Source organism: Chanodichthys erythropterus, chromosome 15 (assembly GCF_024489055.1).
Source record: "Chanodichthys erythropterus isolate Z2021 chromosome 15, ASM2448905v1, whole genome shotgun sequence".
Classification (NCBI taxonomy): Eukaryota; Metazoa; Chordata; class Actinopteri; order Cypriniformes; family Xenocyprididae; genus Chanodichthys; species Chanodichthys erythropterus.
In genome coordinates this window covers 11,287,098-11,422,500 of record NC_090235.1, presented here as the reverse complement: position 1 = coordinate 11,422,500, position 135,403 = coordinate 11,287,098, and the positions used below count along the sequence as shown (strand labels likewise).

The following is a 135,403-nucleotide window of genomic DNA, read 5'->3' as shown; positions in this document are numbered from 1 at the left end:
TTAACCGTGATTTATAGCACTGTTCAAAATCCTGTGTGCATGTCAAGTTTACTAGCATAAGTGCCTGTCCTCACTTGAGTGACAGCTGCTCCATCGCCATGGCAGCAGAATCTCGTGGTGCTGATGCTGGGCTGCATGGTTGTCATGGCACCTGGAGGAACACTCAACTTTTCAAGCAGGAATGCTAAAATTGAAAGGTGTCTAAACTGTTATTATGTGCTATTTGGTGGTTGAACGTGTGCATCAAAGCGTGAAGAGAAAAAAACACATGGGGAAAAAAGCGGATAGGATGTGACGGATCACCCTCAAGCCTTTCAGCCATGCTAAAACCATTACACTATATACAATAATGATATTAAAATGATACATTTAGGCAGTGTGAAGACATGTTTATGAGTTATGAGTATTGTTTTGATTGTCGTATTCTTTCTGTAAGAGCCCTGATCAAATGGATGGTCAATTGAATTTTACTGTTTACAATAAAAAATAGCTAAAAATAGCATGGTTTCCACAAAAATATGAAGCTGCACAATTGTTTTCAACATTGATAATAATCTGAAATGTATGGAAGCTTGTTTCCGCCGCTTAATAATAAAAAAAAAAAGAAAAAAAGAAAAGGTAATTGCGACTTTTTCTCACAATTCTGACTTCTTTTCTCGCATTTCTAACTTTTTTCTCTCAATTCTGACTTTTTTCTTGCAATTCTGACTTTTTTTCCTAATTGCGAGATATAAACTTCCAATTCTGACATTATAACTCACAATTCTGACTTCTTTTCTCTCAATTCTGACTTTTTTCTCTCAATTCTGACTTCTTTTCTCTCAATTCTGACTTTTTCTCACAATTCTTTTTTTTCGCAATTGCGAGATATAAACTTGCAATTTGGACTTTATAACTCGCAATTCTGACTTCTTTTCTCTCAATTCTGACTTTTTTTGCAATTCTGATTAACTCGCAATTCTGACTTTTTTCTCACAATTCTGACTTCCTTTCTCGCAATTCAAAATTTTTCTCAAAATTCTGACTTTTTTTTGCAATTGTGAGATATAATTCTGACATTATAATTCGTAATTCTGACCTTTTCCCTCAAAATTCTGACTTTTCCTCTCAATTCAGACTTTTTTCTTGCAATTCTGACTTTATAACTCGCAATTGTGAGTTTATATCTCGCAATTCTGACTTTAACTCACAATTCTGACTTTTTTTTCTTGCAACGCTTACTTTTTTCTAGCAAATTCTGACATAACTCATAATTCTGAAAATTTTCTCACAATTCTGACTTTTTTTCACAATTGCGAGATCTAAACTTGCAATTCTGACATTATACCTCGCAATTCTAACTTCTTTTCTCTCAATTCTGACTTTTTTTGCAATTCTGACTTTATAACTCACAATTGCGAGAAAAAAGTCAGAATTGCGAGTTATACATTTTTTATTTTTTATTCAGTGGTGGATACAAGCTTCCATAGAAATGTTTCTTTTCATCAAATCAGCATAATACAATGATTTTTGAAGGATCATGTGACACTGAAGAGTAATGATCCTGAAAATTCAGCTTTGATCACAGGAATAAATTACATTTTAACATATATTCACATAGAAAACAGCTGTTTTAAATTGTAATAATATTTCACTATATTACAGTTTTTACTGTATTTTTGATCAAATAAATGCAGGCTTGATGAGCAGAAGAACTTATTTCAAAAACATTAAAAATTATTTTCTACACTTAATCCCTTTATCCAATGAGTTCCACGCTATATTGAAGGTTGAATAAATTATAGACGGTTGAAGAAATTTGGAGTTTAATCTGTGATGATTTTATGCAGAAGTGTAGTGATGTACGGCAAAAGAGACACTTAGAATTCCTCATCGGGAGAAAAGCACTTTGGCAGATTCATGACAGATTCCACACAGTGATTATTGCATTAGAAACACTCTGATAGAATCACATAAAACATGTCATTTCAAGAACATGCAGAAAAATGTCAAGAGGGTAAAAGAGACGCTGAATGACAGTGCGTGTGTGTGTGTGTTTTCAGGAAAAACAGCTGTGGGAACCTTATAACGCGTTAAGTATTTCAGCGCTTTCAGATGGTGAAATTGGGCGTATAATCTCTCTGGCACACTTTTTTATTTTACCGGCGTGTGGATTGGACTCATCACAGAACATCTGGTCCGGCTTGATTAACACTCGCTCGCGTCCAAGCGACTGATCAGATATGACCTACCAAAGGTTTGTTGGACAGTCGTGTTTCGTTTTCATGATCATTTTCACCATATTGCTGAACTTTGTTTTTGCTATTTATATGTAAATGATCTCTGTTATGATTAGCTAACACTAATTAAAGGTTTTTAAAATCTTTTTTAATCTCAGATTATAGCCACTTTTAACCCTGGGACAAGTTATTTCATTCTTAATTTTGAAAGGGGGTTTTGAAACCTCCATAGTGCAAAAGATATACCATGCAAATAACTTACCAGTGTAAAATATAAACAGTGAGGTGAAAAATGTACAAGATAGCCCACAATTACCCTAAAAAAATTAAGTGTGAAAAGCCCATTACATATTATTATGAATTTGATCTTCACTTCTGCCATAGCTCTCAAATCTCATATGCATATTTAAAGTGCTGCACCTGTCATGCTGAATTTGAATATGCGCATATGCAGATGAGTTTTGAGGCCTACAGCAAAGGGAAAGAAATTCATTGACAAACTTTAAATTATTGGGTGAACTATTTGTTTAATATAATATTTAAGTGCACTTTTGAAGATGTGTTGGCCTACTGAAGGGTTAAAGCAGAACTCAGAGAGAGTGCAGAAGAGGGACAGAGAAACTTCTGATCATGGTCATTTTGCTTTTTTGAGTGACGTCAAAACTACAAACTCTGGAAAATGTCAGAGCAATTGCCATACATTCAGTGCCAAACGTATTCTGGGTAATTTCAGCGGTTGTTCCATGTCCATATCCATACATACATCCATTTGCACAGATCCAGAGGCCTTCTCTTGCCTTTCTCCATCTCTCTCACTGTCTGTCTTTCTTCCCGTCGGCTGTTGACTTTTTCACTGTGACATTTGAGGGCCATGTGTGTCTCGCACAGTCTGATATTTTCAACTCTGTGTCATTTGGTCTCCACGTGGGTCTAAAAGCACAGAAATTGCATCAAAAATTGCACACAAATTGCATCAGATTGCCAACATGTTGAAAAGGTAAATTGCTTGCAAATCTATTATGAGTGCTGACCAGCTCCCCGGTGTGGTCGAAGTTCTGGTCTAATTGGTCACCGGCTCTCCATTGTGCGCCAGTAATGAGAGTAAGAGAGCACTTACTGGACTGGACTTGTCCAGTAGATTTAATCTTTTCATATCTGGATGTTATTTCTTTATAGGGTGAGAGTTGCTTTTCATGCAGTGAAACCATTTACTGTAAGTCTGATTGGTGTGAGCCAGAGGTGATTACGATTATATGAACATATCTGAAACATCTGAATGACATAGATGGTCTTTTTAAAGAAATATTCTTTGTTGTAGATCAATCTGTGTCCTTCTGTATGTCTATACATCCATCCATCCCATTCCTCCATTAATCTGTCCATCCATCCATCTGTCTGTCCATCCATCCGTCCATTCCCCCATCAAGCCATCATCCATCCGTCCATTCTTCCATCAAGCCGTCCATCCATCCATCCATTCCTCCATCAAGCCGTCCGTCCATCCATCTATTCCTCCATCAAGCCATCCATCCATCCGTCCATTCCTCCATCAATCCGTCCGTCCATCCGTCCATTCCTCCATCAATCCGTCCGTCCATCCATCCATTCCTCCATCAAGCCGTCCGTCCATCCATCCATTCCTCCATCAAGCCGTCCGTCCGTCCATTCATCCATCCATCCGTCAATTCGTCCATCCTTTCCTCCATCAAGCCATCCGTCCGTCCATTCATCCATCCATCCATCCATCCATCCGTCAATTCGTCCATCCATTCCTCAATCAAGCATCCATCCATCCGTCCATTCCTCCATCAAGCCATCCATCCATCCGTCCATTCCTCCATCAAGCCGTCCGTCCATCCATCCATTCCTCCATCAAGCATCCATCCATCCGTCCATTCCTCCATCCATCCGTCCATTCCTCCATCCATCCGTCCATTCATCCATCCATCCGTCCATCCATCCATCCATTCCTCCATCAAGCCGTCCGTCCGTCCATTCATCCATCCATCCATCAATTCGTCCATCCATTCCTCCATCAAGCATCCATCCATCCGTCCATTCCTCCATCAAGCCATCCATCCATCCATCCGTCCATTCCTCCATCAAGCCGTCCGTCCATCCATCCATTCCTCCATCAAGCTGTTTATCCATCCATTCCTCCATCAAGCTGTCTATCCATCCATTCCTCCATCAAGCCATCCATCCGTCCATTCCTCCAAGCCGTCTGTCCATCCATTCGTCAATTCATCCATCCATTCCTCCATCAAGCCATCCATCCATCCATCTGTCCATCTATCCATCCATTCCTCCATCTATCCATCCATTCCTCCATCAAGCCATCCGTCCATCCATCCATTCCTCCATCAAGCTGTCCATCCATCCATTCCTCCATCAAGCCATCCATCCGTCCATTCCTCCAAGCCGTCTGTCCATCCATTCGCCAATTCGTCCATCCATTCCTCTATCAAGCCATCCATCCGTCTGTCCATCTATCCATCCATTCCTCCATCAATCCGTCAGTCCATCCATCCATTCCTCTATCAAGCTGTCCATCCATCCATCTGTCCACCTGTCCATCAAGCCGTCCGTCCATCCATCCATTCCTCCATCAATCCATCCGTCAATTTGTCCGTCCTTCCATCTGCCCGTCCATCCATTCCTCCATCAAGCTGTCCATCCAACAATCCGTCCATCTGACCGTCCATCCATCCATTCCTCCATCCAGCCTTCCGTCCGTCCATCCATTCCATCCGTGAATTTGTCCGTCCGTCCATCCATGCATACATCCATCCACCCTTCAATCCATCAGCTATCCCTCCATCTGTTTTTCCCTCTGTCCATCCATCCATCAATTTGCCATCCATCCGTCCATCCATCAATCCATAAATCCATCCACCCATCCATCAATCCATAAATCCATCCACTGTCCATTCGTCCATCCATCCATCCACTGTCCATTCGTCCATCCATTTATCCACTGTCCATTCGTCCATCCATCCATAAATCCATCCATCCATCCATCCATCCATCCATCCATCCATCCATCCATCCATCCATCCAGTCTATTCTGCTCAACAAGTCTGCATTTATTTGTTCAAAAATACAGTAAAAACAGTAATTTTGTGAAATATTATTACAATTTAAAATTAATGTTTTCTATTTGAATTAATTAATTTATTCCTTGAATTTTCAGCATTGTTACTCCAGTCTTCAGAAATCATCCTAATATGCTGATTTGATACTCAAGAAACATTTATGATTATCAATATTGTGCTGCTTTATATTTTTTTGGAAACTGTGATTTTTTTTTTTTGTTTTGTTTTTTTTGGATTCTTTGATGAATAGAAAGTTTAAAAAAATTTAATATTTACTGTCAGTTTTGATCAATGTAATGCATCCTGAATCTTTCCACACACACACACACACACACACACACACACACACACACACACACACACACACACACACACACAAAACATTACTGACCTTAATTTTCTGAATGATAGCTTTGAATTTCACTTAATTTTAATTTTCCTTCCTTTCATTTAAATTGCAATTCTGCGTCTTGTTTGCTCAGTTTACCTCGACATCTCAATTTAATTCTGAATGGCACACAATCCTGTAGACTTTACCACATTTTACTTTTATACCGTTATATTGTTTTTCACATGTTCATCATTTATGCATTTTTCGTCTCACATTACCTCACTGTGACGAAGCGGGTCAGCTTCTGATCACTCAACAGACGTCAATGAAGTGTCATTAAATTTTATGGCTCCTGTGCGAAAAAAAGGACAAATGTGTAGTCTAACATTGGCTTTACTCAGGGAGATGATTCACGTTCTTCTCCCATCTGATGTTTCATGTTTAAACACACAGCTCTGTCTGTAAGTGTGTGTGTATTGTTGGAGCTGAATTGATGGTTTAAAGCAGCTCAGAGTAATTTAACCTCAGAACAGGTCATTTTTATCTGTCTGTCACCATGTGATTTCATCACAGCACAGCTCAGACACACGACTACTCTATGCATGTGTGTGTTCTCGCCGAAACCCAGTTAATCCATTTATCTTTGCCATACTTGAGTTTTCTGCCAGAATCTGAAGTTGTTCTACATCATTAGCGAGACACACATGTCCCTCGAGAAGCGTGTCTCACACTCGCCCACCCCAGACTGATGACATTACATATACAGGTCAGGAGGTCACAACACAAAATCAGTGATATCAGAGTGTGATGTGATCATTTCTCAGCTTTGTAAGCATGTGCCACTGTAGTTATAAATGAATAATCATGGAATCAGCATAAACTCATATTGCAGTTGACCAAAACTACCCACTTAGATGCAGAATGCAGTGGAAATGAAAGCCAAACTCGTTTCTGCCAGGTTGTTGTCTTTATTTCTGAGCCTCGTCGTCCCAGTTTGTGGTCAGCAGTTTGGTTTCTGAAGGGATAAATAGAGCCCAGGGCAGAACAATTCAAAGGCCACTTGAACTGCTGGATCAAATCAAAGACGAGAGACATTCGTTCTGAAATTCGTGATCCACTCGCAGATCTCTCCGTCTCACTGGGAGGGCGTGCCGGCAGGTGGCTGTCATGTCTCTAATTGGCCTCTGTGGTGTGAAATTGTGTTCATTATGTGCAGAAGGACTGCACAAGAACCCCTGGGAGCGCCGAGAGAAAGAGAGCGAGAGCGCATTCATGAGAGAGCGTGTTTGAGGAACTGATTCAAAGGAAGATTGCCAGTCACACAATTGAAGGGGAAAGAAAAAGTGTATATGTGAACTTCTTAGCTCACCATTGAGAATTATTTTTACCTTCACTTCTGAAACATTAAAGAACAAAAATAAATGGTCAGTTTTATCTTTTATTTTTCAATTACTTGAGTTTTCTCTTGCTATTTTCATCATGTGCCTCATTAGTAAGCTGCTTTGAGGCACTTCTTGAAAATACCATCTGATAAATGTATAAATGGAAATGGAAACTTTATAAATAAAATTTTTGTATTGCAATGTGTTAAGAGCTTGTAACGAAACTTTAAAAATGAGACCTTCCCCAACTTCCTAGGTTGTCTATGAAAGCCAGGGGACTGATTTGTATGTGAAGGACTAGGGACATTTTTGCCGGGAAAATCAAAAGGATGTGAGCCTCTCTTCCGTTAGAGAGACACATGAAACGAATGCTTAGCCTATACAGTGTTCAGGATAATGTACTATAATGTGTCATGCAAAGAAAAGGGATTAAATCAAGGGTTTCAAACTAGTCTCACATAGCCAGATCTATATAGTCTCAAATATACTTTTTATACAAACATTCATAATATAACATCTGTCAGTGAATCGCAGAGCTGATGCAAACATATCCACATCGCTGTGATCAGATGCTTTCGTAACTGCTGTTTTCTCACATATTTATATACATATTTACATATTCATCTAACCGTCGTTCTCAGCAGCGTGAACAGTGTCGGATGTTTAACAGTATATCGCTGCAAAGGTATTTCCAACTTCTTTTTACTTCTAAGCAAAGAACGCAAAAAAGTTTGCGTGAGTATATCACGTTCAGTCTTTTGTACGTGTGCATGAGCGTGAGCAGGAAGTTGCTGGCTGCAGTTCACTTAACGGCCACCAGTGTCGCTAATAACAAGAGTTTCTGAATTCATTTTCTGTGAATATGTTTTAAAATGTAATTTGCAAAGCTGAATTTTCTGCATTATTACGCCAGTCTTCAGTGTCACGATCCAATATGCAACATTTTTTATTATCAATGTTGAAAACAGTTGCTTCATATGTTTGTGGAAATGTGATACATTGTTTTAGGATTTGATAATTAGAAAGTTTAATAGAACAGCATTTGTTTGAAATAGTATTATGATATTTTGTCTTTATTGTACTTTTGAACAATTTAATCATCCTTGCTGAACAAAAGTTTCTCATTAGGAAGTCACTTTGAATAAAAGAACCTGCTAAATGAATGTGTAAACATGAAATGAGCGTGTTCGCAATCTATTTATTTTGACATCTTTGATGATATTCCATTAATATTATTTCAGACCTTTTGAACAGATTGTACACACCAGAATGACACCAAGATGGCTTGGTTATTTCATTTGAGGGATTCATACACAACTATTACAAAGGGTGAAAACATTCACTGATGCTCAACACGATGCATTAAGATCATATTTACTTCATTTAGCACTGCTCTTCAGAAGCTACATGAGATGTTTCCCCAAAGACATTCAAAGGTCAACCAATTAAAAAAGATTACACCCCTGGCTCTTAATGCATATTCTGCAAGCGGTATGTAATGCTGCATTCATGCCGTGTCATAATTACTGTAGTCTTGAGATGACAACACGTGACATTCTATTCAGAGCTGTTCACGTCCTTTTAGTTTTATGTTGACTTGTATGTTGAGATGTAAAGCAGTGTTAGCCGTGCTTCCAACTGCAACTAACGCTGCGTTCCATTCAAAGTCAGAACATTTCAGAATTTCAACCATCAAGGTGTTCCATTGTTCTGAAGATGATGTATATTTTGATGCATCTGTTAAGTTTGCAGGTGTTTGACTGTCAATAAAAAAGTCGTTGAGGATGAAATTGCTGAGGATAAATAACGCTGTGCTATGCAACACTAGCGTTTGTTCTGCAGATGTACGATAGACAGGTGTGACTTCTCTGTACACTTTATTCACTGATGTGTGTCAGGTAGTTTTTATGTGGTATTATAGAACAATCGCATACAGCAGCTTTTGTTTATGTACTGTTTTTGTTCTTTGCCATGTGTGATGTAGCTGAGCTGCAATTAAAACGGCATCCCACTTAAAATCTGGCTCAAATCATGTGTAAAATAATTTATGCATTAGCCTAATTAGGGGCCAAGGACCGAAGGTGCGTAGGCACCTGATGTAATCATTAGTGTTCTTCTTATTATTATTCTTTTTCTTCCGCTCTGTTAGTCTATAGCAGTTCATAGAACTGCTTGCGGTAAAGTTATGAAATTTAGCACACAGATAGAAAACAGTCTGAACTGTCACATTAGCAAATTTGGAGTCTCTAACTCAATCCCTCTAGTGCCACCAACTGTCCAAATTTGCACTCACATTTATGTTAAAAACTTTTGAACAATAAGGGCTAGAAACAAAATTCTTTGGCGATTCGATGCCCCTCAGTTTTCATATCGACCATTTTGGGCATCAGCCATTTTGAATTTTGTAGTAAAATGCTGTATTTTATGTATGCATTAGCGCAGGGGTCCCCAAACTTGTTCCTGGAGGGCCGGTGTCCTGCAGAGTTTAGCTCCAACTTGCATCAGCACGCCTTCCTAGAAGTTTCTAGTATGCTTAGTAGGACCTTAATTAGCTGCTTCAGGTGTGTATGATTAGGGTTGGAGCTAAACTCTGATGAGACACCGGCCCTTCAGGAGCAGGAATGGTGACTCCTGCATTAGCGTATCGTTACAAAACTCAGTATTTTTTAATCTCGGTATTTAGCTTTTAAACTTTCACATTAAAATATCTTCAAAACCGTTGAGATGAAACCACCATAAACACAAGTCGTTAGTCAAAATTTTGTGGCCATAAAGTGTAATCAAAGTCAGTTGTGGGTCAGTTTTTTTGTGTTCATACATATAAATGTCTATAATTCCTAAATAAAATGAGATATTTTCACTAAATTTGACACGTTTATATGTGAGGGCACTCTGAGGACACACATAAAAAGAAGTGGGACTGTATTTGGGACTATAATTGATCAAAATTGGCTCTAAATACAGTAGTACTGTTGGTCTGATTGACTTCAAAATTGACATGCAGTGTCTTTGTCTTAGTTGCTATCATAGTCTATTATGACATTGTTGGTCTTCCTTGTTTGATTCTGTTGCTATATTTATAATATTTTATATATATATATATATATATATATATATATATATATATATATATATATATATATATATATATATATATATATATATATATATATATATATATATATATATATATATATATATATATATATATATATATATATATATATATATATATATATATATATATATATATATATATACATATATATATATATATATATATACATATATATATATATATATATATATATACATATATATATATACACACATATATATACACACATATATCTATATATATATATATATATATAGATATATTCCCTTTTGTGAAGTGTCTTGCTTAAAGTGTACTTTGATTTCATTTTTTTTTTTTATCTAATGCAATGACATTCATAAGGGTTTAAATACTTTTTTTTCGTGGCCTCTGAATAATGTTTATTAATGCTTTGGCATAGTGAAGGTCCTTGCCTGTTGCAAGAGAAACAGAGAGCGCACGGAGAGGGAGGCGTGACGGTGAAATGTTCCACATCACTGCAGTTTCCATGGTTCGAGGGTCAGGCTGTTGGGGCACTTGTGGCCAATAACTTGGGAAACTTGTGCACTGAGTGAGTTTTGCTCTCTGGGCTTTAAGATCCTTCAGTTTGGATGGTTTTCGCTTTAAATGACTACCTTCCTCCGTTGGTCGCTTTCAAAGGGACTCCAGAAGTCACCTCCTCTCTCTAGTTCACTTTTATCCGTCTTTTTCATCGGTCTGTGGTGATATCAGAGGCTCTCTGTGATGCGTGCCAGGGTTGGAGAGGTTTCTGCCACCCCGGGCAGTGCTGGACAGGAAGTGATGCGACGGATTAAGTATGCACTTATGGAAAAAAGAGAGAAGGAAATGGGCACAAAGAAAGCTGGGAGGGACTGTGAAGGATTAGGACGTTGTTTCGCCATTTATGTGGAGACTGGATGGATGGAGAAGTGAAGGCAAAGCTCTCTGGCTGGGCTCATAGGGTGCAGCCTGAATGAACCGTACCGCTCGTAATGGGCACAAATTGTCCCTGTGCTGTGTGACTAAAAGCTGGAGTTTAGAGCCGTATGGAGGGCTTTTGTTCGGGGGCAGTAATGAGTCAAAAGCCCTCAGGGGGTCAATAAAAAGAAGGAGGGGGTTGTTGTAAAAGAAGCCATGGAAGAGAATTTATCAATCACTCTTCTCTCTTCTTCTCCTGCATGGGATGAATGAAAATCTGTTGCTGAAGTCCTTAGAGTCCTTAGTGTCGAGTGCGTTCATTCATCACCTGCGACGGGGGTGAGGGGCTTCATTTCCAAGGGGTGAAACAGGCATCTACTAAACCACCGAATCCGATTATCACTAAAACTCAGCACTTAGTGTTTGTTAATTAAAGATACTTGACACCAAGTGGTGTAGTGCGCTTCACTGATTACAATGGGAGTTATAAGACTGTCATATACTCTGTAAGAAAGCTGGCAAAATTGTTCATCCACTGTTTGGATTTTTTTTTATGTCTCATTCTACTTATTCATCTGATCATTCACAAAGAGGTCATGTTTAGACTAGACTGGTTTTGTAAATGTAAAATATTTTATGTCAATGTTTTATAATCTATGGAGCCCCGCACATGACATGCTGGTAAAAAATTGTTCACACGATTTACTAATTCACTCCCTCAATTTATCAATCAAGTGCACGATTTACGAATTTGTTCCCTTGATTTGCTAAATAATGCACACAATTTAGCAAATCGAGGGAACAAATTAGTAAATGGTGCGCGCGATTTAGCAAATTGAGGGAACGAAATAGGAAATTGTGCGTATGATTTAGTAAATCGAGGGAACGAAATATGAAATTGTGCGCATGATTTAGTAAATCGAGGAAACGAAATAGTAAATTGTGCGCATGATTTAGTAAATCGAGGGAACGAAATAGTAAATTGTGCGCATGATTAAGTAAATCGAGGGAACGAAATAGTAAATTGTGCGCACGATTTAGTAAATCGAGGGAACGAAATAGTAAAATGTGTGCATGATTTAGTAAATTGAGGGAACGAAATAGTAAATTGTGCGCATGATTTAGTAAATCGAGGGAACGAAATAGTAAATTGTGCGCATGATTTAGTAAATCGAGGGAACGAAATAGTAAATTGTGCGCATGATTTAGTAAATCGAGGGAACGAAATAGTAAATTGTGCGCACGATTTAGTAAATCGAGGGAACGAAATAGTAAATTGTGCGCATGATTTAGTAAATCGAGGGAACGAAATAGTAAATTGTGCGCATGATTTAGTAAATCGAGGGAACGAAATAGTAAATTGTGCGCACGATTTAGTAAATCGAGGGAACGAAATAGTAAATTGTGTGCACTATTTAGTAAATCGAGGAAACGAAATAGTAAAATGTGCGCATGATTTAGTAAATCGAGGGAACGAAATAGTAAATTGTGCGCATGATTTAGTAAATCGAGGGAACAAAATAGTAAATTGTGCGCATGATTTAGTAATTCGAGGGAACGAAATAGTAAATTGTGTGCACTATTTAGTAAATCGAGGGAATGAAATAGTAAATTCTGTGCATGATTTAGCAAATCAAGTGAACAAATTAGTAAATGGTGAAAAGAAAAGAATTGCTAAATCGTGATTTTGCATATTAAAATGAAACTTACTATGTGACCTTGGGAACATGGTTTAGTGAAACACCACCTACTGGTCAAAAATTGTAAATTAATATAAAATGTCAGAATAAACTACTGGGTGTTAAAATCAAAATGTCCTGTACACCAAAAAAAACACCAGAAAAATCTGAAGCAGCACAGCTGTTTTCAACATTGATAATAATCATAAATGTTTCTTGAGCAGCAAATCAGCATTTTAGAATGATTTCTGAAGGGTCATGTGACACTGAAGACTGGAGTAATAATGCTGAAAATTTAGTTTTCATCACAGGAATAAATTACAGTTTACAACAGTGGTCACCAACCTTTTTAAGCCCAAGATCCCTGACCTCGAACCTTTATGAAAGACAAGATCTACTTGATAGAAAAAGACCAATTTAGATTCTGATTTATTTATTTATTTTTACAAGCAAATTGGCCGATTTTGATACTGGTTGCAGATATTTATTATTATTATTATTATTATTATAAACAAAAATACATAGCCATTTCAAATTAGAGGGAACCACTGCTTTTTAATCACAATCCAAACAAAGATGCTATCACATTGCATGAGCAGTTGTTTTTTATTTGAATTAATTGAGATTTAATTTCAAGTTTTAAAGCAAAAATAGAACGGTCTGACTTTATCTTTGTGAAATTATATGCTACACAAAAAAGCATGAAACAAAAACAGCAGGCTGAATGAGACGCAGATGCCCTCTCTGACAGCAGGTGGCGCTTATGGAGCAGCAGTGATACAGCGTTTCCTTGGTTACCACTGTAAACAAAGCTGAACTGCGCTAATAATTAGCTACTTTATTCGGAGGTCAGATGAAAATAAAATGCCTTTGCCATCGAAATTTTTCTGAAGACAGTAATTCCTTTTAGAGATGCATTCATATAACCCTTCACCGCTAATTCAATATTTATATTTTCTTCCTATATTTCGAGCATCGTGAACAGTGATCTGCTCTGCCTGCTACAGAATTTTCTCCTCTTCACGTCCATCTTCAGCGTTTCTGGTCTCTTGTTTACGGCCGTTTTACAGACTGAGACATAATGTGGGCTATTTACCTTTATCACTGTCCCAGTAGCCCCTGAAAATAACAGAAAAATTAATACAAAAATACAGTACAAAGTACAATTTCTGTTATTTTCGCGAGCTACTGGAACAGTGATAAAGATCGACCGGTCGATCGCGATCGACGGGTTGGCGACCACTGGTTTACAATATATTCACATAGATGACAGCTATTTTAAATTGAAATAATATTACTGTTTTTTTACTGTATTTTGGATTAAATAAATGCAGACTTGGTGAGCAGAAGAGACTTCTTTCAAGAACATTTTTTAAAAAATCATACAAATCCCAAACTTTTATATGATATAGATAGACAGTTATTTAATAACTGTATAACTATAGTTACCATGGTAAATGTTTGTAAGGGTCTGCACCCACCACAGTCCCCCGTGTGTGTGAATGGAGCGTTTAATGTGAGGGGATCACTGGATGAGAGGCTGTTGTCCCTCACTGAAAGATCGCAGTGCCTTTCTGCTCGAGCTGCTCTGAGGGACAGCTGTTTAGAGCCCAGCCGACTGTTCATATGGATATATATGTTAATGAACAGCAGAGAGAGAATGAATTTGCTTCACTGCTGCTCAACAAAGGGACGCGGTCGCGGTCAGGCCAGTTCTGTCGGGTGTCCTGAACATAGGGGGTTCCTACCAAACATATTACTGTAGCTTCTTATTAGCAAAACAAAGTTAATGTGCTCAAATCTACTAGTTCATGTTATTGATACTTTCTTACTTGTCTCTAGAGGTTTAGATGCTAATTGTGTCTAATTTAATTAGCCGACGGTCTAATCTAGGTCTCTATTTAGCTTAAGTGTCTCCTGAGATTTTCTAGCGATATTTTGTCCCTTGAGGAATTACATGCTTGTTTCGTAAACACCAAAGATTAAACAAATCAGATTCAAAATAAAAGCAAAAGTGCCCTTAATAAACATCAAACGATGCTCAGATTTTATTTTCAGGGATTTTTGCAAACCATGCATGTGGTTTTCATCCAATGAAGCCCATTTTCGATTAGATTCAAGCTAATAGATGCCTCAGCAAATTTGTTAAATGGACCAGAAAAATGCTACAGTGATTTTATGCTAATTAGAAGTCGGTTAATTGTTAATAGATTGCAAAAAGCATCAAGTAAGGATGAATGTTTTTTCTCAGCACTTTCCAGGTGAAATGAATTTTAGATTGATTCTCTTCTTTTTTACTTAATCTGGACTTATATGTGCTTGTAAACAATGCACTAAACAGTGTGTTTGTTTATTATTATGCATTCAGCAACAGGTTATGAGATACTGCATGTGAAGTCAGCTTATTGTTAATAGATTGCAAAAAGCATCAAGTATAAGGATGAATATTTTTTAGCTGTAGTTTCAGGTGAATTGAATTTTTGATTGATTATTTTTTTACTTAAGCTGATCCCTACATGCATTAAAAACATATGTGTGTATGTAAGCGGTGGTTTGTTTGTTATTGTGCGTTTAGCAGCAGATTATGAGATGCTGCATGCGAGTCCAGGGGAAGATGTGTGTGGTTCCTGGAGAAATTAGCTTCATGGTTGGTCTTGGATTGAGATGCCAGCATGGGGCACAGGACACCATTGCCTTTCCTCTGTCAGCAGCGCTCGAGCACAATGGTGTAGATTTGTGTGGCTGTGCGCCCTCCTCACACGGAGACAGCAGCCCCCCGTGAGGCCAGCTGTGAGGGGTTAATGACAGCTGATCCGCCCCACTGGGGGCCCGCGGCCTTTGTGTGTCTGAATCTACAGTTCACTCCCAGGAAGGAAGCCAAGCAGGAGAAATGGAAGATGAACAGTGTTTGGATTTTGCTGCTCAAAGTGCTGCATTGTGTGTCTGTAAATCCTCTGAACACAAATAATTCCTGTTAATCATAAGTAATCAGAAATATAAAGGTGCACTTGTAATGTTTTAGTCCATGAACAGGATGAAGAGAAGATTAGTGTATCAAATAGCAGCGGAAATTTATTTAAGCAAAACAAAAGCAAAAGTATCCAATGAGAGAAACACAATGAAACAACACCAGACAATGAGACAGTGACAGTGAGATTCTCCAGCTTTGTTGTTATTGAGCTGTTAAAGCTCCGCCCTCTTCTGGAAAGGGGGCCGGGAGCAGCAGCTCATTTACATTTAAAGGGACACGCACAAAAACGGCGTGATAAATGATCTGTGGGGTATTTTGAACTGGGGTATCTGTGGGGTATTTATATTCCACAGGTTTCTTTTAAATTCATTCATATTTGCATTTTGATTGTACAAAGCATTATTTTAAACATCATGAATAACGCAAAAACATTTAAGCTCTAGTAATCCGGATCGTCACATGACTAAATTGTTATGTTAAATTCAGCATCCAGATATCACCTCAGAAATAAATGTGGTTATTGTACATCTTGCCAAATAATGATCCATAAAACCGATTGTGGCTGATATTACTTTATTTTGAGTTGCGTGCATTGCGGGATACAATTTTAACACAATGAGCTTGGCATGCTTTGTAAAATGTAGCAGGAATTCTGTGCGAACAGTAAAGATGTTTGCTGCATTCCGTATTTTAAATAAAATTCTAAAAAAGAACATTTATTTAAAATGGAAGTGGTAAAAGACTTTAAATCCATGTCCCTTCTTAAACCTTTTTTAACTTGCACTGCAGATTAGAGTTTCCCACTTTAAACCTGTCAGTTTGAGTTAATACAATCAAGGCGATTGGATTTATCAACAGAAACTCAAAATATGTTTTCTGAACCACATTAATTATTAAAGTTGATTTGACAAAAGAAAATAATGTTGTGATAAATCGTGAGAATATTTTTTTACTGTGTATGGCTAATATTGGTGTAAAGGTGGAAGTTTGATCAAACCTCAAACTATTTCTCATTTTACTCTCTCTCTGCAGTATTTTTCCTCTGGTGTGCTCAGTGAAGTTATGGTTTTTGCTGTGGCTCCGTGTCGGTTAGGTTATTGATGGCAGAATGAATGGAAGAGTCGCTTGCGACCTGCATGTATAGATGTGGATTTATCGCTCCGGATCCCTCCAACAGTTTCATCAAAAGCCCATTGGCCTGTAGCGTTTCTCCCGTGATAAATCAGCCCGGGGCGCGGAGCGGATGAGAGACAGATGAGAGACTGGAGCAGAGGTCACGGTCCATCCCTCACTGCAACACCACGCCAACACAAATACAACTCACACACAGATTTATGAATACAGTCGTTTTTATCCCAATCAAACGTGTTACTGGAGATCACTGACGCACTTACGAAACATCACTACAGATATTATTACTTAAGGAAAATCAGAATGAAGTTAAGAAACAGCGTAAGAAACTTGCACTACCATTCAAAAGTTTGGGGTCGGTAAGAAGACTGCAGTAATGATGCTGAAAATTTAGCTTTTTAAAATACATTAAAATTGAAAACGACTATTTAAATTGTAATTTCTGAATTTTTGAACAAATAAATGCTCACATGTGGCCTCAGTGACACGGATGTCATTCATCTTATCAAAAGTGTTCTTTCCCACAATTTTGACCCAGTGGTTGGGTTAAATGTTTGCACAATCTGCTGGCTATTTTTATTTTACTCAACGATTGTTTAAATATTACTGTATTGCTCGCCTAAAATGAACACAAAAATAGGTTGGAAATTAACATTTATTAATATGTTTATTAATAAATGAATATTTATTAATATGTTTAATAAATAGCAATGAAATAATAAACATTTATTAATTTGCTTATTAATAAATGTTCACCTTTTGATTATTACTGTTTGCCTCTAGTAATTATGTTTTAATTAATAGTTGGATTAAATAAAACTACACAGCAGGTTGGTTCAAACATTTAACCCAACCGCTGGGTCAGGTTTGTCTACATTTAACCCAACTTGGTTTGTTTTTAACCCAATATTTTTGGTTCACGCTTTTAGTTTCTCTTAGTTCTTTTATTTCGGACCAAAAAAGAAAATTATATATTTCCTGGTTCGCCCAGCATTCACACTGTCATTTTTAACCACGAACCTAAAGATACAAAATTTTTATGACGTATATTTTGAGACAAAACTTAATGAACAACCAAAAGAGTGTTGTTCACTGTGTTCGTACATTTGATGGTATTTTGACCAGCTGAGCATTCGTGAAGAGATTATAAACTGTCTAAAGGAGTCAAAACAGCAGCAGGAGAACACAAACGAAGATCCGTGTTTCTGACGTCTGTACTCAACAGCAAAGCTCTTATGACAAGAAGAATCTGAAATGCTTAGAGCTTTCTGTCCTTTTTAGGGTCACATCATGTCCTGGTTTTGGTTTAGATGTCTTTTGTCCGTGTTGCGTTCATATTAAGTTGAACTGCACCAGAGTTTGTTTAAAAGCGGATCTAGACCCATCTTTTCACCGGTCTCGGTCTGATTGTTTGGTGTGCACCAGTTTTCGGATGGCAGCGTTAACACTTCAAATTCAAATAACTGCACTAACAGAGCAATCGCACCAGAGTTTGTTTCAATCCAACCAAACCTGCCAAGTGTGAACACACCCTGAGAAACACTGTGAAGGAATGAGATGAACTGGACTGAAGAGAGAGAGAAATGAGCGGGTTTGATGAGAGAGTGTGAGCTGCCGTTGATTTACTGTCTGTGTGTGTTTGAAGTGGAGGGCTGTAATCGCCCCCCGGGTCTCTCCCTGTGATCAGAGCTGACTCAAGAGAGGGTAAACACACGCCTGCAGTAATCACACATCAAATATTGACACAACTACTCTAAGACTGACAGAAACACACACACACACTCTTCATTTCAAAACACCTGCCGTTCACAGACTGACCAACAACAGAAAAGCTGCAAATGAAGTCTTTCACTTTAGTTTCCTGCTTCTGCGATGCTTCTCATAAATAAGACCCATAATCTCATAAGAGATCTCAGCGATGCCTCAAACTGTACTCAGTTTACCAAGAAAATCTCAGTATGAACTCAAACATTTCTCATCAAATTCTTCCGGTAGCAAATAATATGAGCTGCTATCTACATTATTGTTATATCTCAATACTCTTATATGTCAATCTTTGAATTATATGTTTTTCTCCCAATTTTTGAGAGAAAGAGGCAAAGCTGAGACAAAGTTTTAGCTTGGTTTTAATCATACACTGCAAAAATATATAATAATAATAGTAAAAAAAATATAAAAAATGTGTTCTTAGACGTTTTTTGTGCAAACGAGATAAATGTTTTCTGAGAATGTATCTTGAATATGAGTTTCTTCTAACTGAAAATATTTTTCCCTTATTTTAAGTGCTTATTATGTTAAAAACAAGTTAAAAACTGTGCCAGTATGGTAAAATACAATACACTTTTATTACTGAAAACAAATATTAATATCTTATGCAATGATCTTACAGTAAATTGGTCTTGTTTTAAAGATTTAATTTTTTTAGAATTTGAAAAAAGTCATAAAAGTAATTAAAAACTCATTAAAGAAGTCATATTTTGCAGTGCGTTGAGGAAGATTCTTGTTGTTGTGACTAGATCGACTAATCATCCAACAGTAAATTAGTTAATTAGTGAGGTAAATTAGTTTTTATTTTTTCTTATTTATTAATTTTTGATCATTTTAGGAGTGGTGCTATAATTAGCATGCTAATGTGACAAATTTCTTGGCTGTTACTGTATTTTTTTAGCTTTGCATTAGTGCTTTAGACAATACAGATTTAAAGAGGCCCTATAATGCCACTTTCACAAGATGTAATATAAGTCTCTGGTGTCCCCAGAATGCGTCTGTGAAGCTTCAGCTCAAAATCCCCCACAGATCATTTATTATAGCTTGTCAAATTTGCCCATATTTGGGTATGAGCAAAAACACGCCGTTTTTGTATGTGTCCCTTTAAATGCAAATGAGCTGCTGTTCCCGCCCCCTTTCCAGAAGAGGGCGGAGCTTTAACAGCTCAACAACAACAAAGCTGGAGAATCTCACGCAGCCAAAATGAGGATTGTCAGTAACGGTGTTCAGCCTTACATTGTTCAAACCGGAGTCGACACTGATGGAGAGACTCAGGAAGAAGTTACAACTTTTAGAATGAAACTGGACGTTTCTGAATGATTAGTGGATAAATTTATGTAGTTGCTGTGGAGTTGATTCAACTCATCCACTAGCATTTGCCGTCATGTTCATCTTTTGTGTTGAATTGACCCTCGTTTGTGAAGCAGTCCGGCGTAAAATGACGGCATGACAACAACAGTCTACTACAACAACTCTTCCTCTTCTCTAAAGCAGCACAACATGGCCCCGCCCCCTTTGTTGAGTGTTCTCGGGGGCGGGGTTTATGTAAATTTTAGGGTTTGTGATGTCACCAACCTGGGAAGAAGCTTGTAATCTCTACCAGCTGTTTGTTGTAGTCCTTAAAAAGTGATTTCTGTAAAAGAAATTATCTCCCTTTGCATTGAACTTTGAGCGTCGTAACTTTGCAGATGTTGTTTATGATCAAACAGCAACATTACACACTAACTAAAGTTAAAAAGAGAAATCATAATCGAGGACCCCTTTAAATGAACGTCCAAATGAAAAGTTTCAGGTAAAACATTCCATGAATAATGTTTTTGTACTAACTTTTTGAGAACATTATCAACTTTGCATAAAATCTCACACGAGTGACTTAACATTTGCGCTTGTTCATGTACTGCTACTGAACAAAGTTCAGACGTTCTCAGACATTAACGGACCTCAAAGGTGCAGACGAAACTCTCAGTTATGCACATACAGGTCGAGCGCTGCCCTTAAAGTCAACCAGAGCTGGACTCTATATGACTCCAGTACACACTGCAGAAGAATGCAGTCTTTGAAGTGTGTTTTATGTGGGCCACGGCTGTTTGTGCGAGAGATGAAACGCGTCCGGCCGGGGCTGAAGGCAGTGAGGTTAGTGCCTGTGGCCACTGCAGACAGACGGCAGAGGAGCTGGCGTCAGGACGCTTGTACTCAACCACTGTCGGGCAAGCCAATTCCTGTACGGCACTTAACGCAGGAGGAGGGGTTTTCCTCTTTCTTTCACTCAGTGTCTCATGCTGCCTTTATCTCCGAGGAGATCTTTATTATATGCACTGCACCTACCACTTACTGCTCCTGTAAAATGTCTTTCCTGTGCTGCCTTTCTTTCACACACACACTCCCTTGGTGAATTAGGCCAGAGACCTGCTCTACTCAAATGCATTGCAAGTTGTATATTTTATTTAACATGTCAGTACTCTAGGGGGCGATATAGTTTTCTTCAAATGTCTAGACTCTATGCCATTAAAGTGCAGTCTTAAAAATACAGGGGGCTTTTTATGGATACTTGTTTCCGCCAGTTATATATATATATAAAAAAAAAAAAAATTTAAAGGTAACTGTGACTTTTTATCTCTCAATTGTGAGTTTATATCTCACAATTCTGACTTTTCAGAAACTCACAACTGTGAGAGATAAGCTCACAATTGTTATAAAGTCAGAATTGCAAGTTTTTATCTCACAATTCTGACTTTATGAGACGCAGTTGTGAGTTTATATCATGGAATTCTGACTTTATATTTCAATTCTGAGAAAAAAAGTCAGAATTGTGAGTTATAAATTCAGAATTACGTGATAAAAACTCGAAATTGTGAGAAAATAACCAGAATTGCGACTTTATAACTTGCAATTCTGACTTTGTCATGCAATTCTGACTTTATAACTCACAATTGTACATTTATATCTCGCAAGTCTGACTTTTTTCAGTCAGAATTGTAAGAGGCAAACTCGCAATTGTGAGAAAAAAAGTCAGAATTGTGCGATTAAAAAGTCACAATTACCTTTTTTGTTTTTTTATTTAGTGGCTGAAACATAGTTTTCACAGTGATGCAATAGAAGAAAGATGTTTGGTTCCCCAAAGAATCATTCACGGGGGAAATTTTATTCTAAACAACCTTTTAGTGGAATGGAAAGATTCCATGGATGTTAAAGGTTCTGCATGGAACCATCAATGCCAATAAAGAACCTTTATTTTTTAGAGCTTTAGGTGTTTCTAATCAGCTACTTTAGGTCAGAGATTTAACTAACTTTAATCAACTTGCTCGGTATGATCCTTTTCACAGTGTTGCTTCACCATGATAGTTCTTCTGTAAGTGAAAACTGACTGTAGAAGAAGTTTAACACAAATGCCTAGAAAAGCTCATGAGAGCATTGATTTGCTTATTACAGTTATTATAGTTAACAAAAACTAAAACCATTAAAGACATTTTTGCTACTTAAATAAAATAAAAATAAATGTTAAAGTAAAATAAAATATTTAAAAACTTAAACATGTAGTTTGAGCTAGATGCAAAAGCAATATTTTTCAACTTACCTACTACTAAAATAACTAAAACTAAAACTGAAATATAAATTAATAAAGACATTTAAAAAATTAAAAAATAACCAAATTTACTAAAACATTGACCAAAATTAAAATAGAAAATACTAAAATAAAAATGAATTCAATATATGTAAAAAAATATATGAGGTTAAAATGATTGATGATAAATATATAAACCAGGTTATTGTGTGTTGAAAACATGTTCAGTTTATAAGTAGGCCTACTGTTACAGAGATCATGTTTCATACCTGTTTCATTTATGAATGACTAACAAATATGCATCGCATTAAGTGTATTTGTTTTTTAAAACTGTGTAACCCAAATGGATGAAAATTTTATATGCAACTCAAAAACATAAACCTTAAATTTAGGCTTAAATATTTTTGAGTGCAGTTAATAAATCTTTGAGTTCAAAGATGGATATGTTCATGTGTTCATTTCTGACTCTTTTCTTATAAGGAGGATTTGTCGAAAGGCCTGTGACCGTGGTTTGACCTCTCATCTGTGCTCTAATCTGTCTGTTTCATCTCAGGACAAACCGTCTGAGAGGTCAGATCACGCTCACGCCTTCAGGGAAGAATATTCCCGTCTCTACTGTCCCAGACCTGGTGGGTTCTCGTTCTATGTTCTGCATATCACCATAGATGTTGTGTAATGTGTTTCCTGCATTTGTTTCCTAAATTTTATGTTCTTCTATGTTCATATCAGGAAGATGCTTTTATCCAAAGAATCTTAAAGTTAGTTAAGTTATTAAACTGGTCATTTATTGTCGTTTGCTATACTTGATGGTCCATCACATTTCACACCAAAATAAAAAGAAGGAAATAAGAAATTAGATTTTGCATAAAGAAGCTTTTGAAAAATTAAGACCTTAAATAATTTTTGGTAACACTTCAGTTTAGTGTCCATTTCTCACTATTAATAGTTGCTTGTTATAATGCATATTAATAGGATATTGGCTGTTTATACTTATAAAGCACATATTAATGAATTATTGTGCATGACTATATTCTACATCCCACAATCCTACCAAATACTTAAACTTAAGAGCTACCTTACTAACTATTAAATTAGGAGTTTGAGGCAAAAGTCATAGTTAATAGTGAATGCGTTCCCTAAACTAAAGTGTTATTTGTTTATTTATTGCATTGTGACATTACTGCATTATTTTTATGACAAAACATTAAATGTTTTGTTCAGAAACTTCATTTTATATATATATATATATATATATATATATATATATATATATATATATATATATATATATATATTCTCATTGTGACAGATTTCAGTGATTATTCTAATTAGATTTAATTATTTAAATTAATTAATTAATTGATTAATAACATTTTTTAAATAATAACATTTACAAATATATTATTTACATTAAATATTATTTATTACTATTATTAAAAATATTTTCATTATATAAATATTTATTACATTTATTTTTGTTAAAATAAAATGACAGATACTACCAATATATATAAACATTTAAACATATTTTTAGTAATGAAAGTTGTGCATAATGTGCATAATTTTCATGAAAATATTTAATGACACTTTCAATATAGTTTTAATAGTTATAAAAATAGGCTTCATTCATATATATATATATATATTTCTTTTCATATCTGGGTGAAACATGTTCTCAGACAGTTTGAGATTCACCCTTAGCCTATTTTTCCACCTGATTCCTCCTTGACAGTCCGGATGAGTCCGGCAGCAGTCGGACATTGCACAGGATGAAGGTTAAACGCCTGCATGGTAAAAAATGAGCACAAGATTGATAGAAAATGCAGTGGATGTCTGTAAACAGGGGGCTCCTCGTAGAGGATGACATGACGTATGACTGCAGCGATTCTGAGAGATTACTGTCCATTTGTCTGAGGATGAAGTGGGAGAAAAATGACGGCGCTTTAATACAGCGCTGAGAGAGTTATTCAGCACTTTTTGAGGGTGTTTACGTGAACATTATAAGATCAGAGAGAAGTCTGGAGGCGACCCGAGACGCTCTCTCTTCCTCTCTGTGTCTTTTGAAGTGGGTTGGGTTCAAATTACTGCTGTAAAATAACTAAGAGTTTGACGGGCCCCCATCCTGTCCGTCAGGACGAGGACCAGAAGGTGTCTGTGAAGAGCATGTAATTAGTCAATGCTTTTCTAGCCTTTAGCCTCACAATAGGCACTTAACTTCTGAAAAGAGCTCATTGTTTTGGGATTGCACACTTGGCCAGATCTCTCTGACACCAGATTGGCTCTCATTGTAAGGGGACACTGAGTGGAAGTGTACATTAGGACGAGTTCTCTTCAGCCCCAGGGTCTCAGCGGCCGTTTACACGACAGTGTTTTTAACTAAAAACAGAAAACTGTTGATGCATTTTGGTCATTTGATTACACATCAATGGTGTTTTGGGGACATGAAAATGCAAACTTTTGAAAACGATACTGTTATCGTCTCCATGTAAACTACAAGAACACATCTTGCGCAAGTGTATCACATGTTCAGTCTATGGACTCATCACATGACGCATTAAGAAACCATATAACATCCACCAACAAAACCCTAGAAACCACTTAGCAACTAGCCGGAACACCTTTGCAATCACTTAGTAAAGGCTTAGCAGCCATCCAAAACACCTTAGCAATCACTTAGCAAAGCCCTAGCAACCACCCAAAACATCCTAGAAAACACTTAGCATCCACCCCGAAAACTCTAGTAACCACTTAGCAATGCCCTAGCAACCATCCAGAACACCCTAGAAAACACTTAGCAACCGACTAGAACATCCAACCACACAGAATATAGCAATGGCTTTGCAATGCCCTAACAACCACCCAGAACATCTTAGAAACCACTTAGCAATGCCCTAGCAACCACCAAAAACACCCTAGAAACTACTTAGCAACAGCCCAGAACACCCTTGAAACCACCTAGTACATCCATCCACCAAAAATATAGCAACTGCTTTTCAATGCCCTAGCAGCCACCCAAAACACCCTAGAAATCACTTAGCAATGTCCTAGCAACCAACCAGTCCACCCTAGAAACCACTTAGCAACCACCCAGAACACTTTAGTAACCACTTAGCAATGCCCTAGAAACCACTTAGCAACCTAATAGAACATCCAACCACACAGAATAAAGCAATGGCTTTGCAATGCCCTATCAACCACCCAGCACATCTTAGAAACCACTTAGCAATGCCCTAGCAACTACCAAAAACACCCTAGAACTACTTAGCAACAAACCAGACCACTCTAGAAACCACTTAGCAACCACCTAGAACATCCAACCACCCAGAATATAGCAACTGCTTTGCAGTGCCCTAAAAACCACCCAGAACAGCCTATAAACCACATAGCAAAGCCCCTAGCAACCACTCAAAACAACCAATAAACCACTTAGCAACTACCCAGAACATCCTAGCAAACACTTTGCAAAGCCCTAGCAACCACCCAAAACATCCTAGAAACCACTTAGCAACAACCCAAAACACCCTAGTAACCACTTTGCAATGTCCTAGTAACCAGCCAGAACACCCTAGAAACCACCCAGACCACCCTAGAAACCACTTAGCAACCAGAACTTCGTAGAACTTTTGCACTGCTTAAAAATGTAAAAATCTCATTCTTTTTCATCGTCCTCTTCTTCCTCACAATTTCAGCTTACTTCACAACAGCAGTTGAATATTAACTATGAATATTCAGATATAATTCAAATACATTTGAACATACAGAGTCTTTTTCAACCTATGGTGTTCTATGAAATTGAAGATTTAAGTTAGAAAATGTCCAATTTAATTTATATTGTTAGAATGTTTATTAACTGACTGAAAGCGAAGATGTCATGGTAATATTTGCATGCTGAATTGGGATTGGTCTTTGCGTTTATTTAACCATCTGAAAGTGTAAAACTTTAATACTCTTCTTTTGTGGCCTTGCAGGCATTTCTTCAGCAGATGTGAATGTGACAGATTCTCACAGCTCATCTCCACCTGCTCTCCACTCGTCCTGCTGAGGACTCAGACCATTATGACCTGTTCAGGTGCGTCTAGTTCCCAGAGCAATTGCCCTCACCTGGGGCTAAAAGGTGTCCCGGGGTAAAGACGCCCCTGTGAACGCTAATGGGTGTGTAAAGCTTTTACCTCCACATCGGGCTGCTTTAGAGAGTTTTGTTGTTTGATCTTAAAATACCTCCGCTGATGAGGTCGCTGTGGCGTAATTTGTGTGCTTAGATTGGCCTGGCGGGAGTAATGGAACAAGATTGAGCCGCGTTTTCCCGAGCGAGTGCTCTTTGGCCCTCCGTGTGGCGCGAGACTTCAGGCCTGTGATTTTGAGCTCATTTTGCTGATATGATTGAAAGTGGATGGTTTGCTGCACAAATGACAGAGTGGCGCGACTTTAGTTTATAAAGTTTGTTTTTTGCACGGAAAGACACACATTGTGGAAGAGTTTGTGTTTGTGCTAAATTTAAATCGGATATCTGAAAACAGGTGCATTATAATAATTATTATTAAATGAATTGTTCAGACTCTAAAATCTTTCAAAACATTTTCGCTTATGGGGAATAATGCCCTTAAAAGTGGTAAAATCATATTTTATAGTACAATTTAATTACAGTTTGTACAAAATAATTTATAAATATTCTTAGTTGTTTTATAAGTATTGCATATTTTATAAATTATTAAAAATATATTTTATTAATTTTAAAATATTATTTTTTGTAAAGACAACATTTAAAATTTTTATTTTTAATAATTAATATAATATATTTTTGAAAAAAATTATCTAAAAAATTATAATAAACATAAAATAAGATAATTAAAAATATTTATTATTATAACTATAAATATTTTTAAAAAATACATAATATTTATAACAATAAAAGTATATACAGTGTAATGTAAAATATATGTAAAATCTTGATACAAACCTCCTGGAAAAGTAGGTTGGGAATTTTGTAATCGCAATGTAAACTATTGTCAAAACTATCCCCGTTCACACGGATCCGCGAAAATGACTAAAAATGCTGTATTATTCATTCATTTGCAAAAATATTTCTCTTTCTTAATATGTTTTGTTCAACCTTGTTTAATGTTTGAAGCATTAAAATGATTAATAATGTCAATTATCATTGCACTAGAGCAGTGATTCTCAAACTTTTTAACGTGGAGTACCCCCTGAAGGGATTCCCATCCTTCTGCGTACCCCCTCTCTTCCACTTCGACTGCAGTCACACCTTTACCATTAAGGGACAATATTTGCCCCTAAACTGAATTTCCAGTGCATTTTTTTTACGTTTATAAATAACTTTATAAAATAAATAATGTTTTAAATAAAAAATGTTTAATAGAGAAATATGCAATGATGGTAAAATGAAGTGATACTTTTAAATATTAAACTAAAACCGCCAGTAGGTGGCAGCAAGTCACTGTTTTTATGTGGATAAATTTTGTTAGTGGGTTAGTGGATAAATTGATGAACATGACATGAGTTGAATCAACTCCACAGCAACTACATCTTTTTTTGTTGAATTGACCCTCGTTTGTGAAGCAGTCCGACATAAAATGACAGTATGACAACAACACTCTACTACAACAACTCTTCCTCTTCTCTAAAGCAGCCCAAAATGGCCCCGCCCCCTTTGTTGCGTGTTCTCGGGGGCGGGGTTTATGCAAATTCTAGGATTAGTGATGTCACCAACTCAGGAAGAAGCTTATTGCAGTCCCTACCAGTTGTTTGTTGTAGTCTATTTCTATTTCAGATAAATCTTTTCATCAGAGAATCCTGAAAAAAAATGTATCAAGCAAAAATATGAAGCAGCACAACTGTTTTCAACATTGATAATAATCATAAATGTTTGTTGAGCATCAAATCAGCATATTAGAATGATTTCTGAATGATCATGTGACACTGAAGACTGGAGTAATGATGCTGAAAATTCAGCTTTGATCACAGGAAAAAATCATTCACATATAAAAGTTATTTTGAACTGTAATAATGTTTCACAATATTACTGTTTTTACTGTATTTACAAATAAATGCAGCTTTAGTGAGCTTCTTTTTATAATATTTTATAAAATCTTAAACCAACTTAAAACTTTTTAATGAAAATCTAGGTTTAAACAAAGAAATACTGATAAAAACTGAAGAGAAACTTGATGATCAAAGCATTTTGCAAGGGTTTGAAAGAAAAGTACAAAGACAAATTCTGAAGAAGAAAAAAACACATAAAGCATTTTAATAACTAAGTACTTTTTAGTAAATGCAGAAATAATCTTAAAATAATCTGCTCTCACAGGAGCTTCGGTGCTGCTCTCAGACAATTATTGCACTAAAAGTGTCCTAAAAACACATAAACATGCTGTCACGCACACACACACGAAAACTAAAAGAAGAAATGAAGCATCAGTGACTCATTGACAAGTGCACTAGTAACATGAAAACATTCCAGGCAATCATTCTGGGACACACCTCTTGGCCCCAATTCACAACAAAAGACAGAAAGCACTAAACATTTATGTTCAGTTGTTTTTACATCATTCAACAAGAAAACACTCAACTCAGACAGATCGGAGACACACACACACACACACACATTACATTGTCACGTTAGGACTTCATGTTTGTACAGTGCTGTTCCTCAATAAATCAACACACTGATTCCTGTGGTTAATGTCTTTTAGCACCTGCGTTCTCAGTGTTTCATGTCCTGTCAGGATATAACAGGGGACATCACTGCTCCGCTGTGGTGAAAACAGGACAGACATTGCTATAAAACCAGAGGGATTTAGCGAGATTACAGACAATTTTCTATCCGCTCTCTCAAAATCCATTCATGCACCTGTTGACAAGATCAGCTGCATTCGAGAAGTTTTCACAAATGTTTTTCTAGCAAACGAAGGGTTAAAAATGCTTGCATTGGCCTGTCAACACCTTCCCGAGCGAGTACACACTCATGAACAAGAGTGTGGCGTGCCAAAAATCTCATTCAGTAGAAAGGCAGTAAATCTGTCTTACCTTCAGCCGCAGGACAGAGAGACACCGAGACGCCTGTCACACACACACACACACACACACACACACACACACACACACACACACACACACACACACACACACACACACACACACACACACACACACACACACACACACACACACAACTGCACAAACACATGTTCCATTGAAAGAAAAACATCTTAAAGTGTGTGCTGCATGTCAACATCACTGAAATCATGTGGAAATAGACTGAGACAGGCATGTAGCGCCTATATCAATAATATCCCAAATATTTCTCCCAGAGCAGATTGAGATTGATTGGAAAGTAATTTGGCTTCAGTTTCTTGCTTTTCTCATAACAAAAAAAGGCACAAATCTCACATGCATCTCCTTTAGAGTTTAGAGAGTTTTACGTCTTGCTCTGATTTGCAAAAAATATCAAAAGTCCGACATCTCAATATGGACTTTTACCATCAAATTCCTTCAGGATATATATATGTATATATATATATATATATATATATATATATATATATATATATATATATATATATATATATATATATATATATATATATATATATATATATATGTATATATACACACACATACACACACACACTACCGGTCAAAAGTTTTTCAGCAAATCATCATATTAGAAGGATTCAAATCATCAGATTTCTGAAGGATCATGTGACTTTGAAGACTGGAGTAATGATGCTGAAAATTCAGCTTTGATCACAAGAATAAATTACAGTTTATTATATATTCAAATAGAAAACAGTTATTTTACATTGTACAAAAATATACCACAATATTACTGTTTTTGCTGTATTTTGGATCAAATAAATGAAGCCTTGGTGAACAGAAGCGCTTATTTCAATAACATTACAAAAATCTTACCGTTCAAAAACGTTTGACCGCTAATATGTGTTTGTATATTTGTGTGTGTGTGTGTGTGTGTATATGTGTGTATATATATATATATATATATAAAATAAGATATTAAAATATTAAGATATTAATAAATATTTAATGTTATTATATACACACAAATCAAGTCACAGATACAGTCAAACCAAAATTTATTCAGACACCTTGAACATTTAATTAATTAATTCAGTTTATTCACTATAGTTTAAAAAAAAATGGTAATAAAATATGACAAGATCTCAGATTTAAACTGTCAGGAAAAAAACAAACATCTTAATTATGTCAGATAACAAAAAACATGTTCAGGTCAAAGTGTCTAAATAATTTTTGGTTCCAAATTTTTATCAATTTTACTGGTAGTCCACTGTATGAAGAATTTTTGGGTATAATATGTCACAGTTTACTTCATTTTGCTATCCTCACTTACATAAATGAAATATACAGTCCTGCACCCACTAGTAAAAATATATAAAAAATAACTGAATAATTTTTGGTTTGATTGTATGTATACATAGAATATTTAAAAATAGAAAATCACATTTTAACATTATTTTTCACTATACATTTCCGAAGTGATGGTTGTTGTTGAACAGTCATTCTGAGAGAATCTCACTGTCAGTCACTGAATTACAGGCACACATCAACATCTGTGCTCGCGTGTTTTATACTTTCAAGAAAAAGTCAGTTACTTAGAAGAGTTATACAGACCTACAGAGGGTGCAGTGTGATGTTTCCAGTTCATCTACCGCCCCCTACTGGACATTTATCAAACTAAAACACTGAGCTTGAGGATTCGGCTCAAGTCGTGTTGAGATTTCGTACATGATGTTTTGTCCTGATTGCTGTGGAGTTTGTTCAGTACCACATTGTAGATTGATTTTGTTTCACATTACAAGGGTTTTCAATCTGTTACATTCACAGACCCCCAAATATGATCATCCTCATGTGAGGGACCCCCATCTATCTTTTATAAAAACCCAATTTATGCACTGAAAACTAATATTATAAATCTAAAAATAGTTTCTATTTTGTTACATGATATATTTTCTGCTCACTTTATTGAATTGTAATCTCCTTTTTATTTATTTATATTATTATATATATATATATATATATATATATATATATATATATATATATATATATATATATATATATATATATATATATATAATTATTAATTTATTTTAATAATTAATTTATTTTCTAATTATTTTTTTATTTACAGTTTTCTAGACTTTCCCCCAGTTTGAAAACCCCTGATTTGGACACATTCATGACGACTTACATAAACTACTTTAGTTCTTCAAGAACATTAACTGCTAAGAAAATAAGTGCTTCCTCCAGAAATGCAATCAATTAACATAAAGAAGCAAATAAACAAGCCGACAAATACAGTGTGTTATTTCATGTTTTTTTTTTATAACTAATATAATTAAGCAAATAAAAAAACATTTTAAAGAATATTATGTCAAATAACAAACATAAAAAACACTTGTGATTTTTCAGCTCATGCAAAGAGTTCAACTTCACACAACCACCAGAGGGCATCAGTGGCAAACAGCGACACAGAACATACTGAAGAAGAAGAAAAAAACAACCGCCTAATTACATGCACGTTGTTAGTGTCACTTAAACACACACACACACACACAAATGAAGGGGGAAAAAATAATATTTCTCAGTGCTGTGGGACAGACATGGCCTGATCTGCACATGGGGTCACTGAAATACTAAAAACGTTTAGTTCAGAACTTTCAGGAGCTCATCCAATATTAAAATATATATTGAAATAAGCAATTTAACATATTAACAGAATAAACAGAAGAGCTAATATCCCAAACATTTGTGAATTGTCTTAGGTAACGCTTCGAATTTCAGAATCGGAACCTACATTCCATGATTTTGCACAAACATGTCCAAAAGTCTGGAGACACATACTTCTGCACTACTCTCTGACGTGTTGTAGTATAAATAGTGTAGTGTGTTCACACTGAATTGAACCAAATTGAAAAAGTACACTTTAGAGACCAGGATGATGCACTTAATTAATGGAAAAAAAACTCAGACTTTGTTGAATGACAAAATAATCTTATAAAATTCATACACTAAACAGTTGAGTACATTAGAGCATAGTGTAAGCTAGGGTGACCATACGTGCCATTTTCCCAGGACACGTCCTGTCCGGGATTTCTAAGTTGCATAAAATGTAGTTTTGGTTTTGTTTTCATATTTGCGGAGGGTAATGATTAAATTATTTTACCAATAGCGTGCATTATACATAATCGACCAATCGTGGCTTGCGAGAAGGCTGGATCTACAGAGAACGGTCAAAGCATTGCAAATACGACAACATTTGAATGCATTGCATGAAGACTGTCAATAAGAACAGTGGCTCGCACAGACCTCCGTTTAGAAATCGCGTTCAGGGGGCACATCGATATGACCACTTTCACGATTAAAGAGGCGAGGGCTCAAGCCATTTTAGGCAATTTAGAAATCCTGCACAGGACGATTCCTGGGTAAATGGCACATATGCTCACCCTAATAGTGTAAGCTAGAGTGTGACATTTAGGACACAACTTGCATTTTTGGTTTGAAATCTAGTTTAATCCTGATGAATGAACTGAAAATTGGAAAACAAAGAAACTTTATGGCCTCTAATGTAGTTTGCTCGATTTCTTGGTCAACAATCAAATGTCAAGTCACTTTTATTTATATAACGCTTTAAACGATACAGATATTCAAAGCAGCTTTACAGTGAGAACAATTCAGTGACGCAGTGAGTTCAATTCTGCTGTAAAACAGCTCTAAAAGACAACAGTAAACAGTCATTAACAGTTCAGTGTTGATTCAGTTCGGTTCAATAAGTGTGTAAAGTTAATCAATTATGAAATGAGCTCAATTCAGCTATAAAGCAGCTCTGGAGAAAACAATGATGTCACCATCCAGCTCAGTGCAGTCAGATCAGTAATATTGCTGAATGATGCTCGATTGGATTGAGATCTGGGGAATTTGGAGGCCAAGTCAACGCCTCAAACTCGTTGTTGTGCTCCTTAAACCATTCCTGAACCATTTTTGTTTTGTGCCAGGGTGAATTATCCTGCTGAAAGAGCCACAGCCACCATGAAAGGGTGAACATGGTCTGCAACAATGCTTAGGTAGGTGGAACGTGTCAAAGTAACATCCACATGGATGGCAGGACCCAAGGTTTAGGCATAGTACATCCTGGTGCCATGTGTTCCCCAGGTAAGAGACGCATACGCACCCGGCCATCCACGTGATGTAAAAGCAAACATGATTCATCAGACTTGGGGCCTGTTTCAAGAAGGAGGTTCAACCAACTCTGAGTTCAAACTTGAACTTACCTTGAAATGGGAAACTCTGAGTTTTCAGTTTCAGAACAGCTGATTTGAGTTAGTTCAGTCGACTCGGAGTAGGTTGACTCAGAGTTAAGCGCGTGCACCACGACTATGAAAAACCATCATCAATGGAGCTCTGATATTACGATTAACCATGACAACAGCACGTGACGTCCGCATACTTCTGAGTCAATGCAAGTTTAATTCTTATCACTGTTATAATATCAAAGGTGAAAACTGGCAGAACGGTAAGTTATTGAACTAATATTCATTTTCATGGTATCCCACATGCAAAAAAGGAAGAAAAAAATAATAATTTAGGTGCATTTTTTTATTTATTTTGCAAATTATGTTCTATTTACCATGTAGGCTAAAAGTAGCAGTTCTGTGCAATAAGTGTAAATAGTAATTATACATGCTATTTATATTTTATACTGGCAGATACATACTATTTGCACCACAGTATTGTTGTACATTAACAGGATGCAACAGAGTGTAAACTACTTAAACACTCATTATTACACACTCGTTAGGCCATTTACTTCCTTTTTTTTTTTTTTTCATTTTTATTGAAAATAAATGCCTTTCTGATGTGATGGGAAAAGGGAAAAGAGCAAGCTCGGCGAAAGGTAGATTTGAACCCGGTCAATCCCGTCATAAGTTAGTTTTGCGCACCTTGTGTTTAACCTTGTGTGACATTGGTTGGCGGGGCTACTGTAAATTTGCACTTAGTAATAGACACTCCAAATAATCTTGTTTTCCGTTTGCATTAAGATTATTTGTATTACCACACTGGCAGATATTGATAATTTTACTTAAGTAAAATGCACTTAATTTAGATCCACCCAGGAAGCAAGACTAAATATCTTATATCATTTTCTTATATGCAAAATCCATCTTGATTTAAGAATTTTTAGATATTTGTACTTGAAATAGGATGAAAAATACTCACTAAGAAAAGGATTTTTGCAGCATGAATGAATAAATGAATTATTTAAACATCACTTGCACTTTAAAAAGGGGGAGATCAAAAGAAACTCTGGGTTTACTGAAGAAAACCTGCTCCCGACCAGATTTTCCCTCATTTCAGGGTTAACATACTCAGAGTTTTCACTTAACCTCCTTTCTGAAACAGGCCCCAGACCACCTTCTTCCATTGCTCTGTGGTCCAGTTCTGATGCTCTCGTGTCACTGTTGGCTCTTTCGGCGGTGGACAGGGGTCAGCATGGGCACCCTGGCTGGTCTGCAGCTATGCAGCTCCATACACAACAAACTGACGCACTGTGTATTCTGACACCTTTCTATCAGAACCAGCATTAACTTCTTGAGCAGTTTGAGCTACAGTAGCTCATCTGTTGGATCAGACCACACGGACCAGCCTTCGCTCCCCACGTGCATCAATGAGCCTTGGCCGCTCATGACCCTGTCACCGGTTCACCACTGTTCCTTCCTTGGAGCACTTTTGATAGATACTGACCATGGCAGACCGGGAACACCCCACAAGAGCTGCAGTTTTGGAGATGCTCTGATCCAGTCGTCAAGCCATCACAATTTGGCCCTTGTTACACTCGCTCAAATCCTTACACTTGTCCATTTTTCCTGCTTCTAACACATCAACTTTGAGGACAAAATGTTCACTTGCTGCCTAATATATCCACCCACTAACAGGTGCCGTGATGAAGAGATAATCAGTGTTATTCACTTCACCTGTCAGTGCTCATGATGTTATGCCTGATTGGTGAGTGTATATATATATATATATATATATATATATATATATATATATATATATATATATATATATATATATATATATATATATATACAAACCCGATTGCAAAAAAGTTGGGACACTGTACAAATTGTGAATAAAAAAGGAATGCAATAATATTTGAAATGCCATGCCAAATATTGTCTCATTTTGGATTTCATGAGAACTACACATTCCAAAAAAGTTGGGATTTGGTAGGAAAAGTTGGTAGCAATAAGAGGCCGGAAAAGTTAAATGTACATATAAGGAACAGCTGGAGGACCAATTCGCAACTTATTAGGTCAATTAGCAACATGATTAGGTATAAAAAGAGCCTCTCAGAGTGGCAGTGTCTCTCAGAAGTCAAGATGGGCAGAGGATCACCAATTCCCCCAATGCTGCGGCGAAAAATAGTGGAGCAATATCAGAAAAGAGTAAAGAGTTTGAAGTTATCATCATCTACAGTGCATAATATCATCCAAAGATTCAGAGAATCTGGATCAATCTCTGTGCGTAAGGGTCAAGGCCAGAAAACCATACTGGATGATCGTGATCTTCGAGACCTTAGACGGCACTGCATCACATACAGGAATGCTACTGTAATGGAAATCACAACATGGGCTCAGGAATACTTCCAGAAAACATTGTCGGTGAACACAATCCACCGTGCCATTCGCCACTGCCGGCTAAAACTCTATAGGTCAAAAAAGAAGCCATATCTAAACATGATCCAGAAGCGCAGGCGTTTTCTCTGGGCCAAGGCTCATTTAAAATGGACTGTGGCAAAGTGGAAACTGTTCTGTGGTCAGACGAATCAAAATTTGAAGTTCTTTTTGGAAAACTGGGATGCCATGTCATCCGGACTAAAGAGGACAAGGACAACCCAAGTTGTTATCAGCGCTCAGTTCAGAAGCCTGCATCTCTGATGGTATGGGGTTGCATGAGTGCGTGTGGCATGGGCAGCTTACACATCTGGAAAGGCACCATCAATGCTGAAAGGTATATCCAACATATGCTCCCATCCAGACTTTGTCTCTTTCAGGGAAGACCTTGCATTTTCCAAAATGACAATGCCAGACCACATACTGCATCAATTACAACATCATGGTTGCGTAGAAGGATCCGGGTACTGAAATGGCCAGGCTGCAGTCCAGATCTTTCACCCATAGAAAACATTTGGTGCATCATAAAGAGGAAGATGCGACAAAGAAGACCTAAGACAGTTCAGCAACTAGAAGCCTGTATTAGACAAGAATGGGACAACATTCCTATTCCTAAACTTGAGCAACTTGTCTCCTCAGTCCCCAGACGTTTGCAGACTGTTATAAAAAGAAGAGGGGATGCCACACAGTGGTAAACATGGCCTTGTCCCAACTTTTTTGAGATGTGTTGATGCCATGAAATTTAAAATCAACTTATTTTTCACTTAAAATGATACATTTTCTCAGTTTAAACATTTGATATGTCATCTATGTTGTATTCTGAATAAAATATTGAAATTTGAAACTTCCACATCATTGCTTTTTTGGAATCAGGTTTATATATGGCATCCCCTCTTCTTTTAATATATATATATATATTAGTCAAACCAATTATTCAGCACTAGATATAATTATATATTTTTACTAGTGGGTTCAGGACACTATAGTTAATTTATGTAAGTGAGGATAGCAAAATAAAGTAAACTCTGACATTATATCCAAAAATTTTTCATACAGTGTGGACTACCAGTAAAATTAATAAAAAATTTGGAACCAATAATTATTCAGACACTTTCACCTGACCATTTTTTGCTTAAGTGTTATCTGACATAATTAAGATTTTTTTTTTCTGACAGAGTAAGACAGATCTTGTCATATTTTATTACCATTTTTTTTAAACTATGTTCAATGAAATCAAATGTTCAAGGTGTCTGAATAAATTTTGGTTTGAATGTGTGTGTGTGTATATATATATATAAAGATATTGACAGAATAAACAGAAGATCTAATTAGACCCAGTATCAAAATAAGAGATAAAAGAAGATAATTGGCTGTAAAAACTGTGTCTTTCACAGATTGTAAGAAATAATTCAGATATTCCATGTACATGTGCAGTATATGAAAACTATAAATTTATCTTAAAGTTATTGGGTCATTCTGTGTCAAATCAACCAAATTTTGGGAACTTCCCCTGGCTCAAATTTTTGATTTTGTTACATTTTTTTTTTTTTACAATACATTGTATGGGTCAAAATCAATTAGGATATTAAGTAAAGATCATGTTCCATGAAGATATTTTTAAATAAATATATAAAAAAATTATTTTTGTGAGTGGATATGCATTGCTAAGGACTTCATTTGGACAACTTTAAAGGCGATTTTCTCAATATTTTGATTTTTTTTTGCACCTTCAGATTCCAGATTTCCAAATAGTTGTTTCTCAGCCAAATATTGTCCTATCCTAAACCATACATCAATGGAAAGCTTATTTTCAGATTTCAGATGATAAATCCAGGGTCCAGGGTCACAAATAGTGATGAAAGCCAAAATATTAAATGTCACAGATGTATATTTACGGAGTAATCCACTACTTTCTCAAATGACTTGAGAAAGATGGCAGCATCATAACTTTATTTTAACACATATATTGGTAGATCAGTTATTAAAATCTGTTGACTTTATCAATAATTCTTTCATTATATGCCAACACTGACAGCACTATTTGTGCCCCAAAGTTTGCATGCCTCAACTGGTGTTTTAGTGTTTATATGAAGATCTCAAGTTCACAGGTGTTCAGAGGAACTGCATGTAGTTCATCACATTAAATATCCAATAAACAGCTTTTAAATGATTGATGTGCTTTGCAGCAAACAAACTTTGCTTTAAAAGTACGCTTGTGCTTTATTAATATAAAATAAATGGCACGTTGTTTGATATTGTTATGTAATCAATGACATTCATGCGTGTGACTGAAGTGTCCAAATACTTAAGGTCTGTCTATTGCAAAAGCAACACACTGCAGTTGTAACGATGTGTTTATTTTATTTAACAGTCGTGATGGACTTCAGGGCGTGTATTTGTGAGTGGGTTGTGCGCGTGTGAAGCCGAACTGGGCCGGTGGTTCGTGTTTCTCCACCCGTTTCCATTCGCCCAACCCCCACATACCACAAGAGCCCGCCCTTCTTCATTCCGTACAACCGAACATGATAACTCCCCCTGGCGGAACGTCACTCGCGTCGGAGCCGAACGTCACGGGAGTTGTAGTCCACAGCCTTTAGAATTGAACGGACGCTTTGCGCGTTCGAAACTACAAGCCCCAAACGTCACCACGCCCACAGTCGGTTCCCATCCAATCTGAATATGTGGGAGGGGAGCATCCGCCCACAAAAGCCACAGCAATTTTAGTGTGCCTCAAATGCAATTGTGCATCAAAAAAGTGAACAATTGGAATTTCGGGAAATGTCGCGAGTGAATTCCGCCGAATAATCTCATACAAATACTTCCGGGAGAGATAAAAGAGAGAGCGAAATAGCCCAGGCATGATGGTTTGGCATTCATAGATATTTAAATGGAAGTGGGTGGGCCCTCACGCAGACGGAGATCTCTGACAGACCTGCACATATATCCGCGGAGGAATATTATTTAATTCCGGATCTAACGGCACAGATAGGCCCGGTTTCAACGCACACGGGACCGCCGCTGTTCAACCCGACCCGCTCGGACTCGCTTGGCATTTTGTGCTCCGTTATTGAAGGGTGTTTTTGCATTGGCACCGCCCTTCCTGGCGGGGTGGGTCCGTGCGTCAGAGCTGCGCCACAGTCTGCGGCCGCTGGAGAAAATAGGCCGTCCTTCTGCTGGGCTGTTGCCTGCCTTCTGCCTGCCTTCCACGGCGTCCGGCCTTTTTTCTCTTAAACAACTCCTCTCCGGGTTTTATTAATGCGGAATGAGTGGTACGTACCCTCCCCTCCTTATGCGTCTCCACCCCTTAATTCTCCATGCGTGCGTCTGTGCTATCTATCCATCGTTGTCCCCCCACTTTAAATGGGATCTGCTGTTTATTTGTGCCCATTGATCAGTTTTGGGTCTTATGCAATGCCTGTAATGGATAGGAAACCTTGCTTTTGGAGATATTGATGTGTTTAGATGTCCTGAAGGCTTTTGCATTATAAAACCTGATCTTTTCAATATGCTGTTTGGTGCTGCTGAATGCTTTGCAAGTGTAATGTGGCATTACATATTTGATTTCCAACTCTTAGTTCATGTTTGCATTGGGTTTGACATTTGACTTTTTTGCAGATCAAAAGAAGGAAGCCATGGCCACAGATGGGGGGAAAGCCAGTGGAGGTGAAGGGGGTACGAAAGGGAAAAGTTCCGGATCACAGGTATCAGTGAAGTTTGACTTGAAATGTGTCGCTCAAAGTGCCCACTTGTTTCTGCACTGAAAGCACTTCCTGATTATTGCAGGGCGCTTCGCTGCACAGTTACACGCACACACACACACTGTTCCTGTCTTAACCTGTTATGCTTTGCAATTCTTTGATAAAACAATTGTGAACTGTGTTAGGAAACACTTTTAATCTTTAGCATTTCAGAGTCGGAACAAACATTTCATTATGATGATTTTGCACAAACTTACAGTGGAGTCCAAAAGCCTGAGACTGTATTTTAGGTTTGAAACCAAGAACACTGGAAAATGTAAGACATGGCATCAAATAAATTATATAAGAATCGGCTCTATTTCTTGGTCACCAATCAAATGTTACCATATTTGTCACAACAAAGACATGATAAACAAGTTTTGTTCATATATATATAGATATATATATATATATATATATATATATATGCAAAATATATTTTAGAATTCTTGTACATTTTTCACTCAAATATACTTTTGAAAAACAAGATAAATAATGTAACATAATATACATAAATAAGAAATATAATTTTTGAGACAACAAAAAGAACATAAATAATCATGTTTTGTTCTGGTCAGTGCTGCTGTTATAATTATTAATGTTGTTAAATTGATTAATCGCATCTAACATAGAAGTTTGTTTATATATGTGTGTGTAAATATTGTTATGTATAATATATATATATATATATATATATATATATATATATATATATATATATATATATATATATATATATATATATATACATATATATTATGTAAACATTAATTGATTTGACAGCCCTAAAAATAATATATTATTAATATAAGCAAATATATTTTAACATTTCTGTACATTTTCACTCAAATATATAATTACTTTAATATATTATATATATATATATATATATATATATATATATATATATATATATAATATATATATATATATAGATATATAGAAATGACAGCAGTGATGATAATCATGTTTTGTAATGTCAGCTCAAGTGTTGCTGCAATTAAAGCAATAATAATAATTTAAGAAAAATATATTTTCCAATTCTTGCATTTTTTCAAATATATTTTTGAAAAATAATATGATGTAATATAATATACATTAATATAAAATCTATTTTTGTGACAACAAAGAGAACATGTATCAAATTCTTGAACATTTTTACTAAAATATATTTATTTTGTTAATATAAAGAACATTGTGTGTGTGTATATATATATATATATATATATATATATATATATATATATATATATAAAATATATAATTTTTTTAATAATAATATAATTAATATGAGCAAAATATATTTTCCAATACTTGTACATTTTACACACAAGTATATTTAATTTGTAAATGTAAATAAAAATAACATTGTGTATATATATATATATATATATATATATAAGAAATATTATTTGTAATGGAAAAAAATTTAGAGGCATTTTCACTAGTGTTTACAGACTTTTGCAACCCACTATGTTAAATGTTTGTTAGTATAATATTAATAAGTTGTTTTTAGAAGAAAAGCCTTAGAATGAGTTTTTTGTCATGAAGAGTTTGTCTCTCGAGCCCTTGATCGGGAAATAGAGAGACTGTGGTTCACACGCCCACTTACTCTTCCTGTGAACCCGCCCACATCTGCTGACACTGACATCTCACTGTATGTGTGTGTGTGTGTGTGTGTGTGTGTGTGTAGGATGCACAACCGTCTCCTCTTGCATTGCTCGCAGCGACGTGCAGTAAAATAGGAGGTGTTGGCAGCGAGGGTCAGGCGGCCACACAACAGCAGATAATAATCGACCCGAACCAGGGCCTGCTTCAACTCCAGAACCCCACGCAGCAGCTCGAGCTGGTTCCTGCACAGCTAACAGGAAACGGCTGGCAGATCATAGCCACTTCCCCTGCAACTGCTACCAAGGACAACATTCAGCAGGCTGGTACTAACGTGGCCACCAATGAAGGCGGCGCGGGGCGGAAGGTCAAGGCGGTCGGCTCGAATAACTCACCTGCCGGACAGCAACAGCAACAGTTTCAAATCATCCAGGTGCAGAATTTGCCGAACTCGTCAGGTGGGATTCAGTACCAGGTCATCCCGCATCTTCAGACCGCAGACGGACAGCAGATACAAATAAGCCCCAGTAACCCCGCAGCTTTAAGCGTTCAGCCAGAACAGATCCAGCTAATTCCCACCGGGAACAACCAAGCCATTTTGGCCACGCCCCAAAGGACGGGATCGACCAGCATCGTCACTCAAAACCAGACGATTCCGCTTCAAATCAGGCCGTCATTTCCTCTGCAACTGCAGACCATTCAGGGTACGCAAACGCCTATGGTGACCACGTTACCCATTAACCTCGGTGGCGTGACTTTGGCTCTTCCGGTTATCAATAACGTAGCGGGAGGGGGAGGTTCAGTTCAACTGGTCCAATCAGCCGACGGAAGTATTTCCAATGGAAACCAGCTGATAACGACGACTGTCACTAGCACAGGAGAATCCACCGGCGTTTCAACTTGCACGACGACTGCAACGGGCACCGATTCCGTCGTCGTGACCTCTACGGATGGCACAACGTTATCTACAGCATCCGTCGGAGCTGCTGAAAGCCAGAAGGATGGTCAGTCGGGCGAGACAGACGCACAGAACTTGGCTCAGTCCAACGGCCTCCAACCTGCATCCGATCAGGCTGGCCAAATCCAGCAATTCCAAATTGTGGGCCATCCGGTTCTCCAGCAGATCCAGATCCAGTCGCCCCAGCAGCAGATGGTCCAGGGCTCCATACAGATCCAGCCCGGACAGACTTTACAACCGGTTCAGCAGAACCTCCAGCTTCAGGCCTTCCAGAACCCGACACAGGTTCTGATCCGGACGCCCACGCTCACCCCCTCAGGGCAGATCAGCTGGCAGACCGTCCAGGTCCAGAATGCAGGCATGCCCCAGCAGCTGACACTCGCCCCAGTGGCGTCAAACGCAAGTGGCGGGACCTTCACTCAGATCGCCCCGCTGACGCTCGGAGGGTCGCCCATCACGCTCACCGCAGCCCAGCTGCCCTCTGGGACCGGGGTGCAGACGGTGAACATCGCAGGTTTGGGGACGGCTGGAGTCCAGGTGCAGGGCGTCCCGCTCACCATCACCGGTGTGCAAGGTAAGACCCTCCCACCTGTGCAGCCGTGTGTCATGTGACACCTGTTGAAAACCGTATTGTGTTGTGATGTGAAATGGGAGTATTAAGCAGCACAAATGTTTCCAACATTGATAACGGAGTATCAGTTCAGCAAATTAGAATGATTTCTGAAGGATCATGTGACTCTGAAATAAATAACACACGCATAACAATTGCTGCAATAAAAAATATTTATTTTACATATTTATCAAATTAGAATAAAATTAGAAAAAAGAAATAACAATGTTATTTCATGTTATTATGACCAAACAGAATGTTTGTATATGATACATTTTACACAAATTTATATAGAAATTTATATAAATTTCCCAAAATTTACAATTCATTCCCATAAATTCCAGTAAATTCCTGTTAATTTTCCAAATTGGAATATTTCCAAAATTCACCAGGGTAAGTCTCGTGGAAAGTTTCCGGAAATTTACACAGTCCCTAGAAATTTGCAACCCTAAATGTAAGTAAAATTTAAGTTGGAGAATCTCATTGAAACATGTTTCCACCCCAAAAACAAAAGGAAAAAATAAAAATAATAAATTATATTTTTCCAATTTTAATTAAAAAACGTATATAGCCACAAACAAATGAAATATGTTTAGGACTATTTTTTGCATATATGACAAGAAAGCATATTTTCCCTTAAAAATAATTAATAATAATAATAATAATAATTATTATTATTATTATTTTTTTGGATTACAGTAATAAAAAATAAAATAAAATATGGGGTGTGTTCTAATTGGGGGAAAAAAAGAGTAATGAAGCAAAACATTTTATTATTATTCTAAAAATAGGCCTCATTCAAATTTGAAAAATATAATTTAATTTTCCTTATGCTTTTAGGGGAAATATGATCTGGAAATGATCCAGCACCAATCAATAAGTTATGCAATAATTATCAATTTATTTATTTTTTAAAATTTATCCAAAAAGTAAGACATTTTACTTTTAACTTGTAAGGTATTTATACTTTCAACCATATATCTACTGTAAAATGTAAATGTTTCTTGAACTGTTTTTAATGCTTAATTTGAAAGCATAGGGCTTAATTTTGTAAACTAGTGGAACAGTAGCATGAAATGCAGTTGTGTGTTTTCCCATACACTCTTTATTACTCATAAAGTAAAACTGCAAATTAAGGCATTTATATTTTATAAGTCAGAGTCTGAATGCTGCTTCCAAATCCTTCGTAAGGTGTCAGATTTCAGACTCTTTGTTAGTGCCCTTTGCAAGTTTGGCTCCACCCTGGAAAAGAAGGGCTGTTTCAACAGATTTCTCCTGGAAATGAACTTTACTCAGGTAGCACCATGACTCACTAATTTAGGAAACTTGCTTTTTAAGGTCTAAATGATATCTCTTAGTAAAAAAATAAATATACCAATATGTATTTGAAATGCATTGCTAAGTATACTACAAATACATTTACATATTTATGTACTTTTGGTATATTTGAAGTCTGCTAAATTGCAACAACTAATTTTGCACTTAATGCACTCTTTGGTTATCCGGAGGTAGTGCTGAGGCCCAACTTAAGATATACTTAAGTATATTTAAATGTGCTAAAATTGAACTATTGCAAGTATACTTTAGGTACACTTTAAATATCCTGCATTTAAAGACTGATATTATACCGTGATCATAATATCCTTACTAATAGTGATATTAAAACACTTTTTAGGCTTAATATTAAGACACATACAATAAAGAAGTACTCCAAATAAAGTTTAATTATAATATTTATATCAGTAACTCTCAAGTGATATCTCAGCAAATATGTTATTGGCTTTTTGTAGTATACTTAATATGAAATAAATGTATTTTAAATTCATTTTGGCACAGGTTTTTTCACTAGGATCCAAACCTTATTTTTTCGTTATTTCCCAAAACTTGCAAGAGTTATTTGTATCCATTGAACAGTTCTTGCAATCAACAGTTAACAGAGTGATTTAATCAATAGTAATGTTTGTAAAATTCCCACAGGTCAGCAGCAGGGTCAAGAGGGGGTCAAAGTTCAGTCCACCCCAGTGACGGTCACTGTTGGCAACATCAGCAGCACGACCCTGAACGCAGTAAGCCCAGACCAGATGGGTCAGGTCCAAAGCCCGTCTGACCAGGAAGGTCAACCCAGCAAGAGGCTGCGCAGGGTGGCCTGTTCCTGCCCCAACTGCAGGGATGGAGAGGGGAGGTACGTCAGGAAATAAAAAGGAAAGGAGTGTAAAATGAGAGAGTTAAAGTGGAGGAACCAGAAGAGATTAAATGAGAGGATTAAAAGACTTCGAGTGGAAAGTTTTACACACCATTTAGTTTTAGGCTTGGTCTTTTTTTTTCTTCTTTTTTCTTCTTTTTTTGCTTATTATTGCTTATATTACTATATTATTATTTATTTAGATATGACTACAAAAATGCACACACAAATAAAAAAAGTACCTTTTTCAACTGCTAAAAAAATTAATTTGAAAAAATATAATTTGTGTTTTGACAAGGTAAAGCATTTTTGAACATCACTTCTGTGTATTTTGCTGTTTTGACAGAAACAACAGTGACCCCTCAAAGAAGAAACAGCATGTGTGTCATATGGAGGGTTGCGGGAAGGTTTACGGAAAAACGTCTCACCTGAGGGCTCACCTGCGCTGGCATACGGGAGAGAGGCCGTTCGTCTGCAACTGGATCTTCTGCGGGAAACGCTTCACCAGGAGCGACGAGCTACAGCGGCATCGCAGGACGCATACAGGTGCGCAAACAATCACACAGTCGCTCGGAATCAGCACACATGCACACAACAGGATGAAAAACATGCACAGGAAACTACAGGCTTTATTTGTCATTACTCGACTGCCATCATATTGTTTATATTTTTAGTGCTGAAACCCTTTTGTAATTGTTAAAATTTCCAAGGATCAGCATTCTCCCATGAAAGTGATCCAGCAGACCAAACCGTTAGTTGTAGAAACTTTGAGGGCTGGTAGTACTCACAACATCTACAACATCACCAAGGCTCCTCCTGATTGGCCTGATGGGGAGTATGAACGTATGCCTCGGATTTGATTTCGGGTATTTTGGATTCTACTTTTGCAAAATAGTCCTTGGATTTTAGCCTGATTGGAACAAACCAGTTCAGCAAGATTCTCTGGTGTCTGATAATTCTATATATAAGTCTATAATTAAAAAAGTTAAAATTTTGATTCACGGTCCCTAAGAGCCACCAAAACGTTCAAAGTTGGTGGAGCCACTTTTACTAAAATGGCTATAACTCGTGAAAGGAATGAGATATTTTCAGAAAACTCAGCACACTTATGTAAGAGCTCATTCTGTGGTTGTGTGAAAAAGAATGCAGTGACTGGCCACTTGGTGGCGCTATACCATAAAAAAACCCATGAAAACGGCTATAACTACTCCACCGTTAGTCCCAGTTGACTTGAAAAATGGCGTGCAGTGTCTTTGTCCGAGGTGCCATGATTGTCTATCAGGACATTGACGTATCTCAAAAAACATGTCCATCATCGGCCAATGAAGTTTGAGCAGCTATTAGACAAGGTTAACGGAGGCCGACAGGAACGAAACTCACTGGGCCTGACTGACTCACAGCCCTAGAAGCTTGTGAGAAATTCTAAAGAAGTCGGCCACCGGGGGGCGCTTTTGCGTTTTTCACATACCCACGACATTCAGACCACATGGTAGAACTCCTCATTCTGAGCAACTTTGCCTCTAGGACCGCCAATGTCCATCGAATTGTTCATTAAATATTGGAGATTATTTCGAAAACCAACTTTGGTAAACTAGTCCTAAGTTTTTGTCTCAACCTTGATAACTGTTAAAAAGCTTTAAAAAACATATATTTCCTATGGTAAATTGCCTGTATTGGCTGTAAATGGTCTTTTCCATTTATGATCAAGATGATTACAGGCTTGCTAAATAAAACATAATACCTTTTTACGCATGTGCTTAAAGGCCTTAACCCCGATATTTGCTGCTCGCAGCTATATTTATATTTACAATCATATTTTTAAACTTAATTTTTCACTACACATCTGATCGGATCGATCGGATCACAAGTGGATGACTCTACAGGATCTAAAATGTTTTGAGCTTGTCCACTTTCGACCACTTCCAGAGGTAGTTGAAAACTCATTGTGATCCGATCGACCAAAATGCATCTTAAAACCAGGAGTAAACAGGGCCTTAGAGGATTTTTTTACTTCTCTAGCTTCATTCTGGTATTTGCCTTCTTCGTGAAGCATATGTAACACATATGTAACACTACCTGTTCGAACCACCCGCTCTAAACAGGCAGCATAATTTTGCTTCCTTTTGGAAAAACGTTTGCATCGTGAACATGTATATGTTTACAGTTTTGTCTCTGTCTCATTTGCCATACTATCAATATTGTATTGGCAATGGGCCACCTTTGTCTCTAGCTATCTGTATTGTATTGCCTGTTTTTTCTTGCTCTGATCTAAATAAACTAACAATTGTCTCTGTCCTGGTCAGGTGAAAAGAGGTTTGAGTGTCCGGAATGTTCCAAGAGGTTCATGCGCAGCGACCACCTGTCAAAGCACATCAAAACCCACCAGAACAAAAAAGGTGGGGCAGCACTTACCATCATCACCACAGATGAAATGGAGGAAGAGGTGGACGAGGTCCTGGGCTCGCCGAGGATCGTCACCGTGGCGTCACTCTCGCAGGATTCGAACCCGGCCACGCCCACGACTTCAAACAATTTAGAGGAGGAATTTGAGTAGTTTTCCCTCCAAATATTATGAGCTAAAAGCACCACGATATTGTTTGTTCTTCTGTTTATATGTTTATTTGTTTATGTTCCTCATTCTTTTTCTATTGATGATGGACAGCTGTTTGAGCGTACTCGATTTTTCATATGGAAATTTAATACTATCAGATATTATGACAAAGAATAATCTAAAGGAAATATGGAAATAGTATGAGCTGTTAAGAGACATAACATGCGCGTTGAACGAAGGCGTTTGTTTTCTTTCGAGTAGCACAAGAAGTACTAAAGTTCCCAGATGCTCCTGAAGATGTCGCTATGCACAAGAAAAAATGATATTTATCTGTTTTCAGAGTGGTTACGGATTAAATATACAGTCGGGGATGAGAATCTCGGAGCTTCACGCGTTGGTCTGTGGTTTTGCTTACGAACAGGCTTGAAAGATGAGCAGCAAACAGATATTTAGTACATGTTTAGAGCCTCAGCACAAGCTAGAAGAGTGATGTCATCTGTGATTGGAGCGCGTTGCGAAGCGTCAGCCAATCACAGCCTCGCATTTAGGATTCAACCATTGAATCGGTTCCATGATTCAGCATGTTTGGATTATCAGCAGTCAATCTTTTATGTAGGAGAAACGAGATTATAGAGACGGGCTATTTAAAGAAAAGCACATTAGATTTACAAATAATGCATTCCAGTTACGATTTCTTTAGAAATAAAAAAAAAAGAAAGAAAGAAAGAAAGGAAAAGATAAAAAACAATCTAGCTTTCTAAGACATGCTATGTTAAATGAAGGCAATACTATAAAGACAATCTTTGTAAAACCATGTTTACATTACCGAGGGGTAGAATAGGTTGAAGAAAAACACCTAGAGAAGTTCTCTCTTATCTCAAGTCATATAAACTGTACTCTGATGCCTTAAAAACACTGCAGTACCACTATGTTACGGCTGGGTAGGGGGACGTGGGCCTTCGACTGTGTTTTCAAACATATTCAGTAGTGACCGTGTTAATCTTTTTATATACGATGATGGCGAACACTGTGGCCAGGGAACGAGCGCGATGATCCGCTTCAGCCCTCGTTCGCCCAGGTAAAGATCCTCCCGATTCGCGTTAATGTGTCCTCCTGTCGCCCGACGACTTTCGTGCGCTCTCCAAAGAGATTCGACCCTGTTACGTGCACCAAACCCTCCCTCTGGACCGGTACCGGACGTCTCCAGGTCACCCTGAAGCCACTTAGATGAGTTTGATGTTCAGAAGTCTGTGGTGTGGCGTTCTTCTTCGTGAGTTTATGTTCTCCCGCGCTCGTTTAGTTCGGTTTGATTTAATTTCAAACCCATTTTTGGTTCTCACACAGCACGAGTACATGCCACCTGTGTGTGTGTGAGTGTGTCTAATTTATTATTTATCCTTCTATTAGTATTTGCTAATGTGTATTGTGCGCTGTTAATGCAGTTATGACGTGCTGCATGGTTCATTTCCGCTAACGATCTCTATTTAGTAACAATTTGCTATTTCTAAACGTGGTCCTTTTAGAAGTAAAACCATGGCTTTTAATTTATCTGACGTTTCGCACCATGACCGTGTTTCAAATGAGAAAAAAAAAAAAAGTTTAAAAAGAAATGGTTGATACCAAACAATTATAAATAGATGTTTTTTGGTAATATTTTCTGTGGCGAGCGATTTTCTTTAATCTTTTCTAGTGACACCTCATTTGTAAATCATTTTTCTAAGATGTTCCTTTGTCCTCATGGCATTTGATAATAAATTTTTTTGCCAGGTTAGCCTGAAAGGCTGCAGTTTATTGATATTTTTAAAATAACTTTGTACAAACGTGTTATGTTAATGGGTAAGAAAACAAAAAGAGGAAAAAGAAAAAAATCTTTGCCTGCATAACACTTGAAATTAAAGTGAGTAATTCTGTCTTAAATATCACATGTCCATGTCGAATTCTTTATTTCAATCTGTGGTTTTATTTACACAGCATGAGCTTTAACAACCTGACACTTTACAATAAGGTTATTATATAAATAATGCATCTTAGTTTATGTTCATTTCAGCATTTACTAATACATTATTCATTGTGTTAATATTATCTAATGGACCTGAGCTAACATGAGCTAATACCGATGTAATGATGTCACAAGTGCGTGTTCATAGAGTATTCGAATTTCGAACTCTGTATCCGGATTCGAACGCGGCTCAACCACTCAGAATCAAGGACCGCTGTAGTGACAAATTGGGTTGTAGAAGAACAGAAGAACTTCGAGTATCTGCCGAGTGGTGAAGTCAGTGACAGGAGGGCAGGAGTGAGGATGATGATGTGTGGAGGAGGTTTCAGGTGGGCAGGTGGGCGGATCTCTTTTGTTCTTTTCTCCATTTGATTGACAGCTCTGTACCTGCAGTGCGCCACAAAAGGGAAGCTTTTATCCACTTTAACAGCTGCTGTGTGTGTGTGTGTGTGTGTCTGTCACTCATTCAGTCTGCATCGAGACAGTAACCCAGCACCTGTCTCTCTACAAAAACTGTTCATGTGACATGTCTCAGCAGTTTTATGTTAATATTTCATACTGTAGGATAAACATAATGAGATTCATAGATTCTCTGGTTGGGAATTGATGACTCTCAGCATAGAGACAGGTTTGCAAAAAACTATGCATCTAATTTTTATTTTAAAATAATATTTTGTATTATATTTCATATATATTTATCTGATTTTGCAGCACAGCACTCATTTTAGATGGCTGTACTGAAAAGCCAGACTTCATCTGTTGTACCTGCACTTAATGTAATTTGTCCTTGTCAATTTTAGGCAAACAATTTTTATGATATTTAATGACAGAAAGAAAGACTTTGGATACTATTTATAATATGCTTTACTCCATTCATAAACACTCAAACTAAACCAGAGAGAAAGACAGACAGGAAAAAAAGTGAACCAATAGTTTTTGCCAAAAATTAACAAAATAGGTTTAAAATCATTAAAGGGTTAGTTCACCCAAAAATGAAAATTCTGTCATTTATTACTCACCCTCATGCCGTTCCACACCTGTAAGACCTTCATTAATCTTCAGAACACAAATTAAGATATTTTTGATGAAATCCAATGGCTCAGTAGGCCTCCATAGCCAGCAATGACATTTCCTCTCTCAAGATCCATTAATGTACTAAAAACATATTTAAATCAGTTCATGTGAGTACAGTGGTTCAATATTAATATTATAAAGTGACGAGAATATTTTTGGTGCGCCAAAAAAACAAAATAACGACTTATTTAGTGATGGCCGATTTCAAAACACTGCTTCATGAAGATTCGGAGCGTTATGAATCAGCGTGTCGAATCAGCGGTTCAAAGCACCAAAGTCATGTGATTTCAGCAGTTTGGCGTTTTGACATGCAATCCGAATCATGATTTGATGCTTCGATGCTTCCTGAAGCAGTGTTTTGAAATCAGCCATCACTAAATAAGTCGTTATTTTGCTTTTTTGGCGCACCAAAAACATTCTCGTCAATATTAATATTGAACCACTGTACTCACATGAACTGTTTTAAATATGTTTTTAGTACATTAATGGATCTTGAGAGAGATTATTTTCAATTTTGGGTCAACTAACCCTTTAAGTAGGGCTGCACGATTAATCGCATGCTATTCTCACGCGCATTTCGTCAGTAAAGCCGGTTCCCTGATTACCGCTAAATCGCCATCACCTGTTTTTAAACGGAGCGCCTTTTAATAGACAGAGCCGTAGTTCACAGACAAGCCACGCAATATCGCGTTCATTATCGCAGGCGATTCATCTGCGATATGAACGCGATATTGCGTGGCTTTTCAGTGTTCTACGGCTCTGTCTATTAAATGCCGCTTCATTTGAAAGCAGGTGATGGCGATTTAGCGGTAATCAGGGAACCGGCTTTACTGACGAAATGCGCGTGAGAATAGCATGCGATTAATCGTGCAGCCCTACCTTTAAGCATCATGAATATTTTAAAAACAAATATTTCACAACATAAAAAGACCATGTAAAATGTGAAATAAAAGGACCTTTATTAAAACTCTAATTTCCAAAAAGTTTTCAGAGAGAGAAAAACACAAATTGTGCAAATAAGAGAAGGTTCTGTAATCTGTTACACGCTTTCATGATATCTCTGTTTAATATGCAAGAGAACAGTACAGTATGACTCATAAAAACAAAAATAAAATCAGTAAAAACTCAGTATAAGAGAAACTACTGATTTGCATATCCGTGCTGAACACGGTGTTAAATCGTCAGTGTTTCCACGCTAAACTTTAAAAGTGTCAGGAGTAAAACATGTGGAGCAGATTCAGTTTGATTCCACACAGGTGTCTCTCCTTCACACGATCTGGCTTCACTCGACATCCTTCTGTAGACTTGAAACAAAAACATAGAGCTACATTAAAATCCTTCAGACTTAAGTCCAGCAGCTGTCGGTCTCTGCTATCACGACACACGCCGACAGACTCATGCTGATGTGACTGCATTTATAGAGGAAACCATCAGAATGAAACTGCATTCACATTTGACTTCTGCAATGTGACAGGTCTCAGAGTGAAACGGGATATTCAATGAGGAAAAACAAATGCATGACGGCACTTGATTTTATCTATCACTGATTAACTGATGGTGAAAAGAGACTTTTTACAAAAATCACTTTCCCAAACTGGGGTTAATGAGGGAACCGCAAGTGGAACTGCAAAAACACCTAATTATTATTATATATATTTTATATTTATATTATCATGGTTTGCAAGTTGATAAAAAGCCAATAATTACATCAGAAAAGTGTAAAATAGCTCAAATATTTATTAGAGTGGTTTGTGAATTGATGAAAAGCTAATAATTATTTACATAAGGAAAATATAAATAAAATGTATAAATGAAATTTTAAAATAGATTAAAAAAAATGTAGGATGGCAGTTGATTTTTTTATATTAATTATTATGAGGGTCATGGGTGTGGTTTGTACATTGAAAAGCTAATAATTCAGAAAAATGTCAAATATCTAAAATGTATAATACAGATCTATAATAATAATAATAATTAAAAAAAAAAAAATTACAAAAAAAAAAAGATGAAATATTTTGTTTACCTGCATGTCATGTGACCTTTAATCAACATCAGAGAACCGTGAACATACAAAAGTGTTGTTAAATTGTTGAAATATTATCTTAAAGTCCCCCTGCAGGCATAATCCCTTAAAACTCTTCTTTGATAATCACAATCACATATTTTAATACATTTTTTCTCTGTGAAAATAATTTCTTCATGCTTTAAAATAGCTGGCATGTAACTCTACACCCTTACTTCATTTAATATGCATGAATATGCAAATGAGTCCCCGCCTCCACTCACATCATCTCTGACTACCTGATCCAGTCACGAACTGTAGTAAACGCTACACAATGGCAAGTGAAAATACAAGTCCATGTATCAGAATGGTAAAGCGTTTTATGTGTCGCTCTCTACAGCGTCGACACAACGATAAGTGAAATGATTAGCCTTTTGCTTGACTATGTTATCAAACAGCTGACAATGTGTTATTAATGTTACACAAACCATGTTCCTGTTCACTATCTCTGGCAGCTGCCTCCGAACAATCAGTATCCTTAGAAATTACGATAGGACGGGATTGGTTACATGTTTGTGATGGCAGGAAACGGGGGCGGTTTCAAAGCGTGTTTTTGAGACTCATTTTTTCACTGCAGTTTTAAGGAGAAAATCGTCAGCAATGGTGTTGACATATGAATTTGCACATGGTTTGTCTTAAAGCATATTAAAAACACCACACAGACATATAAACAACATTAAAAACTTGATTTTCACCACAGTATACATGTATAAAGTTTGTGAATCCCTAGGGAAAAACTAACCTCTCCAAGTACTCCTTGACATTGTCGTGTCCGTAGAATTTGGCCAGTCTGGTGAGAGCGCCGGTGGCACAGCGTCCGTCACGCTTCCTGCACAGACTGCAGTTACACACTCCTCGACAGATGGGACACTCCCACGTCTGCAGGAAACACAAGAGACACCATGAGACGGCTGGGACACTCGCAGAAAACTTCCAGTTTCATAATTGAAATTTGTTTAAATGTTTCCAAATGGTGAATTATCATAAAGTTTTACTTTTTCCAAGAGTATTATCTAGAATTTTACATTTTATACAGAAAATGCATGCTTAAAACATGTTAGTGTTGTTTGCAATAATTTCAGTCAACGATAACACTGATTCAAAGGACTCACAGGATCCAGCAAAGCCGTGCGGACGTCTTCTCCATAGCGGTTGCGTAAGCAGGGGCCGCAGAACTGACCTTTGACCCCCTGGCAGTACATCCCCCTGCATTCTGTCTTGGTGTCGAGGGTCTTCTGACGACACTGGTGACATGTGCTGCCCTGAGAGCGCACGGGTCATGTTACTGCATCATAAACAAACATGCAAAGGAACAACACAACAGTGATGCACCGCTCACATTTTCTTTATCAAGGATCTTGTCTTTGGCGCGATCGGCGACGTTCTCCAGCTCTTCTTCGGTGATGTCCTCCGGCATACGGATGGACTCACGAGAGCGCCGCTTCCTCTGCTTGGGCCGCACGTCTCCGAGACCCTCCTTCACCTACGTGAAAAACTAAACCAGCGTGAGATCAATAAACAAAACTTCACAGGGGGGGAGATTTACAGCAGGAATTTTTCAATTCGATTCAGGGAAACATAATGCACCAAAAATACAATTCATATATTACAAAATACTAGGGCTGTCAATCGATTAAACATTTTAATCTAATTAATTACATACTCTGTGATTAATTAATCTAAATTAATCGCATTCATCATTTTTGCTGTGAAAGTATTAAATATTTCAATTCGTCTTCGGTGGTGACAGACATGGTCATCCACACAAACAGTAAAAAGTGCCCTACCCACGTGATCTGCGAGCCCGATACTGACAATAAAGTACCCGTCACTCTCACTGTAATTCTTTCTTGCCCTCTTTGCAAAAAAAAAAAAAAGGGATTTTATAGCTTTGTAAGAGAAGATGCTTTTTTGCTAAACCTGAAAAGTATTAAAAAGTAGCATTTAGAAGTTATAATAACAAATAATATAATTTTCTACCATATACAATTGATTACACCAGCTAACAACAACTCGCTTTGTTCTGGTTTCACCTCACTCCAGTCTAAACTAACTGATTTTATAGGTAGGCCTAATTTACTACACATTGTCATTTAAATAACCTGAAAATATTGTGGATTATTAAGGCTAATTTTACTAACCACTCTTGCTAAATGGGGTAAGCACACTTATGTTCTCATTTCAGAGTTGTTCGAGTAAATGATTCATTGTAGACCGTGTGGACAGATCAGTTGTTGTCATGATTCATTAAAATGAATGTGTTCAAATGAGTCATTAGGTCGCGAATCGGACATTAGCGGACGTTGACGCGTTGCATGTGAATCGCGACTGTTATTAGGACATCGCAAAAGATTTGTCAACACAGAAAACACTTCACCACTGGATAGGATTTTCTTTTTGTTTACTGAAAGTGTGGTTTATGTCAGCTGCACGTGCAGGGCGCCTGTCAGAGAAGATGAGGTGACGTTCTTTTGAGCACTATTCACACCCAGCGGTTATTCAGGAAAAACATTCTCCGAATGCGCCTCGTGAAACATGGATTCGGTCTTACGAACTTTAAGCATTGTGTCAGTTGATTTAGATTATTATGTGTGAGTTAGAGAGAGTGCGAAGACGATGCTTACTTTGAAGACAGCGAGAGATCGCGCGCACGAGGGAGGAGCTCTGCTCGTTCTGTCCGTCAGCGCAGCAGTCGTCTCCCTCCTTCATTTTACAGTCGGCTAGAATGGCTCCAGGTTCAAAGGTCAATACAGAATGGATTAATCTGCGTTACTTTTTTTTAACGCGTTATTTTTTCTCAGATTAATTAATCAAAATGTATGCGTTATTTTGACAGCCCTACAAAATACACAATTTAATGTTTTATCTTAATAAAAAAAATATACTTCATAATAGATAAAAAAAAAAAATATATATATATATATAGTAATTATTTTAAATTTCCCCTATTTTGGTTTGTAAAATGTTCATAATTGTCTCCTGCAACAGGTTTACATGCATCCAAGGTGAAAAACAGGTTAATTTTCTCATAATATACATTGCAGCATCAGCTCTTTTCTCTCAGTATCTGAAAAGATTCAATAAACGATCCGTTGTTTCTAAACCACTCCTTTCTGAGAGCCTGCTCTAGACTCAGATGACCCAGTCTGTTGTGATTGGCCGACAGCTTACAGCACGTGTCAGAAATCAATCTTCCTCAGCACTTGATACACAGTAGCTGCGTTTCCACTGTAGGACCAAAAGCAGGTGTGCTAATGCGTGCCAGGGCCAGTCATGTGTCCGCTGTCACTTCCAGGGCTTGATTGTGCCTCGTCAGGGCTTCCTCTGGGCCAATGGCTAGGGTTTTTGGCCCTCTGAATGCCTTGGTCCAAAGTAGGCCAGCTCGGGCTTGAGGGAGTGGCCGTGAACAGAGGCGGAGTTTATCTGAGTCTGGAGACGGCAGCGCCACGGATGATTTCATATAGGTTACCAGCTAACACCAGCATTAAAATCTTAAAAACATTTTCGCTCAAAACTCACTTTCAGTCTTCAGTTTGTGATCCGATGTTGATTCTAAACACCGTATAAGGCAGAAATGTTTAAATGCGATGCAAAAGACAATGTGCGCTAACCATTTCTTTAATAAACATGGTATATAGGACCGTTTGAAGAAATCAGACAAATCATAATTTCAGCCCAGCCCATTGAAAGCCCTGGCTCGCACTGGCCCCACAGTGGAAAAGCGGCTACTGATTCGAACGGTAAAACTGATGCCATAGTTACTGTATCAATTCCATCTTTTTGAAGTGCATCAAACTGGATTTGATTTGTGCAGAAAACTGCATCTTCTCAACATGTGTACAATCTATTCAATGAATATGCACGATATTGTAATCGTCGGCACTTCAGAATACCGTAAATAATAATTTATTACCAATTATTAATTTTTTATAAGGCAATTAAGAATACTTTACCCATCAATCCTATAAAATGCACAACACCGCTGTATTCTGCGTCAAAAGGACACGCGCTCATGCACATGACTGAACCAGTGAAGGAGACGAGCTGAATGAAAGTGCGCGTTCACTCTCTGACAGCAGAGGGCGCTGATGGAACAGCAGCGTGCAGCGGTTACCACGGAAACCTTGCAAACAAAGTAACTGCGCTAGTGAAGTTTTTAAAATGCTTCAAACAGCCATTCATTTTTTTGTAATCTCAGTGTTGTTCATCACAGCACCAAATACTGAATACTTAAAAAAGACTTAAAAGGATATTTATTGTCAAACCTAAACATTTTTATATTTTAATCTGGACTACAACATGCCCTAATGATTAGAAATGTTCTGGATTATTTGTTATTGTTCAGTAAAACTTTGAAAACATACAGCTTCATTAGTTAACATGTTAATTCATTATCACTAAATTGACAATAAAAATACTTATAAAGTATTAATTATTATTAATTAATGTTCATTTCTTAGTTACTGTTTAGTAACATTATTAAAATCAAATAACTTATTTAATGGACCTGAGATAAAATTAACAATGATCAGTTGTGTTTCTAAACTAACATTAACAAAAAATAACACTTTCTGTAACAAATGTAGCTTACTCTTAAATAGAGTAAAGTGTTATCTGTTGTTCTTTATAGCCTAATTCTTTTGCATTTTAATCTGTTTGAAAATTTCAGTCAGAGTTGTTTTTGTTTTATTGCAAAAAGAGTTCTTAAACCTGTTAAACTATGACAAAAATGGTTTTGCAACTTATTTTAATATTGTGATAATACCGTATACCGTGATAAAAGCTTCATCAATTAATCGCAACAGGAAAATTTGATACCGTCACATGCCTAGCTGGCATTATGCAAGTTTGTTACGATTGTTGTTATGATTGTATGATGCTACACTCTCACTACATTTAAATGACTTTGATGAAATCAGTTCAGTGATTTGTGTCTGTTTCTTGCCTCCATCAGGCGCTTGATGTCGATTTGGCCGCTCTGTCTCTTCTGAGGGACTGGTTTGTCCTCCGTCTCTATCCCAAAATGCTCAGGGGGTCTGGCCTTGCGGCCCGGGTTCCGCCTCTCGCTCTGAACCTCTGAAAAACGACGTTTTGGGGTGGATGGCTTCTTTTTTTTCTATTCAGGGCAAAGAAAAACCATCATTAAAACAACAACAACATACATTTTGTAATTGCACTGGAAGAAAGAAAGTCATTTTCTAGTATATTCTGTGAGGTCTGAGCTCTCTGTAGGTGTTTGCTGCAGGTGATCGTGGGCTCTTACTGTAGGTGTCGTTTTAGAAGGAAGTTCAGGCAAAGAACTCAAGTCTGCGAAAAGTTTTGCAAGCTGCAAGAAAAGATTGTTTTGAAGATATTACAAAAAAAAAATGAATATAAAACTCCATATTTTATTAAAATGATTAAATAAGTTGCAATTATAATATTATTATTATTTAATATTTTAAATTATGATTATAATAAATTATTAAATATGTAACATATATATAAAAATACCGTTTTGAATTAATATTATATTAAAAACATTCCAATTTCTTAAAACAAAATTAATTTCAAAAGAAAATATTATATTAAACATTGTTACAAATATATATGAAACCATTTTAAATTAATAAAATGTAGTAAAAAAACTTATTATTTTAAAATAAAATAAATTAAAATAATACCATTGCTTTATTTTCCTGAATGTTTTTGGCCCTTTTGCTCAGTATCTGCATCTCTTCGTCTGTCAGTAGACTCTCCACATTGGTCATGTGATCAGAGGGTTTTGATTGGCTCTCAGCACGTTTACTCTCACATAAAACAAGCTCTTTTGATGGTTCCGGTTCACGCCGCTTCCTGTTTCCTCTTGCGGGCTTGCTGCTGACGGGTGGAGCCGTGGGCGTGGCCTCTTTGTTGCCTTTTTTGGCCGTGTTCCGTTTAGGGGTGGGACTTTTTTTGGCAGGAAACTTGAATGCGACGCACAGTCCAGAGCTGCGCTTCTTTTTAGACGCTGGTTCCTCCCCATCAGAATAAAAGCCGTTGTCGTCACTGTCTTCATCAGACCCCTCACTCTGCATGTGAAATGATTTTGTTATGATTATATCTAATGTTTTGTTTTGAAGCAAATATTCCAAGTTAATGGGATTACCATCGGTTTTCTCCAATCACACTCTTCCCTGGAGAAACCCTGGAATTCCCCCTCGCTGTCTGTGTCCATGAAGGCCTGCGCCAGCTCATCTGGGATGTTTTTGGACCTGAAGCAAACATCCTGCGACGTGAGAGTGACAGAACACATTATTATTCCTGGATTGTGCGAAAACCAACTCAATTATTAATAGCGCTGTTTTGCTGCAGCTGCCAAATCACAAGAGATAAACAGCATGAAGGAGACCTGCCACAGTCTTGCATTTTCTCTAGTATATTTATTATTTCTAATACAAATGCAGAAAGCTTATTAATCAGACCTGATGTGACTTTTGCATTATTGGACCTGCATTGTTTGTAGGTGGTAAAGGAACCCTCAGGTTTCCTCACGACAGATGGAGGGTGTCTTGGGACCGGCAGCATTTTATTGTGTTCTGCTTGTGTGAATCACAACAACTCAATTCCCAGGACCATTTGTACAATCAAATCGTGGAAAAATAAGATCACCGGGGTGAGAATAGAACCAAAGTACATATATTTGAAATTCCTTGGTTTTCTAGCATTTGATATATTTCATTCCATATTATATTCATATTTTGCAGCTACTTCTGTATTTGCTGCTGATTTCATCAAGTTACAGCCATAATTGTTCAGGTATCCGATTAGCTGATTCATTTGAAGTGTTTGACATCAAAGTACAGCAAACTTTTTGATACCATTATTAAAAAATATATATAATAATGCAAAAATCCCAATGCAAATCAGTTCCAGGGGCCCCATAATTTCTGTAGATGATACTAACGGGCTTCCAGGATCCCTTGGATTGGATGCTGTCCCTGCTGTCCTCGGACAGATCCGTCACGTCCAGCTGCTTCGCCTGGAACAAGCATTAAATAATTATAATTAATCATATATTATTATGATTATTATTAGTAGTAGTAGTATGCATAACAATAATGTCAAAGAAGAAAAAGAAAACTATTAATTATTGTTATTAATATTACAATACATCCCAATAATAATAACACTGCATCAAATAAAAACAATCACTTGATTATTATTAATATGATGTTTAGCCTTTATTATTATCATCATTATAATTATTAATATGATCTTTGACCTTTATTATTAATATTTTTATATTAACTTGGAAGTATGCATCAAAATATATATTACATAAATTAAAAATAAAGTAGACCAAAAGCAATATAAACTTCATTTTTAAGTGATCAGCGCGTGCAGTACAATAGATAAACACTAAATTTTTACATTAAACACAAGTTAAATCACAAATTTTACTACATTTGCTGAATATGCATTATGTATATGCTTTAAAACGATGATCATTGCTACTAACTTTCTGCATGCATCTCTGTGTGTTCACTGCAGTTACTCAACTTTTGTTATCATCGCTGTTTGTCACTAAGATTAGAAGCACATTTTTAAGTGTAAGGAAATCTTTCTCGCTCTTACCTTCAATGACGCTTTGCGGGTTTTGATCATTTTAGGAATTAAAGTGATTTTTCGTGCTTATCAGTGTGTGTGATTAAAACTCTTTAATGAATGAATGGTTTAAAAAACAACACGAGCGGACAGGAGGCTGTGAGGAAACGGAGGGGAGACTGTGTGCTGAGTCCATCACTAAAGACGTCAGCAGTTCACTTTGAATTCGATTTAGTGACAGAATATGTTTTAAGTCGTACATATATAAACATGTAATAGAGTATACAAAACAAAAAATCTCCGTTCTTAACGTTAATGCGAGAGTTGACTCTACCGAATACCCCCGCGATCGCGCCTGCGATTAGAATGGAACAGTCCAGAATGCGGCGCTTTGCAGTTTCGCGGGAAATGCCTCATGCGGACACATATCATTCACACAGTGCGTGCGTGGGTAATGATTACACCTATAAAGTGCATATTGCATTTATAAACGCAGCTAAACAGACATTCAAAGGACCGTTGAAGATATTAGCCTATAAAACAGCTATAAAACATCGATCCACCGAGCCAGAAAACTGGTTTTGACAGAATATATTATGGTATTAGGGGTTCTCAAGTCTTTCCTGCGGAGTTTAGCTCCAACCTTGATCAAACTCGGCATATAACTTATTAAACTTTAGATATACATGGTATATTGCAGGCAGCCATACACACTACTTAGGATTGTATGAAAATTTTAGTATATCTCGCTCACTATAGCCTACAATGCTGCCTTCGGAGAGCACGCGCTATGTTCTTAAAGGTACAATATGTAATATTTTTGCAGTAAAATATCCAAAGACCACTAGGTCAGTGTTATATATTTGGTTCACTTGTGTACTTACAATATCCCTAATGTTTCCAACTATTTGTAAATCGTGAGAAAATTGACATTTTAACCAAGGCTCCGGGACGTGTGAGGAGTCGCCTGTTAATTACGTCATACCCGCAATACCCTCTGTTTCCGGTTTTATTTTGTAGAAACCATGGAAAAACCAAAGACGCTTTAAAATATTACACGTTTTAATAGACAAGGGAACAACTGTTTTGATATATTCATTTGATATATTGATATATCAGAAAACGAATTGTTATATAGCTCAACACGTTTAGTCTTATAGTTTAAATAAATGTTCTTGATTTTTTGCGAGTACCATGCTTTACCATGCCTCAGAGAAAAACACTATTGTGTTAAATAGCTAACATAGCATAAACAGATGCAGCTTTATTTTTATTAACAGTAATACAGAATTTTCTCCATCATACAATACGTTTTAAAATTTATTGCATGCCATTTATCATCACAAGCCATCCAGCATTTAATATGATATTCTAAAATCGATCTATCTTACTGCAGTAGTGTTTCGGTCAAAAAACCCTAGAACAGTTGTTTGGTTGACTTTCATTATCCCAAATGTTACCAAGAATGTTTAAATCCATAAGAAGTTTTAATCAGGACATGGAGCGTGTCCTTGCGTAACCTATGACATCATACCCGCGTAACCCTTGCTTTTAGGTTTTATTTTGTGGAAACCATGGAAACACAGAAGACGCTTTAATATATTATGTGTTTTATTAGACAGACGAACAACTCTTTGGATACATTTATAGTCAAAAAACGAATCATATAGCTCAACACGTTTAGTCTTATTGTTTAAATCTCGTTTTCTTGATTTACCGCAAGTACCATGTTTTACCATGACTAATATTGATCTAGCTTACTGCAGTGTGCAACAAGTGTCTCATAGTAGCCGAGCGAACACACTTATAACAACTTCAACACACAAATGTATCTAATATGATAAACAGTGCTGCGTTACCCCAAATACGAATGACCAGAAGTGAAAGCGGCGACTGTGGCATAATAAAAGTCCCACTGCTCTCCAGCCGTTTGTCGCACTTGCCTCATTTCTGCTCCATCACTCAGCCCTGTTTTGCTTCTTAAAGCTGATATATACTTATGCGTCGGACCTACGCCGGAGCCTCTGCGCCATAGGCTATGCACCTGTTTTCATTTATACTTCTGCATTGTTGCCCGCGTCGACGTGCATACAGACCACTAGTAGGCAGTGTCCGCGGTCATGCTGAGTATCAAAACAGAGGCCGAAGAAGAAGCAGCTTGTCATGTACGTTGTCAGAGAAGCTCACAAATAGAAACGGCAGAGAAGCGGCAAATAGGTAACGACTTTTGTTGCGGTTGGACTGCATGTGTCCCCTGAAACAGAGCGTTTTTCATTCCTATGGGAGTTGAAAATGCTTGCTCTTCTCCTATTGCTCCGCACCAGTTTTTTGACCTGAGGGAGGGGTTCTAGCAGACCAATCACAGCACTTTCAGTCCACATAGAATTGACGCATTGTTACATTTTTGAAGAGGTGCACGTCAGGCTAAGTAGTCTGCTACATGTGGTACAAATAGATCCGCCTTGACTACAGTGACATTATAATCTCATCCATGAACATGATTTCTAGCCAGTTCCCATCGGATTCTTTTCCACCAGACATGAAGACGACACATCCCTTGATTCCGCGAAATCAAAGCGTCATCAAGCTACACCTTTGTTTTGAATAAGCCACTTCTAACAGCGAAAATGCACATGTTGTGGCTTTAAAATCCCCATGAAATCAAAATGGACAATTCTTATTTATATTGTGGTATTCATTATAAATTATTTAAAAATAAATAAATAAATAAAAACATGTCTCTTCATAATCTTTAATCAAAATAACTTCTCTGATGACATGTTCACCGGCGCGAGGGCGGGGCAACCTGTCACTCACAAGAGATCCACCAATAGCAATCGACAAAAACATCCAATCGATTTCCGATGGACAAGCCCCGCCCTACATTTTTTCTTGTTCAAGAAGCCGTTTCACTTGGATATACGTCACAATAGGGGGAAAAGGACCACTGAAACTTCCGTTTTATATTGACTTTAACATGCCCAAAATGCCTTTTTGGCTCACTAGGAGTTTGCGATAGGCCTGCCCCAAAAAAAAAAAAGATGTCTGGGTAGAAAGCTCTAATTCTAATATGATTATTTATTTAGTTTAGTTTCATTTTTTACACTGTTTTTTCTTTCCCAGGACCCATGAAAACCCCTGTTGCTGTGATGCCCGACATGCTGAAGCTGCTCACAAGTTTTGCTTTGTTTCTGCTTCTCTATATAGTCACTTTCATCATATGTAGGAGTGTGCATGAAGCACGTTTTCTGTTGTAAATGAATTAAATGATTTATAAAGTCATTAAGCTAAGCCTCATCTATCCTGAGCGCTATTGTTGTTTGACGTGTGATGGCTCTGGTTGGATGCGCGTCTCTTCGCCCACAGATAATGCACGTCTCATTCTTTTTTCCCCATGTTTTCTGCTCAATTAGTAGCTAGTGAAGCGCTTTTTCTCGTTTGTCAGCACAAACACCTGCATCCGGAGACGTCCCCCATCAATACTGCTTTATTCCGCAAACCTTCACTTATGCGCTCAGCAAACGAGCGCGCGGATGACAGCGAAATGATACGGTACCGGCGCGATGCGCGCGGGAAATCACAGTGCGCGCGGCCCACCCGCGCAGCGCGCCATTTCACAGCAGGTAGCGGCACATAAAGAAGGCAAATTACCAACAGCTGGTTAAGCTTTGTTTAGCTGCTTTCTTTTGTGTTTTCAAGCACTTGGCAAGCAAAGTCAAAGACAAACCAGTCAGTGGCCGTGTCACAAATCCTAGCTGCTGCATGATGCGTGAGCGCAGAGACACCAACTGAGCTAACTAAACAGCATCATGTGTTTTAAAGTCAAGTGAGCTGCCTACCTAGACAGTTTTTCTTGTCTGTGCGTGTCTCAAATCCAAACTAGCTGCACTTTGGGGCAAGAAGCAAACCAAGCAAGCAATGTTCACTAGTCTAGTGCACCCTTCACCTTCTGATGGAATGGGTCATGATTATATCTAGCCTAAATGGCTATTATACGCTCTGGTTTGTATTTCAGAGCCATGAAAACGTTTTGAAAAAAGCAGGCAGAGTTATAATTCAGTTCAATAAGAAAGTAAGCAACAAAATGTATTCAAGATAAACTTGAAGAAAGTATGGTACAATTTTATAAGAAAGCAGAGCGCATTAAAAGTGATTCGATGGCGACCCCTAGCGGCTATTGTAGAGAACTGCTATTATGCTAATGGGCTCTCAGTCTCATGTTGAAAATATGAACATTATTACCGTATTATTTTCTTAAAAATCTTCTCCTGAATATAAATATAAATATAATGTCATTATTTTTTTGTCTGTTCAAACTGTTGCGTAAACTTTAAATGAAAGCAGCACGTGTCATGTTATAAGAATCTCTCGGTGGTTAAACGAGTTTGGGAAGATTGTCTTTTGCTATGACGGGTTTGTTTTTGTACTTTAGCCTATTGACAAAACAACATAGAACATTAATGACACGAAAATAGCACATATAGTTAAATAAAACCAGGCTGACGAGGAGAAATAAGACGATATACATGCACACGCTTTGTTTCTGTCATTTCAGGTGAACTAATGCACCTGTCGGTCATGTGGAGCACATGACCGTGACGTCACTGCGAACGCACAACTTTCATTTTAAGCGTTTTTATGGGAATGAAAACTCCTGCGTCCTGAAAATGGGATGTTGTTGTTCCTGTCCCAGCGGAGATGATGAGGTAAGAGTGGGTTTATGATTTGGCTTGTTTGATTTTGCAGTGGATTTAAAACAAAAAAACAAAAAATGTAGCCTGTTAGATATGAAATCTTAAACTCGGAGCAAGTCATATCAGGTGGACTTATACAAGACAAAAGCTTTGACGTTCTTCTTCTTCTTCTTCACAGTTTTAGATATGGAACACGTAGTCTAACACTGACTATATAAACTGTTTCAGTATGTCGGTCTAGTAGATTTGTCTTTTTCTATCAGTTTTCACGCTCCAGTGGTTCAGGACACAAGCCTTTACACTTACTGTAAAGTAGGTCACTGTGGAGCTTGTCATAGAGGAAAGTAAATATTAAGCAAGAATATGATTTTAGTAAAAGAAAAGTATGTGGAAATATTTCGAATTGAACGGTTGTTTGTTTCTGTTTTTAATTTGTGCAAGTCTAATTGGTAATCAGTGAAACAGAAGTTTATTCATTTAAAAGTTTTGATGCCTTCAGAGAAGTCTTTCTCTTCTTTAAAGGGTTAGTTCATCCAAAAATGAAAATTGATTACATCATTAAAGGTACAATATGTAACTTTTTTTCAGTAAAATATCAAAAAACCACTAAGCTAGTGTTATATAGTTTGTCCAGCTGATTACAAACAATATCTCTAATGTTTTCAACGACTTGTAAATCATGAGAAAATTCCCTTTCTAAACAGTGACCCGGGGCAGTGCAGTCGCCTGTCAATGACGTCAGTTACCTTTGTTACCGCCTTTACTGACGTAGAAACCACATGACAACAGTGCCGTGGACAAATGCGGAAGTAGAGTCTAGCGTCCAGCAAACCACTAGCTCGCTTCAAGCAGTTCCTTATTTACTTCTTGCACGTTTTATGGTGGATTGTGTTACTTATTTATGAAACATAATTACTGTTTACCATCTGCCGCTGGTTCTGTCGACAAGGACAGCTCCCGTAAACTCATGACCGGAAAAGCGGAAGCGGCGCCGGCGACTGTGTCATAATAAAAGTCCTGCTGCTCGTGAGGCGTGTGTTGATCAATCGCTCCAGCTCCTCGTTCAGCTCCCGCAACACTCGGTCCTGCTCTGCTTCATACTACAGTAACGTTAATAATCACATCCACGAACATGAGTCCTTCCAGACTCCAATCCCTATTCTTTTGCACCGTCCGTTGAGATGGAGACCACATGTCCCAAGTTTCCGCTCTAAAACTTGGCGTCATCAAACTACGCCTTTGTTTTGAATAGGCTTCTAGCGACCTCTAGCGGAAAAAAATATCACAAATTGTACCTTTAATTACTCACCCTCATGTCGTTCCACACCCGTAAGGCCTTCATTCATCTTCAGAACACAAATTAAGATATTTTTTGATGAAATCCGATGGCTCAGTGAGGCAAGATAATTAACACTTTCAGATGCCAAGAAAGCTACTAAAAACATATTTAAAACAGTTCATGTGACTACAGTGGTTCAATATTAATATTATAAGGCGATGAGAATACTTTTTGTGCGGCAGAAATACCAAAATAGCGACTTTATTCCACAATATCTGATAGGACAAATGACTGCTTCATGAAGCTTTACAAATCTTTTGTTTCGAATCAGTGGTTCAGAGCGCGTATCAAACTGCCAAAGTCACGTGAACTATTGACGTTTCAAAACACTTATGATGTAACAAAGCATCGCTTACTGAAATCATGTGATTTTGGCAGTTTGAAACGCACACAAAAAAATATTCTTGTCGCTTTATAATATTAAAGGTGCTAAAGAGGATCTTTTCGTCAACTGAGAATCCAAAGACCGTTACTGAGTTTTTGAAATGAGCGCATGCGTAAGAACAACCCCCCTCCTTTCAAGAGAACGCCTCCCAAAACTCGTGCACAAGTATTGGAACCCGAGTGTTTACCACCGGCATTCGCTGTGTCATGTTAGTGGATTCATTATGTCGGACTCACCGCAGGTAACTCATAATCTGCAGTTGTTACTCCTGTCTCCTGACAAAAACATTGCATGCGGTGCCTGTGGAGTGTGGAAAGTTACTGGAGCGCGCAGCCACGCTAGTCTCTCACAAGGAACGTCACGGCAGTGATTGACAAGCCAGAGGGCCAATCGTTTACGCGATGATCGCTTAAATGATTGGCTGATGTTTTTAAGGCCCTACCTCGTGCACAGATGATGTATATTAATATTATTACTTTCAGTGCACCTAATAAATAGTCTTTTATCAGTTAGTAAAGACAGTAAGTAGTAAAAGACAGTAAACAAGTAATATTGCAAAAATGTATAAAACAAAACATCCTCTTTAGCACCTTTAAAGTTGAACCACTGTAGTCACATGAACTGATTTAAATATGTTTTAGTAGCTCTATGGCCATTGAAAAAGGGAGTGTTATTGCTGGTGATGCAGGCCTTACTGAGTCATCGGATTTCATCAAAAAATATCTTAATTTCTGTTCCAATGATGAAGGAAGGTCTTACTGGTGTGGAACGACATGAGGGTGAGTAATAAATGGCAGAAATTTCATTTTTGGATGAAATATATATATATATATATATATATATATATATATATATATATATATATATATATATATATATATATATATATATATATATATATATATTTGGTTTTATTATAACTTTTCCATTACTTACAGAGAGAACCTTTGCTCCAGTCAAACAGAAAAACACGAACAGAATCTGGTCCAGCAGTTAATGGTCAGTTTTATGGTCTCTATAATCTCCTCCTAGAAGAATAGGTCCGATCACTCACATCTACATCTCCCGTCTGTCTGTCTGTGTTTGTCTAGAAATACAATCTGCAAGAACATCACATCCAGCTAATGGTCAGTTTCAAGGCCTCCATAATCTATATACGCCAAGAAAAACTGGTCTGTCAATCAATCAATCAATCTATCTATCTATCTATCTATCTATCTATCTATCTATCTATCTATCTATCTATCTATCTATCTATCTATCTATCTATCTATCTATCTATCTATCTATCTATCTATCTATCTATCTATCTATCTATCTATTGATCTATCTATCCATCCATCGATTGATCGATCGATCTATCGATTGATCGAACTATCTATCTATTGATCGAACTATCTATCTATCTATCTATCTATCTATCTATCTATCTATCTATCTATCTATCTATCTATCTATCTATCTATCTATCTATCTATCTATCTATCAATTGATCTATCGATTGATCTATCTATGTATCTATCTATCTATGTATCTATCATGTATCTATCTATCTATATATCTATCGATTGATCTTTCCATCTATCTATCTATCTATCTATCTATCTATCGATTGATCGAACTATCTATCTATCTATCTATCGATCGAACTATCTATCTATCTATCTATCGATTGATCGAACTATCTATCTATCGATCTATCGATTGATCGAACTATCTATCTATCTATCTATCTATCTATCTATCTATCTATCTATCTATCTATCTATCTATCGATCGAACTATCTATCGATTGATCGAACTATCTATCTATCTATCTATCTATCTATCTATCTATCTATCTATCTATCTATCTATCGATCGAACTATCTATCGATCGAACTATCTATCTATCTATCGATCGAACTATCTATCTATCGATCGAACTATCTATCTATCGATCGAACTATCTATCTATCGATCTATCTATCTGTCTGTCTGTCTGTCTGTCTGTCTGTCTGTCTGTCTGTCTGTCTGTCTGTCTGTCTGTCTGTCTGTCTGTCTGTCTGTCTGTCTGTCTGTCTGTCTGTCTGTCTATCTATCTATCTATCTATCTATCTATCTATCTATCTATCTATCTATCTATCTATCTATCTATCTATCTATCTATCTATCTATCTATCTATCTATCTATCTATCTATCTATCTATCTATCTATCTATCTATCTATCTATCTTCTAGCAGATGCAGTTAAGAAGACCGACAGGTTTGAAGCCCGACGTGTTGGTGTGGGTGACCTCGATGAGCGTTTCAGTGATGTTGCCGAAACGTACAACAAACAGCATGAGGACTATGAAACTATGAAGAACAAGCTTCAGACTGTTGCAAATCGCTACAAATGCCCAACTAATGACAGTCTGTCTCAATGCCTGAAGAAAATCAAGGAGGAACATGGTAAGACCCTCACACACGGCCTGCAGGGGGCACAGCCTGCACACGTCAGCATGACGGGAGAATTCATCCCAGAGCAGTCAGTGCTTCACAAAATATTCAAGAAACTTCTTGCAAAACACAATGTAGTATTACAAATATAGTCTATCTAGGATTAATATGATACATAAAAAGGATAAAAAAAAGCATAAGGTACATTTAATTAGCCATTCAGAATACTCTTTGTATATAAAGTAAATGATTTTGGTGTCTTGCTCAAGAATACATGACACAACGGTTCAGAAATGATTTCATCATTCCTACCGAAGACTGAATCTGTAACCTTAATTTTCAAGTCACATCCTTCACTGTTATTTCCTTTATTATCGAGTACTCTCTTAATTTGTGTCTCACTTTCCCTCCATTAGCGAACTGCCACATCATTCTGGAGGTTAAAGGATATGACTTCACTCTAATGGTGAGGTCAGAGGCCGAAATCCCCAACGACCTGAAGAGGACACAAGAGAACATCACAGAGCTGAGCAAAGCTGCCAAAGCGGTCATATCTGTGGCCACTAAACTCCAAGAAATGATCGATTGGCTTCTGAAGGCAGAGGACACCATGACCAAACAGGTGGAAGCTGCTGAATCCAGACACCAAGAGCAGAAAAGGCTGGTGGACAACCTGAAGGAAAACCTCAGAGAGGTACGAAGAGCAAAAGAAAAGAGTCCAAAGTACAGGAAGGAGGCTGGAAATCTTCTCAATGAGGCTGCTGTGCTGTCCGGGATCAAACCGTGAAATATATATATATCAAGGACTTATTTTGTGTTCTTGTACTCAAAATAAAGAAAAGAACACGATATTATAGTCCATAAATCCTGACCAGTATAATACAGAGCATTAGTGCAAGCAATGCTACGCTGATGAAGGACTAATATTTGTGGTTATTTAAAAGTTATTAAAGATCTAAAATAAAAATATAAATGGACATAATAGGGAGAAAAATAGTCATTTTAGCGTCTTCAGAAAACTAGCAAATAGTTATACTTTGGAAAGCATAAAGAAGGGACAAAAATAGAGAAGAGAAGACATTTGTTATTTTATTTTTGAGGCCTTTTGTGTATTTCCTAATGAGTTTTTCCACAAATGAGCCAGTTTTGTTTCTAAAAGCACTTTCATACTTGTTCAGGATCAGTCCGCATATTGATGAAAAACAATCTTGCAATGTTTTTTTCTATATTTTAGAATTGTAAGTATTATTTTGTAATTGAATCACTATTTTTTATGTTAGAATGATTTTTCCTGTTAAATAAACACATATTAACCTTTTTTTCTAGTTATTGTCTGAATGTTTTTTGTTGCAGCATAGAATATAAATAAAAGTTAAACATTATTTTATTTTATTTCTATTTTTTTTTTCTAATTTTAGTAATTTTGATGTGTGTTTTTGTCAATTTTATTAGTTTTTTAAAAAATATTTTCCATATATTATTTATTTATTTATTAATTTTAGGTTATATAGTTTGTTATTTTAGTATTTCAAGTAAAACTAAAATCAGTAATGTTGCCTTGGCAAGGTTTTTTTAATATTTAATTTTATTTCAACCATCCATTCTCCAAATACTTGATCCTCCAGAGGGCTGCATTCATTTCAAGAAACGGTTTATGGTTTTAGTTTTAGTATAATAACCCCGAATGGTACATGCCCAATTCAGCTTATGGATATGAAAGGAGTAATTCAAAATACCATAGTACATGAACATGGTAATCATTCAGTACTATAGTAGGTGAATTCAGGTTGATTGGGACACTTTTCCCCAGTGATCTCAATGGCAAAAGTGTCCCAATCAACCTGAATTCACCCATTTATCATGCATAAGTAGCATAGTCTTAATATCTGATACAATTCCCTGCAAAATAGACCATCACAGTGTTTTTAGGGCAGTAATTATACTTATCCTTGATAATCCTATAACAATTGTAGAGATATTCTTATATAATGTTATGTAGGACATGTTTATAAAGTGAATTAAACATCTCTAACAAAAAAGCACTATGGTAAACAAAATATACTGTTAAAGTAACAGAATATGTGCATGAATATCATGCAAACAAAGTATGATATACCATGGTATCATCACCATAGTAGTTTGTAGGACTGCAATGCTATCTTCCTTAGGTTTTTAATTATGATAGGACTTATTTGTATGCAGTTTATTATTTTTTAAATATTTAAAATCAAATGTATGAAGTTATATAATCTAATTAAGGACATGTCTATACCATCATGAATTACGCATGGCACATTACTGAATACATTTAACAGTAGTTACAACAGACACAGTCTACCTCGCTAGTGGAAACCGTATGGCACCGCCTCCGGGATCATTTGATTGGCTGCTATTTGTGGACGCGACGCTGAGTTTTATATGCTCTTCCGCCATTGGCCCGTGCTGTTGTCAATCAGAAATTCTAACTCGCTCCATGTTAGACTGAAGTGCGTGAAAGTACTGCTGAAGGACTCGCGTGTGTTCAGATATTTCAGCGTTAATGGACTAATTGAGACATAAACGAGACGAGCGGGAGAGAGGCTGTGCAAATAGCATGATAAGTGAGTATGTATTCAAAAACAGCCTTCGTGAAAGCTTTGAATATGTCTCGTGTACATGCACCGATGGCGTGGCGGTTCATCTCATGTGTCTGACTGAACAAACTGAGCTCTTTTATGTGTGTCTTTGCAAACTTCATATGAGCACACACAGATGTGGACATGTTAGATGAGAAAGGTTGATGAAGGACTGACATTGCTTTTGCTGTTTTAAGCAGTTGGCAACACAGTTTATGCACGAGCTGTCATTGCTGAAGTGTGTGCATGCGCGCGCGCGTGGATGCATGCACATACATATATATATATGTATGTATGTATGTGTATTTCTGAATGTATGTACGTGTGTGCATGGGTTTATTTGAGTATATTTATGTTTATGCATGAGTTAGTGCTTATTTACATGTACATATGTGCATAGGTTTGTGTAACGTGTGTGTGTGTGTACATGCTCACTGCATGGTTTTCTGTGTTACATGTTTGAGTGTATGCATGCATGCATGCATGTAGGTGAGTGTGTAAGTGCTTTTTTGCCTTGTGCGTTTTTGAGTGTGTGTGCATGCAGTCTGTATGTCTTTAAGTTGTGTAATATGAGTGTGCACACTCACACAATAGTCACACGGTTTTCTTTCCTTCCCGTCACTGCAAGGCAGATGATCAACCTGTTTTTAAAGGAACGACGGGATTATAAAAGGAAATGACCTCTATCATATGAGAGATAAGAGTCCAGTCTGTTTGTATAAAATCATTTGTGTCCGCTCATCTGACAGCAGATTAGATGCATGCTGATATGGCTGGTGTTCTTCTGAGCACAGCTGTACAAATGAGTTTTTCTGTTATTATAGCATGTTTTGTGATCATCTGGAGTAGATGAGAGCAGAGAACAGCTGATCATCACTCATAGGTTTCACTGACAGTTTCAGTAGTTTCAGGCTCAGATTGCTCCGGCAACAGTCTGTTTATTGACTGTCTGAGGCGTACTGTAGCCAGAAATGACAAGAGCTGGTTGAAATCACTGTTGAGTTATTGGATTTGCTGGGTTAGTGGCATTAAAGATGCTGAAATATTGAGTTTGTGGCACTTAGTAGAAAGTAAACTAGATATCTACAGTCTGTTGACAAAATGAAGATTGATTAAAAGCAAGAAATCAATATTGGTGAACCAATATTGATTTTTAAATCCCAAAATTGATCTTTTAGTGTATGCTGTTTTCAGTTGAGTGAACACAACATCACTAAACATTAATTGTAATTGCAGTATGCCTTGTGCTTTGTTAATTATAGGGTGCGTTCACACTTGGCATGTTTGATTCGATTAAAACGATTAAATCAATTAAAATTCGATTGCTCTGTTAGTGTGGTTCATTTGAGCATGTGTGAACGCTGCCATCCAAACCCTGGTGCGCACCAAACAAGCGGACCGAGACCGCTGAAAAGATGGGTCTGGGTCTGCTTCCAAAAGAACTCTGGTGCGGTTCGAATGATATATGAATGCAACACGGACAAAAGACAGGAAGATGAGACTCTAAAAAGGACAGAATCCTCACGCATATCGGTTTTTCTCATCATAGACGCCAATTTGCCCATCATAGGCATCAGATGCGCGTCTCAGCAGATCGTTTGTGTGTGACGGAGGGATTCCCGCCACTGTTTTGACCCCTTTACATATTATATAAGCTCTTCGCGAGTTCCGAGCTGGCCAAAATACCATCATATGTAGGCTACGCACACACAACAAGAGCATTTACCTCAGCACACAGCATTGTTTTGGATGTTTGGTAAGTTCTGTCTCAAAATAGCCAATATGTCATAAAATCCAACCAGTCAGGTTGTGAACGTATCCCTATGCCTTTAGGTTCGGTATCTTTTGGTTCGGTGATAAAATTGCCAATCGGAACACCAATCGAACCAGGACTAAATGTTTTTTTTTTTTGTTTGTTTGTTTTTTTGGTCCGGACCAAATGAACCAAATGAACCGAACTACAAGTGTGAACGCACCCTAAAATAAAATAAAAACAAAAACGTTAACTGGTAGTAGGAGGAACACATTCACTCATCTGAGATTAAAGGTCCCATTCTTCGTGATCCCATGTTTCAAACTTTAGTTAGTGTGTAATGTTGTTGTTAGAGTATAAATAAAATCTGTAAAATTTTAAAGCTCAAAGTTCAATGCCAAGCGAGATATTTTATTTAACAGAAGTCGCCTACATCGAACGGCCAGTTTGGACTACATCCCTCTACTTCCTTCTTTAATGATGTCACTAAAACAGTTTTTTGAATAACCTCCGCCCACAGGAATACACAAAAAAGGGGCGCGGTCTTGTTGCACTCCCACGGAGAAGAGCAAGAGTTGCGTTTGTAGAGTGTGTTTGTCGCCATGTCGTCGAAACGCTGTTATTTTCACCCAGCAGTCCAATCACCTTTGTTTGGCCTTCCCAGGGACGCTGTACTTAGAGATCAATGGTTACAATTTATGTTTAACTCGGATCCAGAAAATTATAATTGTGGTATCCTTACTGCAATAGTTAATGTTGGACTGCAGTGCACATAATGGCCACAAGAGGGGACCATGTTTATGTATATGGCTGTTTTCCGTATGAGGTACTCTTCTGAGTGAGTGCTAACGTTGTACATTTTCTGTCGCTGCTTGTGGAGATTAAAGAGTTCAGTCTCTCGGGAATTATTGTCTTTTGTGTTCATTCGGCACTAGGGCTGGGTACCGAACTCGATACTTTTTAGGTACCGATCGAACTGCCTCGATACTACCGAGTATCGAAAAGTGTCTTGTCATTCGGTACCAAATTTCGGTACCTCAGAATGGAGCAGAGTAGAGGGGCGGAGAAATGCTTTCGCTGTCTCGTTGAGGAGCAAGTAACGTTGCGCTACATTGTTATTTATATCTAAATATATAAAACTATACGCGCGAGAGAGATCCTATGTGCGAGAGGGCGATTGAATCAACGGTTTCGTTTTCAGTTTATCTCCGAATGGACGGGTGAGAAACGGCTGTTTATGTGAGCAGCCGGTTCACTACAGATACTGTTAACAGAAAACAAAAGTGTCGCACTGCCTGCAGAAACAGCGGAACGCGCAATGTTTTTAGACTAGTTATGGACAGGTACAACACACAGCAGCTTTACATCAGCGTTCGTCCCTCAAGTCTATGGAAACACGCGACCGGTTCATGACTCTGCCTCTGGCTCCAGAACGCGAACAATTCTGCTGAAAAAGAGGTATCAGCGTCCTCCTGATACTGCGGATAATTTGCGGGTCGGGCCAAGTAATAAAAAAAAAAAAAATTACATTCAAATTTATTGCGGGTGGATGAGAGATGAATCATTAATGTGTTGATTTTAATAAAGACACAGAACTCTTATTTCACGGTAAGACGCAACGAACTTGCGTCACTCTTACTTCCACTTTGATCTTGTTAATAATAATTAATTTTTTGAAGAACAATTGCTGAGTGATTTAAAAAGAGCCTCACATACTTAATTTTTGCATTGAAAACTAAACTTTATTAAAACTATTTGCACTGATTTATTGTGTTGGGTAAATTTTTTTAATTTGTGCTTTTTTTATTCCCCGCAGTGGCTCAGGAGATGAGTCTTTGAGTCTGAAAAAAAGTTAAAAAAATATTTGGTTTTATATTTTTTGAGGTTATGTAATCTTGTTTAAACATATTTTATAAAACTGGTACCGAAAAAGGTATCATTTAGGTATCGGTATCGAAGTCAAGGTATTGGTATCGTCTCGGTATCGAAAATTTTTGAACGATACCCAGCCCTATTCGGCACAACACCACAATAATCCACATGTAAAACTATGTGCAGCACACGTTATGGAAAGAGGCGTGACCTTTCCGGGCAAGGAGCGCTAAGCTGCTGTCGAATCACAACACAGGAACCGCTGACACAATCAGAACTCGTTACGTATTTCTGAAGGAGGGACTTCATAGAACAAGGAAGTCATCAGCCCGTTTTTATGACAGTAGAAACAGCGGTATACAGATAAGTAAATTATGTGAAAAATACTGTGTTTTTTTACACGCGAAACATGAACACATGTTATATTGCACACTATAAACACAATCAAAGCTTAAAAAAAAACACGAAAATGTTTTAGCAAATATTTTAGCAAAATGTATATTTTAGTCAGAATTATTGAGTTTGCTCGTTCACTGATGTCTGTGAAGTTTAGTGGAGATTCGCTTGCAGAAGGCTTGTCCACTCCTGACAGCAAAATGGAAGTATTTGCAAGACTTTCTAACATTTAAAGCTGCAGAATATACCTGTAAAATGTAAGTTATGCACTGAGGAAAACACTACGTTTCAAATGTTTTAAACAGCGCAAGAATTTGTCACAGCATCTGACAAGGCAATGCGCTTTAAACTCTGTGTTAACTATATATTATGAGTTAGTTTGAAGCCCTTAATATAAAGCATGTCTCATGCTTAGGACAATTTGGATTATGCACGTTCTCTGCAGCAGCTCACTCTGTGTCCTCTTTTATTTTTCATTTGCACTAATAATATTAACTTATATCGATAAACAGTATTGCCTCATCCTATATCGTTTATAAAAAAAAATATCGATTACAGACTCGATATCCTGCCCAGCCCTAATCTAAAGAAATCTAAATGTAATTGAATCAAGAGCTTGTGAATTGGAATCAAATTGTTTTGTGAAACCAATGCCCAACCCTAATAATTATACATTGTTCTATTGGTGGATAGAAATTAAAATGATGAAACATCATTCTTCCTGTTAATTTAGTCAAAACCAGTGTGGAAAATACCTTTTTACATTTCACTTTTTGAGCAAATGTTATACAGTATATAGCTATATTGGCCAGCCCTACTTTGAAACAGACATGTTCACAAGTCTCTTAAAGGTACAATCCAAGTCAAGGTCCAAGCCTTTGGGGTCCAAGCCAAGGCTCAAGCCCTTGGGGTCCAAGTCATGGCTCGAGTCTTTGGGGTCCAAGTCATGGCTCGAGTCTTTGGGGTCCAAGTCATGGCTCGAGTCTTTGGGGTCCAAGTCAAGGCTCAAGCCCTTGGGGTCCAAGTCATGGCTCGAGTCTTTGGGGTCCAAGTGATGGCTCAAGTCTTTGGGGTCCAAGTCAAGGTTCAAGTCTTTGAGGTCCAAGTCATGGCTCACGTCTTTGGGGTCCCAGTCAAGTCTTGCAACATTTTTAGCAATAGTTCTTTCAGCTAGTTATTGTAATTAACAGGGCTTTGAAATATCAAAACTGATTTCTACTTCAAAAATGTCTAATAAAGCACACAAAATATTACTTGAATCATTAATTTAATTAAAAACTATTATTTTGAAATTATATAACATTATACCATTTGGAATGCAGGGACAGTCATGAGAAAAAACAAGTGCTGTGTATTTTGAGCTATTTAAGTTGCTGTTCTCAAGCAATGATGGGTAATGGAATGTCGGCGGTAACACAACCCATGTATAAACAAGTATTACAGTTAACAACACAAAGAACAATATTCCCGTATATGTGTCGTTTGTGATAAGGCGATATAATAAGGCACCCCGACTCAACAAACCAATATGTGGAAATGAGTCGGAGAGGGTCATAAAATGCGTATGGAATTGTCCGTTCAGTCCATTTGCTAGTTATCTTGGTTAGCATGAAAAGGACATGGAAATGTGTACTTATTGAAAAGGGACAGCAAGCAATTCTTTTGACAGCTGTGCAACACTGCAGCTCCTCTTTGGATTAATTGATCGCTTTTTTTTTAATTAAATGCCACAAAGATGATCACAAGGTAAGACTTGGATATATTGTTACTGTTTGTTGTTCAGTTATTTATCAGCACTTTTCCAATGGGTGATGAAAACGTGTGCCTTCAGATGTATCGCGCGGGTATATAATAATGCTGGCTTGGTGTGTTTGCTGCAGCACATTTTGATAGAGAATGAACGAATTAAGAAAGAATAGTAAAATGTTGTTTCATGCTGTCATGTGGGGTAGAGAACATAATCTGGAAAGCCATACCAAAATGACTTGTTTACTGTAACATAGTTCTAGGATTAAACAAACAGTTTAAGTCTTTTCCTGTTATTCTTGGGCAGAAATAAGCTGTAAATTGGTACAGACTTTAGCCGATAGTCAAACGTATAGTAATGCATCACTGCCGTTCCACTAACTCAGCCCTTAAGGGAGTTATACTTTTTTCTCTTTCACTGTTATCATTCCAGCCTCTGTGGTTTGGATTTTCCTCCCTGAGCAGTGATGTCTGCTACATGTCTGGCCTTTAAATGGCACTTTATTAAGACTGTGCACACACAGATGCTTATTAATGTGTGAACGAGGTCTGTTTGTGCTGGGAAGTTTCATTACTGTCAGTGTTCTGGTGGACGTCCACTCTCTGGTCTACATACATGACCCACAGGCAGTTCATTAATCTGTGATTCAAATCAATACGATACAGTCTGAAGAGACAGGAAGTGCAAATATTCAAATGTCAGTGGTTGTAATGTGTTAGAGTGTGTGTCTTGTAATTGGCACTGACAGCGTCTCCAGCATCCTCGGGGTCCAGCCCTTCAGAGCACAAACGCAGAGCTGTCATTAAGAATAAGAGGTTTATAACTCATTGCTGATTTGACAGCACGCTCACGGCTCTGAGAAAAATGAGAGATTTGTGCTGCCTTCTTATCTGCAGCCTTAATAAAATTGAGTTTTTCTTTTCCTTTGAGTGCTCCCAGCAGCTCAATTTCTCACGTACCCTTAGCTAATAACTTTTGAACCAAGTGGCCTAGAAATAATTATTTTTTCCCCTTCTAATGAAATGCACACTGTGATTGCAATTTCCACCGTACATACTATTTTGAGCTTTCATCTGATCAGGCTCAAGTTTGAGTCGGATAATCTTAAGATGAAGCTAGTCACTGTTTGCGTTTTCTGCAGTTTTGATTAGGGCTGGGTACCGAACTTGATACTTTTTAGGTACCGATCGAACTGCCTCGATACTACCGAGTATCGAAAAGTGTCTTGTCATTCGGTACCTCAGAATGGAGCCGATCGAGGAGAGGCGCGGAGAAATGCTTTCGCTGTCTCGTTGAAGAGCAAGTAACGTTGCGCTACATTGTTATTTATATCTAAATATATAAAACTATACGTGCGAGAGAGACCCTATGTGCGAGAGGGCGATTGAATCAACGGTTTCGTTTTCAGTTTATCTCCGAATGGACGGGTGAGAAACGGCTGTTTATGTGAGCAGCCGGTTCACTACAGATACTGTTAACAGAAAACAAAAGTGTAGCACTGCCTGCAGAAACAGCGGAACGCGCAATGTTTTTTAGACTAGTTATGGACAGGTACAACACACAGCAGCTTTACATCAGCGTTCGTCCCTCAAGTCTATGGAAACACGCGACCGGTTCATGACGGCCTCTAGTTCGCCTGCACGAGCACAGGCTCTGCCTCTGGCTCCAGAACGCGAACAATTCTGCTGAAAAAGAGGTATCAGCGCCCTCCTGATACTGCGGATAATTTGCAGGTCGGGCCAAGTAATTAAAAAAAAAATAACATTAAAATTAATTGCGGGTGGATGAGAGCTGAATCATTGTGTTGATTTTAATGAAGACACAGAACTCTTATTTCACGGTAAGACGCAACGAACTTGCGTCACTCTTACTTCCGCTTTGATCTTGTTAATAATAATTAATTTTTTGAAGAACAATTGCTGAGTGATTTAAAAAGAGCCTCACATACTTAATTTTTTGCATTGAAAACTAAACTTTATTAAAACTATTTGCACTGATTTATTGTGTTGGGTAAATTTTGTTAATTTGTGCTTTTTTTATTCCCCGCAGTGGCTCAGGACAGGAGATGAGTCTTTGAGTCTGATAAAAAGTCAACAAAGTTAAAATATAAAACCAAAGATTTTTTTGAGGTTATGTAATCTTGTTTAAACAGATTTTTTAAAACTGGTACCGAAAAAGGTATCGTTTAGGTATCGGTATCGAAGTCAAGGTATCGGTATCGTCTCGGTATCGAAAATTTTTGAACGATACCCAGCCCTAGTTTTGATACAACAATACCAGCTACGCGTTCTCGCCATAGACTGTAAAAAAAATATGGACGTAGTGTCCGTGACGTCACCCATAGATTTCTGAACAGCAGTTTTGACGCGTAAATGAGGCCGCGGCCATCTTAGCTGAGAGCTTTACTTTACTATCTAAATTATTAATGAAGATAAGTTTTATCATCAGAAAGTTCTAAAGGTTTACTGTCAATCTACGGTGTTTTTTTTTTTTTTTTTTTTTTTTAAGTAATATGTGTTGGGTGTGCAAATAACAACATGGAAAATCAAAATGGGACTTCATACCTTAATAATAGAGATGAAGATGAGATGAATCCAATCTGTGGCACTTGGGTAAAATATAAATGTCCATTGCAAAACAAAAAACGGTACTTTTTGTCCATGAAATATTGATATATTATCCATTGTTTGCATAACATTTCTTCTGAATGTTTTGCTCTCTGTCATCGTTCTTCAAGAAATAATGCAATCTGAGCAGCGTTTATGTTGTAAAACTGTATACGATCGTATCTAACAAACAAAAGAGCCCGTGTCCAAAGTATATTTTTTTCAAAATAGTGCAGCAGTTTTAGTTATAATATCCAAGCAGTGCTGTCAGAGTTGTATATCCTCCTGGTATTGTCTTTGTAGTAAATCTCACAAAAACTAAACTTTTAGCCAATGCCACGATCCAACAACGTGTGTTCTGTTTCTTCCGCATGAACGCACATATACACAGACACACAGTCTCGAGTATTATGCAGCAAGCCATATTTTATAATTGTATAAAATAATCGAGCACAAATACGGCTGAGATGCCAAATTCAGCGGCTGGAATTAACTGAGGTAAAGTGACGGCGCTTAGACAGCAGCGCCATCTACCTGTCACTCAAGTGACCACGCCCTTAATTATGCAGAACTTTAAGGCTTAATATAATTTAAAAGAATGAGTTAGAAAAAAATTCACCCCCCTCACAGTTGTCATGAAGGGCAAAATTAGCAGTATAGACCAAAACCACAATTTGAACCAACTTGTAAACATGTTTTTTTTCTGCTATAAACTTGGCAAATTTAACATGGGACTCAATGAGATTCTGTTCTCTTTTGGAGCCTGTCCCTAGCGGCCAGTTGATGAATTGCAGTTTAAGTCACTTCCGTATTGGCTTCACGAGAGACTGGGGGAGGTTGCCGCTTGGCATAATAAAAGGTCCGCTGCTCTCAAGACGGGTTTCGCTCTCATCTCTCATTAGCAGTCTCTCCAGCGGCCTCGTTCAGCTCCAACATCACTCGGCCCTGCTCTGCTTTATACTACAGTAACGTTAATAATCTCATCCATGAACATGATTTCTGCCTGAGTCCCATTCCGCTCTTAATCTCTGTGTTATCAAGCTATGCCTTGTTTTGAATAGGCGACCTCTAGCGGCGAAAATTCACATAGTGTGCCTTTAAAGGTGTGTTTTTCATTTGTCTCTTTATTCTATTGTATTTATTTGTGCTGTCATTTGCAATTTGTTTTTTTGTTCTTATTTTACAAAATTACCCAAGTTATCAAAAGATTAATCAAAAATATCTGTATGGCACTATATATGGCAATTTTTCCCTGTCGAAAAAAATGGTATAGAATATCGATATTTTTCAAGGTATCGTATCAAAGTTGGAAATTCCATTATTGCGACATCACTTTGCAATAGTCATTGCCTATTTGCCTTAGTATTCCCGCCAATTGACTACTATTTTATAATGTTTTACATCTTTCTGCTATTCTGAACCACTTTGCCAACTTTTTTTTTGCTGCTTATCCAATCGTCATCAAATATGGTTCTGATCATCTTCTGATCATCTTTTGGGTTTTTGGTGTTTGACAGTGTTTATGTAATGAACTTGCTGGCAAAGACACCAATCAGGAAGTGAGGTGGTATTTCTGTAACACTTTTGCATATTGACACAAAAATTTGCATGCACAATTACTTGAGAATATCGTGTAAATTTGATGACAGCAGCACCTACTGGTCAAATATTATACAGTTTTTTGTTCTTTACTTTTGTTAAATTCACCACAAAGGTGTCATTGTGGTTGTGCAACAGTTAACAGTAAAACTTGGACAGTACTTTACGAGATGTCTTAAGCCGTTTAGTTGTGTACATTTATTGTTTGCAATCAAATTCAAATTTTTAATTGTTTGAATAGGTAAAAGAACTGCTAATCACCAGTAAGCAACAAAACAAACATTTAAACAAAGTCAAGAGCGCTACATATAAAAGAGTCATTGACTTGAACTGAAACTACTCACTGTGAGGAATTATGGCCTGTATTGTTTCCCAATTTCAGAGGATGTTGTTTGTAATTAGTTTCTGCTTTTAAGCTAAATGCATAGAAACTGGAAGCAGAACATTGTTTGTGTTTGCAGGATTGCTCAAGTCATGACGTAATCCTTTCGTTCAGTCACATGTATTAGGTGTGGTGTGGTGTTCAGTTCTGTATGACTTCTGTTCGTGATTGTCATTCTTGTGTCATAATGCTCCTGACAGGACACACTTGTTCTGATATTACTCAGACGGCTGTGTTGTGTGTGAGTTGCATAATTTTCTAAATGGCGTCTGGAGTCCAGCAGCATTAGTGTTTCATAAAAGGTGTGATTATATTTTTCTGTGCTAAAGGTGGATATTGTGCATCTGTCAAACTGAATATCGTACAGGAAAAGGTACGTCTCGAGGGTGAGTCAAATTAGTATTTTCACACTTTGTTCAGCTAATTTGTGACAGTAAAATGTAGTTTTATTTGAATAATATTTGTTTTTTTGAGGCATATAGGGACAAATGTTGTAGTGTAGTGGATCAGAATATTATTCAGCTTTCAGAAAATCTTCATTGGTGGCTTTTGTGAATTTGTCGGTCTATAAACAATTTGAGTTCAGTTCTGATAAGCTATTTATCGGGTTATATGATGTTTTAGCCTAGTTTCATTAAAGGAAAAGTTCACCAAAATTCAAAAACATGTAATCATATCATATAGTTTATCGTCATTTAGCGTTTAACAATTTTACTTTATTCCATGGAATGCAAAATAATATTTTTCTAGTGTAGTGGTTGACCAAAATGGATTTTGATATTCAATTTAACAATTCTTTTGATGGTTTCAATGAAAAAAATAAAAAAAATAATTTCATTGATGATTTATATAAAAACAATACATTCATTTAATACAATTCCAGCGAAAGGTGCAATTTTTAATGATTTTGATGTTTTTCTAATATCTGATAATTGCCCTTAAATGTGTATTAGCACATTTTTAATGGTTTATGTTAACAAATTTTAATTTATTCATTTATTCTTTTGTAGATTCAGCTGAAGAATGCATATGAGAGAACAATTGACAGAACCAAAAAAAGTTGTTCAGTTCCACTTTTTTTTATTTGAATAACTAATTCTGAATTAGAAACCAAACTATATCTGCAAATGTATATCTATATATAATAAAAGTTTGTTTCCCACTGGATTTTGTGAGACTATGGGGGCTGAACCCCCCTTCCCCCCCAAACAATTAGGAAAATAATAATAATAATTTTTATTCCTATGATAGTAATAGCCTATATATTTTAAAACATGCACTGTAAAATAAATTAAAATGAATATTTCATTAGTATTTTAATTTACCTACAGTAGTGAAATGACAATACTACTGAATTTCTTCGTCACATTACAAATCATCTGCCCACAAAAATGCATGGTAAACTCACAGCACATTTACTGCATTCATTCACTGTGAAATGAGCCATTCTGAGACGCGGAAAACACCGGATAACAAGCTGATTGTGTGAGCAAAATGTGCGCTTCGCTTTGAAATACGCAGTGCAAACAGACTATATACTACTTTAATTAATTCATAGGCTTTTGCGATTTGTAAAGGGCACCAAGTCATATTGCGCTTTTGATTTTAGCTTGTTTGACAGATACTTTGCCAAAGCAATTGCGCAAAACATAACATTAATAACATTTTATATTGTTATGAGAAGTTTTGAAATATTTTCAGCACAGATCAGACTACGTATAGGTGTCCATCTGAGTCTAGGTAATTATTTTCTATGTGAAATATTCACAAATTTGAATTAAATGAAATTAACATTTTAATTTTAAAAATATTTACACAAAGTTGTAGTTTTTGGAAACTTTTTTCAGTTTTGAGTGAACTGTTCCTTTTAAGGTAATTATGCGGGTCTTAGTTTGTTCAAAGTGCAGATTAGCTGAACCCATTCTGCTGTGGCACGACTGCCGCTGGTGCCCTGAATATAACCCATTTCTGTCTTTGTTGGCTGTCCATTAGTGTGGTACTTTGTATAAACAGCTTTTCTAAATGGCAGTAAAAATAATCAATAAACTTTTATCCTCCTCCTGATGTTCAAGGTGGACCAGCCCTACCTGAACAAACATCACGACACCTCCACATGAAAAGCATCGCAGATAGTGTCACAGAAAACAGTCAAATCAAATGACAGAGCTAAGGTGTATTTGAGTTTAAAATAGATAAGTCCAGACGATGGCTTTGATGCATCACAGAAAGAAAAAAAGGACTTGTCAAATGTAGATGTACAGGGTTTGTTGGCAACATCTAGGTAATGATACAACGACATGGCGTTGGCGGTAATGCTGATGCTTATTTGCTTCATAGTGTTCAATGCATTTGAGATAGTAGTGAGACATTTGAAAATGTTCAAGAAATGTCTGGTGCATATTGCATGCAAAAATGGCAGGCTTCAAGCTCTTTGAATGGCTTTACTCAATTTCCAGAAGTCTGTTTTATCAGCTGTGAAGTTCATGACATCAAATTTTTGAAAGCTGTTTTGAAGGAGAATCTGTTTTGTCTGACAAGATATCCTTGAGCACACCTGTATGTCCTGTTCTGATTGAGTCGTGACAAGATAGCAGTGTGTTCTCAGCAGACAGAGTTGTTAGAGTGTGTGAGTGTGAGAAAGGAACAAACTTGTGAAATTTTATTTATTTCTTTTCTCAAAATCCGCTTGTTGAGTTGTCTGAATGACTAGGTCTAAGGGAAGTTGTGTATAGTTAGTTTCGATATGACTCAACACTGACTGGACATGTTTATTAATGATATATGGATGCTGAACAGTTTAGTGAAGTTTAGTTTAGTTTTTTTTAAATTATATAAATTATATTTCCTCAATTTTTACTGGCCATATAACATGAACATATTTCATATATTTTTTAAATATGTTTCATTAAAATTATGCACTATACTGTTCACAAGTTTAGGGTTGGTGATATTTTGTAGCATTTTAGAAAGTCTCTTCTGCTCACCAACTCTGCATTTATTTGATCAAAAATACAGGAAAAACAGTAATATTGTGAAATATTATTATAATTTCAAATTACTGTTTTTCATGTGAATATATTGTAAAATGTAATTTATTCCTGTGATCAAATCTGAATTTTCAGCATCATTACTCCAGTCTTCAGTGTCACATGATCCTTCAGAAATCATTCTAATATGTTGATCTGCTGCTCAAGAAACATTTCTGATTATTGTCAACAGAAAACAGTTGTGCTATTTCATAATTTTGTGGAAACCGTTATACATTTTTTCAGGATTCTTTGGTGAATAGAAAGTTCAAAAGAACAGTGTTTATTTGAAAGAGAATTCAGGGATGCACCGATATAAAAATTTTGGCCAATACTGATAACTTGCTATATTTGAAGCTACGCAGTATCGCGTTCATTATCGAAGGTGATTCATCTGCATTATGAACGCGATATTGCGTAGCTTATCAGTGAACTACGTCGCATATACAGTACAGTAGCCTACTTTATACCAGTGTCAGATTAACTTTTAAAATTACAGGATTAGTTCAATTCAGAATTAAAACTTCCTGATAATTTACTCACCTCCATGTCATCCAAGATTTTTGTCTGTCTTTCTTCAGTCAATTAGAAATGAAGTTTTTTGAGGAAAACATTTAAGGATTTTTCTCCATATAGTGGACTTCACTGGGGTTCAGCGGGTTGAAGGTCCAAATGTCAGATTCAGTGCAGCTTCAAAGAGCTCTACATGATCCCAGACGAGGATTAAGAGTCTCATCTAATGAAATGATTGAAATGATAAAAAATAAATAAATTTAACCAATATAAAAAATACACCTTTTAACCACAAATGCTCGTCTTGCACTGCTCTGCGATGCACCACGCATTACGTAATCACATTGGAAAGGTCACATGGGACGTAGGCGGAAGTACTGATCTAGTTTTTACAAAGCGATCGTGCAAGGACTAAGTCAAACACAGGCACTGGCGCAGAGCAGAGCAGTGCAAGATGAGCATTTGTGGTTTAAAAGTATATAATTATTTTTTTTTAGAAAATGACATTGTTTCTCTAGATAAGACTCTTATTCCTCGTCTGGGATCATGTAGAGCTCTTTGAAGCTGCACTGAAACTGACATTTGGACCTTCAACCCGTTGAACCCCAGTGAAGTCCACTATAAGGAGAAAAATCCTGGAATGTTTTCCTCATAGACTCAAACATCTTGGATGACATGGGGGTGAGTAAATTATCAGGAAATTTTAATTCTGAAGTGAGCTAATCCTTTAATTATACACTCCTATGGCCAACGTTTTATAAAAAAAAACTTGATTGTGCTAGTCATGAAGGCGTAACTCCATTGTGGATGCACAGAAGCTGCCTTCACAAAGCAGGGAACTACACTGCGATCAAAATGATCGCATATGCGACCTTTTGAAATGCCATTGCGACCCTAATTTCTATGGGGTCGCAAATGTATCACTGATTATTTTTGTACCTACCTTATGTTTTAGGCAATATGCTATGATTTACTATGAGCATTTATTAAAACAGAAATGTGTATTTCAAGAATACGTTTTATAACGTGCTCTGAGCATTCAACACATCAAGTTGGCTTCAACCCCGCGACCCCCCCGCCCCCTCCCGGAATGGTGTAGGCGAGGCGTAGCCTAACGTTGATTTAAAAAAAATATACCTCTCGTTAAGACTGACGCAGCAATCGCATACATATCTCAACATAGCCTACAATCTGTACGTGTTGAAATGAAGCGGACAATTGACTCCTATTTTAAGAAGGGAAGTTCAAGTGTAACAGAACCATCACTTGATGTCGATGCGACATATCAAACGGAGCCTGTGAGTGAGAATGATGAGGCTGAGAAGGATTCGTCAGGGAAAGCATACGCGGGAAAAACGATACGGACATATGAATTTCGACACCAGTGGCTCAAAGAATACCAGTGGTTAAGGTACCAAGACGGAGCAATGCACTGTGTGTACTGTAAATTCTGTGGGCCTTCAATTGCAGGACTGTCCAAATTTGTAACTACGTCAAAACAATTCAAACACGAATCATTGAAGCTTCATGAGAGTATGAAGCACGCGAAGTGTAGAGACAGGTACATATCCCGTGACGCAGCAGCACTCCCCACTGCATTTCGGCGTCAAGATTTAGCAAACTGAGCAAGTGAGGAATCTCTGAATTGATCATTAAGTTCAATGTAGCTTATAATATAGCCAAAGAGGAAATGCATTTCACCAAATTTAAATCGCAAATTATTCTTTTGAAGAAGAACGGGGTGGCCATTAATCCATCATACGCTAACCACAAATCATGTGCATGTAGTCAATAGCTGCTGAAAATCTATTATTTTATTTTATGGATTATATTTATTTTATTTTTCCTTAAGAGTTCAGGAGTCTGCCCATCTGCATAGCATGTTGAAATCCAAAAGAAATTCATTTTGCATTTTATTGTGTACTGTATTTTTTATTGCAGTAAATCTATCCCAACCAATGTTAAAGAAAACAAGAATGTGGTTTAAAAGAGAGCAAGTAAAATAAAAAGCACATCTGTATGCAATAAAGTTTCATTATTGTTCATTATTGTCCAGAGTGGCTTACTATAAATAATTTGTGCGACCAAATCATGTTTTGCGCCAGTAACTGAAAAAGTTAGTAGCGCAAGTGCCACCAGTGGAAAAGGTTAGTGTAGTTCCCTGCAAAGGGCATCTGCGTTAATGCTCCTCATTTACTTTGAATGAGTGACGCCACATGTTACCAATCCGTTGCATTGCTTGTGGCAGAAATTGAAACATTTTCAGCTTTTCCAGCGCCAACACAGGCGTCAGCCAATCAGATTGCCTTATGCAAATACCCTAGAGCATTCGGTAGCCAATTGCACCGGAAAGTACACCGGAAAGTAATTGGCTGTCGGTGCTAATGTGACCGTCATAGTGACAAGCTTTAGACGTGCCCTCCGTCAAGCGTAGACGCAGATGCCCCGTGTGAATGCAGTGTTATACCGTTACAATGTGCTAAAACATGGCTGGTCAAAGAATTACATTTTTTTTTTTTTTTTACAGTAGTGCTTTCAATTGCTGAATAAAAATATTTAATTTTATATATATATATTATTTATTTTTTTAACTTACTTGAACTGTAGAGAATGTATTTATAATTAAAAATTTTTTTCATAATTTTCACTCAGAAATATGTAACATTTTGAAAATTAAACAGACACTGAAGATTAAATCATACGGGTTTGGAATGACATGAGGGTGAGTAAATAATGACAATTTTCATTTTGAGATGAGTTAAATCTAGTTAAACCTCACTAATTGACTAGTCTGTTGTCAGATGACTAGTCAACCACGCTGACACATTTCTAAAACACTGCTCAAAACTGGTCATAATCTTTCCACGTGAACGTCATGCATCTTGTCTTTCTTTTTCCCCTCATTCATCTGTAATCCATCAGCCCCTGAAGCTCAAAGTCCGACAGCCATTTCAGACGGGTTTCCTGCCATTATTGTGGCATGTGTAGCAGTGGAAGTGTTTTAATGGGCTCTTCTGTGTCTTCACTCAGGTCTGTGGATTTATTGAAACCGTGTCCTGGGGGTTGTTTCTGTGCTGATGGGTCACTGCGGGTCAGGTTTTCTCTCAGAGGGCCGTTTGAGAAAGAATCATGTCAGATCCTGTTAATTCCTCCCTCTGAAACCCTGCGGTTGTGAAGTGAGTGAGTGTGTGTGTTTGGTTTAATTGTTTCAGTGGCATGCGTCTGGCAGCACTGGTCGAAGCAGACTGGGCAGATTTCCCTCACACCCCTTCAAAACACAAACCCTCCTGCGTTCTGATTGGCCCTCCGTGCCGCCCGGGTCTGCGTGGGTGGGTTGGGCTTAGAAGGTTTGAAACAGGAAATGAAGAAACATTTGTGCAATGAGAGGAGTCGTTCTGTGGGTGTGCTGGGATATTCCTCTGTCATTCGGACTTCGGACGGTAAGTGCACTCAAAATAAAACATGCCGTCTGTCAGGAATCATGAGGAATGTTAGTGTCAATGTGTGTGTTAATGTTTCAAGTCAGCGTATGTGCGGTCATGTGAGTCACACACTCAACGGGTGACTGAAGTGTGTGTGGTGGCTCGAGTTAGTGTGTTTGAGTTGTCTGGATGTCAAACTAGTCTAGTTGATCTTAATCTTCTCTAATGATTGAGGTTTTTTCTTGTTAAGGGTATGTGAAATATTGCACTTTTTGGCAGACTTAAATGTGGAGTCAAATTTAAGAGGTCTAAACCAAATAAAAATGCATATGTGTTAAAAATAAACTGTAAGCAAATGGATGGACATGCTTAAGCTTTTTGAAATGGGAGTTTATTTCTGAGAACTAGTCAGTAGACGTCACATTTTGTGGTAAAATCGTTCAACTGAACTGATCTTATACTGTATATCTATATAGTACTGTCTGATTTATTTATTTTTTTATTTCATTGCAAAATGGAGCTATATTATTGCCGAGCTCTTTTATATAAATTTGGATATATAATAGAGCTGGGTAAAAAATATATAAATTTCTCGATTTTAATCAATTCTCATTTTTTACAAACCTATAGCGATTCTTAAATCCTAAGAATCGATTATTCTATCCTGTTTTCAGTTGATGAATGAACGGAACATTGTAGCACGCCTCCCATCCAATAAATCCCTATAATCTTTGTGCTTTGTTGCTTTTGATACGAAACAGTCTCATTTTGTCCATTTTATTATGAAAATCGCGTATGAACTGATCATCTCCTCCTATTTTAAAGGGTTAGTTCACCCAAAAATGAAATTTCTGTCATTAATAACTCACCCTCATGTCGTTACAAACCCATAAGACCTTCGTTCATCTTACGAACACAAATTAATATATTTTTTGATGAAATCCACAAGTTTTTTTTTTTTTTATACTCCATAGAAAGCAGCGAAATTACTGAAAATACTGAGCCGGAGTTCGGACGTAGAACCTGGAAGCACTGCAATGTAAACAGCGTAGGAGGACAGGAGAGAGAAAAATTTGTTGAATAAAGTCATTGGGTCTCATTCATGAAACATTCGTAAATATACGAGTAAATATGTGAGTGATTTGCACGTAAAGAGACCTTCCCGAAAACTCTTCTCCTGATTCACAAATACTTTGTAAATGTCAGAAGTGATAGTGAAATGTGTGTGTGTGTGTATGTGTGTGTGTGTGTTAATGAATTCCAATCAGTCATAAATTGGACACGTGTGCACGCTCATTCTCAATTACCATAAATCCCGCCCATTAAATCCGACGGACAACTATATATGGGCATCATATTATGACACCAAACGAAGGATTTTGGCCATTTTATGGGAAACAATTTCCATAACAATTAATTAATTAGTTTGCCCAACCGTATTGAAATCAATTAATTATTTGATTAAAGTGCTCCGTTTGCAGATGCTATTACTGGCTCTCACAATAAAAGTAAAAAGAAAAAAACGTATGTAATTACTATATATAATATTTTTTTCAAAATGCTGTGTAAATATGTACCTTATTAAGGTGAATTAAAATGCAGCCTTATTAATGAGTAAAACGTTCGGATGTTAAACGCACTATTTACGCGTGGCTGTGAGCAGGTGTAGATTTCTTTCGTACCAACTAACATTTGGAAAATACGAACATTTTAATGAATCCGAAAATTTACGCCAGAACCACTTTACACGCGATTTACACAAAAATTTGTTCTGCTCGTGTTTCATGAATGAGACCCATTATTTTTTAGTTTTTGCGCACAAAAATATTCTTGTCACTTCATAACATTAAGGTTTAACCACTGTAGTCACGTTGACTATTTTTCACATTGTTTTTGCTACTTTTGTGGACCTTGCATGTGGTAATTTCGTTGTTTTTTTATGGGGGATAAAAATCCCCTCAGATTTCATCAAAAATAACTTACTTTGTTTTCTGAAGATGAATGAAGGTCTTACGGGTGAGTAATTACAGAAATTTCATTTTTGGGTGAACTAACCCAGTTACCAGCATGAAATAAATATGAATGAACATCTGAAGGTATGTAATAAGTTACCGAAATCCATATCATGTCTTACGTTATTGCTCAATCCGTGTTTCAACCGTGGAAAGACGTCAATAAAACAGCTTTAAACAATATCGCATTACTCCAAATTTACCTCAGAAAAAACACATTCAGTGACCATAAACCTGTGTCAGCTAGATACATTTTTAATTGCATTTTGATAAATATATACACCATATTACATATTCAATATAATTTTTAACGTTATATATTTTAATGTAATATTTAATGCATTTTCAAAAAAAAAAAAAATCCATCAAGTTTTTATAACCACTGCCACCATTTAAATGTTTATATTTCAAAAAACGAGTGGAAATGTGATTGTAAAATGTAAAGTTAGTTTTATAACTTTATTATTATAAAACATCCTTTTTGTATACAGATCAGTTAATTGTAACCTTCAGTACTGTAGTAATGTAGTAGCAGCTGACTCTCATGTATAGTTTACAGCATTAGTTTTTTTTTTCCTTGAGAAAATTTGCCATGTACTCTATCTGATATATATCCAAAATAATCCAAATCAAATTGAATCGCAAGCTAGTGAATAGAAAACGAATTGTGAAATTTGCGTCAATACCCATCTTTCTGCTTGATTCACGTGTATACAGTATACTCTCATACAAACTATATAGCAAATCTCAACTGTTCAATTGCTTTTATTATTGCAAAATGTAAAATATATGTTCTAATCTGCTTAATGTGAGTATGGCATGAAGATAAGATATTATAAACAGTAACGTCATGATTTTCTATAAAGTTTCATAAAATGATGTGTATTGTTAAAAGCCCTATACAAATACATTTGACTTGGTAGATTAAATCATAGTCAGATCTTGCAAACGCAAGGGGCCAGACATGTGAAGAACTTGTGAATGATGGGCGTTTCCGATTTTGTGGAGTTTTGTGAGTTTACATTTGTTCTGATCATCTGATTCAAAAGAAACTGGCTCAGCAAACATACAGTATGGGAGGATAATGTTCACATGCCTGGCCCACGTCACGGTTCCTTCTTATGATTGTGAAACCTGTTAGCCGGGTGCTTGCTGTCAGATTTCCTGCGGTTACAGTTTTCCATGCCGCTTCCAGGTTTCCTGAGAATGTATAGTGTGTTGTGATTAAATCATTGTCTGTGAACTTCTTGATGCTCCTAGTAGTCTGTTTCTCTATTCTTATCGGTCTAAAATGATATGATCTAGATTGGCTCGATTTTAGGCGCACAGTGGTTTGAGGTTTCTCTAAATAAAAAAAGTCTACAGCTCATCGCAGAAATCTGGGTTGTGGCCAGAGGGTGATGAGTGTTTTTAGATCTGGCCATTTCGAAACAGACACTGCTCCTGTTTTAGACACTGGCACTCATACATGCCAACAGAGCGTTTGATTTCACACTTATTTTGTGATTAAGACAAAGCAACACAAACTTTGTTGAAGTTTGCGTATCTAAAAGAAAACATAAATCATAATCTTTCGCCTCTGAAACGACATTTCTGTGCTGCTTATGTCATCAAGGCCTGTCATAACTCCTCCCCTCCAGTCATTTAGCTCTACTTTTCATGATCCAGTCAGCTCCATATGGATAAAATCAAGTTTACATTTGTATTTCTCTTGAATATCTAATTTCAATATAATGCTTTGCAGAAGTAAAACTGGTTGCCAGTGATATTTCAGATTGATTTCAACATCTTTAACATCTCACTTTACTATGGCAGCAGCTGTGTAAAAACTGCTGAAGTCTGTCTCTGAATCCCCAGCTGTTGGCGTGTAGGTTACGTCTGGTGGCAGGTAGCGGTTTACCGTCTGCAGGGAGTGTCGAGAGCTCTCATTAACGTCTCTACATCCCATATTCCGCCCTCAGTGAGCCACAGCAGGGGCACCGTATTTACCTCTCCGTGGGCTTTAATCAGACTCTGTGCAGTAATTCTAGCAGTTTGAAGCCACCAAGTCTCAGAATTGAGCTCTAATGATATGTTTGTCATGCTGCTGAATCTAAAAAGCCTCTTGTTTCCATCAAATCGGAGGTGAACGATGACGTCTGTTTGCTGGAGATTGAGTATTTATTATTTCCATTATGGAGCAATCAGAGTAGTTTAGTGCTCTTGTAATGGTCTATTTGAGCTCTCTCTCTATATACAGTAAACTAGGGCTGGGATGAAAATATTGATTTCTTGATTTCTCATTTAGATGAACTGATCATTTGTAAAATCTCATAAATCAATCTTTTAGTCAATGCTGTTTTCAGTTGATGCATGAACAAAACTTCACTGAACATTATTAGCAGCTAATATGGGAACATTATCCCATTCGTTAATCACAATAATTACTTTGTGCTTTGTTACTTTTGATATGAAACAAAGTGTTGGCTTTCAAATTTAATGTGGCTTGACAGACGCTGTAGCGCCTCAGAACCGATCATCTCTTCCTCTTCAATACTAGTTATAGAAATAAATATGAATGAACATCAGAAGGTATGTTGAAAGATACAGTGCAACTTACTGAAATGTATCATGTGTCATTTGTGTATCATTGTATGTAATGTACCAGCTGACAGGGTTCCCCGTATAATTTGCAACATTTGTTTAGAAAAATGATTGTACTGTGCCTTATATATTTCCAAATGAATTGATTTTGAATTGAATTGAGATCGGAAAGGAGTCTAATTGCAAGCTTGTGAATCGAATCATGAAATGTGTGTAAATATACAACTCTTTCTAAATGTGTATATTATTATTATTATTATTATTAGTCAAAATGACAGACTGTAGTTTAGAGACTGTAAATCACTCTGTTGGGCCGGTTACAGTCTCAGATGGAGATTTCTGCTCACCAGGCTTCTGTGTTCATGTTCTGGATCTCCGCACTTGTCTGAGTCACTGAGTCTTCCATGACGCATCCTATAAATATGTTCCATCAGCGCGGCGCCGGGTCGCTGGGTTCTGGGCTGTTCTTGTGTACTTTTAAGCTGTTGGCAGAGACTATTTTTGGTCTGGCTTTTGTGGATGTGCTCAGGGATGCAATGCACTTGCTCACAAACCCTCGAGTCTAGTTTGGAGCAGTATGATGCAGGTAAACCAGTCCATTTGACTGTTTTATGCGGAGTTAAGCTCGGGGAAATAATGGAATGCACCTTTTTATTGTTGATAATCAAAGTGTAAAGGCCAAAGTATACTTCGGCTGTCCGCGTTCCACGACAGCTCGTGCGCTGTCAGTGTCACATAATTTTTGTCATCAGGGGAATCCGTGGACGTCCACACACCCCGGCCAGTTTTTGTGACTGTACGGACGACAGCGTGCGAATGTCTTGAGTGTCTTGAGGGCTTGAAAACATAATCCAATGGATAGCGTACACATGCCGAATGCGTCGGAGTGGAATGTCGAACATGAGGTATACCCGGGCCTTTAGTTCACCCAAAAGTCATTTAGTCATTTTTACAATGTTTAACCCTCTGGAGTCTGAGGCTGATTTGGGGCTTGGAGAAGTTATGACATGCCCTGACATTTGTGCTTTTTTCAGTTGTTCATAAACATATTAATGGAAAAAGTGTCATTACACTATATTCAGCACAAACTAGGCTACAATAATATGTGAGGAACATGTATGTTCATGTTTGTGTTTTTGAAGGAATAACATTTATGCGTGGTTATTGAAAAAACAAAAAATTCACTGAAATAAGGCCAAAAAAAGTATATTAAATCTGTGTTTACAATACTTTAGGGTATTGGAGGTTGTAGACTAGAGTTTTTGCTTCAGAATTATGTAAAAATTATGCTGCCTACTCCTTCATATAAAACAATATATTGATTTAGTTTTTGTAAGACACTTTTTGCCAAGAAACACTGTATGCTTGGAGGCGTGAATCACCACTGAATAATGGGCCATTCTCACCTGAGAAGACAAAAGAATCAAATAGCTCATCATGATATATGAAACATACAGAAAAATGTTATTACAATATAAAGTAATGGTTTTATATTATACTTTAAAAATATAATGTATTTCTGTGATGCAAAGAGTCTGAATATAGGCTTTTAGTTTAAAAGCATGCACATTTGGAGAAATATTGGATTCTCATATGCTTATGTCAATTTTCTATACAGAGGAGTTATATTTATTTAATATTCATTGTCATTACTATGAGCGCTGGTGTTTTCAATTCATACTTAAAGTCAGAGGGCGCTCTGTGCATTTTTAGTTCACAAATTCATCTAAAAGAAGAAGAGTCTATTCCATGAATGGAGTTTCCAATTCATACAGCAGCAGGAGGGCGCTAAAGAAACAAAAACTCATCTAAACTTCATCTGTAGAAGACAAGTAAACAGGAAGTAACTGCATGTCTTCTAGAGCTCCCTAACCATGACTTTTACATCCAGATAAACACTTTTCAAGACAATAAATACACGATTGAGACGATGTATGCATGTATTTCCTCTGAATTTGCGTCTGAATAGCGCTGGCTCTGTGGGCGTAGCCGCATTAGCGGATAATGAGCTGAATCATGGACTTCTGACATGGCTCTCTTTTTATACAAACACAAAGTTTGTTTTCGATTTGACTTACATGATTTAAAACCTATAATGTTTTTTTAGACATAAGTGTAATTTTTCTGTGATTAGTATTCACTAAGTTACAGTTCATTTTCTGAGAACTATCAGATTGGACTTCGTTCAGAGGGAGAGGAGAAATCATGCATCATGTTAGTTTTCTTTATTTTACAAAAAGCACAACATTTTGTTTTTACTCTGAGTGTACACAAATAAAAGAAGATATTCTTTAGTTTCGATTGATATATTACCTATGTCTCTATGACAAAAAATTGAGTATTTTAAGTCTGTTTTGCTGCAATGTGAAAAAAAACCTGCAAAACGCGCCGGCGTGTTTTCAGACCTCAGTGTTAATGTTTTTTCTGTCTTGAAACTAATTTAATAAATATATGCGCACATATATATATATATATATACATACACACACATACACAAGCCATGCAATATCGCGTTCATATTGCAGATGAATTGCCTACGATAATGAATGCGATATTGCGTGGCTTGTCAGTGATCTACGGCTCATCCAATCAGGGAACCGGCTTTACTGACGAAATGCGCGTGACAATCGCATGCGATATATCGGTCAGCCCTAATATATATATATAATATATATGCGTGTTACACATTTTACAAAAAAATTGTATTATACATTTTTTTTTTATTTCAAAGCTAAATATTATTACAATATTAATATTTATTTTTGTTAAATATTTTTGTAATAGTAATAACATTTAATATTATTATTGTTCTTTTTGGCCAAATTGTGCAGCCCTACAAACAAGTACAGAAAACCTGGAACAAAAAAAAAACAACTAAATTTTATCAGAAAATTCACTTTTCGATTACATTATTTTTGGGTTAACTGCACTTTTAACTTTGGTTCTGTGTTTTCAGGGCTATTAAGATTTGTTTTACTTTAAATTTGAGGGGTTTTCTTAGTTCTTGAGGCTGATGTTTAGTGGAAACACCAGCGCTGGACTGAACCTGTTAACATACAGGGGCTTTTGGTTCCACTGCTTCCTGTTTCCTGTTGCGTGGTTAATTCAGCGATTACGTGGCATCCAGTTAACTTGCTGAAGTTGTTGACAAGTTGTTAACACCTTCTCGTGCTACATAACTGTTTTGTATTTGTAATTATAAATCCATCCATCCATCCATCCATCCATCCATCCATCCATCCATCCATCCATCCATCCATCCATCCATCCATCCATCCATCCATCCATCCATCCATCCATCCATCCATCCATCCATCCATCCATCCATCCATCCATCCATCCATCCATCCATCCATCCATCCATCCATCCATCCATCCATCCATCCATCCATCCATCCATCCATCCATCCAATTTTTCTGTCCATTCATCCCTTTCACTCTCTCTGTATCTCACAAACACACACTTCATTTCCCATCTGCTGGCTTCTAGTCTAAATTAATCTGTTTGAATCTGGATTACAGTTCTAGGATCAGTCTAGTAACAGATATCGTCCCTTGGCTCGACGAGGTCAAAGGTCACCCGTATTTAAATTCCTCAAGTGACTCGTCATGTGATAAACGAGGCCTGTTGATTTAATAATTAACCACTCAAAGACAAAACATTTACATTTCTGCTCTCAGCAGCTCCAGCTGTTTCTCCTTCCAGAGCCGATTGTTTAAAATAACTCAGACCGCGGTTTGGTCACCATAGAAGGAAACGAGGGCGAAATCCTGAAGCGGAAAGCCGTTCCTGGCACTGAAAGCGGTTAATCCAATAGCTTGTGTTAGGGATAAGACACACACACACATGCTGTGCAACAGTTTATTAATCCATGAACGGGGAAAGGCGGGGTTATTCGGGCTAATCAATAAAGCCATGAATGAGTGTTTACAAAGTTCCCCATCTCTCTCTCTCTCTCTCTGCTGTCGATTGCTCTCTGCACTAATTAAAGAGCTTTTGAAAGCCGCACACTAATGGCTGTCAGAGACGGGAGGAGAAACGCTCACTGTAAGACGCTGTAGAGGTTATAACCAGAGCTGAGTGACTCACGGCTGATATGACGGGGGAACGGACAGAACTTTTGGGAAGAGAGGAAAAACTGATGACAGTAAGTTTGTGTGTGAGGGAGAGATAGTCGCAGTGGATGGAAATTAGATCTACGGAAAATGCCTGTGGCTTATTACTGTGAATGAGAGAATATAAATATCATGTCTAGTGATTTTTTTTTTTTCGATGAATCCTATTCCAGAAATGAAGATGGCTGCAGGTGAAATGTCTTTGGAATGGTCTAAAGCCAACATTTGTTAAACTTCTTCAAAGGAGTTTTTTGTGACCATTTGAATTGCTTTGTACTTTTGTAAGGTTTTCTTGGTAAAGCTACTTTGAATTTTTGCTTTGTGAAAATCACTGTACAAATCTGTCAAAGTGTGTGTGTGTGTGTGTGTGTGTGTGTGTGTGTTTGTACTCTGTTATATTTTAGCTACAAAAATGTTCCCAGAAGTAGGGGTGGGTGCAAACAAAGTGCAAACATCATTTAGGCTAAATCACCATATCACCTTTAGTTTGATATAGCTAAGAAAATATTTGATGTAACTTGATAATTTTAAGTTAAATGTAACTTAAACAGTGAAGTGAATATCTAATTTGATCAAAATGTTTGAGTTGGCTAACTCAGTATTTCAAGTTAGTAGCAGTTAGCATGTATGAGTACTACAAACTCAAAACATCATAGTTCTGCTTACTTAAAATTGGGAATATCATAAATGATGTTACTGATTACCTTCAATTTTCTGAGTTAGCCCAACTTATTCGGGTATACAGTGTACACACAAATCCTAAGTAGTTATGACAGATGAGTAGTGGTGAGCGATATGGGGAAAAAATGATCACAATGTTTTTAAAACCTTGGTCGATAATGACATACAGTGCCTTTTAGAGTCATCATACCCCGTGAACTGTGAGTGGTGTTACACTTTCTTCCTAAACACTTATCTTTAGCATTTACTCTTCCTTTCGAGTGCCATGTGCAAAGCATGCTGGGAAATAACAAATCCCAGCCAAGTTTCAGTTGAACTTAAGTTAGTCTAAATGAAAAGAAATGAGTTCAGTCAACTCAAAACAATGAAACAGTTCAGTTTACTTGAAATATGTCAGTACTGTGAACTCAAAAGAAAAAGAAAGTTCTAAATACTCATAACAATTAATTTAACTAATTTGTTTAATTTAAATTTGTCCTACTTAAACCAATTTAGTATTTTGAGCGTTAGGGTTTACAGTGCAGGTCTACGGTATGTCCTCATTTAGTTGGCTTGGTAAAGTCTGTCTTTTTTTAGAGATGGGTTAACCTGTACAGTTATCTGTTGATTTAATTTGCGGGGATCCCTGGAATAAAAACTGTGTCTCTGTGTTTAATTTTGGCTTTACGCTACACTTGTTAATCTGATTTTCTTCCCCACCTGCTGGAATTTCTCACTTCCTCTTTTAGAGCGAGAGGGTGAAAGGTTAAAGCCGTAGCAGCAAAACATTGGGTTCGCCTTGTGTTAAAGAGCCATGTGTTACACTTTTGTTAAAAAAAATATCATAATGTACATTTTGCGACTGTTTTCACTTTTTCTCTCTCTATCTGACTCTTTGAATTAAGCTTGTTTAATTCAGAGTCAGAGAAAGGGAGTGAAAACAGTTTTTGCTACTATACCTTTAAAATATGTAAATTACCTTTCTTGTGATTGGCTAACGTTTGTCTAACGGTGTAGTTCACGCTGCTGTTCATCAGGAAAGCTCAAGTTACTGGATACTGAATGTCAATGATATAAATGGGCGGTCATATGTTAATGAGCTCATAGTTATTGTGGTCGTTTTTGTTTACGCGGTTTATTTTCAGTAAATGTTTTGAGCGCAACTGTGGCAGTTTTATTTGTACTATTATTTAGTAAAATTTTGAATTGGCTTTTATTTATATATTTTCAGTTTTCATTTCATTTTTTCAGTTAGTTGCCAGGACAAGATTTCATCTGAAATTAATAATTTATTTTAGCTTTATTTCAATCACAGAAAACTATTATGATAAGTTTTAGCAAGAACAACCTTAAACTGGGTGTTCTTAAAGTTCATTTTGAAAAGTGTTTACATACTGTAGTACTTGGAGTTTTATTTCTAAAAAGCATGAAAAATCCTCTTTTTTTGTTTTTTTTTTATTAAACCCTTTAAGGGTTTTTTTCTGAAGCACATATTTGAGTTGTGATGGCTGCTGTTCCTGTGTTTCAGGTTGAGAACTCCTCACACCAGATGAGGGAAGATGTTGGCCATGGATCAAGGCGTAGTGGAGGAGTGGCTGTCTGAGTTTAAGGTACGTCATCTCTGCCTTTATTTCATCATCATCATCATCATCATCATCATCATCATTTCTCTGAGTTTGCTCTGCTCTGACCCGTGTGTGTTTCAGACTCTTCCAGAGACGGCCGTCTCCAGCTATGCCGCCTCTCTGAAGGACAAGGGATCTCTGGTTCCAGCGCTTTACAAAGTTATACGGGAAAATTACAGTGATGTAAGTCCCTTTGTTTATGCACTGTATAACTGCACTTATAGTCGAGCGCTCGGGAGGGGGCAGGGAGCGAGAGATTTAAAGGGGCCGCAGCCTGAAACGGTGCATAGTTAATGATGCCCCAAAATAGGCAGTTAAAAAAATTAATAAAAAAAAAATCTATAGGGTATTTTGAGCTGAAACTTCAGACACATTCAGGGGACACCTTAGACTTATATTACATCTTTTTAAAAGACGTTCTACGGCACCTTTTAATTTCTTCTTTTTAATCCAGAAGGTTGGGAAAAAAGTTCCTCGAAAGGACGATTTAGGCAATAAAAATTTTAATGTATAATTTATGTAAGTGTTTGAAAAAAAAAAAATATGAGCTACACAATTTGCTCTTGCCTGATTATAAATGAATTCGTTTATAGGGATGCACAATTTGACCAAAAATAAATAATTTATATATCAATATGACTATAAAAAATATTATTATTTGTACTAGTAGTAGTAAATTAAAATATTAACGAAAAGAATAATTATATTCCTATTGCAATAATACTATTGTACTGTAAAATAAAAAAATAGAGTATTTGATAAAAGTACTAGTTTTATTTTACAGTACACCTGTAAAATTACAATACTAATATTTGTCTTAATTTATGTCTTCATTTTCAAACATGAAACCAAAAAGTACCTCAAAAGATGAAAAGGCAACACAAAGGTGCTTGAACAAAAAGTATGAACTACACAGGTTCCGCTTGCCTGATAATAAATGAGTTTATGTAAACTCATTTCCTGATCTTTTATACAAACTCTGTCACATCGTGTTAAAAATAGCCCAGAATATTCTTCTGAAGCCAGTGCCTGTCTCTAAGCTGCACAGCTAAAGATGTTCGGTGATGTAACCGTGAGTTATTAACAGTGCCGTGCTCGTTTCGTTATCAGTCATGCCGTCTGTTGTCATGGCAGCGTCAACATTACGATGATGAGTGACGGAGGTGTTTTCCAGTAGATCGGGTGTGTCTCCTTCAGGCACAACTGTCAGTTTATACCAGCGTCTCGTGTCACTTCTCTTCCTCCTCCTGGAAACAGTCATACCGATGACATATCCACAGGAAAATCTCTTAAAGAACAATTTCTTTACTACAGTCAATCACATATTTCAGACTTCACGCATGTCTGTATGATGTCTGAAAAGTTATAGATTAGAAATGGACATTTTATCATTGTTTTCTTGAGTACTCAAATAGTAATAGATATCAACTAAGTACTCTACGGTCTCCATCTGCTCTATTTTTTACATTTTGTTCAATGTACACCTGCGTCAGACCAACGTTCGGTTCTTTCCAATGTTTCACATTGGTTTTTAAGATGCAAAAGACTGAAAACGCATCTAGTTTTCTATTCCGTTGAGCTCCTTCAAGCTGTTTTTGGCAGGAAAAACCATGCAGATTCCCTGTAATCACTTCCAAATTGTCCCACAAATCCAACTGCAAGGTACTGCTAGAAAATAAAGTTGTAACAAATCAAAAAATGAGACTCGAGGGCTGTGTTTGCGTGTAATTCTTGCTAGATTGTGATCGATCTGCACTGTTTTGAAGTTGAAAAGTCACACAGATGTTGTTTTTGATCATCACTTTTGATTACTAGTGATCTTCAGTCAACATGAGAGAGTCTTTGCTGCTCTGTTGAAGCGTTATGGTGTTTCATTTCTGAAAATCGAGCACAGTCACACCATGTGATAGAAATCTGTGCCTTTCTCACAGTCCTGCAGATGTCTGACTGATAGAGGCTACTTTTAAAAACAGCATGAAATGATTCTTTCATCAAAATCTAAAAGCCTTCAGCACCTGAAATGACTTTTCCTGCTGATATGACCGAGGCTGTTGTAATATCATGTATTAAAAAATAAAATCATAACCTCTCTGTTGTGGACCAAACAAATGCCCGATCTACATCACTCCGCATAACAGAAGCTGAATGTGATTACCCTTTTCATGTGGGCTTAAACCTGTCAAGTACCTGCCAAAACATATTTAATAAAGCTGATTAATGTCAGTATTGTTTGTAAAACAGTTTTGACCTGATGTTCCCAAACTTTTTGGTCAACTGAGCCCCTTTGACCTAAAATATTTACTATAATAAGACCCCCTGAGAGTGTTAGGGTGTGTTGTTCACACCAGGGTTTTTTTTTTAACTAAACATGCCAACAGTGAACACACCCCAAGTTAAATTTAGTGATACATTTGCATAAAGGATGTTGGTTAGTGGTCACATGACATGCAAGTAAACAAATAAATAGTTTTTAGTGTTTTATTTATTTTTGGAGAATATTTTTTTTTGTATTATGTATTTTTTTAAATACAATATATATTATATATAATATATATAAATATATAATAATATATATATAATATATATAATATTATATATATAAATATATATATATTATTCATTTTAAAATTGTATATTTTAATTACACTATTTTGTTTTAATATGTAATTCTTATATAATTATATAAATACTTTTAAGTTAATTTATTTTAATTTTACTTTTTATTTTTGTTTTTATGTAATTATTTTTATATGTAATTGATATGTAATTATGTAATTAATTATTTATATATATATATATATATATATATATATATATATATATATATATATATATATATAATATATATATGCACACACGCACACACACACACACACACACACACAGTCAAACCAAATAAAGTGACATATTATACCCAAAAATTCTTCATACTGTTGACTACCAGTAAAATTGATAAAAATTTTGAACCAAAAATTATTCACACTTTGACCTGACCATGTTTTGCTTAAGTGTTATCTGACATAATTAAGATTAATTTTTTCTGACACAGTTTAACTCTGAGATCTTGTCATATTGTATTTCCATTTTTTTAAACTATAATGAATAAACTGTATTAATGAATGAAATGTTCAAGGTGTCTGAATAAATTTTGGTTTGACTGTATATATGTAAAATATTTATATATTATTTATATAAAATTAGTACTTAGTTATTTTAAAATTATTTATTTATTTTAATTTTATTTTATTTTTTTCCTGCAAACCCTAGTTTGGGAGTTAACTGTGATTTAGTGATTATTTAATAAAAATCTAGGTGAGATGTTTTTTTTTTTTTTGCACTGATTCGTAACTGTAATGCATTTCTCTCTCTCTCAGCTGCTGGAGCCAGTGTGTCATCAGTTGTTCGAGTTTTATCGCAGTGGTGAGCCGCGTCTTCAGCGCTTTACGCTGCAGTTCCTGCCTGAGCTGGTGTGGAGTTACCTGTCCGTCACTGCCGGCCGAGACCCGCACTGCAGCGGCTGCATAGAGGCCCTTCTGCTCGGCATCTACAACCTGGTCAGTGCCCTCCTAAACCACAGCACACAAAATCACACAAAAACACTTAAAGGTGCCGTAGAATGGAAAATTGAATTTACCTTGGCATAGTTGAATAACAAGAGTTCAGTACATGGAAATGACATACAGTGAGTTTCAAACACCATTGTTTCCTCCTTCTTATCTCAACATAACACCGACTGTTACGTAACGTCACGGAGACAAGAGCCGTCGCTATTTTCAAACACTTGCAATCTGTATAATGCACAAACAAAACTTCATTCTTTATAAATCTCTCTAGCAGTGTGTAATGTTAGCTTTAGCCATGGAGCACCTTCAAACTCATTCAGAATCAAATGTAAACATCCAAATAAATACCATACTTATGCGATTAGACATGCTGCATGATGAACACTTTGTAAAGATCCATTTTGAGGGTTATATTAGCTGTGTGAACTTTGTTTATGCTGTTTAAGGCAGTCGAGAGCTCGGGAGGGGGCGGGGAGCGTGAGGATTTAAAGGAGACGCAGCCTGAATCGGCGCATATTTAATGATGCCCCAAAATAGGCAGTTAAAAAAATTAATTAAAAAAATCTATGGGGTATTTTGAGCTGAAACTTCACAGACACATTCAGGGGACACCTTAGACTTATATTACATCTTTTGAAAACGCACCTTTAATATTCAGTCATATTTCTGATCTGACTGCACTGACACTATCGCATCAGAACAAAATCTGAACTGAATTAAGTTCAATAATGACACTATTATCTTCTGTAGAGCCGCTTTAGAAATAAAGGTTACTTCAAGTTGTACATGTCGGCCGGACCGCAACTTCCTCTGGCTTTTCCTGTGAACTTTAGCCATGGATTTTTACTTAATCAGGAAGCGATGTTTTCCAGCTGGCTGTGAGAAGGGAAGCCAGGCTGTTAGCGACATCGGTGGTCTTTCATGGGTTTCACGCCCCGTGAACTCGCCCTCCCTCCTCACATCACCCTGAATACCAGAGTAGGTCATCTGTCAATCACATGCCATCGGGGTGTCAGGGAGCGCTTAATCATCCTGACGTTATCGGCTCTGAAATTGACTGGGACGGCAGCAGGCCGGTGGGCGTCCTGTTTTAGAGACTAACACACACTCAAATCTCACTTGATCTGGTTTGTCTTTACACCTGAAACACTCCTGAATCTTGCACAACAAGAACAGTTCTGCAGTTTCATCATGGTTCGCTTGTGAAATGCTTTTCGACAGCTTGAACAAACTCTGGACACATTCAGCATTATTGTTGCGGAGCGACCAGCTGAAAGTTTTGAACTTTGTGCTAACTTAACTACATTTTTTAGCAGTGTGACACAAGCTCTGTTATTTTTAGAGCAGCTTTTAGTTACAAGCTACTTTTTCCCCACCAAGTGACTTGCTTTCTCTGTTTTGTCGTATTATACACAAGCGCAGCTTTACAGTGCAGAAAATGAGCGATTGGATTAAATGCACTAGAACCAACAATTAACATTGTTTTACATACAAATATTGCTAAAGCATCAATATACACACTGAATAAAAAAAAAAAGAGAGAATGACTTTTTCTTTCATATATAGCACTGAGAGTAATGATTCATTTTAGAGATTCATCTGAGCAGTTTTTTTTAGTAAACCAAGTTAAAAAGTAAATAAATAGTCATTGCTTTATATAATTTTTGGAGGAAATGTTTATATTAATTATATTATATTATATTATATTATATTATATTATATTATATTATATTATATTATATTATATTTTAAACAAAATCATATAGACAATTATTTATTATACAATTTTTGTGTTTTTTTTATTACTCTCTCTCTCTCTCTCTCTCTAATTATATATAATTATTATTATTATTATTATTATATTTATTATTATTTTTTTTTTACTTTTTATCTCTGTGCATGAAATGGACAATTAACATTATTTTACATACAAATATTGCAAAACCATCAATACAAACGCACACATACACTTTTACTTTCACATATTTTTAGTAAACCAAGTTTAAAAAATAAATAAATTGCTTTAGAGTCATTGCTTTATATAATTTTTTGCGACATTTTTTTGTGCGTATCATTTTTATTACATTTTTCTATAAATAATAATTGTATTAATGATTTTTTGGGGAAATATTTGTGTAATATATATATATATATATATATAAAGTATAAAATAAAATTATATAGATAATTATATAAAATTATCTACATTTGTGGGGGTGATTTTTATTTTATTTTTTAATGCATTCTATTAAAAATAGATAAATTTTGATTGAAATTAAATGGACAATTAGCATCGTTTTACATACAAATATTGCAAAAGCATCAATACGCACACACACAAAAACTTATGACTTTTTCTTTCATACATAGTACTGAGAGAACAGATCCATTTTAGAGATTTAATGAATCAAAAAAAAAAAAATTAACTGAGCCATTGCTTTATATAATAATTTTTTGGGGATTTATATTTTTTTGTCTTTTTTTTTTCTATACATGGTAATTATATAAATTATTTCTGGGGAAATATGTTTGTGTAATATTTTATATAATTTTGTGTAATAAATTTTATATATATTTTTTTATACATTTTCTTTTTTTATTTATTTTTAATAAAAAAATCTTTTTCTCTTTTTTTATCTCTATGTATTATATTACATATCAATTAGATGAGTTTTGAATGAAATGAAATGGACGTTTCTTTTCTATTTCCGACAAAGACAGGAAGCTCTTGTGTTCGGTGCTAATGCAACAAAATGAAAATGCAGAAGGAAACACATTAGTTGTGTAATTGATGTATTTTCTGTGTGTTTTATCATTCTGCCAAAGAGACTAATGGGAAATCTTTTTTCTTTGTTTTAATGGTTGTTTCATAAACTATCTAAATGAGTAGTGTTTATGGCAAGCTTTTATTGCTGTTTTTCACCAACAGCACACAAAATAAAAAAAAAGAGTTTCCCATGATAAATGAACTCATCTCACAAATATGATTATTCCTAGATGACTTGAAGGCAGCATAATTATGGCCATGTATATATTCAATACGATAAAAAATTTTTGTTGATGTTATTATGATGCTGTATGTTTGTTTACATGTTCCCTGTTCATGTGTCTGAATCAAATCAGTCCTGATTATCATCGTGTTTATTTCAGGAAATCGTTGATAAAGACGGGCAGAGTAAAGTGCTGTCGTTCACCATCCCTTCCTTATCCAAGCCGTCGGTTTACCATGAGGTGAGTCAATCGAATGTCCTGATCCTGATCTGCAGCTGTTCTCGCTCTGACCGTCTCTCTGCCCCGCCTCCAGCCGTCTTCCTTTGGCTCTCTGGCCTTGACGGAAGGAGCCTTAGCCAATCACGGCTTGAGTCGAGTGGTTTACAGCGGCCCCCACCTGCAGCGAGAGACATTCACGGCACAGAACAGGTGCGCGCCGCATCAAATATTCATATTGCGCTCCATGCTTTTATTTAAGTCATCAATTTTTAATCAGCAAATGAGTGCTGACTGTGTGTGTGTGTTGGGAGGGGTTAAAGTGGATTTAATGATGTATTTCAGACGCAGTTTGAAGTGGTATTCTGATGATGATGGTGGTCATGTGTTTTCCAGGTTTGAAGTCCTGACGTTTCTGCTGCTGTGTTATAATGCGGCTCTGAGCTACATGACCAGTTCATCCCTGCAGTCTCTGTGTCAGCTCAGCTCCAGGTTTGATATATGACACACACTGAAATCAGTTTTAGCCCTGAAAACCACCACATTCAATCAGGTTTTATTTTATTATGATGCCTGAGGGTTGTGATAGACTGATACATGGGCATAGATTTAGCTAGGGATGTGTCTGAAATGTCCCCATAAACAATTGAGCAATTTCCTTAACACCATCATTTTGAGCTTGATCGGGATTATATGATTCACTGCTTTAATTGCTGGTTTGCTTTAGAAAATATATAATTTTACTCTTGAAGTGTCCCTGCCAAACTTTAAACCAAACCTACACACTTGGAGCTATATATCGGTCAGGGCAATAATTTGGCTGATATTTGACATTCACGAATATCAGTGTTGGCCAATCTCCATTTAGCTGATTAAAAAGAAGTTAATCCCTTCTGTATTGGTTCCCAAATTAAACATTTAAAAAAATAAAACTATCTATTGCCAAGCCTGTTGGTAGATAAATAAATATTTAATTTCTTTCTTTCTTTCTTTCTTTCTTTCTTTCTTTCTTTCTTTCTTTCTTTCTTTCTTTCTTTCTTTCTTTCTTTCTTTCTTTCTTTCTTTCTTTCTTTCTTTCTTTCTTTCTTTCTTTCTTTCTTTCTTTCTTTCTTTCTTTCTTAGTATTTTAACTTTTATTTATTTAAAATTATTCATTTTATTTAAAAAAAATAAAAAAATTTATCTATTGCCAAGCCTGTTGGTAGATAAATAAATATTTAAATACATTATTTATTTTTTAGTATTTTAACTTTTATTCATTTAAAATTGTTTTTTATTATTATTTAAATCAATTTATTTAAATAGATTTTATTGTATTATTTATTTATTTATATTTATTATTTATTATTATCTGTTGCCAAGGTTGTTGGTAAATATATATTGCATATAAATAATGCATTTAAACAAATAAATGAATACATTTAATTATTTAAATGCATTATTTATTTAAATATATTATTATATTATATATAATTTTTTTATTTAAAACCTTAATAATAAATTTAATAAATTAAATTTTAAAATATTTATAAACATTAACATTATTAACATTTTTATTTATTATTCATGTTTTATGGATTTATTTATTTACATTATTTATGTGAAATAAATAGTATTATAAATGTTTATTTAATTTTCCTAATTTGTGTACAATTTATTTATTGCTGTTAAACTGTGTTTTATATATCAGAATTATATCGAACATCCTCTCTAGATTTAAAAACCCATATCGATCAACTAATAATGCAAGTTAAGGAAGTCCACAGACGTTCTCTCCCCGTTCAGAGTCATTATGGGATGTCCCGCTCTTCAGATCTACTCTGGTCAGGTGTTCATGTGGATAATGCGTCTCTTCATCTGAAATCCTCCCATGATCCTCTCTGCTTCCAATCACCCTGATCCTCTTATAGACCTGAACCTGAACAGACCTGCGATTGGTCTTTTCCCACAGTGATTTAAGCTGCGTCATCCATTGAGTGATGATCACATGACTGATTACTTAATCAATCAGCTGATTTTTACAGCTGAGTTATCAAAGGTCATTTCCCTCGACTGCAGGTCAAAGGTCTCTTCACACTCCCTCGTGGCCTGATCATCACAGTGATGGATTTAAACCAGTCAGATTCTCATTGGCTGATACTGATATATAGAACACAGTGAGACCAACATAATTTACATTTTAGTTCATTTCAGTCTGTTTGCTGATGTATTCTTCTCTTTTCAGAGTGTCTATCTGTGGGTATCCAAGGCAACAGGTGCGGCGGTATAAAGGCATCAGTGCGCGGCTGATGGTCACGTCAGAGTTCCTGGTGCAGCTCATCACGGGGATTCATTTCGCACTGTGAGTGATTAAAAAAAAAAAGACAGCAGAAGCCAACCAAACCTGTTATCAGACATGTTTCTGCGAGTGACTGATGGGGGCGTGGCCTCACGTCTAAGCAGACTACACCCATGTCACATGTGTCTGATGGGGCGTGGCCTCAAGACTCAACACACCCTTCCCACATCATCATTTCTCACACATTTGTTTCATAATAACATGGTTATTGTTATAAATAACATGGTTCAGTTTCACTTTAACATGGCCAAAGTAAAACTTGTTAAATGTTTGCTTAAGGAATAGATTAATTAAATAGAAATAGTTATTTCATTTATTTGTTTTTGAATACAATTTTTTTCTGCTGAATAATTTTGTTCCAACCCTTTATTTTATTTTATTTTATTTTATAGATATAATAATTAAAATAAAATAATTAAAATATAAAATATAATAAAATATATATATTTTATTTTATTTATTTTATTTATTTATTTTCTTTTTGTCGAACACAAAAGGATATTGTTGAAGGATCTTGACAGGTGTGAAAAATTTGATTTGTGGCAGTAATTGGTCATTTCAACATCTGCCAGTCATTTCCATTTGGCTTAAAAATAAGTTGTTCCCTTTTGTATCAGTTAAAACATTTACAAATTGTTATTAATATATTTTAATTGTTTTTAATTATTTTTTTCTATTTTTTTTCTCTTTTTTATATTTTTTTCTTTTTGCTCCAGCCCTATACCTTTATTTTATTTTTTATTTTATTTTTTATTTTATTTTATTTTATTTTATTTTATTTTATTTTATTTTATTTTATTTTATTTTATTTTATTTTATTTTATTTTATTTTATTTTATTTTATTTTATTATTTTATTTTATTTTATTTTATTTTATTTTATTTTATTTTATTTTATTTTATTTTATTTCAGAAGTCAACATTTGAAGTGGATCAAAAAAGTTCATCAGACTTGTCCTAAGAAGAAAGTTTTAACTTTGATGAAAGGTTTTGATCCACTTCAAATGTTTTATTGTATTTAGCCATTTTGAGATTATCAGCATCTGCAATAATCATTTCCATTTGGCATATTTAAAAATAAGTTGTTCTCTTTTGTATCGGTTTCCAAATTTAGAAATAGTTATTTAAATATATATTTTTGAAATATAATATTGCAATTTTTCTACTCAGTCATTTTGTTCCAACACTATATACCTTGATTTATTTATTTATTTTTCTGAGAAACATAAGGATCTTGACAGATGTGGTCATGCTTGTATGGAAAAATATTCCCTATAAGAATTTGTAATATTCTTTAGTATTTGGCCTTTATTTAGCCATTTTGAGATGATCGACATCTGCCAATAATCATTTCTATTTGGCTGATTTAAAAAGAATTAATTCTCCTTTTTGTTTCAATGACAAATAACACCATATGGGTTTGGAGTGAAATGAGGGCGAGTAGAGAATGACAGACATGTTATGTTTCTGCAAGCGATCTGTTGAGCGTGTGTGTGTCGGTCTTCTGTGCAGGTGTAACGGTGAAGTGGACCTGGGCTCCAAGGCTCTGGATGATGTGCTGTACCGCGCACAGCTGGAGCTCTTCCCAGAGGCCCTGCTGGTGGGTTTTAGATCCCTCACGCTTGAGCAAAGATTACAGAAATCCAGCTAAAGCTCCGCAGATTACCAACATTTCTGAAATTCATTCACTGATCCCGTTAGAATGGTCAACTGTGGCATCGTGACAGAAACACAACCACTTACAACACTGCAAAAACAGGCTATAGACGAGGAATTAGTTCTGTTGAGGAGTAAATATTTACTCTGACAATGATTGGTTTGATAATGAGCCTTTACTGAAATTAAATGAAATATATATGAAATAATGTATATGCAAAATGGGAACAGAAGGATAATTTGCAGCTATCTGTATAATTAATTTTAATACAATAATTTTTCAAAAAAAAATGGTATTTATAATTTTATTAGTTTTATTAAAAGTAAAAAATAATTTTACTACGATTTATAAAATTTTATAAACCGTTACAAATTAAATAACACACACACACACATATATATATAATGTTATTTAATTTGGAACTGTTTATAAAATTTTATAAATCGTATTAAAATTTTATAATATAAAAATTCATATTATTAAATACATTTATGTAAAAAAAAGTGTGTGTGTGTGTATATATACATATACATACACACACACACACACACACACACACACACACACACACACACACACACACACACACACACACACACTTATATAAATTTATTCATATAAATTCCTTGCAACTTTTATTTATACATGAATATATTATATATGAATCATATATATTAATTTAGAAATGTTTTATAAAATTATATATTTATAGTATAAGAAATTAACACTTTTTTTTTATGAATTATATTATACAGTGATGACCAATGCATTGATTTTTCATTGTCAAATGCATTCAGCACATTTTGTTTTAGATGAAAAAATGAACATGCTTAATTTTTTAATGGAATATACAATAATGCATTGAATTGTCATTGTCAGATGCATCGGTGCATTTTTACGCCCCTAATTCGCCAGCTGGGCCGTGTGATGGATATAAAGCACAGAAGATATATCTGCATGGCTGTATATAAAGAGCTTTATCTTGCTTGATCTTTCTCAGGTAGGAAACGCCATCAAATCGTCTCTTCACGGCGCTACTCTGAAGTCCAATAAAGAGGGAACTCGCTCCATCCAGGTGGAAATCACGCCCACGGCTCCTCGGATCTCCCGGAACGCCGTCACCAGCCTGTCTATCCGAGGTCATCGCTGGAAACGCCACGGTGAGCCGCCGACAGCTGTGGATGATGAGGGGCTTCGCTTGTTCGCCTCGGTCGGAGGTGCAGATGGTTGCCATGGTGACTCACACGTCCTGAAACAGCTGACGGATTCGATGCCGTAGTATTAAAACTCTCCGGCGGTTTTTCCCACATCCTGATGTTCCGATGACTCAGGACAGAGCGGGATTCCTGCTCACATTTCTGCCGGTTAATGATAGTAATAATGTGGTATCTGGCACAGTTTTTCAACTTTGACGTGCATCCAGCCGTTCGCCGTGACGTTGATCTCTCCCATCCGTACACGACGCCATCTGACTAATTAGTGCTCAGTCGTTTCAGAAGTAATGAAGGGTTTTCTGTTCGTCAGCCACAATTAAGCCCCAAACGCAGTCATTAGGAGTCATCGTTTCTAGTGCTTGGGTTAGTGATTTGAACCCTAATACTAAATTTGACACTTCTGGTGTCTAAATCGTCCCATCAAATGTTGTAAATCATTTGTGCCTCAAATCATATGGTTTATTTATTAATTAATTTCTTTAACTATAATATTAGGTCTACTGTTTTGACTGTTGTTTTTAACTTAGTTTCATAAGATAAAGTAGTTTTTTAATTTGGATTTACATTTACAATGTCTATGTATTAGTATAAAATAATAGTTTTTTGTAATAATATAATATTTCATTTTAATAACTGTGAATTTCAATGATTTAAATATTACCATTTAAAATTATTAATATAATAATTATATTTTATAATATAATTTAATTATTTATTTTATTATATTTTATAATAACAATATAGTATGATTATGAAACAAACATTTGATGATAATAATAGTTAAATTGTTATAACTATATATTATGCTTATAACTTAATATATTATTATTAACGCTATAATTTAATTAAACTTAATTGTAACATTTTATTAAAAATTTTTGTAATTAAATTATTTAGTTATTATAAAATGTTATAATTTATATTAAGTTAAATTATTTTTGTCGCAATAAATGAATAATTATATTTTATTATAACAATATGATTTAATTATAATATTAATATAATAAATAATGATAACTATTTACATTATTATTATATTATAACACTGTAATTATAATTCCATTTTATAAATTAAATTATTTTAATTTATAATTTTAATTAGTTAATTGTATATTTATTATATATTTAATATTATAAAATTAAATTAAATTGTATTTTAAAATAATTAAATATTTGATAATAATATAATTCAAAATAGTAGTCGCTTTCATGTCATTGTCATCTGTGTCCATTTTTATCTTATAATTTTGATTCTGTTCATGTTTGTCTTGAGATGTTTCAAATATGATTTCCATTTGTCACATCACATCACCCATCATGCATGTGTCCGTGTGTGTGTGTGTGTGTGTGTGTGTGTCTCAGAGTCTCAGGAGGACAGTGTAGACTCCCCTGACTCCTGCCCGACGGGGCCCATCCCTGAGATTAGCGTAACGGGGGTCAGCGGTGAACGACTGGCCAACGGAGAGGCTCTTCGCAGCAGGACGGAGGGGGAGGCGCTAGGGGGCGCCACAGAGGTGGGGGTCGACCCTAGAGGTCAAGAGGTCAGGAGGCAGAAGTCCGTGCGGAGGCACCTAGAGGACGGGACGCCCTCCGCGGGGCGGGTTCAGTTCTAGAACCCCACCCCACCCCCTCGTCCCGCACACCCCTCCCCTCTCCCCTCGGGCCCAGAGGTACTTTGTGTGGGGCGGAGCGTCTTGATAAGCGTGTTAATTATTTATGATATGTAAACCCTAAAGAGTATCAGCGAGCAACTTTGGCTTTTCCTGAAGGAATGTGTCTGGTTCAAAGGTGAAGCTTTATCCACAGCCTTAGTGGCACAATGTCCATTAACACAAGAAATAATTTACTACTGTATATATAGATAGTAACTAGATTCATTTATTAGTTATTTGTTTAGACGGATGAACTTCTAATAATGTGCATCTACATGCATATATTTTTTCAAACAGTTTTACATTTTTATATATAAAATTATATATTGTAATTAAATACAATTATTATAAAGTGTATTATTATTTATTAATTTATTTAAATGAATATTTATTATATATTGAATTATTAATTTTATATTGAATTAATATTAATATTAGATACAATATTATAATTAAATATATGATATTATTAATTATTTGTTTAAATTAATATTTATTTATTTATTATATATTAAGTTTGTAATTTGATAAGTACATTATATTATTTTTATTAAAATACATATTCATTATTTATTTATTACATATTGAATTATATATTGTAATTGTATACAATTATTATAATTAAATATATTATTATTTTTTTATTTATTTAAATGAATATTTATTCTTTATTATAGATTAAATAATATATTGTAATTGGATACAGTTATTTTAATATGTAAGATTATTATTATTATTATTTTATTTATTTAAATATTATATATTAAATAATATATTGTAATTGGATGCAATTATAATTATTGTATACATTATTATTTTATTTATTTAAATAAATATTTATCATTTATTTATATATTGAATTATATATTATAATTAGATACAATTATTATAATTAAATATATTATTATTTTTAATTATTTGTTTAAATTAACATTTATTATTTTTTATTATATATTATGTTATATATTGTAATTAGATATTATATTATTATTTTTTGTAATACATATTCATTGTTTATTTATTACATATTGAACTATATATTGTAATTGGATACAATTATTATAATGAAATATATTATGATTAATTTATTATTTATTTAAATAACAATTATTTATTATTAGATATTAAATTATTGTAATTCGATATACTTATTATAATTAAATATATTATTGTTGTTATTAATTTATTTTATTTAAATAAATATTGATCATATAATAAATTATATTGTAATTAGATACAATTATTATAACTATTGTACAAGGTTATTATTATTATTCATATTATTCATATTTATTGAAGTATTTTTTTACTTAAAGATGAATCAGAATGTTTTGGTGATTGACATCATCTCAAATGTTGTGGATCGAGCTTCCGTTGATCTGGAATATTCCTCTATCTGTTATTAACAGACTCCTGAAATCATCTCCTTAACTTTGTGAATGACCCTGATTTTTCTCTTCTGTCTCACACTCTTTGCGTCTATTTCTGTCGCCTTCGCCAACTCGTTCCATATTTCTGTTTTTTCCATTCTGCGTTTCGCCCCTGAGTGTTTTCCATCCAATCAAACCTCTTGAACTCACAGCTAACCAATTATGGAAATGACCTGCACTGCTTAAATCCCGTCTCACGATGCTGCTTTCAGACAAGCGATTTATGAAACCTTCTTTTCCCGACACTTATCCGCTGGGTTGCCAAGGGAAACGACCTCCCTTTAAATGCCTGAGAAATAAGACAAGACTGACAGGAAATGATGCGTCTGATATAACCATCAGCAAACCTTCAGAGAGGATGTTTCATGGAAATAAGAGCACATAATTGTGTCCATTACCAGTGTGGCTGCCGTATATTGTGCATCCCAACAGAAAATGGTCTTCATATCTTCTGTGTCAGACTGAACTTGTGTCTGAACTTCCTGTCAGTCTGTTCTTTCTCTTCTAGTTTGAGCTTCTGGTTTGTGATGTCGGACACTTCCTTCCTTTTCCCTAAAAACATCCCTCCTGCCAACAGCTCCCTCTGCTGAAACACCTGCTTGTAGGCGGTCCTTTATTTCCCTAAACCTCTCCTAACACTCTTATAGAGGGACTCATGTGCAGCTTGAGGTCTGGTGGGGTTTTCTATCCTGCTGATGCTCTTACATGTGATTTCTGAACCATATTGCACGAGACGCATTGATAAAAATGCATTTTCTGAAAACATTCATGTAAATTTCAACACCCCGATTTCTAAAACTATGTAATGTGTGATTACAAAGACTTTGATTTTCAAAACCTGAATCATTGTGTAATTCATCTGGTTTATTAGGGGAATCTCACAAACACGGTCTAGAATTATGCGGCTCATATTTCAACATTTATTCCCTCTTGATTAAACAAATTTCCCCCTCAAATTCTCATTATTATTATATTATACTGTGGTGGAAAATAGTAGTAATACATAATACATATTAGTTGTATTTGTTTTACTGATTTTTGATGATTTATTTTCATTACTGTATTATAGTTACATCATTTTTATTACATTAAGAATGAGTTTTTCTCATTATAGCAGGGATTCCCAAAGTCTAGTCTGTTTCTGATGTCAATTAACAGTCACATGACACAAACAATATATTTCATCTTTTTTAGTAGGTATTTTATATTGATTTTATTTATTTAAATGTTTACAAAATGTTTAAATGTTTAAAAAAACTTTTTTTTTTTTGTTTTTTTTTTTTATTTTTATTTTTATTTTTTTTATCATAATAAGCAGAAGAAAACAGGCTCAATTTTCAAATTATATTTTTCATACATTTTCTGTTTTTATTTTTGTGGTGAAATATGGCATGGATATTTCTTTGTGAGATATTTTATTTTATGTTAGGTTGAATCTCACAAAGAAATACCCATGTCATAATTCACCACAAAAATAAAAATTAATTAAAATAATTAATTTTAATAATAATAAATAAATAAATAATAGTACATTAATACTATTAAATTGTAATAATTAATGAAAATGTTTAATTTTTGTGGTAAAATGACATGAGTATTTCTTTGCGAGATTTATACTTTATTTACCTTTTATACTTTATATTAATAATATAACATACATAATATAAAAAAATAACATGTGTGGTAGTGTTTTAATTTACACAGCCCTGCATCTTGAAAAATAATATTCTGCTGATTTGCAGAAATGCCTAATCACCAGATTTGATGATGCTGAGTTTAAAAATATCAATAAAAACATTTTATCACAGATAAATATGTATATAATATATATATATATTTAACTTTTGTTTCAAATGTCAAAATGTTTCTGTTTTAATGACAAGAAGTATCCCAAATGTATCAATTAACTTTCAATCTGCAAAGGAGTGGAAAAATATTCATCCAAGAGCTTTACATAAACAACTCCATAAATAAGCTTTTTCTCACAAATCTGTCATTTTCTTCCTCTGTTTGGATAAAACACCCACAGATGCAGCATCTGGGTCAAGTTTAGCCATAATTCTAACATTAAAATCAGGATTATGCATAAAATAATGTCAAATATGTGAAAATCAGCTGAGAATTTGAGTTATACCTGACTCAGAGAAAGAGAAGAATCATTTTTCTGGTGATTAAGAGAAAATACAAAACTTCTTAAGTAACCTTACAAATGGTTGTCGAAAGCAAAAAAAGCTCCAAAATGCATGTAATTTTTTGTGATAGAGCACAATTTGACCCCAAAATGAGTAAGAAACAATTGGATTTAATTCAGAAAAAATGATGCAGGACAGTTCTAGGAAGTGTTTTTAAATCTCAGCTCTCCAGAGGGATAAATAAATCTGTGCTCTCGTCTCTTCCGCCCACAGACGCAGTGGATTTGGGTTCCCCGGATGAGCTGACGGAGATCGCGGAGGTGGACGAGGGCATCTGCACGCAGGCGTCCGGCGGTCAGGGCAGCCCGCCGACCATCGTGATCAGCAACAGCGCCGGGAAGCCGGCGGGAAAGGGTTTGCGTCGCCTGACTGGAAGATCCAGCAAAGACAAGGAGAAAGACAAGGATAAGGAGAAGGACGCGGCCACGGGCATGGATCAGCTGACGCGCAAGCAGGCGGCCGTCCGCGCCATGAGCGAGAACCTGGAGCTCCTGTCACTCAAACGCCTGACGCTGACGGCCAGCCAATCGGTGCCTAAGAGCGGCTCGCTCAGCCTGTCGCGCACCGCCAGCGCCGTCTTCTCGCGCTCCTTCGAGCAGGTCAGCAACGTGTTCGCCGCCGCCACCGGCAACCAGCCGTCCAGCCGTGCGTCCAGTCCCACGTCCAATCACGTTCCCGAAGGTGGCCTGCAAGACGAGGGCGTGGCCTATCTGGAGCACCTAAGCCCCGCCCACCAACATCGGCAGCGCTCGCCCACCATCAGTATCCACGTGACCTCTGACCTGTGACCCTAAACTTTGTTTTTTGACTACAGTAATGCGACTCTAACACATACAGACGTGGCGCTGCTGCCATCATGTGGCACAAAACTGCACCTTACAGGAAGTCTGTCTGTTTTTTTTCCCCCTACGGTTGTGTATAATTACCAAAGTCATGTATTTTTGAAGTAAGTGTTTTTAAAAAAAACTTAAACTTTTTTCCCAGTTTGTTCCTGAAGTCGATCCATGAAGTTTACACGTGATTTATGAGCTGTATTGTGTATTTTTTAATGCTGTATCTGTTTTGGGAGCGTCTGAGAGAAGATCACACACACTGAACCGTACTGAGATTTGTGTGATTTTTATGTGTGCGTTCGCAGCGGTTCCCCTCCTCTTTGTATCCCAGCATGCACTGGGCTTGAAGCGAAGCCATCATTTCACACTGTTTCCATGGGAATTTGGATGCTCGGTTACAAAACCCGAGTGGAAAATCTGGTGGAATTGAGACACCAAAACAAACAGTAGTCGTCTTCGTTTACAGCGTTTTTCATGCGGTATTTGAAAAGCAATATGGTTATTGTTTGAGTTGCTGTATGTGAGGATGCGTAAGGCCATAAGAGATGCTGTGACACGCGGCGGATGAGGAACGTGTCATACTGATGTCATGCTTTCAATGCAGAGACCCAGAAAACAGTGTGATTATAAGCCAGAAATCATTTCTTCATATTAAAATTTAAGATAAATCAATGTGATTTTTTTTTTTTTTTTTTCTTGGACTAATTATAGTTTTTTTTCATTGCAGCACATGCATCAATATTTATCTGGTTTTATTGGGGTTTTTTTTGTTTTTTTTTAGGAAGACATCTCATTGGGAAATGTTTTTGAAGACATTTTTCTGGTCATAATGGTTTGTGCTTTTAATTTGAAGTGGGTCATCAGTAACAGTGTTTGTGTCTGTATTCAGATTATTTTGAGAATGTGAATATTTTGTTGTGAACTGTAAATATTATTGTACTAAAAGTCATTTTTTTGCCTTTCATCAAAGAAATAACATGGTTACAGTCTCTGAAAATAAAGATTTCTATTTCAGCATGCCTCGAGATTTTTATATTGTAAGAAAAATTCTCTATAAATGTTTTACTAATCAACTTTTAATTCGATTTATTCCACCTGAATAGTTTTGATATAGATTAAATGACTGTGATCTGTGAATTTATTTTATATTAAAATTAAATGTCTGTTTGTTAATGAGGGGTGTGTGCATAATTCATTTACATTTGTAAGATTGAAAAGTTAATGTTTGTATTATTTAATTGAATAATTGTTATAATTCATGCAGTTGTTATTTATTTAGTTGTTTTTTTTCTCAATATTGAGCCAAAACAATCTGAATTCAATTGCTTTCATATAAATTCTGTCAATTAAACCTAAACCTAAACCTCTTGTATATACGTCATATAATTATATAGTGCAATATGAAATTATATGACGTGATAATATGAAATATGACTGGGATTCTGTTTTTATTTATCTGTCATCAATCAGGTATTGAACTAAATTGTCAATGTATACTTTGCATACTATATTAAATTTAGCATTCATTTAGCATTTTTTACAATAAATAAATGACTGATAAATCAGAAAACATTACATAAAATCTCTACATTGCACCTCCTTTGTGTGGCCGCTAGGTGTCAGTGGGCCGTCATTTTGTGACTGTCGCAAAACGGTTGCTACAGGAACACCGCCGCACACTCTACGGCATACACGTGGTTCCTGCGCTCTTCCGTGCCCTTCACTGCTCCACATCGACTCCAGAGACGATAACTGATCAAATCTGATCGAAATCATGACCAAACTGAGCAAAGAGAGCAAGCAGCGGCTGCAGCAGGTGTTCCAGTGCGGCCAGTTCGTCATCCGCTGGGGTTTCATCCCCACTGTGCTTTATCTGGGTCAGTAAACTACACTCGCCTGCATGTGCGCGTGTTTACATGCGTTATATCAAGGGTTTATCAATCATTTGTGTCTATTAAGGTTTTTAAACATATGCACAAACATTTTAAGCACTACAACTGTTTTAACATTGAAATAATCAGAAATCTTTCTTGAGCAGCATATCAGAATGAGTTCTGAAGGATCACGTGACACTAAAGACTGGCGGAACGACGCAGAAATGTTAGCTTTGCGTCACAATTGTTTTACTTTTATAAGCTTCATATCTATAAACAAGATTAAAGATTTGACGGTGACTTGAGCAAGCAAACAACACACTAGCACTCTGCTAGAAAGCCATAGCAACATGCTATAAACACTCCCAACACCTTAGCAACCACCTAGCAACGCGCTAGAAACTACTATGCAACCACATAGCAACGCTCTGACCACAACCCTAGCTTTGTGTTGTTAGAATTTAGTCTTCATTGCGATATTTATAGTGTATTCTTCAGTAATAAAAACCAAGTATGTAAAACAATTTCTTTTAGTATTATAATATTTGTAATCATTTTTTCTGGGTGATATTAATATCTAGATAACATTGTGAACAATGGCTGATATATTTATCTAACATGGGTAAATTTTTGTCCAAAGGCCTTAATAATAATAATAATAATAATAAACAAAGATGTGACATTCAAAGTATGTAAGGTGGTACAACTAACTTAGATCTCTTTTATTGAATCCAAAAGGTTTTAATTATATTTTGCTACATATAAAGGTATTTTAAAGATTTTGAAGTGTCAAAAGGTCATTCGGTTTAACCGTCCAAAGGACAATACAGCCATTTCATTTGTGATTAAAATATCTTAAAATGTAATAAATGTATTTATTTTTTATTCCGGCATGATTTTATAGCATCATATATCAACATAGTGCAAAATGGTATTAAAATTATGTGTAAAAATGAATTTCATTGTTGTAAATCAGAGTAATGAGACCATTTTGGATCAAGTCATGCGGTCAATATCATGTGACAGGATGTGACATCATTCAGACACCTGCAGAGGACCACATGGTCGTGAAGCAAAGTAACAAACTAACTCTTAATTATTTAAAAAAATTGTTTTCACTTGCTCATACGCATGTCCCGAAACATCAGGTCATTCGGTGCAACCGCTATAAAACATGGAAAATGTTGTAATATTTTAAAAACTTCTTCTAAATAAAATGTTTGATTGTCCTTTTGCTAGCTAGCTAGAAATCAGCCTGTTAGCATTGATTGAAGAAATATTCATTCGGTAAAACTGAAATTTTGGTTAAACCGTATGACTTTTTTTAGTGACAAATTTTGTCCATCTTGTAAAAAATGACAAAAGCAGTGTTAATTGACTATAAAAACCACATAATCTCATTAACACTTAATAAAACTTCAAAATTAATTATGTCTCCATTATGTGTTATTACACTATTGAAAACCTTATTCTTCAATGACTATCATAAATTGAGAAAAAATTGGCCGATACACCGGTGCATCCCTAAATATCATTTTTATATTGTGTAGTATTGACATATCTGTCATTGAGCAACTTGTGTTCTAGAAAAATGTCATTTTTATTCATCAATTCATCTAATTTGTTAAATCGTTTCATATATTGGCCATCCTACTAGTTACTGGAAATGTCATCCGTCATTAAGTAAGGTTTCACGTCACTGACCGAAGTCACTGCAGGACAGTTCGTCAGGATTAAGGGCTTCTGGGATGCATGTGTTTGTAATACAGAGAGACTGCATCATTTGATCAGTTTTTCCGTGTATGACGCATCACTTCCTGCAGATATGATTTACACGCTGTGATGCTCCGTCATGATTATGGCCTCAGTTAATGTTCTTCAGCAGACATGACGGGCGTTTGTACAGCGGGTTCAGTGGGCGTCTTCGTCCTGCAGCGTCATCACTGTTAAATGTAAAATGAGGAAGTGTTTATGAGGCTTTAGGGACTCTGCTCTTTATTCATACACTCCACAGAAATTTGCGTGTCTCTGTATTTTTGGCATGATGGGAAACGTTTAGAGACAAATGAGTTGCAAAAGGAAGTTGTAGCCTTTTGTGTGTCTGCTAAACTGCCACGCAGGGAAAAGCCTAAAAATTAGCATTTCTAGAGGACGGCTCGAACGTCAGAGGGATTTTGAGCCGTTTCTCTTCCAGAACAGTGTTCAGGTCACTATGTGATGCTGGTGGAGGAAAACATTTTCTGATTCACCCCTCCAAAACACTTCAAAGTGGTGACTGCAGGCCATGGGAGATGTTTAACTTCACTTTCATGTTCATCAAAACACTCTGTCACCAGTCTTGCTGTGTGTATAGGCCCTTTTACTGTTTGTACACAATGATGACGCACGCATTTTGGCAACGGAAGTGGTGTTGTTGCCCATAGGTTCTAACGTGTTAGCAACTCCGAAAGTGAGATATATATCTACAGCTTCGCGAGCGGATTAAGCAACACAGACAGATAAAGTTATTTTAAAAAGTTGACTTTATCAAATGGTATCCGGCTATCAGATCCGTGTAGTCGAGTGGATAGAAGACTAATAGATGGCCAAATGCAGTGGCCAGATATATATACATAAACCAGGGCTCTCAAGTTTTAAAGACAGGCAAGATTGACTAATATCCAACACCATGACATGATTTTTAAAGTGACCAATAACATTGACGATGTAATACACTAATTTATTTAGTGCTAAAAAAATTATTAAGAGAGAGAGATGTTTAATGTGACAAAATGTCAGTCATCGTGTGATAACAAAAATATATAACTAGGTCTAGACTACTGAGCAGGTGTTTTCAGTGAACAGGCTGTAAAACTGTTGACTAAGTTCAGACACTCTAATTATCTGGGAAACATTCTCTAACAGCAGTCAAGTTGTCATTGTTTGTGTCAATCAAGCTGTGAATTTGTTGTAACATTAAAATAGGAGATCGTGACTTATTCTGTGCTCGAAGTGATGCTCAGAGCTCCAGTGTTTTCCTCTGTGGGTGAACGAGGATGATGGTGAACAATTCCAGGATATGCTTTTTTTTCATTGGTTGTTGCGTTAAATCTTACCCAGATACAATAGTGCTATTTTCTGATTGGCTACTGTGTAGCCTCTTTCTTTTTTTGATTGGCTGATAAGTGGCAGGCTACTCTAGGGGAGACGCGCTTGATTCCTGCCCGGCGCAGCGGCATATTAAATATATGAAAAATAGTTTTTCTGCGTGAGAAATACAATGTGTGGCGGGAGTGCGTGACAAAAGACCGAAATGAGTGACTGTCACGCTCAGTGCGTTACACATGAGAGCCCTGAAAAACTTTCAGAGTTGTTAACACGTTAAAACCACTTCCGTTGCCAAAATGCGCGCGCAACTATTTGATCGCGTGGGCTGGGTCTATTGGTGCATTACACTGTAAAAAAAAGATTGTCGACGCACCTTCACTCTCTTCCACTGTAGTAAGTGAGGTCCCGCAGAATCGGTTAATGAAGCAGAACAACTCATTATGTTGGTGTGAAATATATTATTCTGGAAATGTAGAAATTAAATCTCCTACTGCTTCAGTACATATATCGCGCAGTGTTTCTGTGACTGCCCAAAGTGCGTGAATATAAGGCACATGATTGGTTGTCAGTTGCTAAGCATCTAGTTGTAACATTGTAACACCACATTGTTTCACAGTGTACAAGTTTAGCACCGCAAAGCGGAGTTAAAGGTCCCGTTCTTCGTGATCCCATGTTTCAAACTTTAGTTAGTGTGTAATGTTCAAGCGGCAACCTCCCCTTTCTCTCGTGAAGCCAATACGGAAGTGACTTAAACTGCGATTCATCGACTGGCCGCTAGGGACAGGCTCCAAAAGAGAGCAGAATCTCATAGAGTCCCATGTTAAATTGGCCAAGTTTATAGCAGAAAAAAACATGTTTACAAGTTGGTTGAAATTGTGGTTTTGGTCTATACTGCTAATTTTTCCCTTCATGACAACTCTGAGGGGGGTGAATTTTTTTATAACTTATCCGTTTAAATTATATTAAGCCTTAAAGTTCTGCATAATTAAGGGCGCGGTCACTTGAGTGACAGGTAGATGCCGCTGCTGTCTGTGAGCCGTCACTTTACCTCAGCTGCCGCTGAATTTGGCATCTCAGCCGTTTTTGTGCTCGATTATTTTATACAATTATAAAATGTGGCTTGCTGCATAATATTCGAGATTGATGTGTGTATTTGTGGGAAGAAGCATGGGGAAGAAACAGAACACACGTTGTTGGATCGTGGCATTGGCTGAAAGTTTTGATTGCGAGATTTACTACAATGACAATACCAGGAAGATATACAACTCTGACAGCACTGCTTGGATATTATAACTAAAACTGCTGCACTATTTTGAAAAAACATACTTTGGACACGGGCTCATTTGTTTGTTAGATACGATCGTATACAGTTTTACAACATAAACGCTGCTCAGATTGCATCCTTTCTTGAAGAACGATGACAGAGAGCAGATCATTAAGAAGAAATGTGAAATTTTTTTTTTTTTTTTTTTTTTTTTTTGCAATGGACATTTATATTTTACCCAAGTGCCACAGATTGGATTCATCTCGCGATCTCTATTATAAAGGTATGAAGTCCCATTTTAATTTTCCATGTTGTTATTTGCACACCCAACACAAATTACTGGTGTTGGAGCATCTATATCTTAAAGAAACACCGTAGATTGACAGTAAACCTTTAGAACGTACTGATAAAACTTATCTTTATTAATAACTTAGATAGTATCTAGATAGATAGCTCTTTTGCCTGCTAACATGGTCACGTCGAGCTAGGCGGGCGTGGTTTCAGCAACCAATCACATCAGCTCAAACCACCTCCCCGACTCTTTGCCCATTTTCAGTTATCCGGGAGTGACGCGCAGCTAAGATGGCCGCGGCCTCATTTAGGCGTCAAAACTGCTGTTCAGAACTCTATGGGTGACGTCACGGACACTACGTCCATATTTTTTTACAGTCTATGGTAATGTTGTTGTTGGAGTATAAATAAAATCTGTAAAATTTTAAAGCTCAAAGTTCAATGCCAAGCGAGATATTTTATTTAACAGAAGTTGCCTACATCGAACGGCCAGTTTGGACTACATCCCTCTACTTCCTTCTTTAATGACGTCACTAAAACAGTTTTCTGACTAACCTCCGCCCACAGGAATACACAAAAAAGAGGGCGTGGTCTTGTTGCGCTCCCACGGAGAAGAGCAAGAGTTGCGTTTGTAGAGTGTGTTTGTCGCCATGTCGTCGAAACGCTGTTATTTTCATCCCGCAGTCCAATCACCTTTGTTTGGCCTTCCCAGGGACGCTGTACTTAGAGATCAATGGTTACAATTTATGTTTAACTCGGTTCCCGAAAATTATAATTGTGGTATCCTTACTGCAATAGTTAATGTTGGACTGCAGTGCACATAATGGCCACAAGAGGGGACCATGTTTATGTATATGGCTGTTTTCCATATGAGGTACTCTTCTGAGTGAGTGCTAACGTTGTACATTTTCTGTCGCTGCTTGTGGAGATTAAAGAGTTCAGTCTCTCGGGAATTATTGTCTTTTGTGTTCAGTCGGCACAACACCACAATAATCCACATGTAAAACTATGTGCAGCACACGTTATGGTAAGAGGCGTGACCTTTCCGGGCAAGGAGCGCTAAGCTGCTGTCGAATCACAACACAGGAACCGCTGACACAATCAGAACTCGTTACGTATTTCTGAAGGAGGGACTTCATAGAACAAGGAAGTCATCAGCCCGTTTTTATGACAGTGGAAACAGCGGTATACAGATAAGTAAATTATGTGAAAAATACTGTGTTTTTTTACACGCGAAACATGAACACATGTTATATTGCACACTATAAACACAATCAAAGCTTCAAAAAACCACGAAAAACGGGACCTTTAAAAGCAAAAGTGGTGCTAACCCTGCTCCAGTGCAGGGTTTCATAACCCAGGTTAAAAAGCGGTGCTAACCCCACATCTAAATTACAAGTGTGAAATGCTCTGTGTGAAATACTTTTGACAACCCTATTCAGGGTACAATGTTTGAACCATTTGGTGCACATGGTCCTCCAGAATGGTTCGGTGGTCACGTGGCCATCAAGCGCAGTAGGAAATGCCATGATACTGTAGCCCAAACCATCATTGATTCACCTGAAGCTTCACTCTAGGCATCAACAGTCTGGGTTTTGAGCCTCTTTGGGGCTTCTCCACACCGTTACTCCCACACATGTGGGAAAGGGAGTGAAGGTGGACTCATCAGAGGACAATACATGTTTCACATTGTCCACAGCCCAAGATTTGCTCTGTTGGCACTAGGCTTGCTGCGGTAGTCAGTGTTACTGGTGTTCAGCCACAACACCGGTTACACTTGCCCACCACGGCACCACCTCCCGGCATCGTTTTCATTTTTTTTTTTTTTTTTTTCACTACAATTAAAACCTGAATGCATCTGCTCAATGCACAGATCAGCAGCAGGAGTCAGATTTCATTTATTACATGAGTGAGGAGCTGACTGACAAGACGATAGCGGAAGATTTGGTTTCAAAGCGAAATGTAAAAGCACCTATTTGCCAATATTTTGGATTTAAACCCAATGCAAATAGGGAACCTGCAAAGGTTTACTTGTTTTTCTAGTTGTTTTGTTTTTCATTAAGAATAATAATGAACCCATCATTCAAGCAATTGCTGGTAAATGACAAAAGCTCCACTTCCATAGGAATTCATTGAAAATGCTCTTACTCTGCTCCACACCGTTATGAATGCCAGTGCAGCCGTGTGAATTAGCGATTTAAAAGCGAGGTGCAAAATGGGGAACCCCCCTCCCCAGTGATACCAGTATTACCGGTGTTGTCACACGTCGATTAACCTTTGGGAAAATTTCCTCACCCTAGTTGGCACCAATGAAACTGACATTTGGCATTGCCGTGAGTGACCAAAGGTTTGGCTATAGCAGCCCGACCGTGATTATATTAACTCTCCTGATGAACAGGTTTGGTGGGAACAGGAGGGTCGAGGCACGTGTTTAATTCTGCAGTGATTTGTGGATTTATGTTTTTGGATACAAGCCGGGTTAGTACCTGGTCTGAAAGTATCAGTTTCCTCTTGCATCCTCCTGTTGAATTGTGTTGTGCCAACATTACCCAGGATACCACAGCTCTCGATGCACCTCAAAGACTTGGTCACAGATGAGGCAGCGAGATGCTCACCAACAGTTTTGAACTCTGATATGTCTTCCACTATGATGTGTGGATTGCAGTATTTTATCTGCAGCCGTGAGGTTCTTTAATCAGATCTCGCAATTGATCAATCAGAATCACCTGTCCGAGAGAACCGTGTATAAAATAACTGTTGTGAAGAGTGTGTGCAAAAGTATTGTCATTGTTTTTTCACACTGCTTGTTCAAAGCGTGTTGCACAATAAGTGAAATGGATCTGATTCAGCTCTGACGTCTGAATTCTTAGAGATCTTTCATGGGTAATGCTATTGTTGTGCTTGTGTAGACCAATATTAAATGAAAACAGGAAGAATTGCAGTTGAGACACTCAGACTCAGCTTTCTGTGCCCTTTCGCTGGAGTCACTTCCTGTGTGAGAGCTGCAATGCAGGACTTTTCTTTCTGTCCGCTCCGGATCTCCGAAGGATGTGAGGCAGTTTCATGATGCCAATCGAGTCAAATTGAGCTTCTTTGTAAGTTCCTGAAAATTGAGGAATCCAGACTTGCGAGAGTGATTGTCATCTTCGAGCTCTAATGTAATCCTTTAAAAATATGGCCAAATTTTGTCATTCATCAGCCTGCATTCTGTCATTTGATTTTTGTCATATACACCCTCAGAAGTGTCCATGCTAGTCCTGCTCAAACGGCCAATATTGGCCACGTCTAATGGCTGATTAACAAGTGTGTCAAATCTAAAATCAACTGAATGTACACCTTGCTAATGTCATGTTTTTTTTTTTTTTATTGTAAATATTGTGTAAAATAATTGTTTTTTTTTTCAGCTGTTTTGTCTCATTTGTCGTTATTAATGTACATTTTACATATATCAGCATTAAATCGAGTGTCACCTTCTCGATGGATCAGTAATCTCACAAAAGCTGTCATGAATATCTGCTAACCCCCCCCCCCCCCCCCCCAAAAAATGATATATTTCACCTCAAAATTTTTATGACAAACTAATTTTCCCCTTAAATTCTCAACATTTTGCAAATATAAAACATCTTATTAAATTGTAGTTACTTTAATGCAGAAAAAAAAAATCATTCAGTTGTAAATGATTCAAGTTTGGAGTTGGTAAGAATTGTTAGTGTTTTTGAAAGAAGTCTCTGCTGCTCAGCAAGGCTATATTTTGTTTCATGAAAAAATACAGTAAAAAGTTTGATATTGTGATATATTTTTACAATTTAAAATAGCAGTTTTCTATTTGAAAATACTGTAAAATTTATTTCTGTGATCAAAGCTGAATTTTCAGCATCATTACTCCAGTCTTCAGTGTCACATGATCCTTCAGAAATCATTCAAATGTGCTGATTTTCTTCTCAAGAAACATTTCTAATTATTATCAATGTTGAAAACACTTGTGCTGCTTCATATTTTTATGGAGGCCTTGATTCATTTTTTTCAGGATTCTTTGATGAAAAGAAAGGTCAAAAGAACAGAAATAGTAATCTTTTCAAACTTTCTGGCACCAAACTTTTGAACGGTTGGAAGATTTTTTTATATATATATTACAGTACAGTCCAAAAGTTTGGAACCACTAAGATTTTTAATGTTTTTAAAAGAAGTTTCGTCTGCTCACCAAGGCTACATTTATTTAATTAAAAATACAGTAAAAACAGTAATATTGTGACATATTATTACAATTTAAAATAACTGTACTATTTGAATATATTTGACAAAGTAATTTATTCCTGTGATGCAAAGCTGAATTTTCAGCTTTCAGATTTTACTCCAGTCTTCAGTGTCACATGATCCTTCAGAAATCATTCTAATATGCTGATCTGCTGCTCAAGAAACATTTAATGTGTACAATTGTACAAAATATTTGTGTACAATATTTTTTTTCAGGATTATTTGATGAATAGAAAGTTAAAAAAAACAGTGTTTATCTGAAATCTAATCTTTTGTAACATTATAAATGTCTTTACTGCCACTTTTGATTGATTTAATGCATCCTTGCTGAATAAAAGTATTCATTTCTTTAATTTCTTTAAAAAAAATAAAAATAAAAATTCTTACTGACCCCAAACGTTTGAACGGTAGTGTATAATGCTACAGAAGCTTTGTATTTCAGATAAATGCTGTTCTTTTGAACTTTCTATTCATCAAGGAATCCTGAAAAAAAAAAAAAAAGTACACAACTGTTTTCAACATTGAAAATAATCATAAATGTTTATTGAGCAGCAGATCAGCATATTAGAATGATTTCTGAAGGATCATGTGACACTGAAGACTGGAGTAATGATGCTGAAAATTCAGCTTTGCATCACAGGAATAAATTACTTTGTCAAATATATTTAAATAGTACACAGTTATTTTAAATTGTAATAATATTTCACAATATTACTGTTTTTTACTGTATTTTTAATTAAATAAATGTAGCCTTGGTGAGCAGACGAAACTTCTTTTAAAAACATTAAAAATCTTAGTGGTTCCAAACTTTTGGACTGTACTGTATATATATATATATATATATATATATATATATATATATATATATATATATATATATATATATATATATATATATATATATATATATATATATATATATATATATGTAATAAAATAATTACATAAAATGCATTTCATATGTATATATTTTTTTTATTTATTTATTTGTGAAATGTGATTTGTGAACAGGTACCATGATGTTTTCTTTTTAATCCTGGAGGATACAAACATTTGAGAGGCTGTGGGGAGAGTCAGGGAAAGGTCTCATTATCATAAATTTTTTGTTTAGCTCACAGGCAGCATTTAAAAGCAGCATGACCACCAGTAGTGGGAAATCTACTCAACTTCTGATAAAAGTTGATACATTTCACATATTTATAATATTTGGAGGGGACTTGCATGTTTAAAAATGTTTGTTGAGTGTTCGCTTATTACGGAAATGTTGAAAATGTATGAATTTAATTTTTACATTTTTCATAATCTGTCTGTAAATGTTTGTATCCCCCAGGATACATTGCCAGTTTGGGGGTATAAATTAGTTGACAACAGAATTTTATGAAGAATATTTAGTTCAGGTTATGAGAGAATGAATGTTTTAAAAAATCTGGCTTGCCAATTTGCGTTGCCAAACAAGCATTCTTTTTTCATTGTATGTATACCTCCAAAGGGACGACGTATCCTGGAGATACAAACATTACAATAAAAAAGAAAAGACAAAAGATCATGACATTTTATTATTTATGTCCTTATTAGATGGAAAATAGCAATAAATTAATTTTCTAATGTCTCTTTATAGTCTTGCCAATTAAAGGGTTAAAGATCAGCATCAACCACAAAAAAACCTGGTTTTCCACTAGTTCATGCTTATTTACGTTTTTTTATTTATTTATTAATTTCCCAGGATTCAAACGAGGAGCCGATCCAGGGATGCCTGAGCCCACAGTCCTGAGGTGAGTTGAACACGTGAAGCTCACAGTGTTTTAGCACAGAGAGCTGATGAACATGTGTGTTTTCTTTCAGTTTGCTTTGGGGATGAAGACGCTCCTGACGGCCACTAAAGACAAATCAGATCCTCCCGCTGAACATCCAAACTCACTGAAGATTTCGAGACCATCATCTTAGGACTGAGTGCTTGGATCTGAATGTTATGCTGGAATGTAAATACTTCGCTGTCTCATCCACCCTCTGTTTTGTTTTAAGACTTTTGCTGCTTCTTTCTAAAAATTTGTCTTGAGAAACACACACAACATAACTGAATTGTCTTTGATCTATTTAAATAAAAAAACATTGTGAACAGTCTCAGGATGTGGTCGACGTTCAGTTTTTAATAAAACACGTTTAATAAATATCTGCACAGATTTTCTGTTTTGTACAAATGAAAGTACAAAATTAATTAAAAGTACACACAAATAAATATTATATTTATAAATATCTGTCGTACAAATGAGACATTGAATACATTAAAAGTACAGACTCATAAATATTAAAATATCATGCCCTGAATCATGATGGTCAATAAATAAATATATAAGTCAAATAAATTAGCATTGATTAGTTCTTCTCAGAGGTCCGGTCGCTGGGTCTCTTCACGCCTTTTCTCCGTTGTCCACTCTTCCTCTTGCTCATGTAATTGACGGCTCTGCATGTGTCGATCATGGCGCTGGTGAAGTTGAACAGGATCGAGTGTACGGTTGTCTTTTGCATCCATGCGGAGTTGACCGGCAGAGGACTGCTGGAGATCGGATCCATCTGTCCTTCACTCACCTGGAGCTGGAGGGAGGAATAAACATTAAATATGTGTCACGCCACCACTTATTCAAATGTACGACTAGCTCCGATTGGCTGGTTCTGAGTGCACACCTACTGCCATGCTGAAATGGCCTGTTTGATATCAGTCTATCACTAGTCTTCAGAGATTATTGGGTCCTTATGAATTGAGTCTGGATTTTCATGGCTGGGACACTCAATAATCTGCATTTCATGACTTTTCACCGTCTATCAATTATTGATTGTTTTGACTGATCTTCCTTGATCTTCAACATGCAAAAGTGTCATTCATTATTTGGTGACACAAAGTAAAGACTTATTTGTTTACATTAATTAATGCATTTATTCATCTTTAATGTTAATAAAAATACAATTGCTCTTTTAAGTGAGTTCATAATGCGTTAGAAAATGTCAACTTTAACATTTTAAAAAATATATTAGTAATTTTTGATAGTAAATTAACTTTATGCTCCAAAATCATAGAGAAAAAAAAATAAATTAAGCAGATTGTAAATGATTTTGCACAAATTCATGCCAGCAACCAAAATGTAAAATAGTTATGAATTGCCATGAGAGTGTGTTGAACAATAATGACATTTTTCAGTTTTTGGAGGGAAAGTTAGATAATCACTAGATTTGATTATATAACAATTTTAGCTATTAGTGTTGAACTTACAATAAAATGTAATGAATTTGCTTATTGTAAAGATACCAACTTTTTGAATGTTTATGCTCTAAAACCTATGAATTCGATTTGATGTCTAAAATGACGTCAAGTTCAGCCTCTTGGTTAGGATGCGATGGCCGGAGATGTTGAGTTCAGGTGTGTTTACCTGGCTGTTAATGGCCTCCAGCAGTCGTTTGGTCTCATGTTTGATGTTGTTGACCATGTTTGAGGTCAGGTTTTCCTTCTCGATGTAGTTCCAGTTCTCTTTATACCACGTCAGAACACTGTAAATGCGCTTCAGACACCTTTCCTGAAACATTCATGAGGGGAGATTCTTAAGTTTGCGTATTTATGGCCAATATTTGAGAAAATCAAATGAAAACATTTCTGTCATGACAACTCTCTCTGAGTGTTTTGGCATGGAAATGGATATGACAATGCTGCTGCTGAGCAAAAACAGAGACTTGCTACTGCCAATACAAACACTGATACTCTGCTGCTGTACAAAATAGCGTAGATAAATTACCCGTAACAGATTTATACAGGTGGAGCTGGGGAAGGTGGAGGGTTTCTGAAAGCACGTTGCAAACTGCTACAGCAAATGCTGACCAAGTATTTGAAGGTTGAGCAGTGAGCTCATTTGCTACTTATATAACAGGAACCAATCAGCTGTGCCCAATAGAGAATCATGTGACTGCAAGCAGATTGAGTTAAGGACCTGTCAGCCTGTGCCATCTAGAGTTTCATGACATAACTTTGTATTTTTAATACATGTGTTGAATAAAATTATCTGTCTTAACTTTCAACTGCATTTAGTTTGAGTAACGATATCAACCCGATCTTGTACGTAACTATTTTACAATGTTTTGTGTGGGAAAAAAAAGCATTAAATTAGTGTGGCATATATGCAGATTTTATGAATGAGATCATACAAATTAGCCACCGATTTCCCAAAACATAAATTAGTTATGAATTGCCATGAAAGTGTGTTGAACGGTAATGACAGTTTCTTTTTTTGTAGGGGAAGTTAGATAAGCTTTGCACTTGTTAATACTACAATTTGAAGCGTTGAAATTACAGTAAAACTTTATATAGATGATGGCCTAGCCACTTGAATCATGAAAATGTCTGTTCTACAAACTTCCCTAATCCCATTATAGCCAAACAAACGTTGTGGGAAAAACCTGGTTCTATAAAATGCTTGGCTTGATTGTAACGATGATGGATTCTTTGTGATAAAACATTACAAAGACCTTGGACTTAGTGCAAAGTACCAGTCAAACGTTTGAACATTTATTTGAACCATTTTCCACAGTTATAATAATAGGCATCACTACTATATAAAAAACACATGGAAATACTGGGATTATAGAGTGACTAAAAAAGACATTCTGGCTAAAGACAAACTTTTAAATCTTTTTTAGAAACTACATTTCTAATTCTTTAATTCTTAAAAATACTTTAAAGTCATGCTAGGGGTCAGAAAGGTTTCACTAATTAAAGAATCAGCCCTAAATAAATCCCAACCATGATAAGTGTTCTTACTGTGCTGAAGTTTCTGGACAGGCAGCCGTCAGAAGGTCTGAGGAGAGGTGTGCTGATCCTGACACCTTCGTACGCCGTCATATTCACCGTCTCTCTGAAATCCCTCTCAAACTGCAGATGGGAGCATACAAAGTTAGTTAAAGACAGTCAGAAGTATGATGCACCTTTGTTTTATTCTGCATTTAAAAGCACCTGTTCATCACGCAGAGTTTTCACATCCTTGTGCAGATCTCTTGCCATCAGATGCCATTTCTCCTGGTCGTTCAGAGGACTCTTCACATCCACATCTTGAACTTCATCCCCAGATATTTCGGATAACTCCCCCATACTGCTGTACGCAGGCACGGCGTCCACGAGACAGATGGAAACTGCCAGTGTGACAAACAGGAAGAGCGCTTTGTCTGCAGAGAAAAGTGATAGAAAGTGAGAAGAAGTGTCAGTCTGCACATGAGGATGTCCGATCGGTCTAACGCCTCCACTTACTCAGAGCTGACGGCATCGTGATTGCGAAAGTTTGTGTGATGTCTTCAAGCAAACTCCAGAGACTTCTGAACAACACTTCTGAAGTGGTTTTTATACACAAGCTTAAGGAGTTTCCACTTTCTAACCCGCCTTTAAACTTTTAAAAAAAATGCCCTGATACTGGTTTTCACTTTTCCCTCTAAAAACTCATGGGTTTCCACAAGTTGTGACTTTGAAACAAGCCTTAGGTTTTGATACTTTTAATGTTATTTTATTTATTTTGATTTAATTTCTTTCTTTTTAAAAAACATCTTAGTTACTGCGATACAGACCTTGTGACAACTTGCCAAAGTTAAAAAACAAATTATGAAAAATGCACAAAAATACCATTTTCAATTTTTAGAAACCACATTATTATTTTAAAATTATTTAAAGTCATGCTAAGGGACAGACAAGTTTTGCTAATTAAAGAATCAGCCCTAAATAAATCCCGACCATGTTAAGTGTTCTTACGATGCTGAAGTTTGTGGACAGACAGCCGTCAGAAGCTCTGAGGAGAGGCGTGACACCTTCGTACGCCGTCATATTCGCCGTCTCTCTGAATTCTCTCTCAAACTGCAGATGGAAGAACACAAAGTTACTTTAAGACAGTCAACAACTCAACCCCCAGGCTCTTTTTTCCCAGGCTCACCCAGATTATATGTTTATTATTATGAAAAATGCACAATTTTCAATTTTTATATGAAATATACACCAATCAGGTATAACATTATGACCACCTTCCTAATATTGTGTTGGTCCCTCTTTTGCTGCCAAAACAGCCCTGACCCAACAAGGCATGGACTCCTCTAGACCCCTGAAGGTGTGCTGTGGTATCTGACACCAAGATGTTAGCAGCAGATCCTTTAAGTCCTGTAAGTTGCAAGTTGGAGCCTCCATGGATCGGGTTTGTTCAGCACATCCCATAGTTGCTCGATTGGATTGAGATCTGGGGAATTTGGAGGCCAAGTCAACACCTCAAACTCGTTGTTGTGCTCCTCAAACCATTCCTGAACCATTTTTGATTTGTGGCAGGGTGAATTATCCTGCTGAAAGAGGCCACAAGGGAATTCGGTTTCCATGAAGGGTGTACATGGTCTGCAACAATGCTTAGGTGGGTGGTACGTGTCAAAGTAACATCCACATGGATGGCAGGACTCAAGGTTTCCCAGCAGAACATCTCCCAAAGCATCACACTGCCTCCACTGGCTTGGCTTCTTCCCATAGTGCATTCTGGTGCCATGTGTT

The 135,403-nt window shown here is 36.4% G+C and overlaps 6 protein-coding genes across 22 annotated transcripts; 4 read left to right on the top strand and 2 right to left on the bottom strand.

The window, feature by feature from the left end:
• Nucleotides 1–38,595: 38,595 nt before the first annotated feature.
• Nucleotides 38,596–49,444, top strand: sp4 (sp4 transcription factor). 3 transcript variants are annotated; one of them, XM_067361375.1, is made up of 6 exons: nucleotides 38,596–39,154; nucleotides 39,501–39,586; nucleotides 41,316–42,762; nucleotides 44,776–44,980; nucleotides 45,327–45,526; nucleotides 47,284–49,444. In XM_067361375.1, exons 1-6 carry the CDS (start codon nucleotides 39,148–39,150, stop codon nucleotides 47,532–47,534), a joined length of 2,196 nt encoding a protein of 731 aa, XP_067217476.1. In that variant the 5' UTR covers nucleotides 38,596–39,147; the 3' UTR covers nucleotides 47,535–49,444. The 3 variants fall into 3 exon arrangements, with proteins under 3 accessions (XP_067217476.1, XP_067217474.1, XP_067217473.1); XM_067361373.1 differs by lacking the exon at nucleotides 38,596–39,154 and adding an exon at nucleotides 39,209–39,423; XM_067361372.1 differs by lacking the exon at nucleotides 38,596–39,154 and having other exon boundaries at nucleotides 39,209–39,586.
• Nucleotides 49,445–51,566: 2,122 nt separating this feature from the next.
• On the bottom strand, nucleotides 51,567–94,030 carry cdca7b (cell division cycle associated 7b). Of its 5 annotated transcripts, none has more exons than XM_067410921.1 (11): nucleotides 93,945–94,028; nucleotides 72,274–72,327; nucleotides 59,592–59,666; nucleotides 58,794–58,913; nucleotides 58,330–58,716; nucleotides 57,930–57,992; nucleotides 57,612–57,782; nucleotides 54,006–54,149; nucleotides 53,779–53,928; nucleotides 53,409–53,545; nucleotides 51,567–51,908 (listed from the first exon to the last, which is right to left on the bottom strand). In XM_067410921.1, the coding sequence occupies exons 1-11, from the start codon at nucleotides 94,026–94,028 to the stop codon at nucleotides 51,887–51,889; spliced, it is 1,407 nt and encodes a 468-aa protein (XP_067267022.1). In that variant the 3' UTR covers nucleotides 51,567–51,886. The 5 variants fall into 5 exon arrangements, with proteins under 5 accessions (XP_067267022.1, XP_067267026.1, XP_067267023.1 ...); XM_067410925.1 differs by lacking the exon at nucleotides 93,945–94,028 and adding an exon at nucleotides 82,004–82,144; XM_067410922.1 differs by lacking the exon at nucleotides 72,274–72,327 and having other exon boundaries at nucleotides 93,945–94,030.
• si:ch73-345f18.3 (myosin heavy chain, clone 203) lies at nucleotides 64,771–70,379 on the top strand. Of its 3 annotated transcripts, none has more exons than XM_067412262.1 (5): nucleotides 64,771–64,938; nucleotides 67,589–67,649; nucleotides 67,742–67,822; nucleotides 68,874–69,083; nucleotides 69,488–70,379. In XM_067412262.1, exons 1-5 carry the CDS (start codon nucleotides 64,822–64,824, stop codon nucleotides 69,856–69,858), a joined length of 840 nt encoding a protein of 279 aa, XP_067268363.1. In that variant the 5' UTR covers nucleotides 64,771–64,821; the 3' UTR covers nucleotides 69,859–70,379. The 3 variants fall into 3 exon arrangements, with proteins under 3 accessions (XP_067268363.1, XP_067268365.1, XP_067268364.1); XM_067412264.1 differs by having other exon boundaries at nucleotides 64,774–64,938; nucleotides 67,742–67,777; XM_067412263.1 differs by having other exon boundaries at nucleotides 64,776–64,938; nucleotides 67,742–67,777; nucleotides 68,871–69,083.
• Nucleotides 71,547–119,208, top strand: hycc1 (hyccin PI4KA lipid kinase complex subunit 1). 9 transcript variants are annotated; one of them, XR_010897251.1, is made up of 13 exons: nucleotides 82,206–82,282; nucleotides 82,371–82,427; nucleotides 99,902–99,983; nucleotides 100,080–100,181; nucleotides 103,373–103,552; nucleotides 106,712–106,792; nucleotides 106,866–106,981; nucleotides 107,165–107,260; nucleotides 108,993–109,109; nucleotides 110,618–110,705; nucleotides 111,763–111,922; nucleotides 113,339–113,646; nucleotides 117,464–117,602. XR_010897251.1 is itself a non-coding variant. In XM_067410927.1 (11 exons), exons 2-11 carry the CDS (start codon nucleotides 99,933–99,935, stop codon nucleotides 118,036–118,038), a joined length of 1,566 nt encoding a protein of 521 aa, XP_067267028.1. In that variant the 5' UTR covers nucleotides 82,221–82,427; nucleotides 99,902–99,932; the 3' UTR covers nucleotides 118,039–119,208. The 9 variants fall into 9 exon arrangements, 1 of the variants encoding a protein (XP_067267028.1); XR_010897254.1 differs by lacking the exons at nucleotides 82,206–82,282; nucleotides 82,371–82,427 and adding an exon at nucleotides 71,547–71,671; XR_010897253.1 differs by having other exon boundaries at nucleotides 82,221–82,414.
• Nucleotides 119,209–119,751: 543 nt separating this feature from the next.
• On the top strand, nucleotides 119,752–131,143 carry tomm7 (translocase of outer mitochondrial membrane 7 homolog (yeast)). The gene is made up of 3 exons (XM_067361613.1): nucleotides 119,752–119,960; nucleotides 130,577–130,625; nucleotides 130,696–131,143. The coding sequence occupies exons 1-3, from the start codon at nucleotides 119,858–119,860 to the stop codon at nucleotides 130,709–130,711; spliced, it is 168 nt and encodes a 55-aa protein (XP_067217714.1). The 5' UTR covers nucleotides 119,752–119,857; the 3' UTR covers nucleotides 130,712–131,143.
• Nucleotides 131,144–131,218: 75 nt separating this feature from the next.
• il6 (interleukin 6 (interferon, beta 2)) lies at nucleotides 131,219–134,185 on the bottom strand. The gene is made up of 5 exons (XM_067361612.1): nucleotides 134,138–134,185; nucleotides 133,847–134,055; nucleotides 133,655–133,765; nucleotides 132,276–132,419; nucleotides 131,219–131,445 (listed from the first exon to the last, which is right to left on the bottom strand). Exons 1-5 carry the CDS (start codon nucleotides 134,151–134,153, stop codon nucleotides 131,227–131,229), a joined length of 699 nt encoding a protein of 232 aa, XP_067217713.1. The 5' UTR covers nucleotides 134,154–134,185; the 3' UTR covers nucleotides 131,219–131,226.
• Between the last annotated feature and the right edge of the window lie 1,218 nt (nucleotides 134,186–135,403).

Bases quoted from the DNA above. Each gene is read 5' to 3' on its own strand.
- tomm7 (XM_067361613.1), top strand. From the start codon at position 119,858: ATGACCAAACTGAGCAAAGAGAGCAAGCAGCGGCTGCAGCAGGTGTTC. The intron at 119,961-130,576 runs GTCAGTAAACTA...TTAATTTCCCAG, and splicing joins CCCCACTGTGCTTTATCTGG to GATTCAAACGAGGAGCCGAT.
- si:ch73-345f18.3 (XM_067412262.1), top strand. From the start codon at position 64,822: ATGACCGTGACGTCACTGCGAACGCACAACTTTCATTTTAAGCGTTTT. The intron at 67,650-67,741 runs GTCAGTTTTATG...GTGTTTGTCTAG, and splicing joins ATCTGGTCCAGCAGTTAATG to AAATACAATCTGCAAGAACA. The intron at 69,084-69,487 runs GTAAGACCCTCA...TCCCTCCATTAG, and splicing joins GAAAATCAAGGAGGAACATG to CGAACTGCCACATCATTCTG.
- il6 (XM_067361612.1), bottom strand. The intron at 132,420-133,654 runs GTAAGAACACTT...TGAATGTTTCAG, and splicing joins TGTCCAGAAACTTCAGCACA to GAAAGGTGTCTGAAGCGCAT. The intron at 131,446-132,275 runs GTAAACACACCT...TCCTCCCTCCAG, and splicing joins TGGAGGCCATTAACAGCCAG to CTCCAGGTGAGTGAAGGACA.
- sp4 (XM_067361372.1), top strand. From the start codon at position 39,464: ATGTTTGCATTGGGTTTGACATTTGACTTTTTTGCAGATCAAAAGAAG. The intron at 42,763-44,775 runs GTAAGACCCTCC...AAATTCCCACAG, and splicing joins CACCATCACCGGTGTGCAAG to GTCAGCAGCAGGGTCAAGAG. The intron at 44,981-45,326 runs GTACGTCAGGAA...CTGTTTTGACAG, and splicing joins TGCAGGGATGGAGAGGGGAG to AAACAACAGTGACCCCTCAA.
- cdca7b (XM_067410921.1), bottom strand. From the start codon at position 94,028: ATGGAACATATTTATAGGATGCGTCATGGAAGACTCAGTGACTCAGAC. The intron at 58,717-58,793 runs GTAATCCCATTA...TTTCACATGCAG, and splicing joins GTGATTGGAGAAAACCGATG to AGTGAGGGGTCTGATGAAGA. The intron at 54,150-57,611 runs GCAAGAAACAGA...TTTTTCACGTAG, and splicing joins ACATCAAGCGCCTGATGGAG to GTGAAGGAGGGTCTCGGAGA.
- hycc1 (XM_067410927.1), top strand. From the start codon at position 99,933: ATGTTGGCCATGGATCAAGGCGTAGTGGAGGAGTGGCTGTCTGAGTTT. The intron at 99,984-100,079 runs GTACGTCATCTC...TGTGTGTTTCAG, and splicing joins AGTGGCTGTCTGAGTTTAAG to ACTCTTCCAGAGACGGCCGT. The intron at 110,706-111,762 runs GTGGGTTTTAGA...GATCTTTCTCAG, and splicing joins TCTTCCCAGAGGCCCTGCTG to GTAGGAAACGCCATCAAATC.